At 37.5% G+C, this 113984-nt stretch overlaps 7 protein-coding genes and 2 long non-coding RNA genes across 15 annotated transcripts; 6 read left to right on the top strand and 3 right to left on the bottom strand.

Moving 5' to 3' along the window:
- Positions 1-3158: 3158 nt before the first annotated feature.
- On the top strand, positions 3159-7879 carry ifng1 (interferon gamma 1). Its single transcript, XM_044109156.1, has 4 exons — positions 3159-3407; positions 4203-4274; positions 6047-6316; positions 6747-7879. The coding sequence occupies exons 1-4, from the start codon at positions 3276-3278 to the stop codon at positions 6909-6911; spliced, it is 639 nt and encodes a 212-aa protein (XP_043965091.1). The 5' UTR covers positions 3159-3275; the 3' UTR covers positions 6912-7879.
- Positions 6800-19472, bottom strand: LOC122826822. The gene is made up of 4 exons (XR_006369874.1): positions 19398-19472; positions 19213-19318; positions 10286-10393; positions 6800-6882 (listed from the first exon to the last, which is right to left on the bottom strand). It is a non-coding gene; the product is annotated as an uncharacterized LOC122826822 (long non-coding RNA).
- An 11993-nt stretch (positions 19473-31465) lies between these two features.
- Positions 31466-65993, top strand: LOC122826754 (F-box only protein 15-like). Of its 4 annotated transcripts, XM_044108989.1 has the most exons (13): positions 31478-31845; positions 32557-32648; positions 50068-50142; positions 58470-58778; positions 58860-58931; positions 59688-59792; positions 59881-60099; positions 60381-60581; positions 60979-61099; positions 61175-61257; positions 62277-62422; positions 63263-63387; positions 64768-65993. In XM_044108989.1, the coding sequence occupies exons 4-13, from the start codon at positions 58558-58560 to the stop codon at positions 65032-65034; spliced, it is 1560 nt and encodes a 519-aa protein (XP_043964924.1). In that variant the 5' UTR covers positions 31478-31845; positions 32557-32648; positions 50068-50142; positions 58470-58557; the 3' UTR covers positions 65035-65993. The 4 variants fall into 4 exon arrangements, with proteins under 4 accessions (XP_043964923.1, XP_043964927.1, XP_043964924.1 ...); XM_044108988.1 differs by having other exon boundaries at positions 31466-32648; XM_044108992.1 differs by having other exon boundaries at positions 31466-32648; positions 58470-58736.
- dyrk2 (dual-specificity tyrosine-(Y)-phosphorylation regulated kinase 2) lies at positions 33462-55433 on the bottom strand. 3 transcript variants are annotated; one of them, XM_044108985.1, is made up of 7 exons: positions 55301-55433; positions 45344-45447; positions 42780-43116; positions 42531-42694; positions 39734-40123; positions 38787-38877; positions 33462-37876 (listed from the first exon to the last, which is right to left on the bottom strand). In XM_044108985.1, the coding sequence occupies exons 1-7, from the start codon at positions 55338-55340 to the stop codon at positions 37236-37238; spliced, it is 1767 nt and encodes a 588-aa protein (XP_043964920.1). In that variant the 5' UTR covers positions 55341-55433; the 3' UTR covers positions 33462-37235. The 3 variants fall into 3 exon arrangements, with proteins under 3 accessions (XP_043964920.1, XP_043964922.1, XP_043964921.1); XM_044108987.1 differs by lacking the exon at positions 55301-55433 and adding an exon at positions 54714-54800; XM_044108986.1 differs by lacking the exon at positions 55301-55433 and adding an exon at positions 49087-49279.
- Positions 65992-77525, bottom strand: LOC122826813. The gene is made up of 7 exons (XM_044109151.1): positions 76930-77525; positions 75646-75711; positions 74044-74348; positions 72780-73854; positions 70905-70977; positions 70021-70318; positions 65992-68624 (listed from the first exon to the last, which is right to left on the bottom strand). The coding sequence occupies exons 3-7, from the start codon at positions 74321-74323 to the stop codon at positions 67417-67419; spliced, it is 2934 nt and encodes a 977-aa protein (XP_043965086.1). The 5' UTR covers positions 74324-74348; positions 75646-75711; positions 76930-77525; the 3' UTR covers positions 65992-67416.
- LOC122826756 (tetraspanin-8-like) lies at positions 76728-87054 on the top strand. Its single transcript, XM_044108993.1, has 8 exons — positions 76728-76874; positions 83103-83165; positions 83348-83467; positions 84948-85022; positions 85098-85193; positions 85401-85514; positions 85618-85701; positions 86386-87054. Exons 1-8 carry the CDS (start codon positions 76818-76820, stop codon positions 86455-86457), a joined length of 681 nt encoding a protein of 226 aa, XP_043964928.1. The 5' UTR covers positions 76728-76817; the 3' UTR covers positions 86458-87054.
- A 650-nt stretch (positions 87055-87704) lies between these two features.
- Positions 87705-99844, top strand: LOC122826632. Of its 2 annotated transcripts, none has more exons than XM_044108742.1 (10): positions 87705-87932; positions 91647-91730; positions 94474-94539; positions 95111-95236; positions 95415-95489; positions 95728-95823; positions 96279-96364; positions 97806-97896; positions 97976-98059; positions 98546-99844. In XM_044108742.1, the coding sequence occupies exons 1-10, from the start codon at positions 87780-87782 to the stop codon at positions 98666-98668; spliced, it is 984 nt and encodes a 327-aa protein (XP_043964677.1). In that variant the 5' UTR covers positions 87705-87779; the 3' UTR covers positions 98669-99844. The 2 variants fall into 2 exon arrangements, with proteins under 2 accessions (XP_043964677.1, XP_043964678.1); XM_044108743.1 differs by lacking the exon at positions 87705-87932 and adding an exon at positions 92313-92427 and having other exon boundaries at positions 91655-91730.
- Positions 99845-101923: 2079 nt separating this feature from the next.
- LOC122826452 (tetraspanin-8-like) lies at positions 101924-106162 on the top strand. The gene is made up of 9 exons (XM_044108316.1): positions 101924-102076; positions 102752-102805; positions 103556-103675; positions 103750-103824; positions 104136-104225; positions 104372-104473; positions 104552-104584; positions 104688-104771; positions 105899-106162. The coding sequence occupies exons 1-9, from the start codon at positions 102017-102019 to the stop codon at positions 105989-105991; spliced, it is 711 nt and encodes a 236-aa protein (XP_043964251.1). The 5' UTR covers positions 101924-102016; the 3' UTR covers positions 105992-106162.
- A 3763-nt stretch (positions 106163-109925) lies between these two features.
- On the top strand, positions 109926-113077 carry LOC122826391. The gene is made up of 3 exons (XR_006369779.1): positions 109926-110177; positions 110266-110478; positions 112351-113077. It is a non-coding gene; the product is annotated as an uncharacterized LOC122826391 (long non-coding RNA).
- The last annotated feature ends 907 nt before the right edge of the window (positions 113078-113984 follow it).

Consider the following 113984-nt stretch of genomic DNA (forward strand, 5'->3'; position numbering starts at 1 on the left):
TCAACTTTTAGCTGATTTTTTCTGAATCAAAAGGATTCAGAAAAAATTAAAGAGTAAAAATAAAAATTGAAAGAAACTTTGTCACTTTAAGTTACAGAGAAAAGATCTGCGACTTATTTCTCAGTAAAAAATATTTTATTTCTTCCATGAATGAGAACAGAAATAATAAATATAAATAAATGTCAGTCTATTTCCTAAAACTGCACCAACACAGGCTCAAACTTGTTCATGTTGATATTTCTGCTTTTTGAGGAGCTAAAAGTTACCAATGAAGCTGTTAAAGTTAGATAAATCCACCCTGATTCTGGTTTATCTGCTGCTGCTGTGTGTTTGTGTCGCTGAGTTAAAGTTAACCCTTCATGCAGACGTTTAACTCTGCAGAGCATTCTAAACCGCAGGCCTACAAAGTCGCAGTTCACCTGCAGTCCACAGTTTGGTCTTTGTTCTGTTTGCTGGATGTGATCAGTTTACTGTGCATCCAGCCTGCAGACAGCTGCAACAATTAAAGAGTTATTAAACACAATTAATCTAAATAGCACAAAGAATACATTTAATTTAAAAAACTATATTAACCTTTAACTAGGAGTCGTTACAAAGCAATTATTGCAAAATGTTTCACATACAGGAAATATATTCAGTTATTTAATTCCATCGATTTGAAGTAAAATGTAAAAAAAAATAATAATAATAAAAGTTTTTTTCCAGCTATAAAGTAAAATTAGTTTATAATAACTATAAATAATGCACTTCATTAATCAGGACTTAGTAGAAGAAAGTTACTGGTGAGAGAAAGTCATAAGAAGTCGTATTTTCAGGATTCAGAAAACATCAGGATGAAGGTTCTCTGCATGCAAAACCCTCTACAATCTGAAACATGGTGGTGGCAGCATCATGGTGTGGAAGATGATGGAGCTAAACCTCATTAAAAGGCTGCAGAAAACTTGAGCTCCCAGTAGGACAACTGCCAGTTCACATCAAGGCAGAGTCATGTGTTAGAATGGCCTAGTCAAAGTCGGTTCAAGAATTAAGATCTGATCTCCACAGACGTTATGAATCCAATCTGAATGAACTTGTGGTAGTTCTGCAAAGAAGAGGTGATGAATACATGTGCAGGATTTAATATGCTTATTTACATGTAATGCAGAAACATTAATGCTAATAAAAACGTTGTGAGTCCAACGTTTCGTCTCGTTTACTATAAAGCTCTTTCTGTGACGCGCCGACCCTCCTGTGGTTTAATTTCCTTCTTTCATGGTTGCAGCTGATGCATCTTGCAGCAGGTTGTTTCCCACCCAAAACATGCGCAGCAGTGATGCGATCGCAGGACTGCGTCTGTTTAACGTTCCAGGTAATTATCTCACTTCATGTGCAGACAGAAAGTCGGGCCAGAATCAGAACCGGTTCTGCTCAGGACAGAACCTTTAACGCCACCCACAGTCGTTCTGCCGTTTCTTTCTGCTCTGCTGCTTCTCTGAAATGATCCACTGCAGCACAGAAAGGTGATGCCGTCTGCTTTTTATTCTGTTTTTCCATCACATTATGAGTCACAAGCGTTCCTGGTGAAGCTGAACGTCACAAGATGAGAGAAAATGTATAAACATATATAAAATTAATTACGGAACCATTTAGCATTTTCCTTATAAAAATTCGTATCATTTTTTTTCCTCCTTTATTTTTACACAATGCAAGGTATGAACTTGATCTACTGCAGGTGCATATCAGTGAGTTATATTGATTATTTCCCTTCATGTTGATGCAGATCTCCATTCCAAACAAGCAGAAATCAGTTTGGAGCAGAGAGGAAGCCAGAGTACCCAGAGAGGAACCGTGCTAACTATGAATATAAGCACCGTGTTGAAGTTATTTCAGTAATTCAGTTAAACAAGTTATTTATCACACAATATTTGATACACTTCAAATTATTTATTTTTCACCACATATTTTTCTTCCACTCAACTTTCCATGTGTATCCTTGCATGCAAGATGAACAGCTACGCTCATCAGAAATCAGTTTTTCCTCATTGTGGAAGATATCAATGATTTCCTGCTGAATTACAAACAAATGTGTCAAATTTTGAATCAATTTAACTTTTTCAATAAGCTGCGATCTGGGTAGATGTTAATCGCTGGAGATGAGTCTAATAAAATTAGCTTTTTCATTTATGTCTTCACTGATAAGCTGCAAATATTTGACAGTTTCATACTTGGTTAAATTGAATGTTTTTGCAATTTGACAAAAAAAAAACAAGAACCAAATATTTTAATCTTGTTTCTCCTGCATATATCGTAATAGACGTAAAGCAAGACAAAACTAACTAGTAGCTTTTCAGCAGCTTACTTTCTGCTCTGCTTGAGATTTGGGATCCTGCACAAAACAGAGGTTCTGCGAAATGCATTTTTATATTTTATGAAGCTTAATTGTGTTGTGAAATATAGAAAAAATATTATTTTTGATGTTTTTTGAGGATTAATCAGAAGTGTTCACAATACACTTCGAAACATTTATAAGTATCTGTTGTCGATACCAGAGGAAAACAGATTTTTATCCAACTTCATTACACTGCAAAAACTAATTTTACCATGTATTTGCATCAATAGTGCCATCCACTCTAAAATAAAAATATATTCTTAAAGTTTCTATTATGCATTACATTAAAGTGACAAATAAATCCAGCCAAACGGTTTATTCAAAGTGAGATCAGCTGTTTAATTACTCCTCAGATTTCCCAGGGAAACCCTAAACGCACCAGACTGATCAGCGTTTGTAAAAGTTTCCATGGGGTTTCTGTTGGATCTAATGTTTTCCAATGCTGGCTGCAGCCTAAACCACCTCAGCGTTTTCCAGCTGCTTTTGTCTTCATATGCAGAACATCAGCATCCCTGCACCTTTCTGACCCCCAAAATAACCAGCTGCACCTTTACTTCCCACCAAATCCAGGGGAAAGGGAGAAAACTATCAGAAACTTGATAAATTGTTGAAGTTGCATGAGTGGGAGACCCCTCACCCACTTCTATGAAGTTTGGTGATTTAAAGGAAACTGCACAACCACATTTTTCACACTTAGATCACTGCTGCATCTCTGCATCACTCTCTCTCTCTCTCTCACAGGCTGATATAAATAAAAGCTTTCATGACAAGTCAAACAGTTTGAGCCAACTTCAGGGAGAGACACGACTGCCTAGTCGCTCCGACAGCGATCAAAAACGACCGGCTATTACATCGGGATCACTCCGGGAATCAAACCGACACCTGAGCAGACAGTCAGAGGAGCGGCATGATGATGAGGATGGGCACTGTGATGAGGAAGGTGGTCTGCCTGTTGGCGTGGCTGTCTGTGGGTCAGGTCAGCGGGTCGTACATCCCTCAGGACATGAACAGAACCCTGCAGGACCTGCTGCAGCACTATGTGAGTACGAACGGCGACACCGCAGCCGAACTGCTTCAGTCTGAGTGTGTGGAGGTCTTTGCTGCTTCCTGATGCTCTCGCCACAAACTCACACACACACATGCGCAAACACGTAGACCTGTGTGGGTTAAAGGCCAACCTGCTGCTTTCATGCACCAACTCTGTGCCTCATTTCTCTAGTTTGTTTCAACATCTAGTGCAACAACAAGTGTCCTGTATTCCAGCTACAGTAAAACATGTAGAAAGGATTAAAATTTATGAGACTCTTCAGGACTTTTACATCTGCATTACTGGACTACAAATCTACACTGCAAAAACACAAAATCGCACTAGTGCAAACATGTTTGTACTTGCACAAAACAGACAAAACTAACTTATTATTTCACTTCCAAACATGGAAAAAATGTCTGATTTTAAGTGCAATAATCTGTCAGTGGAACTAATACTTTATCTTTAATATTAAGGAATTATTTCCTTAAATCAAGCTCCAGTATCTTGTTGCAAAGTTACTTTTAAGTTAGCTTTTCCCAAGTATACTAAAATACTTGCACCAAAAATACTTTTTTGTTGCTACAGAGGTTGCTGTGAATGTCTGCAGAAATCATGCTTTACTTTTTCATGTAAAAGTTTTATCTTATTTTGAAAGCCAAGCAGAATGCAAGTTTGAGATTCCCTTTCTAACAGTGAATGCACCATCAAGGCCTTCTTTCAATGCTGGTCTGTTTAAATGTGCAGGAATGTTAATTATTTCTATTATTATAAAAACAAATATTTGTGTTTTTGATTTCTTTGCAGAAAATCTCTAAATCGGATATATACGACGGAAAGCGCGTGTTCCCCAAAGAAGAACTGAAAGGCAAAATGGAGGTAAATGTTCGATATCAAACATCTAAATCAATAACAGCTACAGAAATAAACAATAAAATAGTGTAAAGTCCTTACTTTGGTTATAAATTATGTACAGATTTCTAATCTAATGTGGTTATCTAATTTTTCTAATTGTCATAGTTGTGTTGCACCATAAACAAAGTTAGAACTGACATTAATAACTAAAGATCTTTAAGTAAAGTATTTGATTACAACACAAACAAATTATACATAATATTTAGAGACATTAACTTTTATAGATGATCAAAGGCTAATCCAGGATTTTCTCTTTTGTTAGTATTCCAAACTGTAATTTGTATTTTCAGGTTTTAGTTTGACCCCCTTTTTTTATTTAGAAAATAATCTAAATCCAACAACACTGATAAACAGAAACTTTGTTAAAAAGATTTTTACTGTTGAATAGTTACAGAAAACAGCAAAAATCCATTATTTTATAAAAAAATAATCTATCACAAAGCAGAGAGTAACTATTTCTGAACTTCAGAAAGCCCAGGCTAGCATATTCTGGTTAGCTTGATTCTAAGATAGGCTAACTACTTGAGCTAATATTTATATAGTGAAGCTATTTTCACACATTTATGTAAAATTTGGGATTTAAAGTGTATTTAAGTGACTAAATATTCCCATTGTGAGTGTGTGTGTGTATTAAGGGCCTGTTGAGTATTAGAAGCTGTTTTCTTGTCGATGCTACTAAGCTAGCAGTTAGCTGGTGTTTCTGTCTGCCAAAACATTTTCAGACACTTTGAAAAACCTGAACTTTATCACACAGGAGTTTATGTTGAGGTTATTGTGGTTTTTCTTTCCTTCAAACTGGAGCTTTCACTCTCCCCAAACTGTGACATAAAGTTGGCATTTTGTTAGTTTCAAGAACCGATTGTAGATGATTTCATATGCTAAGCTCTTTGTGGCACAAGCCGGCATTTCTCGTGAAGAATGGTGTGGTTTTCATGTGACGATGGGAGATCAGTTTCAGGTTCAGATCAGTACAGGAACAAACTACCAAACAAATCCTCAACACAAAGGGCAAGTTTTATCAGAAAATATAACTTTAGATCATTTCTTCACTATGATTTGGCAAAATACAGCTAAAGGTTTGTAACCATGAGAGTTTATTTGTCTTTTTAGAGCTGAATTTATTTAAAGAATCTGGTGAATGTGTCACAAAGGAAACACATAAATAAAGCCCAGACCATCTAGTAGCATATGTAGACATTATTTCTGGTGTTCACTGGAGTTTTAGCAGTTTTAGTGACCAGCCAGCGTGTACAGCCCCCAGGGGGTTTGTCATTCACTTTTTCCATAGAGCAAAACGTTCCTAAGACCTCCTGTGACTCATTTAACGCCTCACAAAGCAACAATTCGATGTAGTTTTTATCCAGTCTGACACTTTTTTTCCTGACCTCTGACCCTCCTGCCGCACCTGAATATGCATCTACACCAGATGAAACTGTCGCATCCAGATGAGCAAAACTGGAATGTGACATTCATGTTTAACAGGCAATGGGTGGCATTCCCCTTCATGGCCCACACTACACTTAGTTTAACTCTTGTGAGGGAAACCACAGAGTTTTTCCACTGTGTGAAAAACCTTTAGCACCTCAAGGGTGGTACATGCTAGTAAAGCAAGAGATGAGCAGCTTTTTTTTGTTGCATTTAACAGGTTCAATTAACTTATTCGGATAGTGGTAAAAGTAAAAAATGGACTGAAAAAAAACCTAAAACTCTTTTTACTAATTTTTTCATCTTTTCAGTCGCAGATGTTGTTTATGGGCGGCGTTTTGGAGGCGTATGAGAAACTGATTGGACACATGCTGAAGGAGCTGCCCACCCCAAGCCCCCTGCCGGCCACCAGTGGGGACAAAGCGGACCCGTCGGGCCCCAGCACCGCCGAGCCGTCGGCTGCCGGCGACACCAGGTCCAACCTGATCAAAGTTTTACAGAAGATCAGGGAGCTGAAGAAGCACAGCTATCAGGAGCAAGTCAAGATTCTCCACGAACTGCAGAAACTCAAACACATTGAGGTACGGAAACGGTTCTTCACTTGGTTCTGATGAAATCTGGATCTGGAGAAGCATTTTCTAAAGTTATTTTTTGTGTTTTTACTAGCGAGTATCATGTATGGCGTCTTAAATTTTGCAAATGTTTTTTTAAATTTGAAGGATTTTCAACAATATTTGAAGTTCTCAAAGTGAAAAAGGCCCAGTTTGGGTTTATTACAACACCTGGTGAAGTGTTTGTAAAATTTCTAAGAGATCATAAAGACTTTTAAAGACGCTTTGAGAACAATTACCTTATTTTAAACAAAATAATTGAAATAAGAGGCTAACAGATTGAGTATTTTCAAGGTCTTAAAATACAATAAATCACCTTAATTAAGAATTTAGAGATGCAGCTTATTACTGGATGAACTTGTTGATATTATTTGTAAACTGACCAGTCTTCTTTCTCCAGATGGACAACATCAAGGTGCAGGGCAAAGCATTGTGGGAGCTGCCGTGGATTTACGAGAAAGCAAACTCGCTGGCGGACAACGTCATGAGGAGGCGGCGCCGGCGCCGGCAGACCAGGACCGGTGTCGCCTGGCAGCCTGACAGACGAGCAAAAGGGAAGCAATAACACCAGCGAAATAAGGATGTCAGATAATGAAAACTGAAATTAAAGTGCCTATTAAGGATTTTGTAATTAGGGGATTCTTTTATACACATATATTTATTGACTAAACAACAAACTATCAGGCTAAGCTTGAAACATCTAATGTTGTAATGTTTTAAATGGGATTTAATGTTTTGGTTTTTTTACTTGAAAACAAGTTGCTGCAAAGAACAGGATAAATAATTTTACCTGGGAATACTTGATTTATCCACTTTAAAAACATCAGCTAGATGTAAAACATAACCCTGGATAGAGTGTGTTGAACTCTGATTGGACAGTGGCAGAGACGTGGGTGGGGCCAGATGGGGAGGAGACCTCTGATTGGTCAGACACTTTAAATGAAAGTAAAGCCAAGCCAAGTTTTATTTTCTTTCTTTCTTGAGATTGAATGAATTTTGTATCAACAAACTTGTTTTTACTGAAGTGCCTTGGAGAGTCGATGATACTTACAGTACAAAGTACTCCAAAGTTTTCCATTATGTACTGTAAAGTAATTTTACTTCTCTGCACCTTCAAGCCCAGCACTGATGTACTATTATTACAGCAGAAGTACTGCAGTCGTCAGGGATTTCATCGGTTTTGCTGACATGTTCTAGTTTTTTCGTATTTATTTTGTATTTAAAGAGTTTTATTTAATAGTGAATCACGTTGTTATGACTGTTGATTATTTATTGTGTATTTATTGATTGGCACAAGCTGACAAGTTAGCATGAAATAAACAGAAAGCACTTCAGTTCAACGTGTCGCCTTTATTTTCTGTCTTGGGTTTAGTTTTAATTTTAATTCAGTTTTAGTCAGTTTTCATCAGTGTGTGTTTATAAGTTTTTAATTCAATATTGTTGAGTTTTAGCTTAGTTTTTATTAGTTGTAGTAGTAGTTTTAGTTTTTTTAATACTTTTGTTAATTTTTAGGTGCAGGTGATTATTTATACATTGTACGGAGCGTAATTTGCTGATGTAAACTGTTCAAAAGGCTAATAAATAGATTTATAAACACAAAAACTAACTTTTGTTAGTTTCATAAATGTATGATGTTGTTCCAGTTAGTGTCAGTTCTTCCCTATTAATAACATTTTTATTTATTTATTTCAATAGACGAAAATAAAAAATTTTCTTAATTTCAGAATGACAGTTTTAGTCAACTATAACAATAATGGATTTAATCTGAGTTTCTGTTTTTGTGCATATATTCGTTAAAATAAATTTTAACATCAAATGAAGACAACTACAATAAATTCAACAAGATTTTAATTATTAAGAAGAAATCTATCAAACACACCTGAAAAAGCAAATGGTCTCCTTGTTGCATCATAAATTAACAAAATTATTTGCAAAAGCCTGAGTGAAATGAGCCAGATGTGACTATTGGCAGACCTGTAGAATGAAATCCACCTGACAGGACCTGTCTGGCAGCAGGAAGTAGGCTAAACGAGCTCAAAAAGCAACGAAGGAACCACAGAAAGACGATGTGAGGATGGAGCTGTTTGACTTCATCAGTTTCTCCTCCTCTTCTTCCAAACACTGTTTCAGTTCATTAAATTCTAACTCTCTAAACACTTTATTTAGGGTTTCATTTTTACACTTCTGTGTAAATTTGGCCTCCATGTGTAGAGCTGCTTTCAATTGTCACTGAAAAAGTTTTCCAATGACAGAAAAAAGTGGCTAAATATAGTGTCAGTCACTAAGTTGACAGCAATGCTTGTTTCGTCCTAACCGCAGCCCTGCGACCCCCCCACCTCTGCTCATCCCCATGACTGGCCACGCCCCCAGTGTATCTTAGCTCCGCCCACTTTGGTGAAACTGTTTGTTTAGGGGTGGAGTTTTGCTTTCACAAGGAGGTTAGTTACACTTTAAGGTTTGCAGACACTCCTCTGAAGCTCCAACTACAGGATAGATTGATTTCACATCTGGACTTTGACTAGGCCGTTGCACCATGCTGTTCAGCCATTCTGTTGTTTCTAACAATGTTTGGACTAAGCCTCAGCAGTCAGACAGACGGCCTCACTTTTAGGATGCAGAGGAGTTCGTAGTTTATTTAATAACTCCATCTGCGGATGCAAAAAGCCCACAGCATCAACCCTCCACCACCATGCTTCACATTTGACTGATTGTAAAATGCTGCATTTAATGAATACACATCTCTAAAGTTCAATTTGTTGCCAATATTTTATTAGAGAAGAGTCCCTTCCAAATTCTTATTTGTTTCATCTCTTCTGTATTTTCCTGTCATGAACTTTAACCTTTAACCTGCTAAAGGTTACCTGGGGCCTCTGAGAATATGGAAATCATTGATCAGTTGTTTACCTAAAGTCATTGCTGATTTATTTTTCCTCCAGCAAAGCAGCAAGGAAATACTTAAAATTACAAACACAGGTTTTCTATTTTAGCTCTACATTTGTGCAAAAAATAATGTAATTTTTCACCATGATTTTATTTATTTCCTCTAATTTAAAGCGTTGATCTGCAGATTTATTTTCATGTACTCTTGAATAAAGATGCAGATTAACTATTAACCTGTTTTTTTCTGTTTTAATTCGGAGATGTTTCCCCTAGTAACCAAACTCAAACTGCCTCTTCAGGGAGCCGAGACTTCTGCTGCAGCTTAGAAGAGCTGCATGGACCCAAGCCCTCCACCCCACAGCAACGATGTCACTTCCTGCTACATCACTTCTCATAAACCCGTAGACGTTTCTTACAGTAACTGCCGGCTTACCCACAATGCACTGCAGGCGCTATGTGTGTTTGTGTGTGAAGCTGTGACTTCTAAGAACCCGAGCTGTGCTTTCCCACTGCAGCGGCATCTGTTTGTGTGGTCAACGAAAACCCTGAGGCTCCTCTCAGCGCCGCTGGCAGCGAAAATCAAAACATCTATTCTAATTCAGGCGAGCTGATTATTTTTCTCCTTTTTTTTCTTTCTTAGAGCAAAAACAAGAACAGTGGAGTTCTGCAAGGCTCAATCTGAGAGCCTCTTTAGTTTGCCGTCCTCCAGCTGCTATAATCAGCTGGTTTGAATCTCTTAATGCTATTTTTAGCTATAAACTGAAGCTTTAAACAAAACAAATTCATAAAGTGTACAGCTGCATTAGTTTCCATCAGGTGTTCATCTCATATTTCCAGCTCCACATCCATTTATGTTTACTTAAGCAAATACACAATAAAATGGAGTCTTCTCTACATTTCTAGTCCCAAAGGAAAACTACAAATGTACATTTTCTCTACATATTGTGTTTATTTTACTAATTCATCCTAACTTACAGTGTCTTAAAGTTTTCATGCAAATCTAATTTTGAAAATATTTAGTTTATCCCAAAGGGAAATTAAATCATATCACACACTTACCTTCAGAGAGTATAGAGAAAGTGCTGCAGAAAGTGTTGGCCTGACTTTAAACTGTCACCGGTTGCCATGGTTACCCAGGGTTAGTTCTTGATGAGATGCATCAAGTCTCTGAAAAAGAGACAAATGTATCCATGATGAGAAAAGGCAAAACATTAATAGGGTTCTCCTAAAACAGTAAAATGTCATTAAAAAACTGAATTCGTATGAAATCTGATAATTTCTGTCTGTTTTGGTCTCAATTAGCAGCCATGTTGACACAGTTTCACACAGTTCTCTGGCTGGGCAAAATAGAAACAAATGCTAGTTTTCAAAAACTATTGCGGTTTTTAGACACTCTTGCAGAAAGATCCCATGAATTTCACAAATGAATCAGGATCGAAATGGTTGCATTACTTCTTTTAAGGCATTAAGCAACACAGAAGGTTGTTAATCACCCAGTTATTAAAGTCGGGCGAGTGGCAGCAGGGGAAAAAAACGCAGAACCAGGGTTTAATATCACTGCGTTAACATCCAGAGGTCACTTTTCTCCAATGTTTCGATGCATCTCTGATTTATATGAAAAACGATGCTGGTGCACCTTTCCTTACCACTCGTTTTCCTTCCACTCAACTTTCTATGATTACTGTATGGAACGTTTTCACAATATTCATATTTTCAGAGACAGAATTAAAGTGTTTCATTTTCTGCAAGACATATTTCTCAAAATTGCAAGAAATATTTCACATTATGTGAGATGAATTTATATAAGATGAGCTTCACTTCCTGGGATAACAAAAATATTGAACCGTTTCACAATATTAAACTTTTTTGAGCTGTAAAAATAGAAAACTGCCAGCTCTAGTAATTTTTAAACAATATAAGAAAGCATTTAGCAAACTTGTGCTTTTTGTTGTAAATATCTACAAAATATGTTACATTTCATTGAAGAAATTGATAATTGTTAATTGATGATTATTATATTTTTTATTATAAAACCTTGACAAGCATAACATGGCTGCTCTTTACCTTAAAAATTGAAACAAATTTCCCTTAATATATATTGTTAACATCTGTTATTGGTGTAGGATTAAAGATGGTCGCCACTACACTAACTGCTGACTAGGAGCTCAATACAAATGCAGGCCACACTTTTCAGATATTTAATTACCAAGAATTATTTTGCAGGGCACTGAATATGAAAGGGGCCTTTTGAAAAGTGCTATACGAAAAAACCTGACTCAGAGTCGTAAAGCTGAAAACATTCAGTTCTGATGAACCGAAACTATCCAGAGGCGTTCTGTCATGCGTGAAGAGCAGGAAATTCAGGATCATTTTCTGGCAGTTTGGTTCGGATCCGCACGGCAGGACAGTTGGTGACGCAGGCGCGTTCTCACTTTTGTTTACAACACGTCAAAAGTGGTAGATGAGGCTCTTGAGGTTGCGTTTTGTGCTGATAACTTCACACGTAGGTGATGTGCAAGAAATTGTAGTCTCAGAATAAAAAACAAAAGAGTCATGATATGCAGAAACTTTTTTTTTGGTAAATGTGCTTTTGGACAAAGTGGAAAAAGCCGATCTTTTACAGATTTACAAGAAGCAGGACGGAAAGTCTAAGAAAAAAGTCTCTGTGTGCATCGTCGGTGAATATTTTGTCCAAAAGCAACAAAAGACTTCAAACTCAACACCATCGCAACTTAAAGAGCCAATTTTATCTATCTGTGGGTCTGATTAGGGACATAAAGTTCTCACATTAATCACTCCACTGTCCAGATCTGGACATACAAGCAAAGTTCGTGTTGAAAGCAGACCGCAAGAGGCTAAAACAAGTCTCCAAAAACACTGAAAGTTATTTTCATCAGCATCTTGTGCAAGAAGAAAAACCTTTGCAGTCTAAGACCTAACTAAAATTTTAGAGGGAGACATTAATAAATCCTGAATGATGTTCTTCGGACAGGTGAGTCTAAAACTGAAGTGTTTGCAAAAACCAAATACACCGTGCCAAGAAAAGAAACTCAGAGCAGCTGTGAAGCATGGAGGAGGAAGGGTCATGTCAAGGGTAGCTGAAAATAGTCTAAACCATGAGCCTTTTAAGTTTTACATATGCTGTAAATAAAATGAAATCAACTTTATTTATCACAATCCCAATCCATCATGGATGGCAACGCTGTGGGCAGGAACAATCTCCAGTAGCAGTCAGTGTTGCAACAAATCTAAAGGAGCCTCTGACTGAAGACTGATGTTGTATGACAGTCTGACATGCTAACAACTCAACATCCAAGTAAAGGGAGATGATATTCCAGAGTAAGATGTCCTGAAAATTTCAGATGCTTATAAGCTGCTCCCAGTTGTAAAAACACAACAATACTTTGCTGCCATGGTTACACATTAAAATTGCCCAAAAGTAAAAATATAAGAGAAAAATCCTGTTTTCCTTCCTTCAAAAGAAAACATATCGGCCCTCTTCCATAAAGATCAGATTCCTTGGCGTGCCTTGGTGGCGTAGGGGATAGCGCGACCCACGTTTGGAGGCCTTGACGTGGCCGTCGCGGGTTCGATTCCCAGACCCGGCGACATTTACCGCATGTTTTCCTTCCCCCTTTCCTGTCAGCCTACTTTCATGTAAGGGACGCTAGAGCCCACAAAAGACCCCCTGGAGATTTCTAGAGTTGGTAACTAATCTACTTTCTAAAGTAAAATCCACAAATGCAATAAAATCTATTAAAATTCATGGTTATGACAATGTGTTGGAGTTCTAGAGGTGTGAAAACTTTGCAAAGCTACCATAAAGTAATGAGCTATCTGACGTTCTCTCCTTATTTAAACAGGCAGAGATGTGGGCTGCTAGCTAACAGCTAGCTAAATGACAGCAGAGTTTCAGAGCGTCCTGATCGAAAATAAGCTAATCTGAAACTGAGAATGAGGCAGCATCTGCAGCAAACACTGAGAGAAAATCAGCTCTATCAGGAGATAAAAATAGCCTCTGAAGGCGGTAGGAGATGAGAACTCTGAATGGACGGTTGGCGATGGTTACGGTGGAGGGTCTGTTAGCTCAGGATGCTAAACAGCACTTCAGCAGGGCCTTAAAGGAAACATTGACAACACCGAGAGAAACACTAGGAGTCAACTTTTACCCCCCACCTCTGTGTCTGTGGTCGCTGTCAGAGTGTGTGGGTTTCAGAGTGAGTCAGCTTGTTGCAGACGCTTCACGACAGATAAAGACACATCTAAACTCTGCACAGCAACAAAGGTTCAGCAGGACACCGCCTGATATTAGAGGACAGGAAACCACAAATAAAATGGTGCAACAATGATGATGAGTTCAGGGCTGAATGGAAGCTCAAAGAGACATTTTACAACAAACGGGAGGAAAGAAAAACGGAAGTCAGGAACAATTCTGTTTCAAAACAGTTAAATCAAAGAAGAAGTATTCACAATGTAAACAAACCAGGTTTCATTACAATTTGTTGAACTGAATGCGCGAGTATCTGTTTTAAACATCAAATACTAAAAATATAAATTCTTAAGAAATTTAAATAATGTTGTATCCCACGCAGGTGGAGTCCGGGAATCTTAAAATTTGTGAAAAGTTTCGACATGAATGCACATCAGTACAGTTGTCTTAAAATGAGTAATCCTATTTTGCTAATGCAGAAATCTGTTGAATAACTTCCAACTGTATTTAAATTCAGTTAAAAATACTTTATTTAACCAGAAAGGGAAACTAAATGCTGTTGTAACTCAAATCATCCAAATATCTTCAAAGAGATGTTGTCTATGATGATGCTGTGAGGAGGAAGAATATCCTGTAACAGTCATTCTTGCAACAAATCTGTAGATGCCTCTGACTTGAGACTTTCTGTATGAGTCTCATACCAGTCCATACATGCTAACATGTCCTGTTATCGAGCTCTGCTAATCCACCTCGCTTTCTTTTGCTGCTCCTCTGTCTGGTTGGAAAGATGTTGGAGTAGGGGATATAAATCTGCTCTCTTCTCCTTTTCAGTAGTTCAGGTATTATTTGAGCTTTTGCTAATCAGCTTCTTCCAGTTGTAAAAAATAACATGTTGCTGCCACGGTAACACAACACAACTGTCCAAAAACAGAAAAGAGCACACCTGTAGCTTAACTTTTTCATGGGTAAAAATGATAATTTTGCACACTTTAAGATCAGCTTTTCAAAGTTATTTTGATCAGTAAGACTATCTAACCTGGGAGAACTTTAGCTTATAGTTTCTAGAAGTAAAAATAGCTCATTTAAAGCTGTTACATTGGCAACGGCCTCCAGCTTAGAACACCTTTTGTTTAGCATTTCTATGTATAAAGATGCTAATTTAGCACACTTTTAGCTCAGATGTTAAACTAATTTAACAAATGTCTAGCTCAGATATTCCGTGAATATAAAAATGTAGGATCAGCCTATCCAAACGAGGAAAACCCCAGTCTAGCACACCAGTAGCTTAGCTTTTCCACAAGTAAAAACTGAAATTTTGCACACTTTTTCAAATTAAACAGTGAAACAGAAAAACAGATGTAACTAGAGTCGTAATAAATGTTATTTGTTTTTGTCATCTGCGCTGAATCTTGGATAGTTTAAAAAGAGAAAAAAAATTATCTGAATGAATTCTGTTGTTATTCACAAGAACCGCCCACACAAACAAACTACTGACTCCACCCGCCGATTCCTGATAAGATCATGAAGAGAAATAGAAATACATCAGAACACCAGAGGAAGTGATGACAAATCTAACTATTTGATACCTTATCTCTGTCGCATCTTTCTTCCTTTCTGGTGTGAGGGAGTCTGATTTCTATTCGTAGCAGGTTCTTCTTAAATCAGACAATTTTGTCCTCAAATAGGAGCTGAATCATTGATGGTTGAAATAGGAAGACTGTGTGAAACTACTAGGAAACCACCAGGCTGTGAATGGAGTCAAAAAGAGGAACAAATCAACTAACTACAGGAAAGTATTAGTAATCTTTACGCTAAGGCTGCATGGTTTCACAGTTAGAAATGACATCAGGCCTAAAAAACATTAATAAATACATGCTGAACTTACCAAAACGTAATTTTTAAGCATGTCTACAGGTGTCGAAAATTGCTGCATGTATGCATAATAAATACATGTCTGCTCCTGACGCAAGAGTCTTCATAGATTAATTTATAAAGTTTCCTCAGAAGGAGAGATAAAACATTTCTAGGAGAGGATGTCCCAGTATATTTACCTCCAAAATGCTAAAAGAAATAAGAAAAAACTCTACAGGGATTTCTAAAAACAAAATACAGCAGAAGGACTTTGGTTTGCAAGGTAAGAACAAACTACAACACCAACAAAAGTAACCAAATCAGGGAGAATCTGCAACATTTTACACTGTTAATCAGCATAATATAAGCATATATTAGCTTATATTATAGCCCTAAAGCAAAGTGGTGGAGGGTTGGTGATGTGGGCTTGTTTTCCAGTTACAGGATCTGCTATGACCTCCTCTGTGCACCAAAGTATTCTAGAGTCAGATGTGAGTCCATCAAGCTCATAAATGGCCTAGTCAAAGTCCAGATCTCCACCTGGTTAAAACCTGAAGTTAGGGCAATAAATCAATAACAATATATATCACGATACAGACGTGATCAATATCAAGAGAAAGTACGTCTGAAAGAATATTCAATAATATCACTGACTTCTGACCCAGAACCGCACAGCATTCTGGGAAATGTAGGCAGAAGAAAAAGTTTAGCCATTCAACATCTCCTGGCTATTTACACACACACTTTTTTTAGTATACATAAATTATATTAATGACTTTATTATCTAGCCATTTGTTTTTTCTTAATCTGGGACCTGAGTCCAAATTTCATACCACAAATAAGCAAAGGTGATATGCCACCAAAAGAAATAGTGTAACCCTACTTCGGTTACCTAGCAAGAGCTTGCTGAGCAACTTGCGCAGCAACAGTTTAAGGTTTCGCCTTATAATTACTCAAAAATAAAAAACAATGAAGTGAAGTGAAAACTGTGGATAAAACAGCAAAGATTTTAGATATTTAAAACAAAAAACTAATATTTATTGATATTGTCTGATATAAAACAATTATATTGTGACATATTCTTCAGCCATATCATCCTTTGTCTGCAAACTGAAATGCCATCATGTTTCAAAATATAAAAGCTGGTAAGGTGTGTAGATGAAACTTGGATGATTTTTTTTCAGTGTGCACAAAAAAAGCTGACTCAGGCAGCTTGGTTTTAACAGCAGCTCTTCCCAAAGAGTTTGATGGTTTCAGTGAAAATGCTGACTGATGAAAGCAGGTAGCACCTTGGTGTCTTTGAACATGCATGAATGCTCTCACTCTCGGCGCTCATTAACATATGCAAAATACACTGTGGCATTTCCATGAAGTTGTGTGTTGTTTCCTCTTGCAAAGGAAGCTCTGAGCAGGTTCACTGCAACCACACACACACTGAGAGCTGTGCTTTCTGTCATACAATTCATACGCTGACTGCCAGAGAGCTGGAAAAGGAAAACTCATTAAAGTGCTTTCTGCAACTTTGTGTTGTCCAAAATTCACAAAATGCTCACTTTTAATCTGCAACTTCATTTTGAGCATCTGTATTCCTACTGGAGTCACGCCAGTTCCTTTATTTATTAGCTCAATTAATTGATTTAACTGCTTCCATAAATGAACTCTAGACGTAAACGTTGGCTTATTTCTGCAGCCCAACCCACAATATTAACAGAATATGAATCCTACTGTTCATATTTTGAACATGAACAGTAAGTTTCATGTTTAAAATATTCATTTTTATGCTCAAACTGCTGCAGTTCATGTAGCTTCAACCAGATGTCACTGTAAGACAACTGACTGAAAAATAAAATTATGAACATTTCAATGAAGTGAACATCTTTTAAGTGATTCTGAACCGCTGTGTTGCAATAAGCAATAAATCAGTAAATCAATAAATCTAAATTAAAACAATATCAATAATATTTACTTTTCTCTCTATTTATCAAAAACTGGATGATAAAAGTTTTCAGTCTGGTGTTTTGGCCTCAACTAAACTTTTTATAGAGGGAAAATATTTGTCATTTTATTTGTTGTTTAGTTTATTTATTTTAGATATTTAAAATTTCTTCCAGTTCCAGAGTTAAATGTTTGTTACAATTTAAAGTTTACTAATCTTTGATAGTGTGTTCTTATATTATTATGCCATTACTGTCATACTACTTGAAAATGTTCTGAAAACAACAATATAACAGTTTATCAAAATGACGTCTGAGATAATTTATCTTATCAGGACAGTTTTGGTTCTGTCTTTTACTATCTCACAATTTGATTTGATTCAGTTTATTTTTTCTCAAAACAACCGTTCATAATTATTTCTGCTTTAATCTATAAGTGTGCAAAAAATCTTCATGATCTACTTTTACAAATGGAGACATTAATGTGTCTTTTTCACATTAATTTTTAAATATTAATCCATGTTTACATGGAATTATTTCCTCGCTGTATCATCCATCTAGTTTTTCTTCTGCAGACAGTTTCCTCCATGGTTAAAGTATTAGAAAAAATTTACATAATTTCTCACCATACAGGATAAACATTTCGCATTCATGTCAACTGAGGACACAAAAACCGCATCATCTCGTGCCCTTAATACTTCAAATGTTGTAATTAAAACAGACAATTTTTGCATGATAAGGGAAATATCAATAAGGTCCTACCTATTCTGTCTAAAACACACTCACTTTTATTCCCATCTCCTCATGAAACTACTGGTTTAAATGCAATGGGAGAACTTCAGACATAATTTGGCCCTGACATGTAAAACATGTTTTAATTCAAAGCTTACTTCTGACATCTAGTGGACACAAATAGCAACAGCAACTGGATCAATGGGTGAAGTCAAGCGTCACTCAAGAGCAGTAACTTTAAGTGGGTAAAGAATGTTACCCTTAAATAAAATCTAATCCAACCAATTGCTTTTAAAGTTTTTAATTAGCAACTCTGAATACACAAAATGGAAGCAGCGAAGAGAAGAAAGTATAGAAATTTCAAGGCCTCCAGGATTATGTATATCACACATTTTAACGCCCACATTTTTCTGAGTGAGGTCTCTGAATTTTTGCTAAAAAACTTCCCTTCCAGTCTGGTTTCTCCATATTGCGGTGCTGATTATTATGCCGTTAGATTTGAGCCACCAATCTGAGCCCTAGGTGAGACTGATGTGAGCTCATATAACTATGTGAACGAACAATAATTTGCAATACAACCATTTAAATCTGTGTGTAAATAAACCACTCAGTCAACCTTCCCATAAACTGAATATACTGTAAAGATTTTTGGGACTCACTAATTAATTAAGTACTATAATATAGATTTTCTTTCTTTTTAGACCCTGATTATGTAAAACTAAATCTGTAAAACTACGATGTTAAGTGCAATTTTGTCAAAAAAAAATTGGTGAGCTCCTTTTTGTGCACCAGTGTAAACAATTTGTTTTGGGCAAAGACGTAATCTGATAAAGATTACAAATATAATTGCAAATTTGATTGCATTGAAAGTATTCACTGGCACTCCACGTATTTTTACTTGAACTTCACAATTTTGCACTGCTTTGTGCTAGTCAGTCTCATAAAAAAGTAATGAAATACATACAAGTTTGTGAATGAACCATGACAAAATGTGGAAAAAGCTAAAGGGTGGGTAGACTTTTGCCAGGTATAAAAATGTATAACAATAATATTTAGGCAAGCAAGATAGCGACATTTCTAACAGTGGTTAAATTGTCGTAAGCTAAATGCTAACACTAGCATAGCCGCGCTAAAAGTTAGCTAAACTGAAGTCAGAATGTTAGCATTGACCTTGAAACATTTCGACGTATTTTAATGCCTAAACATAAAAAAGACTTAACAGAATATAAAAATAACACAAACCTTAACTTTTAACTTACCTTTAGTTTTGTTTGACCGGAGAAAAAACGTCTTCCTCCATGAGCTGACGTCAAGGGCTGCAGCTAGCTAGGACTTGGCTCCGTCCACATTAGAATTTTTTTCATTCTGAAATATGGAAAATTGTTTGGTAAATGTTTAACTAACAGTTAACACATGCATTATACCCATTAGGAATACATTATACCTCTTTTTTTACAGACATAAAGGCCAAACTCCTTATAAGAACCAGTTCTAGAAGCTTCTCTAAGCTTCGGTATTTCTCTTACCTCAATCTGACTATGACGTCATACCAAACTGCTATAAAGTCAAAATGACAAAAAACATGTTTTAAAAATTTTTTAAAAAAACACCGAAAAGTATGACAAAAATACAAATTAAAAAAAAAAATAAAATGAAATAACAAGATACATACATACATACATACATACATACATACATACATACATACATACATACATACATACATACATACATACATACATACATACATACATACATACATACATACATACATACATACATACATACATACATACATACATACATTTTTTTTTCTAGAAAAAAAACATATTTCTTTTTTTTTTTTCTACTTATTTGGGTACTCCAAATAAGTATGTATGTATGTATCTTGGAGTACTCCAACTAAATACTCCGATACTTACTTGGAGTACTACGTATTGCTGTTTGTTAGTGTTTTTACTTAGATATATAACAGAATATTACAATTCTGTTAAAAATCTAAGTAATACTCCAATAGTTAGTTGGAGTATTTTGACGTATTAACACCTAATATGATTGTGACCATATTCAAAAAATAAAAGTAATTGCCCATTTTCAATGACAACCTTTAAACACTAGATGGCAGCAGAGTCTGGCGTTTTGCACTTTAACTTTTACTAAATATCTCTCTTTCTGTCGGAGAAACGTTGATATCCATCCAGGAAATTTGCATAGAAGGAGCATCGGGGATTGTTGCAAACTTCTGTGAATCCAACAGGGAACGCCAGACAGACAGACCGGACCCAGCCTGCCTGTGCGTGAGGCGTTCGGGTGATGAAGACAGACGCTGCACTGTTAGACTTTTTATTGTAATTTTACAGTAACTTACTGGCAACACTGTTGCCAGTAAGTTACTGTAGAATGGTAATTACAGTAACTTACTGGCAACAGTGTTGCCAGTAAGTTGCCAGCAAGGTACTGTAATTACCATTCTACAGTACCTTACTGGCAACACTGTTGCCAGTAAGGTACTGTAATCACCATTCTACAGTAACTTACTGGCGACTTACTGGCAACAGTGTTGCCAGTAAGTTACTGTAATCACCATTCTACAGTAACTTACTGGCAACAGTGTTGCCTGTAAGTTACTGTAATTGACATTCTACAGTACCTTACTGGCAACAGTGTTGCCAGTAGGTTACTGTAATTACCATTCCACAGTACCTTTACTGTCATGATATTTCACAGTTAATTTTTACTGTGAGTGTGCTTTGCAGTTATAACTGCTTTACTGTAAATGTAGTTTATAGCATAAAACTGTAAATGTATTTTATAGTAAAACTGGTCTACTGTAAACTTGTTTCACAACATAATGTCAGTTTTACTGTAAATTAAAGTTTACATTTTTTAATACAAGAATATTTTACCATAAACCGAAAAGTTTCACAAAAGAAATTTTAGTCCAAGTACTGTGAATAAAAACAGGTATTTATTTTCAGCAGATTTGTTGAAATAAAATCCATTTATATATTCGCAATGTCATAAAGAACAATGTCACAATACAATATAATGTGCTATAAAACAACAAAACCATAGAACACACTACAGGTCATGTCAATATTTTTTATGGCACATGTATGTAGCAACATGAACATGTGTGCATCAAGTACCAGCCATAAACTATTAAAGACTGACTTTTAAAAAATATATAGAATATACTTCATTTAAAAAACCAGCAGAGGCTGCATTGTCAGAAAACAGTAGCTTAAATGTGCTCTGTTACACAATACATCACAAAAACAGTGCAAGTGTGATAATGTACTATATGGTAGGCATTCATATCAATAAATATTGTTATATCAGATGCATTTCCTACATCAGAAGAACTTTTATTCCATTTGTCAAACAAAATCAGTGAGATCCATCTTGTGGAAGCTGAACTGTAAAGAATAAGACAGACGATGTGGGAGGTCATGAGATGGTCAGGAAGTTATCTACATTTTCAAATCGACAGGAAGGCTGACAAATTAAGCTGACTGACAATGTCCAAATGCATAAAATCATTGGCATAAAGCAGCATTAAGTTGATAATTTCTTTAAAAAAAAAAATCAATTACACTGAAGTGATAATAGAAGCTGCATAAAGAATGAGCAGGACTGGCTTCACTTCAGGTTTTTGGATTGTTTATGGCAAAAGCAGTCAGTCAGTCTTCACTAATTCAAACGATTGCGTACTGTATAGAGACCCTGCAAATGTCCCCAAGGAGACGATGAAATACAACATGTCATAACAATCTTTTCAGTCATTTTGTTGGTGCTGATGGATTACTGCAAAGGTGTGCCTAATAAACTGAAAACTGCATAATATAAAAAAAAACACCTCAATTAAACGACTACACACTTATACATTTCTGTGATTTAGTAAGAGATGCAGCGACATCCACTTTTTACCACGGACACAGAAAAGATGCAGGCTACCCTAAAGGGCTATTGTGTAGGAATCACATGCCATTTATAAATAATCATTAAAATCATATTAAAAAGCCTAAAGTAAAGTCAGAACATGCAAGATAGGAGGAAAAGACAATAAAATAATAAACATTTGGTAAAATGCTTACCTAGTTGGAAGTCCTCCATTCAAATTCAGCGAGTCATTTGAGGAAGGTGTTGATCCGGGAGTTGACACTGACTACTTTCCTCTTGACAAGACTTCCCGTCTTGCAGCTTGTACTGACTTTGGCTGTGCATTTGGTACCAACATCTGGATTGATCCTCACAAAAAATCTTTTAACAGAAATAAAATATATTAATTGTATTTTTTTAAATGAAGACATACAATACAGCAATCAGCTATGGTTCTTCATCATCAGTCAAACTGTCATTAAATTTAATTCATAAATGGCTTGGTGTAAAGTACTTACCGTTGTATCATCTCCAGCGTGGTGGATGCTGACTCCTGATACTCCAGATTGAAGTCATAATATGACCCAAAAAAGACAGCAAGGACACTGGCAAAGTCATGTAGTTGCTCAGGTTCGAAAAATACCTTCTCCTCCATACTGACCATCCACCGGGTTGCAGACATCAAGCTATTTCCTAAAATAGACAAACCCTTGTCAGGCTAACGCTAGTGAGTAAAAGTACAGACTACCATAACTATTACATACATTGCTACAAAAAATTATAGTGATAGAAAATATTCCTCTTACCAAGCATGATTACCCTTGGTGTAGTAGGTAAGGTCATTTCCATCTCAACAGACATCTTGGTGGAAGATACCTTTGAAACATAAAAGGAAAACTCTTAAATATGAATTACTGGTAGTAATTTATATTTAAAGGACCAGTTCACCCAGATTACAACAGGTTTTTGAGAACCTCACCCCGGAGACTAGACTAGACTTTACCCCTACATCCTGCTACCACTCTGAAACAACGGATGTGAATGACAGTTTGTGAGGCTAAACGGATTTTTTAAAGCATTACATTCCACAAATACAGTATCTGAATGGCTAAGTACAATATGGGTTAACAAAATGTTTGTAATTTGGGTGAATTGATCCCTTTAACAAATTAATTGAACAATTCTGATTTAAGATGTGTGTTTTAAGTTAAGAGTCGATATAAAATTACATCAACCAAGATGAAGATTGAGTCCTCTTTTTCTTCTAAATGTTTTATTTTTCTCTGACGGAAGTAGGACATTGCTCTATTCCACAACGAAACCGATAATTAGCTGTGTGTTGATGTTTCTTCACATGAGTACAAAATTCTCTAAATTCTGAAGTACAAATGCTGCAGAATTTACACCTGTACATAGTTGCACCTGTTAGTACTGACTTAACTTTAAATTTGCAAGAGCATGGTTTAAACAGGTGAACAGTCCTTATATGGAACCAGGCTTGGAAATTAACTTTTTTGTCCACCTGCCACTGTGGCTGAACCAACTCAAAAAATAACAGAAACCACTTGAATGTTTTCCACCTTTGTCCTCATTTACAGACTCTTATACACTATGTTGGAGATGTAATGGTACTTTAGCAGGCTAACTAGCTGTAGCAAGCTCAAAGTTATAGATTAGGTTAGCTGCTCCTCTACATTTCCAGATTATTTTGTGGCTTCAAATATGTTTGAAGAGCTGTCTTTTTACCTGTTGTCTTGTCTTTTCAAGAGTTGAAGCTATGTTAGCACTCAGCAGGACAAAACTGCACAGCCACTTGGAGGGAAAAAGCTTGGGAGTTAAAAAAAGTCATCTGACAAAAAGAAAAAAAAGAACAACGTTAGAATTCATCCTTGTTGACCTAGCTAATCTGCACTCTTAACATTTGCAAGGTCATGGTTTAAACAAATGAACAGTTATTAGATGTATTTTTAAAAAAGGGGGGGGAGGGGGGATCAATTATCAGTTAACGTTATATTGTTCGACAAATGATGTAACAACAATGCTAACAGACACTCAGCACTGAGCTTATCTCAACCCAAAGCTAGTCGCTCGAGGAAGATTTAGCGGCAAAAGCCAAGCTAAAACCTTCGGTAAAATTAGCACCTTAGCTAACGTTAATTCCGAACCAGCTCAAAAAATAACACCATCATATTTTTCTATCTTTCACCTCATGCTAAGTGATAGCATTATAGCATGATGCTATAAGTTACGTTAGCTCCATCTAAAATATACATTGGCTTCAAACAGTTTTCTAAGTGTTTTTTTTTACCTGTCTTGCGAAGAGCTGAAGCAGTGTGAGCCCACAGCGACAGAGCTGCACTTGCACTTGGACGGAAAAAGCTTCGGAGTTTAAAACAAACGTCATCAGAAAAACGCGAAGGGCGAAGCCACCCTTGACGTAGCTAGATAAACTGCATATTAATGTTAGCTAGGATGTGAAAAAAACAAAAGTACATGCTCTCTTTCTGCCTTAAAATATGTTAACCACTAAAGGAGTAAAAATACAGAATCAGGGAACCACGATGAAACATCTATGATGACCGTTGGAAATCAAATAGAATTCTTACATGGCCAAAAAAGACATTATAAGTGCAGTACCACTACTGCAATGTGTAAACAGTAAATTACGGCAACTTCAAAACATACAGTAAGTTACTGTAATGCTATGTACTATACCCATAATGCAATGCAAATTACAGTAACTAATTGTAAAGATGTTTTATGTTAGTTTACTGGGCATTTTATGTATTTAGCTGTAAAAAATACAGTAAAGGCTAACAGTGCAAGATATTATAAATACAGTACCACTACTGCAATGTGTAAACAGTAAATTACTGCAACTTCAAAACATACAGTAAGTTACTGTAATACTATGTCCTTTACCCATAATGCAATGCAAATTACAGTAACTAATTGTAAAGATGTTTTATGTTAGTTTTACTGGGCATTTTGCGGTATTTAGCTGTAGAAAATACAGCAAAGGCTAACAGTGTGGAAATAAACTGACCTCTGGCCTGACAAATCTGACACCCTCTGAGTTTTCCATGAACCCAGAGACCCCCTAGCAGATCGCTGTGTGCCTGCCGGGGGCCGCATTCGGCTGCAGGCAGACAGATGGACACACAGGCAGGTACAGACTCTTTCCATGACTGGGGTTATATTTAGGGTTAGAGGAAGGTGAAATGCTCAGATGATACTTGAAAAGCTGCTGGAGTTGTTCTGACCGGCTAAACTGGGTTGGAGTGGGTCAGAGCTGATGCTTTAATGCTGGTTGAACACTGAAAATGTGTTGGAAAAATTTGATTTAATTAGGTTTGGTTCTGAGTTATTATTGTTATTCCCAGACCAATTAGTAGCTAAAGTTTAACAGATTAGCACTGATTTATTTACACCTGGTGATGAAGGTTTCTAGGAGCCACATGCAGTTTCTCGAGATCTGAGATGCTTTCATTGGCTGGAGTTTCAACCATCAGCGTACACACATGAAGTAAAACAGAGTGCTGTTTCCAAGCATATCAATGGGAAGTTAAGTGGAAGAAAAAAGTATGGAAGAGAAGAAATGCACAAACTTTACTGCATTGATAGATCATCTCCAAGTTATTAGATAAATATTTAGTTTAAATAGCTAAATATTTATTTAAATAGCTATATATTTAAATATTTAGTTGATTAATTGAATATTTAGCTTGCTAACCAAATATTTAGTTTGTATCCACCTAAATATTTAGTTTGCAGCTATATAAATAATAAATTACATTTTTAGCTCCAAACAAATGTTTTATTTAGTTTTAAAATAAAATTTCTAGCCTACTGGCTAAATAGCTCGTTGGTAAACTAAACATTTAGCTTGCTAATTAAATATTTAGTTAAAATTTTGTAACATTTATAAGTGTGTGAATGAATGCCATGATCTGATTAAAAACATATTTTTTTCTCTAATGTCAGGCTAAGTAATTTAAATCTTTGCTGTTAGTGATTTTATAATCGGCGCCCCACAAAAATAAACGCTTGAATAAATCACAGTGTGTGTAACGAGGTGATATCAGTCTTCGTTTTCACATCGGAGATGCATCACCGTGTAACGACACCAGCAGCCTCGGTGTGGTCAGCACGTTGCCATAGCAACGCAAACACGACACCGCCTCACTGCTAGCGATGAGCTCAACACCTGTTGCTGCGCTGCGCTCTGTTTCTCCTCGTCGTGTTCACAAATTCAGCTCTGAAACCTTCTGACAAACTCCTCACCTGCTCAGGTGTCACCCCAGTGCATGCTGGGAGCTCTGCACACCTCTGTTCCACTCCTGCAGTGGAACCTCCGTCAGGAAACAGATTCCTCTCTGAAGAGGAAACATTTACTGTTCCCCATTTATTGTCATAGTCGCTCATTATATTCTTCTATACTAGTGTCCTTTGGCTGCATTTCGCCTTTTTATCTCTAATCAGGTTTTATTTCGTCTATCAATAATCAATAGTTTGTCTCTAACTGTGATTTTTTGGCTGTTTTTCCTGGATAACCTGAGTTTCTTCATCCTACTCCTAGTTATGTGTCTGTTTGGTTTTGCTTTGCTTCCCATCTAAATTTTCTGGGTTTAATGTCTTTTTGTTTAATGTGCAGCATCCTTTCTATTCTATCAAAAAATTAGTTTTAAAAAAAATGCAACTTTGCTTTTTCATGTTTCTCTTTTTGCTGTTTTTCCTTTTCTTTATTTTTTCCTCTTCTTTTCTTTTTCCCTTTTTTCTCTTCACTCAAAAATGAAAATAATGTGCACATTTTTTTTATCATTTTCTCCTTTCTTTTTTCAGTCTTTTCTTTTTACTTTATCCTTTTTTGTTTTTCTTGTTCCTGCTTTCTTATTTTTTATCCATTTTTCCTTTTTTTCTCAAAAAAAGCACAACTTAATTTTTTCCTCTTTCCTTTTTTTCCCTTTCCTTTATTTGTTTTTCTTTTCTTTTTCTCACCCTTTTTCTATTTTCCTTGTTTTTTCTTTAGTTTTTCTCAAAAGTGAAAAATGTTCACCTCCCTTTTATTTGTTTTTTCTTTTTAAATTGTTTTCCTTTTGTTTTTCTTATCCTCCTTTTCTTTCTCTCTTTTGTCATTTCTTTTTCTTTTCTTGATTTTCTTTATTCCTATTTTAAATTTTTTTTCTCTTTTTCCCTTTTCCATTCTTTTCTCTTTTATAATTTTTTCTTCTTCCTTTTCTCTCCTTTTTCTTCTTCTAAATAACGTCAGCTATGTGCAGCTTCCTCAGCTCCTCAGATTCAGCTGATGAAGTTGAAGCCACGTCCATTCAGACGGTAAAATGAGTTTTCTGTTGCAGTGAAGGTTCTGCTGCACTTCAAACTCTCTGGACTGTGTGACATTTAGGCTGTGAGTGGATATTAATTTAGGCCCATAATTTCTGCAGCGAGTTGCACTCGATCAGGTTACAGCGTCCTGCTGAGCTCTGAACTGCATCCAGTTTAAAATAGACCTTCTCACAGGTTTATTTCCGTGGGCTGGAGGTAAATCTTCGTCTGTCCTCAGATCTGCAGCACGTCAGAGTCCTGATTCATCTTCTTCACCACTTCAACACATCCGAGGTTTTCCAGCGACATGTTCACTCAAGATGATGCATTAAACCAACAGGGCTGCTGTGTGTTTACCTGCATGAACTGTTTGTTTACATATTGATCATATTTGTGATTATTTCTGTTCCCACCAGGCCCTTTTCTAGATTAGAAAATAAAATACTAATTTTTATCCTCATTTGCCATCAAACCAACTTCACCTGTGAGCTTCAAGTAGCCCACATAACAGCTAATAAGGGTTTAGATTCAGTTGCTTTTCTCTTCCTAATCTTCCATAAAGTCCAGATTTGTAGAGGTAATAGTTCCTAGTAATCCTGTGAATCTCTGCAGCTCCTCCAGAGCTGCCATGACTCTCACGGGACACAAAATAAACCTTCAATATAATAGGTAGAGAGAACCAAACATGTAAAATAAATTTTTTGCACGTTTTTATGCTTCCGTTTGGGTCTCAACTGATTTTAAAATCAGTGAAGTGCTTAAAAAACACACAGAGCTGCTTTTTTAATATTATTGTTTTGGCAATAATTAATGATTTTTGGCATCTGGAAAATGATTTGTTTCAAAAATGTCACATTCTACAGGCTCTGCCCCATCACCTAGCAATACAAGCAGCAGGTTGGGTCAGCTGGTTTTACAATGGCTGCTGGAAAAGACAGGCGATTTACTTACCTTCCAGAAAGCATTTGCTGCATCTTTGCTGGCTGTGCAGGAGGCTCCACTTCTGCTTTTCAGAGATGTAAAGTTGTATATTAATGTATCTGTTTGCAGGCTTTATCATGCGTGAGAGTAGTTTTTGACTTTAGGGCCTGCAGCAGGTTACAAATTGAAAGTGAAATTCTGGAGGGACTGAACAATGTGAAAAGATGTTGATTATCATTTAATTTATGAACTTTTGGCTGCAAAAATGGGTTAAAGAAAAATTTTAATTCATGCAAAATGTTTCTGAATCTTCAGGTAAAATTGAATTTGACATCTTTAAATGAAAAGTTTTTAGAGTAATTATGTAGCTAGACTTTAAGATTATTTTCTGTCATGAATTAGCAATAATTAGATGTTTGAGGCTGTATTTCTTGCATTGTTTGAACTGGAGTGACCCGGTTCTGTTGTGCAGTCCTTTTCTTTTCCATCAGTCAGCAGATGAACCCTCCTGACTCACCTGTATGTCTCACCCTGATTGGCTGACCCAACCAGGAATACGAGGTCTGAGAGGTTAATCATCCCCTCATCCCTCAGATCTGTTTGGACGACATTCTCCAGGATCCAGTGTTTAGAAGTTGGAACATGTTCTTCTGAGGAAACCAGTCTGGACCTAAGCTGCTGCCATCTGCCCTTGAGCCAGGCACCAGCTGCTCCAAGCTAGCTAACCCTGGCAGCCTGTTGCTCTATAATTAGCAGCTGTGTCCTTCCTGCTAATCTCCTCCACACTGCTCCAATCATATGGCTGGCCCTGGTTGCCATGGTGAACTAATTAACTCGTCAATGATGGATGGGGAACAAAGTGGCAAGAAGGACGAAACCAGAAGAAGGGGGACACAACAAACAGATTTCCATTTAAAAAATTTTTCTGAACATTTTTCCTTTTACCTGGACAACTATAAACAAAACTTAATATTTTTAAAAAATAAACAAGTCTGACTTCTGCATGATTATGTTTCTCTATCTTTGTCAGGAGAATCTCACCTTCATTTACCCAACTTTACTAAACAGATGCACCAAATCTGATCTCTGGTAAAAACCACTGGATGTTTGCAGCCAGATTTAAATGAAATTAAATGAAAGTTGAGTACTTTGCGTTGCACTTTTAGACTTTAAACAGCATCTTTTTGAAAGGCAAATTAATTAAGGCAGTGGATTAATCAGTTATTAAATAATTGTCTATTGGGGAGTGCTGTGATGGCGCAGGGATTAAGCACAAGAGGCCTTAGTCCTCGACAAGACTATCGCAGGTTCGATTCCCGGCCTGGCAACCTTTGCCGCTTGTCTTCCCCTCTCTCATTACATTCCTGTCAATTAACTATCAAATGAAGGCCACTAGAGCAAAAAAATAAAAAATAAAAATAATTGTCTATTTGTTGAAAAAACACATTCAGACAATTTTTAAGCCAAAACTATATAAAAAATATATTCATTTTGCATTTAAGATAAAAAACTGCTTGTAAATATGTTTTACCCAGGACCTTTTTCAGTCTAATTATCAATCGATTAATTGAAAAAATACTGAATAGATTAGCCCTACACTGTGTTGATGTGAAGTTGAGCAGAAAGGATTGAACTTTTTACCTGTTGATGTTTTTAAGCTGCAGATGAAAACTTTGCTGTAAATAATCAACCATTTTAAAAGAATGGTACGTGGTTGTTTGATTTAGCATTTAAAACGAGTTTAAATATGTTTTTGCAGTTTTTGACATATTTATAATGTTATATAAGAAGCTGAAGTGGTTAAGTGAAATATCAGCAGAATGTGCCAATTTTTTATCCGATTAATCCATTAATTGTCAGAATAATCAATTATTTTGACTAAAATAATTGTTAGTTGCAACCATTCTTTACATAAATGTTTTAAGACTCCACCCAAGTGCCATTGTTCTTATCGTAGTTAATTGCAGTGCAGAATCAATCTGAAGGCTGGAAATTCCTGCTGAGGCCACATTTTGGACACCTCTGATTTAAATCAGACTCACATACTAGAATGGCCTAGTCAAAGCTCAGGCCTAAATACAACTAAGATTGTCAGTATGAATGTTCAAAAATGTTTTCCATCCGGTCTGAGATCGATTTGTTTTGAAAAAATAAAAATAAAAATGGATGTGCATATTTTAAAGAGACAAACTTGAAACTTTAAAAGCAGCCAAAGCTGAAAGAAACTTATTATTTTCCTCCATTTGATTATTTATTATACACATTTTAAAATAAAATTCCATTAAAATACAAAACAATTTGTGGTTTGACAGCATGTCAGAATTTGAGGGTAACATCCTAACATTAAAATGAACCATGAGGCTGCATGATATCAAAGGGTTAATAGAAGTATGTTAACCTCTTTATGGAAATCGTTATAGTTTCAGTGAAATATGTTGCGATCTGCTTTCACTGATGAGTCATTTTCCTGAGTTGATTTCTCTCTCCAGATGTAAAAAATGCTGAAGTTATTTTTAAAGTGGCGCCTTCACTTCCTGCGTCTGTTGTGATAATCAAAGAGCCCTATCAACAGTCAGCGCCGGCTTTCAACTCTACATTTATTATCACCTAAAGAGCCTGCGTTGTCATGGAAACCCAGTGTAATCACTCAGTATCCTCGGATTCCTGTAAAGTTTCTTCACATGTTTTTTGGTACTGCTTTTTAAAGAGCATTTTTCTCTGTGTGGTTTAAGAATTATGATGATATACGATTTTTAAAACATTTTCCCCAAAGGAATTTAAACATATTGGAAGCAAAATTGAATATTACATTGATTAAAGTAAATAAAAAGTAATTTCAGATTCTTTAAATGGCTCAAGAGTGTTTTGGATTACACCCAAATCCATTTCCATCATCTAATGGTTTGGGAAAAAAATAGAGATTTCTGTTTAAAACAAATATGAACTAAAACAAAAAGCCATGTTAGTTCCCTTCTCTTCAATGCAACCTAAATGCCCACTTTTGTGATTGACCCATTTTTTTTCTTTAAGAAGCAGTAAAATGTGAAGTGATATTTTGGAATACATTTAGGTTTAAATGTGAATTAGCTAATGAAAAATCAACATTTACTTTATATGTTCCATGTTTTGTAATTCTGTAGATAAAACATGGCTGAATAGGCTAGCTAGATTAAGGGCTGGAAAACATTAAAGTGGGCATTTGTCTCAATTTGTTTTTAATAACACTTAATTATTCTTGAACCTTTTTCATTCATGTGTAAAATGGCTCAAAAGTTCATAGGTTAGGTTGCCTCATTTAGAGATCGGGTTATTTTTATAATTTTTAGAAATGAATATGAAAAAAAAAACAGATTTTCCATCAAATTATTAACACAAAAGATTGACAATAAAAGTGTTTTTATTAATAATTTTTTTCCACCACAATAAGATTTAACAAAGGCTCACTAGAAAAGTGTCAATTTCTGTGTTCTGTACAGCAGATACAGTACAAAATAAAACTGGCCGTGCAGTGGCACCACAGCCCATTGAATACCCCCACCCCCGTCCCCAAAATGTTTTATTCAAACACTTTTGCACAATATTTACAACTTAAAAAAAAAATAATCAACAATAAAACTCAGCTGGCAAACAATATAGAAACCTGTCACTAATGTCTGGCTGCGAAGACTTCTCGAGAGAAGCCAAATGGCTAATGAGTTAATTGGCTAACACGCTAAAGCCGCTTTCACATGAACAAAAAAATGTTATCAGAGTGCTACCAAGAGGTAAGTTGAAACATTTTTTCGTTTTATAGGAAAAAATTGTCTCTTTATTGTATTTTTGCTTGTTTCTTACTTTTCGACGCCTATATGTGACTGCTGGAGTAGCTAGCTTTTAGCTACTTTTGTAAAGGAATGCACTTTGGTAGATTAAACCAAATGCCCTGCATGTTAGTCATATAAATGACAACAGTAATGCAATCTGAGGTACAAACATCAAAAACAACCACATTAATACAAACAGCTTGGTTGAGAACTTTGTTGAAGAGCTCAACGTGGCTGCAGAGCAAGAAAACCCTTTGCTATTTGCTACTAGCATTCAGTTAGCAGTAGGCTAGTGGTAGCTTCAATAGGTAAAACCAACGTCAGTGCAGCAAACGGCTAGTGTTAGCTTCGCCCTGTCGTTGGTAGACGACAGTTGGCTGATATGTGTCTGTACATTGTGCTGCCATGACTAAAACTTCTCCCTCTGTTCCAACACACACAAACACGAAATGCTAACATCAATGCAGGGCAGTTTAAAGCTACGATGTGTGCTTGGGCTGTTGGTCTCTTCTGCTGGATCTGTAAACATTGCAGAGGCCCATAGGTTTAGCAAGATAACATGAGCGTCAGTAATGGTATTATGACAACTGTGCTCTTGGCCAGCGCTATCGGTGTTTTAATTTCAGTCAGAAGTCTTAATTTATAATTCATGTTCGTTCGTTTTTGTCTCAGAAGTTGGAGCTCGCTTTTGGGAATGACTTCAGATGCAAGTTGAGAACGTTCAACGGAAACGGCAGCCATAGAATACCGGAAGATGGTCTCAGGTAAGCTTGAAAATTAGATTTGCCCTGAATAGGTTTATAATTACAAATAACCATTCCTCTGTTTTTAATGTCACAATACTAGTAGAAACAACTAAACGGAGACGCCCAAATTGAGTTACTTTGACTTATAATTTCCTCAATTTTAATTTTAAAATGCGAGTAATGGTAAAATCTAACTTTGTTATGACCCTAAGTTTGGGGATAGATATTGATCTCAGTGAGAACAGACCAGCTGAATGCATCAAACTCTTAATTTATTGGGAAATATGTTTAATTTCCCTTTAGAATCAATAGAGTATTTTTTATAGAATTTTGAATTTCAAGGGAAAACAGTCGTCAGCGACTGAATTTAAAGAAGAAGAAATAAACAAACATGAAGGCAATCAGTTCACTGCTGCCAACTAACAGCATCCAGGTTTGGATGCAAAGATTTGAAACAGGATTTTAAAGTTTTTTCCACCTGTCCTCAACTAGTAAACAACTGGAATCTGTTTATACCACTACAAAAACTACACATATAAAACGTTGCACTGCGTCTTTAGCTTAAATTGGTAACGGTTCCACTTTGACTTTGGACTTCAGGAGCATCAGAATTCTTAAATCTCAAAATCTGGCATCCAAGTTCAAAGTACACGACAATAGTTTTCAGTTTGAGACTTTTCACCAACCCCATCCTTAGAATCCAACATGGCTGAAACACACAGAATTCATCTTTACAGTAATTTTTTTCCCCCACTGTGTTTCTTGTTGCCACTGTATTTTTTTGTTTCCTGGAAATAAGTGGTAATCCTTTCATTTTTAAAATGTTTTTTATTGTTCCGTTTGAGACATCACTAGGTAAAGTCAAACTTTGCACAAATACTTTTCAATCGGTGAATAGTGGAGCTAGAAATGTTTTATAAAAGATGTCATTCCCAAGTTCTTCAGAGGCAAACAAAAGGCAACTAATGGCACCAAATCTGTAATCCAGAAATATTTTTGAAGCTAAACAGTGACAAATATGTTAAACCTGAGGAATCCAACACTTATATTAGATTGTTTTTCCAAATTAAGATAAAAATTTAAAATTAGACTGCAGTTTTTAATTACAAATTTAAATTTTTTTTAGGCATATGTAATGTTGGCTTGAAAATACAGGCTACACAGCATGGAGAATGGAAAATGAGATATTGTTGGTACTTTTGTGTTAATTAATAATGACATCATGTTTGTGTGTGTTGGGAGGGCGTGGCATGGCGTCGCGATACTGAAGGCACAAAGTTACGACTCAGCACTCCCATCTCACAAAAAAAACTAAAAAAAAAAACTAAACTAAACATACAATCAACTCAATTTATCAAAACAAAACAGAATCAACTCCACATTTTCTACTTTTCCCTCCTCCTGCACCAGGAGGAGGCGGAGCTTCCCCTGAGATGGGCGGAGCTTGTAGCATCTGCGGTTCCTCCTGTGCATCATGTCCTTGTCTTTCACTTCCTGTGTGCTACATTTCGTCAACGGACACCGATTAGCCAATCCCGGGACCTTTTCCTCCTCATCTTCATCCTCCACCTCCTCATGTGACTTTATTTTCAGACTCCGTTCAGATTTTGTTTATGCATTAATATCATGTGTGTTTGTAAGGGAACAAGTTTTAAGAAAACTTTTTAATATTGCACACACGCGTCCTGCAACAAACACACACACACATTCAAGTATACAGTAACAACTGCACATCACTGTACATACATAGATTAGACTTTTAAATATTAAAACGTGACAAATAAATTAAATCTAACATGCTTTACTCGTCGCCGCCCCCTCCCTGATGGTTAGCAACACTGATTTAAAAGGATCAGGATTAAAGTTTGATCATTGCTCTATTGTTCATCTACATCATCAGAAACCAAACCATCGGCGGATCGCAGTGACATCTGGAACATCTGGTTCCTTCATAAGCTGATAAAAATTCAGGCGGTGCCAGAAACAAGCTAACGGCTCAAAAACCAGAGAGAACCTGGAGTTTTTAATATTGTGTGCTTAAATGTAAAATAAAACACCAGGAAATAATTAGGAAACCAAATCTGGGCTGGTGATGAATCAATTTAAAGATTCATTTTTGGATAATATGAATTTTCTTTTTTTTTTTTTTAAACCAATGCCGCCATTTTGTTTGACTAGTGTGTTTTACAGTTTCTATTAGTTTGGACTTCAATTTTACAACGAAATGTAAGATATTTTTTATTTTTGTAATTAGAAGAACAAAGTTATAATATTAATTAATTATCCAAGCTTTCTTCACACTAAAATGACTTTTTGTAATTTCAAGACATTCTTCTGTTAATGCTGTGACTATATTCTCGTAATTAATGATAATTGCTGTATCCTGGCCCTAATACTGTCAGACAACGGAAGAAATTATTAAAATAAATGCCACTTTTTGAAAAATGTTTTGTCATTTGTAAGTTATATCTTAGAAAAAAATTAATATCAGAAATTGGATCTGGTTTATATATATAAAAAAGATACAAATAACGGGGATTACATTTTGCAGCTTTAAAGTTTGCACTTCATAAAAACATTTCTCATCTTTCCTTAGTGAAAGGGATTTTTTTAAACGCAGCTTTTGTATTAAAGTCTAATTCATTCTCTTTTTTTTTTTTTTTTACTTTTTGGGTCGTATTATTTGTTTGTTCCTTTAACAAATCTGCCTCAACTAAAAATAAAGCTTGTTAGGCTTCCTTTGAAGCCGATTTTTAAGGTATATATATATTTTAAAGGAACTTCTTCCAAATATTCTGATCCAGATTTAACACTGCTGTATTTTTATTCTGGGACGTCACTAAAGTATTTACACAGATTGAAAAACAATCTTCATCTAAACCTTAATACAGTGCAAAATATTTCAGTTTCTTTCTCTTGGGCCTCCATTTTGCTCTGTTTGGTGAATTTCGACAACAATCTGCTCTTTTGAGCTCTTCCAATTGTAATTGTTCTTCACAGTTGATAAAATCAGATGAAATAAAAACAAGTGTTTTAAAAGTTTATTTTAGCCAGAGCCATTGGTTTTACCTCATTATGTATGAAAAGTATTTTTCCTCTCAGGGATTTTTGCTTATTTTTGATTATTAATGTATTTACATGTTTAATAATAGAGAACTGAATTGACTCAGGTTGTTTTTGTCTAATATAAATTTGTTTAATAATTTTTCCATTGAAGGTTGAGGGGAAAAAAGGGAAGAAATCTGAAAATTACAATCGGTCCCTATTTAATATCCACATAAACTTAACTACTGCAGACAATATTTATATTTTCCCAATGTGCATTTTTCAGCATTCACAGTAAAACAGATGTTACAATTTTGAGTTATTTTATAGATTTGTTGTATTTTACCCTTCTTCTTCTTCTTTTTTTTTTTAAACCATTAGAGGCCTGGATTTGAACTCGTCTGTAAATTGCACTGAATTTACCTTCTGAGGTTACGAGTCCTTCATCGGCCTGGTCAAGCCCCAGAAATTCACTTTTTGGATCATAAACAGAACCACTGTTTCTCTGTCCTCAACGGTCTCGCTGCATTATAACCTGAAAAACAAACTTAAAATCATAGAAAGTAGAAATATTTTGTTTTTCTGTCTGAGAATGATAAGGCCGGGCAGTGGAGAGCTGACATGCTATGGCTATAACGGCTAATGTTAGCCAAATGACTGATATACAAGGCAAACACTGAGTCAGCTACTGACAGCTAACTTTTTTGTGTGTGCTAGGCTAACTGCTAGCCAGTTATGTCGAAAATAGGTAGCAATATGTATATGTACCCGTTTACCAACTCAGTTCATGCTAGTTAGCAGTTAGCCAGCTAACAGGCACTACGCTAGCATGCTAACATGGCTAGCTAGTCAATATAATAAAAAACTGGCTAACTAATTCCGTTAGCCAGCTCTCAGGTAGCTGTTTAAAACCAGGGTTTAGAGAGTTGATGCTGTGATTTGGATCATTGCCCAACAGAACCCCAAAAATGAAATGAACCAAAACCCAGACGCAACTTTAGGGTTAAGAGAGACACGCTACAATCAGTTGATGACATAAAACTGAAGGTGAAACCCTAAAACTGTAGATAAAAACTTGTAAGACTGAAGTCACTCAACATTTTTGGTGTTAAACTGATTTCATGACTCAGCTAAAAAAGATTGTTATAAAATATTTTAAAAAGCCTTGTTCCCTCCATCAGCACCATGTTTCTGATGTGTTTCTGTGAGTTTGGAGCTACAGAGCAGTGTGATGTGTTCCGATTGTCTGAACCGCCCCACAACGTGTCGTCACTTTACCGTCCTTTTGCCCAAACTTCAAAACATCTCATCCGCTTCAGATGATTTGAATTTGAGGTTTCCGAATGCACCCAGGGTTCCTCAGGTTAGGGTGCATCCCAGCTTGGTTAGCTTCTTTAATAATCCAACGTCAAGACTGCATTTCACTTCAATGCACCCCAGCTACGCAATAAATAACCAAATGCGCTTCACAACTGGATAGACCAGTTTTATTCAGGTCCAGCTGGTTACTTTTGAACTCAGCCTTTATTCCCCACCACAGGGGATGAGGTGTATTCACTCTCAGCTAACTAGTTTGGGCAGCACCGTCCTCGGTTGGATGTTTCCGTTGGCGTCTGTAATGGTCGCCAAATTAGTCCTTGATTTGGAAGTGGTGGAGGCTGCGGAGGTGGAGGCAAGTTTGGAGATGCAGGTGATGGAGCTGTCGCTGTTGTTAACGCTGCGTTTGGTTGGGCTGGCTTTATCTGCTGTGGTTCCGGACGGAGGTTTGGGAAGCCGCCTCCTGAGCCAGGGGTGGCGCAGCGCCTGGCTCGGCGTCATCCTGAGTGCTGGGTCCCATTCAAGACACTGTTTGAGGAAGTCCAGAAAGAGCGGGTCATCGCAACCCTTCAACGCGACGCTCCAGTCCTTGCTGCCTGGGGGACCGCGTGTTTTCCCCCGTCGGGAGCGTCCTCCGTTCAGGACCACGGAGCCATCGGGCATGTTGGTGACGGTGCAGTACCGTGGGTAGCCTTTGGACGACACGAAGTTCTTTGCTCGCTTGGAGGAGTCTAGGAGCTTTGGATTGGGCATGCCCATTAGTTCAATGATGCAGGCCAGCTGGTCGGATTCATCTTCGCCTGGTAACAGTGGGTAACCGGTCAGCAGTTCAGCCAGGATGCAGCCCAGGGACCACATGTCGATGGGCATCCCATACCTGGAGCCTGGAGAACAAAGTCCAGCAGGTCGTTAAGACTTTTCTGCAACTCAACAAGCAGTTTATCCAATACAATGATTACTGCCATCTAGCTTCCACATCTTTCTATTGAAAAAGCTGTTTTAGAGGAATTGGGGTGATAATCGGAAAGACTCGGTTTGATTGGGGACAAAAACCTCAACATATGTTACATTTTCAGCTGCTGCAGTCCTTTCATACTCCACTCCATCAAACCAACAAAACCCTTTGAAAAACCTGTCCTCTTCCTCACCTGTGGGGGCGCTGCTCCAAGAACCACTGAACGAAACGACAAAAACCTTTGAAGACACTGAGCGTGGCTTCCTTCTTCACCAAATGTTAACAATAATGGAGTCAGATTTTAGCGGTTGGAGGATTTCTCTTTTGTCTTTGGTAAAAGACGGGGTCATTTCTCCTGCTAGGCTAATGTGTTTGTTTTGGTTGGATTTACCCAGAATTCCCTGCGCTGTAGTCTGCTTCCTGCTTTTGGAGAAGTTTCTGGTCCGCTTGGTGTTCACATATGCATTCAAACCGAACCAGAGTTCACTTCAAGTAAACAGAGACCTAGGTTTTAGATAAACCAGAGCCTGCTCTTTTGGTTTGACTACACATTACACACAAACCGGAGTTTGACTAAAGTGGACTAAACAGGACTGGTGGGAGTAGACCCTTAATTCAGTTTCTGACATGATTTAAGAAGACCTTTCACTTCTCGAGGTCCAACTAATATTCTTCTGGTCAAACAAAGCAATTAACTGCTTGAAATAGCTTTTTGAAACATCTGTAACTTGTATGGGCATTAAGAAATTTCCCAAAAGCTAATAAACCGTTTCACACCTTTAAATGTGTTTCATTGTGAACGGATTGTTGTAGTTACTGCAGGTTGGAGCATTCCTTACCCAGAATCACCTCTGGAGCTCTGTAGAACCTGGACTGGATGTAGGTGTAAACCCTCTGATGTTCATAGCAGCTGGAGCCGAAGTCTATGACCTGCAGAACAACAGAGTCCTGTAACGCTGCAAAAACACAACATCTTAAAAATGTGTTTGTTTTTGGTCGAATTTCTGGAGCAAATATGTTAGTAGACTTGACAAAGGACAAAACTAACTTATAAGCACTCGAACGTCGTTTTACTCAAGAGGTTCCTTAGTTTAGAGTAAAAACGTATTCTGAAGTACTGAGTAAGTGATCAATTTATCAATTATTTAATATTTAAAAATTATATAATCAGATGGATCATATTATAAAGTTAAGTAGGAGTTTTGGTATTTTAAGAATGAAAATGACAATAATTCATATAAGCGACAGAAAGAAAATTTTCGTTTCGTTCAGTATAACATTTATGAAACTTTAACAAAAACTGTAGGTGTGTCTCTGTGTCTGTTTGTTCCTCATTCAGTGGGTAGAAAATCCAGAAATGTTACTCAAGTAAACGTAAAGTGTAGTACAAAAAAGTTATTCAAGTACATGTAAATGAGTAAATGTAACGAGTTACTACCCAACTATGCTAATAACTGACTTTTCACCAAGGTATAGAAACTTGTCTAAGTCAATAATTCCTTAATATTGATGAAAAAGTTCTAGTTACATTAGCAAATTATTTCCCTTGCAATATGAGTAAAATATCTTGCTATAAATGAAATGATCTACCAGTGGAACTAGAACTTTTTATCAGTATTAAAGTTGACTTAAATAAACTCCTATTTGTTGCTGAAAAGTGATTTGGAAGGTTTGTGTCATTTCAAGTCTATTAATAAATTTGCACTACAAACTAGACTGAGACACTTGGTAAGGTTTTGTGTTTTTGCAGTGCGTCTCCAGTGCAGGAGGGACTCTTGTGTTTTACCTTGATGCCGCTGCGGCCCTGCTGCTTGAGCAGAATGTTCTCTGGTTTGAGGTCGCAGTGGATGATGCGGTTCTTTTGCAGCGCTTCCAGACACTGGAGGATGGAGTGGGCGAACTTCCTGACCAGCGGGAGGCTGAAGCCCTGGAACTTGTTCTTCTTGATGAGCTCGTAGAGGTTCATGCTGAGCAGCTCGAAGGTCATGCAGATGTGGTTGCGGAAGGTGAAGTGCTCCAGCATGTGGATGACGTTCATGCTCGAGTCCTTGTCCTGCTTCCTCAGGTGCTCCAGGATGCGGATCTCCTCCGCGGCCTGCCGGTGGAAGCGCTTCTCGTTGCGGACCATCTTCAGAGCCACGTGGGTCTGGGTTTTATGGTCGAAGGCCTTCATCACCTGCAGGAGGGGGAACGTGACACGCTGATTAATGTTTAATCTGTCAGAGCAGGTGGCGCTCACATCAACATGTCATCCAAAGCTGACCAGAAAAGAACAGAAACAAGCATTTAGGTGGAAACACAAGTCATTTAAATCCGAGTATATTTAAAATACCAAAATATTAAAATGCAAAAGCTCCAAAAAGCACGAACAGCAAGACTGAGAAATTAAAAACAAAATACAATTTAAACTATAGCAAAAATAAAATGGGGTTGAAACGAGTAACTGACTACCAACAAGTGTTTCAGGAGGAAACATGAGTTATTTAAATCCAAATATAACCACAACAAACATTTAAGATTGAGAAAAACAAAATAAAATTTAATTCATATCAAAAATAAAGTAGGGTTGAAACAACTAATTGGATTAATCATGATTAATCGATTGTTGAATTAATAGTTAACTAATTTAGTAATGGATTAATCGTTAGCTGAAATGTACAGACTCAAAAGTGATTAATATGTTCAGAGCAGTAATTAAGGTAAAACTGTACAAACAATACAGTTTGCATACAAGATACAAAAATTCATTTGCTGCAAATGATGCATCATTTAATGCATTTCTACAATATTATTAAAAAAGCTTATGTGGATAAATTAAAACTCTCCAGGATGTTGCTTTTTTAATCAGATTAATTGATTCCTTATAATAATCAATAACTAACATTTTGTTACTTGCAGTCCTGAAATAAACACAGACAAAAAAATTGTTTAAAAAACAAGACAAATTTAGCACAAGAAAGAATTACTTAAAACAATGAAGACAGAAAAAACATGGAAAACATAAACAAATGATCTCCAAACAACGAAGCCACGAGACTAAAACGAGCAACACAAAGACAAAACAACACAAACAGACACTTTAAAGTCCAGCACAGAGACTAAAAATCCAACACATGAGCAAAAACTAACAGCAACAAGTTGCCAAACCACAGGGAGGTTCCAGATAATAACAGAAGCAGAAGAAATATGAGAACAGAAACCAGAACTGAGACCAAAACAGCTCAAACAGCCGCAGTGAAGTAAAACCGGGTCAAATAACAGCGAGAGCCAAACAACAAACTGCTGGAAGATAAAACTGATACAATACAAGCAAATAACGCAAAATATCACAATATTGTGGTATTTATTATGACTAGTGATTTATAATCCACTGCTGTCTTTATTTGCACAAATTCTGCTCTTTCTAATGTTTTTAGCTTTACTATGGATTTTTATTGCTGCCCTCATGGAGAAAACAATTAAAAAAACATCATGAAAGTCATAATCCTAATGATGATTTTAGATTTTGGGGTTTTTAAATTGTTCAATAATAAACCGTCCCAGCTACAGGAAAGGAAGAGTCATGACCTTCAATGACGCATTAAATAATAAAAGCAACCACAGGAAGGCACAACATGAGGACAAATTATCTAAAGGAGAGCTGAAACAATTAATCAGATTAATCATTTTAAAATTGTCAACTAAATTAATCATCAATTAATTGTTAACTGGAGCATACAGACAAAAAAAGGATATTTTCTGAAAAAACGTCATATTCAGAGCAGTAATTAAGCCAAAACTGTATAAAAGAATTTACATTTAAAATAAAAACACTTTTGTTCATAAATATGTTTTAGCCAAAAGTGGCAGTGTTGGCTTCAATTTTGCTAACCGAGTGCTACGTTATTGCATCTTAAACACTGAAATGTTTATTTTCTTACTAAATCATTTACAGAATTATTTGCGTATTTTAACGTATTTATAATATTGTATAAAAAGGCTGAAGTGGTTGAGTTAAAAATGAAAGGCACTGCTGGATTCGCTGCTTCAGGTTTTATTCATAGCAGCACTGTTGAGTCCAAAAGCAGGAAGTGGACTACACAGCAGGGCATTCTGGGTAAATACAACCAAAACAAATGTGTTAGCCCAGTGCTAGTGAAAGAAATGGGTTGTAGTTTTTTACCAAAAATAAATCCTTCAACCACTAAAATCTGACACCACTCCATTTTTGTTTACATTTTGTGAAGAAGGAAGTTGCGCTGAGTGACTGTCAGTTTTTGTGTCGTTTCCTCCAGTGGTTCTTGGTGCAGTGCCCCACAGGCGAGGAGGGGAACTGCCTTTTCAAATTGTAAAATTTGACACTGCATTGAGAAAGAACTACAGCAGCTGAAAATGAAACAAATGTTGCAACTTTGGCTCCAATCAAACCAAATCGGCCAGACAATCAGCTACATTAGCATGTAAATTAGCTTTGAGCTAATGCACTTCAATCTGTGTTTTCTGTTGAAGATTTTAGATTTACTCCACAGAAAAATCTAAAAACACTAGAGGGCTGGAGTGCTCAGATAACTGACCAATCAAACGTGAAGCCAGCGTGTTCCTACCTGTCCGAAGCTGCCCTTTCCGATCACCTTCAGAACTTCGTAGCGGTAAGCGATGTGGTCATGTGGCACCTGGATGTAGGACCCCTGTTCGTCATCATAGCCGCCGTTGTTGGCTGCACCCAGAACGCCGTTGCGTTTCTTTGCGTTCTGGCCGATGAAATACACTGAAACAACAGAAACGAACCAAATCAGACGACGTTCCCACGACACAGCCAACCCCAGACGGCGCTCCCGGTCGAAACGGATCACCTTCAGTGTAGGTGAACACCTCGTGGTGTTCGAAGGACGACAGCTTGGACATGTACTGCTTCATGGCCAGGTCGGGCGACATGGGGCAGGGCTTTGGCTTGGCGTCTCCCTGCTTGTTGGTGATGCTCTGGCGGCCATGTTGGGTGGTGTCGGCGACTGAACTCTGCCGGTCCAGGAGCGTCTGACTCGTCCGGCTGGAGCTGAGCGGGGTGAGGCCGTTGGGCTGTGTGCTGAGGACTGAACGCCTGTTGGAGTTCTCCTCAAACAGCTGGGTGATGTGGACCTGCGACTGAGACGAGACCTGGACGTTGTCCGACATGGCGGGCTTAGAACCTCCCTGGAGAAGAAAACAGAAAAACGCCATCAGCGAAAAGGAGATTGAAATAAACATTTCACACTGAACATTATAGAAAGCTTCTTCTAATAGTCCATCTGTCTTTAGAGTGTCGGGTTCTTTATTTTTCATCCATTCCTCCCAGTTTTCTTCCATTTGTGTCTCAGGCGTACGATGAAGTATTAGGGTAGTACTAAGAAAAATAATAAAGTCCTAAAATTAGGAGAATAAAGTCCAAATAATGGCAATGAAGTCATAATATTTTGAGAATAAAGTTGTGTCACGTGAATTATGAGAATATTCTCATTATCACAAAATATTATGTTAAATTCATATTTATTCTTGTATAGGATTTAGTTCTACATTAAATCTAAAACTGTATCAGATCCTTAACACCATCAGTACTCAAACATGATGGCTGCATGTGGTGCACAATATTTGAATATTGATATTTGGTCTGGGCTCCTTTTGCATAAATTTCTGCATTAATGCGGCGTGACACGGAGGTGATCAAGAACCAACATGATTATTGGACCAGATTTTGGTACTTTTGACAGTGTGGGTTGGTGTTTATTTCTGATGCTAGTTCACATTTTCCTTCCACTCAACTTTCTATACATCACCACTATATTGTAAATTTTTAAAGCTGTGGTTGTATTTTTCTAATCTATTTTAATAATCCATGAATTTATCCTTTTATTTTCCAAGATTCAAAACAAATGTTATTTTATCTCACCTTATTAATTAAAATCCCAAAGATAAAGATTGTTATCTGAATATTTCATTTAAAAACAAAGAGGTCAGGCGTGCTGTGGTGGCGTAGGGGATAGTCGAGTCCTTGACGCGGCCGTCACAGGTTCGATTCCTGGACCCATTGACATTTACCGCATGTCTTCCCTCCTCTCTCTCCCCCTTTCCGGTCAGCCTACTTTCAAATAAGGGACACTAGAGCCCACAAAAGACCCCCTGGACGGGAGGGAAAAAACAAAGAGATTATCTGATAATCCCAATTTTTAATTGGTTTTCTGACCACAGTTGATGAATACTGAAGGTTTCTTGTACCTTAACTCCATAAATAACTAAACATGCATGATAACATCCTGCTGCTGCTTTTTGAAACTAATCATTTCTTTAGGAGAATAAAGAGATATATTAGCATAACCTAGAAAAATAAACAAACACAAACACGATGAACACAGAATGAACGTGTGAATGCCGACAGCCTGATTACGATGTACTTAATGGATTCCAGTCGCTCCTTGTCACCTTGACAACCAGCACACCTGGTTCCTTTCAGATGAATTCACACACACATGGTGAGGCGGCTCAGTTCAAAGAGCTGTGTGTGTGTGTGTGTGTGTGTGTGTGTGTGTGAGAGAAACACGACATCAAACCGTCCCTCTGAGATCAGGTTGGTGCGTTTCTGCTGTCAGATGTGACAAACAGCCGACTGTGAAGTCATGGCTGCACCCACACCTGAAAACAATATGGCTGCTTCGCTGATGAATCATCACTGGAAGGGCCGACAGGTCAGAGGTCGTGAAGCGTCTGATTTGGAGCCAGTTCAGAATCATCCGGTTGGAGCTGAAATCGTTACTTACAGATTCAACCAGAGGAAAGAGAAAAACGTTTCTGCTGACGGTGATGAAAAGATTCCTGGTCCAAATCAAAATGGATCTGTTCCAAGTTCTGCTGAGCGACAAACAAACATGGAGTCTCTGGATCCAGGATGAAAAGCAGCGAAAAAACTGATTCTGCAAGTTTTCACAGAAAGCCCAGAGTTTTCACAACGAATTTAGAGTTTCAGATGGACGAACTGATGAACAACTGGCTGGATGGACGGATGGATGACCGGTTGGATGGATGGTTGGATGGATGGATGGATGGATGGATGGACGATGGATGGATGGATGGATGAACAGTTGGATGGATGGACGATGGATGGATGGATGGACGGTTGGATGGATGGATGGATGACTGTGAAACAAACATAAATGTTCTGTTTTGCGGCTGCACACAGCTCCGGGTCTTCCTGCTTTACAGTCGTTGCTTTCAGACCTTGAGTGGCGCCACCTGCAGGAGAATCTGAGTGGGGCAAGAACCCTGGTGATTGTTCCCAAATATCAAAGCTGATTGAAGTCAGGAGGAACATCAGCGATGCTGCAGCTGTGAAAACACCCTGAAGAACAGGCCGCTGAGTGTGTGTGTGTGTGTGTGTGTGTGTGTGTACCGTCAGGGGGTTGTGGTTGTTGTTGCGCAGTGGCGGCAGGGCAACGGGCGATGTTGTCTGAGAGCCGCTGTGACCAGGAGAGCAGACCGGCTCGCCCGATTTGCCTGAAGAACGCAGAGAGAGAGAAGTTGAGGAATTTCTGAAATATCTCAGATTATTCACCGTTTTTATTTCCCACTACAGAATATTCATCTGCTTGCTTCTGCGCTTTGTTTTCACATTTACAAATATTTTAGAACAAACTATTTTATTTAATCAACCAAAGACAACTTGAAAAAAATACAAGATTATTATTTCATTCATTAAGGGAGAAGTTTCCAAACTTGTAAATCTGTAAGAACATGAAGCCACAAAAATGTTTCCAAAATATTATTTTGTTATTTCTCTGCTCATTCATTAACAGATAAAACAGAAATTTTATTCTTGTAGAATATATCTGGTAAATGCACTTTGGACGTCCCTCCATTAAGGGAAGGAAGTGAAACCTTAAATCACTTCCTTTGTTAAATCAGGTCAGTTTCACAATCCATAGAGATCTGGAGAATGAAGAAAAGAACCAGTCAGACTACAGGAAGTAGGCTGAAAGGACCCATAAAGCAACTTGTAAAGAACAAGCGATGACATCATATCATTTCACTGAAACTGGCTATTTATCAAATGTTTTAAGATTTTTCAAAATGTATTTTTAAAATAATTTTTATTTCAAAATGTTAAGATTTTTTATTTTTATTTTATGCTTACAAGCATTTTTAATTTACTTTTTAGTTAAATTTTTTTACTATTATTTTTATATGTTTATACAATTTTTAAAGTTTATTTCTTAAGAAGTACTTATTTTTTAAAATAAATGGTCAGATCATGGTTGTTATGATGTGGCCTAGTCAATGTCCAGAGGTAAATATGACCTTTTATCAGCCATTCAGCCCATAAAATGTTAAAATAATTCTGGAAAGCAGAACATAGACTGAGTTTATATTTAAATGAACCCAGAGCCTTTAGAGGAGCCGGTAATGTGCGGTTTGTCCCTTTAAATCAAGATTTGATTGAATTCTTTCTTCCTCTCCGTCTTGCTCAGGCTGTTTTGGAGCAGCTTTTCTCTGGACTCGGTCAGCAGATTGACTCGGCCTAAAGACGGATGAAGGTTTTATTTTAGCGCGGTAATCCCTCAACTCTCCTGCAGCTTCACCTCCTTTAGTAGAGATGTGACGACAGCATGCAGAGGTCAGAGGTCACGCTGAATGAGCCACAGCTGAGGTTCTCTGAAAACTTTTCCTCCTGGCGGTTTTATCTGCTTCATGTCTTTCTCGTCTCACAGATCCAGTCGGGTGAAAAACACCTCAGATCGTCTCCGACCAGCAGAGATATAAAGATGTCGCTCCATCTGGTCGGTTTTAGAGGAAACAAAATGTTTCTACGATAATCAGGCAAAAATAAAAATTAAGAAACCGAAAACAATCCAGTAAAGCAAAAGATTAAATCTGCATTTTGTCCTTCCAATCAGCACAAACAAAAACATAATCGTATAGTTTTACTATAAAAATGAAAAAAATTGACTTTTTTACCAACTGACTTTACAATAAATTTAAAGTCTTTCTAATTTTCACACTGAGAAAACCAGCAAGCAGAGATACGAATAATTCAGATCATTATTAAGAGAAGAGCAGTGAGGCGTGTTACAGACCGTGATACAGATTTCTGGCATTTTCCAGATGTTTTTAAGATCACTTTTATTTTTTTATTAAATTTTTATTTTTAAGAGTTATTTAAATTTGGGCATGGTGGCGTTGGGGATATCGCAATCCACGTTTGAGTCCTCGCCGCGGTCGTTGCAGGTTCGATTCCCGGACCCGGTGACATTTACCACACGTCTTCCCTCCTTTCCTGTCAGCATGCTTTCATATAAGGGACACTAGAGCCCACAGAAGACCCCCTGGAGGGGAGAAAAAAAAAAAAGAGCTAATTTTTTTAATGGAATTTTAAACTTTATTTGTAGAGATGTTTATTTTTTACATTTTTATATTTTTCATGTAATTTATTAAATTTTTTAGATATTTTTTGTAACTTTATTTCAGAATTATTTATTTTTGAATGACATAAAAGATCTCCTCCCACCTTCACCTGTTCGTGCGGTCATGTGACATTCTGATAACCAATCAGAGCGCATCAAGGGGAAACAGGCGGATTCTGATTGGATCTCAACTTTAACCCTGGAATATTTTTAACATAAACCTGATTTATTTTTTAAATATTCGTTTCAAATTGTTTTTGCAGGATAATTTCAACATATTAAAACTTAAAACCAGCTGAAGGAATAGTTAGGTGTTTTTACTGAATGATTTTCTAATCAGGGACACAGCGGGGTTCAATCTGTACTTCCAAAACCGTCTGAGGCTTCCGGTCGGAGCACGCAGATTATTTCTGCTGCTGTAATCTGGACGCTCGCTGTAATCCTGCTAATGAGGAGCGACGTGCAGCCGTGACGGGTCCTACATAAAGTCTGTTTGCTCAAGCCGAACCCAGCCAGGGAGGATTTCCCCATCGGACTCGTTTCAGAACTGGTTCCTGCTGCTAGCCGGTCAACTCCATGACCTCCTGCCTGTAATGGCTGCATCATCGTTAAATATTAAACATTTGCTACTTTCACTTCCACCAGCCTCTCAGATGTGAGACAGAAGAAATGAACTACAATCAGACACGTTCAAAGAAAAACTTAATGTTGAAATTATCCTGGAAAAGAATATTTTTAACAAAAAGGGGATTTATTTTTAAAATATTCTAAATTCAAGACTGTAAGTCCAACCAGCTGATCTGAGAATCTGCCAATTTAAGTTACAAAAAAATATTTAGTTTTGCGCTGGATATCAGCTGTTCAAAGTTTCTTCTGAAAAGTAGAATATTAAAGGCAGTTTGAGGTGTGGTTCTGCTCCCAGCCTGAGTGAAGAACCACTGAGCCATTATTTCAGGCGTTATTGAAGATGAATCTGCTTCAAACTCATGATGCTGGAACCAAGGAGAAATATGGATGGAGTTTGGATCTGGTCAGTGATGGGGAGGATTTGATTTCATCTGCAGGAGCTCGTCTGACTTTCATCAGCACTGAACTCTAATCCATGAATCACCTTTCAGGCGAAAGCAGAGAAGAAACTGTGTTTTTCCAGAGCCGGTTCAACTGGTATTCATCACCGGGTCAAAATCCAAACAATCTCCCTGCTGGGGCCATTTTCTCTAAATGTCTGTTTGTGTAAAATCTGAAGCTGTGACACCAGAGTGGAACAGAACCAGAACACAACCCACAGTGGTACGAAGTGTCCCACACTCCACCCAAACACCAAGCCTAGATCCAAACCTGTAAACAACTGGTTGCAAAGTGCAGAGTTTCCAGACAGAGACGTGTTGGGTCTGAAACTAAAACCACGCGTGTCAAGCTTCGGTATTTAAGCTCAAGTAGTAACCTGAAACAGGACCAGACGGAGATGACAACGCAGTTACAGCAACGATCTGTGATGCAACATCCAAACAAACAGGAAAGACTCCGAGTTTATCAGCCTGGTTCAGAATCTGATTCAAGAACCTTCCAAGGTGAACTTTCCAGTTCTTCCAGAAGCTTACAGTTAAATCATTGAGGAAAATATGATGAAGGAAAAAACCAAACACATGCAGCATCGCTGGAGAAACCCGACAGTCTGGTTCACACGGCGAGATTTTAAAATTGTCCAGAACACACAAGAAACGATTTCACTCACCAACATTTGCGAAATCTCGTAGAACGTCTCGAGACCAAACTTGAATTCAACGTAAACAAACATGGCGGATGAGAAGAAGCAATGGCAATAGCTTTCTGATTCTATTTAGCAGAGAAAAGTCAAAACAAAGACGTCTGCAACGTCCATCGGACTTTCTGGTGCGACATGGCGGTTGTCTCGGCTTCTGTTTATTTTATGCTGCGTTTCGGTTACCTTGGAAACTCGAAGCTGCATTTGACGTCAGATCCGTCGCACCCAATTGTTTGGAATAGTGCTTATAAACATAATTTTAAGCTTTACTTCTACTTAGTAAATGCCACTTTCAATTTGTTCAGCTTAGAGTTGCAGGCGATGCATGCTCCACTGATTTTAGACCATTTTGGATCCGTCTTGTAAAATACGGCTGCTCCCACCACCGCTTATTATTGTTAATGCGAGGAGCGGCATGTTGAAACGTGAAGTCAGCCTTCGTATCAGGGGCTACTCGGACTTGCTCCCAGTTTCCCAGTGGGAAATCCGACAGGGAAGCTGGAATTTCCCATTTCCGAGTTTAACTGGAACGCAGCATTTGTTTCCGTCACCTCTAAACGTCACATTCAACGGGCTACGTGCTCGTTTGCCGGAGACGCTGCGATACCTGGCCAAGACGATCCACCATGTTGAATATCCAATCTTCTTCCAAACAAAATTGTGTTTTTTCGACATTAGGAAAATATTGACGAATAGTTTTAACAATATTTTGCAACTGGAACGCAAATCCTGGAAAAGCTTGTGTTTGTTGCTCTGCTGGAGATATAAAGAAGTGTACATTTCCACAAATTAAGTCACATTTTGAGATTGATTTAGTAAATTTTCTAGAAGAAAAGTGTTTTGACTTCACAAGTTCAGAATTTCAAGGTTTTTTTCCTATAATGTGTTAAATTAAGTTATTTTCTTGCAAATGTTCTACTAGAGACAAACGTGAGGTCATCTGTCCAACAGGATCAAACTGGATCATGCCAGCAGTGAAGAGGACTGAGCCAAAACGTCTCCACAACAATCAGAGGAACTGCAGAGGTGAGACAGAAAGTAACGGTTTACCTTCAGTCCTACCAAACCTGATAAAGAGCAGCCATTTTTAATTCACACTTAGGGGGAAACATTTTAGATTTAAGGTCATTTTTAAATCTAAAATGTACCCAAGCATGATTATTAGCCTGGGCCAAAGTCTGGGCGTGAATCTGATAAAGAATCTGAGGAAGGAGTTAAACATTAGGGTGATGGCAGGGATGCTGTCCAACATGAAAGACTTGGAGCTCAACACCAGAGGAAACTTGTAAAAATCTTTTCAGTACAATAAGAAGGGGATAGCGGCGGTAAAGCCATCTTATTAAAATTTTAAATCAATAATAAAATCAATAATGCCCCCATGGTTCCTTTAAGAAATAAATAAATAAAAACATATTTAAAAATAAATCTGACAAGCATACAAATGAGCTTAACTTTATGTCTTGATCATTCAATTTCTTTAAATTAAATTCTTAGTCCTGGCTAATTTTTTAATATTTCCTCCTAAACAAACAGAAGATCTTCAGAAAACAGAACCGGGCCACTTGAGGTAAAGTATTTGAAAAGCAAAACCATTTCAGCCTTTTATGAAAAGAAGAACAGAAATTACTAAGTTATTCCAGCCTTGAAAAGCCTGTAATGGAACTGAAGAGAAGTGAATGTTGTGACTTCATGGGTTTAACAGAACCATACAGTAAAGAAAGACAACATCAAAAACCTTCATCCAGTCTTTCCTAACCAACCAGTTAAATTTGCACAACTCTGCACAACTCACCGTCTGTCATGCTGACACTCTGTTTTGCCAAAACATTTCCCCTGGATTCTCTTTGCCCAGATAGTTTTCTACAAGCAGCTAAAAATACACGCAGCCCACTGGATTAGCTTAGCGTTGGAGGCGAGGAAGCTGCAGGTGTTCGTTTTATATTAACGTGTGACCCCAGCGCTCACATGCTGTCATGTAGGAGTCAAGAAAGTCCTGGTCTTGTAATTCCAACACAAGATGTGTCGGTGAACTGATAGGCAAGCAAGACAGAGAAAAAAGGTGGCTTTTTGCTTTCAACAAGTTTAGGAGAATATTCCTGTATAAATATCAACAGCATCTGCCACTGTGTATGTACAGCTTATCACCATAATAAAGTTTGTTTTATTATCAAGTAAGGTCCAAAATGCATCTGCTTTAGGCTCTAAAGTCCATGAGTAGTCTGGAGTTTGTCAGTTATAATCATTAAATTACAAAATGCAGCACTTCTTTTGTCAGCAAACATTCTAGCATTAGCATGTAGCCATCGCTCTAAAAAACTAGTTCTGGGTAACAAATTACAAAATGTCACGTTTCCAAACTGTAGCAAATATTTATTGGAAACAATTGGAAAGGAAAAGTTCACCAGAAAAATAAAGTTTTTTGCTAGTTTTCATCTTCCCTGGTTTTCAGCTGTATCGGATTTTGTGCATTTTGCAAAACTGCAAAGGAAATGTGGCGGCCATGTTTACATCCGTTGCCGCCATAATTTTAATGACTTACTGTGTGGACAAGCCTATTCATGTATGATTTTAATTGTGCTTCTTATTTACTGGAAAAGCAGAATATCAAAAATAATTTTGCACACATTTGTTATGGAAACGGAGCTGTCCATGAATCTGCAGGCTGCAGGCATTATAATGTTATGAGTTAAAATGCTAACAGCAGCCAAGATGCTACTCTTAGCATCTCACCAAGATGTTAGCTGTGAGTACTGTGCTAATAGGATATTGTTTTTCTGTCATTAGCGATCTGAAGCCGACACTGTGTGCTATGCCAACTGTAGCTTTTGTAACATGACCAAACAGGATAATCTTAGCATGCATTTAGCTACAATGGACTATTTATCGATATTTTGATAATATTGAGAATTTGTTACAGTTTTTAATACTACATTAGTATTCATACTTTGCTTAAGACTTTTAAGAAGGTAATAAACAGCTTGTTTTTTGAAACTTGCAAAGAAAATACCTGTCAGAGTCCAAACAGAAATCTTTATCCCTGATGTTTTCAGTTGATTTAATTTAAAAAATAACATATTTTTGACATATTAAACAAGTTAACTTAATGTAAGCCAGAAAAAACATTACATTTCCATTAATGTTCCTACATGAAAATGATTTCTCAATCATAACTAAAGTGGAAAGAAACCCAAATCTAACTTCAGTTCATTTCAGTTAAATGAACAGAAATGAAAAAAGGCATACATTATGCAATTTAATTTATAATTTAGTCTAACTGCATTAAACTGATAAATGGATAAATTAGAACAAACTTTGTATTTTACATTGATTTTGACTTAACTGATGCAATTCTAACATGAATGAATTGAAAAAAGAAAACATGATCCAACTTACATTAAATCCTATTTTTATTAAATGAATGTTGAATCTGGAAAAAATGGAATCAACCAAAAGTTGTGAATTTGGATTTTGGGTAAATTAACTCCTAACAGAACTGCATCACAACATGAATTATGTAACTGGTTTTAGCCTTTAAACAAATTACTTTAAACTGGAATAAATGGAAACTGCTTGAAATGGGATTGAATCTGGACTCAACTGATTGAGTTAATTAGTTTTGACTGACTGGATTATATTGGTTCAATTTTTAATCTGTCAATAATTCATTCATAAATACATTAATCACAAAACTATGACTTGAACTGAAGTTTATGATGCAGTTTTTTGTATTTTGATCTCAATGTTTGTTGAAATTAACATAACTGTTCCCAGTCACAATTTAACAACAAATTTAATTCTGGATTTAATTGGACATTTGAATGAGGGTGAAGTGGAACGAACCTAAATAAATTGGAGTTTATGTCATTTAGATTGTTGTGTTGATTTTTTTTGCACTTTATTTAACAGTATTGGACAGGAAAGAGGGTTGAGAGAAAAAATGAAGGCATGCAGAAAATGGCCTGATAAATTGAACCAAAGACAATCACATTAGGGACTGCAGCCTTGGTGCTCCTGCTCTACCACTGATCCACAGGCTGCCATTGGCATTCATTTGTTTTTCACTTAGAAATAAGAGTAGAATGAATTTAAGTAAGCTGAACCATATACAATTCATTTTAGTTAAAATTTCAACAGAATTATAAATACATTTAACTGAAAATTCTGGACAACATGTTTCAGATTTAAGTTCTGAATACTTTTGGCGTTTTCCAGTATGATAGTTCGGTAGATTCAGTTCTATTGGGGACCAAATTGCAACATTTGTTTAATCTCCAGCTGCTGCGGTTCTTTTCCTCACTGCTCTGTGTCAAACCAATCAAACCGTTTTAAAAACCTGTTCCCCTCCTCACCTGGGGGGGCGCTGCACCAAGAACCGCTGAAGGAAACGACACAAAAACATCTGAGGAAGAAACTGAGCTCAACTTCTTTCTTCAGGAAATGTAACAAAATTGGGTTGAATCAGATTTTAGTGGCTGGATGATTTCTCTTTAGTCCATGAGCCATTTCTCCCGCTAGCGCTAGGCTAGCACGTTTGTTTGGTTGCATTTACCCAGAATGCCCTGCACTGTGGCCCACTTCCTTCTTTTGTTCCGCTTGAATTACAACTTAAATAAGATGGACAGATAATCTGATTCCAACTAATTAAATTACGACTGGATTAAAAGGGAGTGAACTAAACGATACAGAGTAAGATTTGAATTTGAAAACGGTTTCAACTTCATAATTAGCGCTGTGTTTTTAAGAGTTAAACCGTCACCTAACTGACTGACATACAAGATTATTTTAAAAAAATAAACCACTTTCAGCTGAATAATGTTTACAAAACAAACGTAATCACACTTCTTTAAAAATAGAAATTGGATTTTTAGTTTTAGACATTTTTTAATAATCAGTCTGATTCAGGTCGACTGGTGGCCCTGCAACTCACTCTAACCGCTGAAAAAGCCAAAATAACAACAGCCCTGAAAGTTTAAATAGCAATTATCTACATTTGTTTTTTATTTCTGGTGGTTTTTGTGCAAAACTTCAAAAATACTTCATTAATCCTAAAGGAAAATTAAATACATTCAACTGATTCTCCAAAGAGTTGTTATACATGCTAATTAGCAAGTGCTAACAGTAACTTTAATAATCAGGTATATGCCCATATTTTTATATCAGTGCATCCAAACTCTGAATATCCACATCACAACCTCTTAGAGGTCTGAACTGGAACAGAGTAACAAAAATTACCCCAGAATTCAGGTTTATGACGTACCGTGCCTTTAATTTGTGTCCAACATGAAGTCTCTTTGTATCATTTAAAAAGTATTTCAATGCTCCATTAAATCAAACAAAAAAAAATTGTTTCGATTTATCTGTGTTTGGACATTTTAATAGGATAATTACTGTAAAACAACACGTGATATTTTTACCAAGTCGCCCATCCCTAATCTCGGAGTAGACAGCAGTAACAGCAGGTTTAATGAAAACACAAAGCTGGCAGCAGCTACACGACTTTAACATTATAAAACACTTTATCGAGCTTCTAGGTAAGTTTAAAAAAGTATAATAGTACGTGTAAGTGTAAGAAAAAGGAGATTTTAACAACAACTGACCTGATCTAGATCTGAAAGGGAAGCAGTCTTCCTGCCAACCAGCCTGAAGGCCAAAAATCACCAAGCAACCGGAAAACACGCGCACAATACCCCGAACACCAAATCCAGCGTTACACCCCCCGAACCGAACCCCCACAGAGAGCCGTCCGAGCGGAGCAGCACCACCCCGGGAAAGCTCCACAAAGGAGGCTCAAACAGGCTCCACAGAGCCGAGAAGGGCAGCAGGAAAAGCCGCTTCTCCTGCCGCTGTCAACTTTCATCTGCGGGCTAAAAATAAACCTGACAGACAGCGAAGGAGACGCCCGGAGCTTCCCCCGGTTCAGCTGCTTCTGATCGGTAAGCCTTCCGAGCTCCCCCCCCCTCCTCCCCCGGCTTCCACTTTAGGAGATTACGGATAAATTAACGAGCTGGAGCCCGGGGAGAGGCAGACTGTTGCGGCCAGGTAAGCTAGCAGACCTCCCAGCCTTTCCTGTTGGGAGTTCCCTGCCTTCCTGACTCCCGGCAGTTGGATCAAACCGAGTCGGAGTAAAAGTCCCGAGGCAGCCGCGATCAGAGGCCGCTACGCCGGGAACAGAGGCTATGCTTACCCGTCGGGAGGACCGAGGCTCCGGGCTTCTTGGTTAACATGGCGGCCGCTCCTCTCCTCTGGTCTCCACTGAGCAGGACACCTCCTCTTCCTCCATCTTCAGCTCCTCCTCTTCCTTCTGCTACTCCTCCTTTGTCTCCTCCTCCCTCTTTAAATCGCCCTTTCTAACCAGGGGCGCACCCAAAAGGTGCCCAGATGGACCCCAAGCCCGAATCTTAGTGGAAAGCCATAATTATAATTTATTTATAATAAAGTTTGATTATATTCCTACAGTAAATAGATCTGTTATTCATTTGTTTTAGTAATTAAATTTTTAAAAATGGTGGGATTATGTTATATATATGTGACAGACATTAGTGCTATGCTAAAAGGAATTTTAAAATGAAATTATGAAAGTAAAGTCATATTACTTTATTCTCATAATTTTATGATTTGGTTTTTGTAATATTATGACAAAACCAAATCATAAATTTGATTTGTAATTAATTTTTCAATTATATTTAGATATTTTTTAGATCCAATAATATAACTAAATGAGCAAATTTTAAATAAAAATTTGAGATTTTTACAACACTTTATGGGCATTATTCAAGTTTTTAATAGTTCTTTGTCTTAAATTTCTTCCTTTGTGAAATTTAAAAAGACATGGAGCTACTTGGCCTTATGAACAATTGAAAACATAAGATTTAAAAAAAAGAAAATTAAGTAGTAAATTTCTGCCAAAAACCTCAGAACTTTTCCAGAACATATCTTGGAAATTGAAGAGTTTGAAAAGTCAAAAATTTTGCTAGAAATAAAAAAATTTGAGGTTAAGCTCAGAAATTTTCTAGAAAAAAAGGAAATTTCTGAGTTTGAAAACTCAAAGCATTTTCAAAAGTTGTTTTTCTAGAAAATTTCTGGAATAAACAAAAACATTTCTAAGTTTCTGGTGGAAATTTACTCGGTCTTTTCAGTGACCCTAATACTGCGTTGTAAGAAAGCGCAGCCTCTGTAAACACACAGCGAATGTTTCGTCGGTTCAGTTGCATCTCTGATATTAGAAAACCATAAATTTTTGACAGATTCCTCTCTGAATAATCAGGTTTGGATAATAAAAGCTGCAGCTCGGCTTAGTTGATCCAAAAGATTTCTGGGCCTGAATGAAACTCCATTTGCTCTGTGTTTCGTATCAGTCCCTCATTGCTCTCCTTTTCTGTCTCTCATTCGTCAGTCCTCTCTTGGTTCAGACTCTGTGTCTGTCATAATTTGTAGTTTCTTTGTCGTCGTTTTCTCTCTGTCCTTACACATGAAGTGACGCCGCCGTGTAAAACGTGATCTCTTATCGTTTATATTTACATAACCTGAAATGACCCCGTTGGAAACTGGAAGACTGCTGGCATCATAAACGCAGACTTTGACCCAAATCAATAAATCACCATTTTATGTTTTTGTTTTTGTTTTTTTTAAATAAACTACAGGTGATTTAGCAGCTTGGTGCATAAACTCCTGTCATTGTTTATCAGTTTGGAGGAACTTTTAACCTCTCTTGCTTCAGTCTGGTGTTCCTGTCACTACTTTACAATCAGACTGAGGTCTGGACTTTGACTAGGCCGTTGCAGCAGGTTGATTTTTGTTTTCAGTCCTTGTATTGTCTTTTTTGCTGTAGATAACTCAGTTTGGACTAGAATTAGCCTCTGAGCTGTAAATCAAGCCCAGATCATGACTCTTCTTCCACCGTTCTTGACACTTAGTATGAGATGCTACGTTTCTCCAACTTGGTTTCTCTATTTAGAGACAAGAAGCCTTTTACAAACCAGACATGTTCATTCATTTCCCCAAATTTTCAGACTAAAACTTTAGATTTAGCATGTTTAGGTGAAAGTAAAGATGCTGTACTCACCACATGTGTCTCCGAGGATCTCCGGTTTTCTCCGCTCCGATTCCCAGGAGACTCCGAATGAGTGTGAGGTCTGAAATTTTCCATATGAGGGCATCGTCCCTTTACGCAGCGTTCTGTTGTTTATGGAGCTGCCTGGAGACCAATAACATGTTGACATCACAGACAAAGACACAGCGCTTCACATAACAACAGTGTGTGTGTGAGTGTGTGATCTCAGGTTTCTCAGCTTTTAGTTAAATTACAAAGAGAAGCAAACACACACAAACACACACACACACACCCACAGACATTGTTCTTCATATAAGATGTCAATTCAAGCTCTGTTAGCTCTGATTTGTTCTAATTTCCACCTAATAATTTGATAGAATCGGTTTGATTTTTCTAGCTGCTCTGGTTCTTTCTCACTTTACTGAGTCAACCTGTTCCCCTCCTCGCCTGTGGGGGCGCTGTACCCACTGAAATTAAACGACACAAAACATCTGAAGACACTGAGTGCAACTTCCTTCTTCACCAAATGGAAACAAAGATGGAGTAGAGTCAGATTTTAACGACTGGAGGATTTCTCTTTCGTTTTTTACTAAAGACCACAAGTCGTTTCTCTTGCTAGCAGGTTTGTTTTGGTTCCATTTCCCAGAATGCCCTGCGCTGCAGTCTGCTTCCCGAATAACCCAGAATTCGCGTTTTTTGCATGCAATTATGCATTCTCACCTCCCCTAATGAATTGGAGTTTGATTAAAGCGGATTAAATATGTGAATACACCCAATTATTCTCTCTGGTTTTTGTTGCTATGCAGCCCGAAAGACATATTGCCTTACTTTTTTAAAATTTAGTTTTGCACAGATGTAACCATGGCAACAAGGTATTGTTTTTACAACAGGGCGTTTAGCATTTGAGATTAGCAAATCAAAAGCTCAATAATACCTGAACTATGACCCTAAATGCTGCCCAGGTTTTTAAGAGATGTACGGAGGAGCAGCAATAGCAAAGGAGCTGGATTAACAACAATCCTCAGTCAGAAGCCTCCTCAGATGCATTGCCAGAGACTGATTGCTACTGGAGACCTTTCCTACAGTGTCTCATCGATTGAGTTACAATAACGTTTAATTTCCCTTAGGGGTTAATAAAGTATTTTTGAATTTGAATTTTAGTTCATTTTAAGGCATAAATATATTGAAATACTAACAATGCCACACTTTATATCAAAATATCTTAAACAATCCCAAAAACAGTATATTTGGACCAAGATGCAGATCTTAAACTCAAAAAGATTTTATTACATTATATGTCCAGGTGTGATTTAGAAACATCTGTGCTGCCATCTAGCGGATGATCCGGTTACTGCTCTCTGCAAACGGGCACCCTCTGGAGCTGCGCGGTAATGGCGGCGGGACGAGGCGAGTTTTTTCGGAGCTTTTTGGAGGGTTTGCAGCGGCAGCCTGCCCAACGGGTTCCGGAGACGGGACAACCGAACCGCGGCAGAGGTAGGCCGCGACCCGGGGGAAGGTTTCCCGGTCAGGGGAGAGGATTTTCAGGCCAAAGGAGGAAGGAGCGACAGAGGAAAGTTGCAACTCGAAGCTCGGGTAGCGAGACTGAAGCTAGGTGTCATTTCTTTATGGTTCCTTAAATGTCTTTATGTATACAAATTTTGAAAGATTTATTTTTAATTGTTGTGTTTTTCAGTTCCCGTACTGGACCGCCAAAAGAAGGTTCCCGTAGAAAATCCTCTCCATGCAAGCTAAACCTACTGGAAAGGTGCGCTAATTAAAGAGACCACAATATCCGCTGCACTCAAGCAAACCTTTCTCTGATTGGTCCTAAAGTTGAGAACGAGCCCTGTCATTGGTTGGTTTGTGAAGCGAAGACTGCTCTGATTTGCTGAGTTTTTATTGGAGTTTTAAGTGCTGATGAAGCTTTTTGCGACTCGAATTAACCTAAACATGTTCATAAAAACGTTATTAAACTCCAAATTAAAAGAAAAAATAACATTATCAGCAGTCTTTTGTACCCGACAGTTCTTATTGTGTATGTTTTCCGTAGAATAATATGGCACTTCAATGTTTAGTACATGGGATTTGTAAGGATATAATAAAAAATACAGAAGAGGGTTAGAAATAACAAAAAAAAAGAATTCTCACCTTAATCCCGGAATTCTGAAAAAATGTGTTAATTCTGAGATTAAAATCAGAATATAAAATACTGAAATCAAAAGAAAAGTCAGAAATTTAAAATTAAAGTCAGAATCCTGAGATGAAAATCAAAATTCTTAGATAAGGTAAAATTTTCAGATTTAAATAAGACATTTTTCTTTCAGTGGCCCTAATCCTCTTCTGTAAAAAAGAAGAGGATTATGGTTGCTAATGCAGGATGATGATGCAGCATGTGAAGGCTAATAGCTTCCAACAAAAATGTAAAGATAAAATAATAGATTAAGAGATTAAAAAATAGTATACAGAGCCTGGAGTTGTCCCTAAACTTCTATTTCTTAGAAAAAGTTTTCATTTTCTCCAGTCTTCCCTCGGAGGTCCTGGTGAAGATTCTGTCCTACCTGGACCCGTCCTCGTTGTTCTGCCTCAGCCACGTGAGCAAACTCCTCCATCAGCTCTCCAATGACGAGTGAGTCCAAGCAGTTCTTCAGCCACTCCAGGTTCAGGTCCAAACGGAGTCTGAAAGTCCCTCTCCCTCTGGATTTTTGTCACTGCAGCGTCTTGTGGCAGAGGATTTACACGTCGGAGTTCGGCAGTCGGAACTGGAAGCTGAAGACGTCGGAGAAGTGCGTGGAGGGGGACGACTGTTTGACGAGCCGCTGGAAGAGGTTGTACTTTAAATCGATGGCTGGGCTGGAGTTGAACAAGTGGAGGAAACCCCTGAAAAGCATCAACCCGTACACCGGCCTGCCCCAGCAGACGGAGTGGGCCCTCAGGTCAGGGAGGATGGTTGGAAACAGTCAGGACTTCCTGGGATTTTTGTTGAATATATTTATGCCGCACTTTTCAGATATTGTAAAAGTAAACAGCCAAGTGTAATTTTTCTTGCACTGCTTTATTCTGGTTTGTCTTATGTGACAAAATGCTCTGTATTTTGCAGAGTCAGCGTTGTGAGTTTAAACAAACATATTTATGATTTCCATGTTTGGTGAGAAGAACTAAATGAGAAAAGTTGTTTGGGTTTGAATGTTGTATTTATTCCAGTTGTGTGTCTCAGGAGCCTGAATGTGAGCTGGGAGCTGACGCTGTGCAAGCGTTTGGGTCAGGAGCACACGCTGGAGCAGAGCCAGGCGCACTTCTTTGAGTCGTCTGTGATTGTTCACTGGAGCGACGGAATCCACATGAAGTTTCATCACATCACCACTATTCAGCTGCACGGAGTCAGGAAGGAGCCTCGGAGCAGCATCCAAACCAGGAAGTAAGATCCAGTGCTCTCCTGCTGTCCTGGCTTGATGCTCAGGAGGAGATGGGAATGTCCCGTCAGCTCCCAAAACGACCAAAGAGGGGAAAAACCTTGGAAAAGCTCACACTGGGTCAGCTAAAGAACTAACTTGTGCTCCACTCGACCTTTGAGGGGGTTTAAAACCAGAACGGCTGCAAATAAATAAATAAATACAAACATAAACACACAAATTTCCATGCCAGTCAAAATGGCCTCCTGGTCCTTCTAGTATTAAAGAGGGATTATGAATCATGATGAATTATTTGTTCAGTAAGTACCATTTGTACCGTTTCCCACTGTCAGAGGGAGTTTTGTCCTCAAAGTCTCATTCTGTGTTTGAAAAGTTGAACTTTTCCTCCTCTTCCTCCTCCAGACCCAACTGGCGCTCCCTGATCTTAAAGCTGGACACAGGAGGTCCGTTTCTTGTCATCGGCAAAGACAAACTGATCAAGGTGTTGCTTCTGCAGCCGGGGGTCATCGTTGGAGTCTGGAGGGTAAGCAGGGAATCGATGGGCCCCATCAGGGCTGAACCTGGATGCTTCGGATTCTAAACGTCTGAATGTTTGTAGGGAAAGAACCAGGTGGCCTTCATCATGATCAGCCTTCACTTCCACAAGCTGGTGGAGAAAAGTCTGCTGGGCTCTCCAGCCTGGTGGGTCTCCTCCTCATTAATGGCTCTCTGCTTTCCTCTCTGCTCGGTTTATCCTCACTCAGTTTTCACTGTCAGACAAAGAAAGTAAGTGGAGAGAAAAACTAGATTTATCAGATCAATAACAGTGCATTAGTGATGATTTAATAACTGTATCAGTTTTTAAAACCCAGCTGGTTGTTTTGTTAGGTGAACGGACTGCACCTCAAAATGAAGTAAGAACTCCATCTGCTGGACGCAGTGCGTCACTGCTGCTGATTTCTGCAAATCAGATTGGTGCAAATTATTCGCCTTTATTTCTGCACTGCTTAAAAAAAACAAAATTTAATCATTTTAATTTTAGGCATTAAAATATAAATGTCTTAAATTTGTTCATCATGTTATTTGTTTCTTCTTATTGAATTGATTTATTGAAGCTGCACCAAATAATCACTCAGAGCTGCAATCGACTGATTTGTCCTCTATCAGCTCTTATTGGTGATTGGCAAGACATGAAAAATATATTTTTATAAATATATATATAAAATACATTAAAATGAAGACCTTCCAGCATTTTCAGTCTATAAATTTGTCAACCAACAACATCTCTATTGGTGCCATTTTTACAGGTTAATTAAATGTTATAAAGCTTTGGGGAAAATATTTTGACTTATAATTTTATTTCCTGTAATGTTTAAAACTTGTTTTTGTTTAAAAACCTGCGGAAACAGTTTTCTTTTATTTGTTGTATCCCTTAGAATAGGAGAAATGTAATTGGTCAAAATTGGAACCAGAAATAACAAACTAGATATTTGTATCTGTCCACTCAGATATTTAGGACATTTTGACATGAAAACAGAGACTTTAGCTGATTGAATCAATAAACCTTTATAACGAGAACTAAATGTTGAAGTTGGGTAACTTTGGTCTTAAGTCTAAAGGGACATTCTCAGTCTCAACATCATATTATCTTGCTTAGTTTTTTTAGTAAGTAAAAGGTATTGTACTAAAAACCACAGAGATGTTTTTGTCCCTTCTTGCAGCCCGTACTCTGAGCCTGTGGATCTTCCTCCTGTGGACGATGTGGACCCCGAGTTGGGTCTCCATGGTTACAGTTTGCACTTCGTCCTGCACAACACCGGCACTGAGATCATGTCGGGACGCTTCCAGCAGCTGTTTTGCCACAAAGGTGATCAAAATACAAAAGCTGAAAGTTTTTCACCATTTTCCGTTTCGTATTTTGTTGACCGGAATGTCAACAAAATCCAGGATTAATATTTAAATCAGTCCAAACTTTTTGCCAAGTGGGCCAAAACCTGTAGACTCTGAAATGGTCACTGACTAAAGAACCAAACTAAGATCAATGAAATAAAGTAGCCATATATTTATTGTACATCAAAAACGTGAAAGCAGTTTTTACGACGGTGTATTTGGTCCGTTGTAGAAAGAAAAAAATGATGAAAGTTCTGCAAAAAACTGTGATTAATCTCTAAAAATGTTTTTAGTCTAATTTTTGTGAAATTTTTTATATTAATCTAAAAATTATATTTTCTTTTCTCGCAAATTTTTGAGATTTCCCACAAAAATATATTACTTACTGCTACTTTAATTTAGCATGTTTTCAGTTCCTTTTGGGCTCGATTGAATACATTTACTTTCAGTAACATAAGGATTTGGGCCGCTTTCTGTTTAAGTCTCTTGGTTTTACCTTTTAATAAAACTTGGTTATTAAAAGACAAATACTTTGTGTTGTACTTTGCATTTTCCTGTATAAGAAAATCCTGTTGCTAACAATTTTTGCCCTGATTATAAATTCAAAGTCTCCATCTGGATCTACTGGCCAAATTCATATCATTTTTTAATTGCGGTTGGGGGGGCCGCATAAAATCAGTCCAAGGGCCACAAATGGCCCCCGCTCCTCACTTTAGACACAGTGTCGTGGTAAATGTTTAACTGTAGGTTTAAAAACATCCTAAAGGAAGTTTTTGTTTTCATCCCGTTTGTCTCGGTTCTGGTTGGCGGAGGTCAGCTCAGATTCACCGTGGCCTGGTGGAGCTCAAGGTCATCCAGAGGTCAAATCTGTCTCAACACAGATCGCTATCTGGCAGCATCAGACTTCCCTGGAGACATGAGGACATGCAAGGAGTAGTGGAGGTAAAAACAAAACAACATTTTTAAGCAGATACTCTGCCACCACAAGGTGGCAGTAATGTGCCATTTTTCAAACTTTTTGGGTTTTATTCAACTTAAATTAGAAAAATTTAATTAAATTTTGAGCCATTTAACATGATTCCTGTTACAACTCTGTGTTTCTACAAATATCTGCTGTTAGTTTTTGACTCTCAGCTACTTTATTGGTAGAAGAATCCACATCTCGACGACGAGATGTGGATTTACAGTCTCAGTTTGTTACGATGTTTCACTCCTTCGCAGCTCTGGCAGCTTAAACTCTTCTAGGAAGCTTTAGGAGTGTTTATGGTCAAGTCGTTCATTTGTGAGGTCAGACACTGATGTTGGACCATCCATGTCGTTATAAAACCGGATTTCCACCAACATCCTCCAAATCTAACCAGAATGGTGTTTTTGGTTTCTGCAAACGTTTAATGTCTTTGAAGTGAAGACATTCCTTCCCAAGCTGTTCCTGAGCTACTCGGGGATTTGTCTTGATTTGCTGAAGCATTAACAGTTCCTGGATTTTCTGAGCCTGTGGGTGTTGGTGAATATTTCTGACTCTGTAGTCCAGTCTTTCTCAAACTGTGGTTCCCGGACCGCTGCTGGTCCGTTGGCGCCCCCTATCGGTCCGTGAGGTTCTGTGAGCTCAAAGTGTGAGGCTGCACTTGGCTTATCAAAGGATTGTGTTTAAAAATAATAATGGAAGACTGGCTGAAGACCGGGTCACTAAAAAGAAACCGGTGGAAAGTTTCTCAGGGTGAGTTGCAGAACTTTTTCAAAATGATATTAAATACATATCATATCACAAGACATGCAGACCTCGATCTGCAGTGAACAGCGCTGCGCCCCACGCCAACTAACTGCATCTTAATACCTACAATAAAAATGTTTATGTTGGGCTGACGACTGGCTGAAAGAAAATATCAACTTAAGTCAAAGCAACTCAAGTCTGTTTTCCTTTTTTTATGCTTTTAAATTATAAATAGCCCTAAAACTTTATTAGTGCCCCCAACACTAGTAGTAAAGAAATGTTTTTATTTCCATGTGTTTTCCATCATTGGAAAGCTTAGAGTAGGTAATCTCATAATCTGTGAATGACTCAAACGCCTCCAGTACCAGTGGTGCTTCATGGTCTTATTGTGGCCAGTCACATTCAGAGGAACAAAGACTGAGAGTCAAGAGACTAATAACTTCATTTCAGGTGGTATATATTAAGATGTCGTGTTATTTTGGGGCCAATTTCAGGTTTAGTGAGTGTGTGTTAAATGGGGTAAGTAGCTCTCAGTTTGAGAAACGCTGCTATAGTGGAAGGTTCTGTTTGAGGAGTCCAGTTCTGATGTTTCTCTGTTGCGTTTTGCGTAGAACTGCTGCATCATGAGCCTGACTCTGCTGGATGAGTTCCAGAAACCGTTCTGGTGCGTCAGCACGCCCATCCACATCACCATGGCCAAGACGGCCAGGTCCTGCAACTACAGCGGCCGCGACTTCCAGATGCTGTACAGGAACGCGGACGGTGAGGTGAAGATGCTGCTGGTGTGGCTGGAGGAGCAGAAGCAGTTCTTCCTCATCGGCCTCACCGTCTGCGTTCCTGTCGCTAAAGTCAACAAGCGGTTCAACAGGGAGTACTGAAGCTGGGCATCAGGCCGTTTCACGCAGAGTTGTTGGTTCCCATCTACAGGTTTGGTTTCTGTTTATAATTGTTTGTATAGATGGACTCGTTTAAAAGCTCGTTTCTGAATTGAATGTGAATTTTTCCAAAGGTTTCAGATTAATTGGTTTTTAGTTTAGAGAAAAAACATATTTTTTTACTTTCCGATGGCAAAGAGATCCAACATTAAGGTTCCTGTTGGAAATGTGCCTGATTGATTTATATTAACTGTTAAATATTAATTTAAATAAACTATTCAATTCACCTAAAACACACTTGCTGAGACGCTTTTATTACGGTTGTCAGAAAATGCTGCATTCAGGTTTCTGAATATTTTTCATAAAATCTGAAGATGGAAACGGCTGGTTGCTGAAACTAAACACCACAATAGTGTTTTTACAACACTGTGGCAGAAAATGAAAGTCAGATTTTTACCTGAGGAAACGCTGGTGTGAGTGATTCTTCAGTCATTCACTGACTGACTGATTTCTGGGATCGATTATTCGGTCGGTTTCTGCATTAATTCATTCAGAATCCAAACCTCGAGAAAGAGGTTTATGTTCAGAAACATCAGGAAAGCGAAGCAGTAAACTGTACTAAATTAATTATTGTATCTTTGATTTGTGCAATAATGGTTTTACCATCAGCAGTTACCCAGGATGGCCTCTAGGTGTTGCCTGAAGCGTTAATAAGCTGCTTTAGAGTCACTAGAACTACACACAGTTAGTTTATTGCTGATTTATTTGAACTTTTGCATGGAAAAAGGTGAAGTTCCTAAAGTATTAAAATCGCTCGTATATTAGCACTGAAGCAAATCTTTGTTTCATAAAAATGGTTTTATCAACATATAGACACTGGGTTTCGTCAATTTGTCATACTTCCATGTAAACTTGGAAATAAAACATTCTAGACAGACGAAAAAACACAAAGTTCCTGATTTCTAAGAATTGCATTTTATTTTGATTTGTTTAAAAGTCTTGGTCAACATTTCAAACTTTAATGAACTAAGTCATTTAACTGCTGCAGTACTTGGAGCACCAAATAAGCCAGTGCAATGATTTACTTGTCTGTAAACATGACGTTGAGTCACAAACCAGAGCATATCGCAGAGCAACAAACACAGGAACGACAGGGGCTGAAAGTGGAAGAAAGTCTCAAGCTGGAAAGAAACAAAATTCATATAAGACCAGGACTGAAAATAACGGAAACGGTTTACAAAACCTGTGAAATTTAGGACAGTATGAACTGGTGCACTCTTCAAAATAAAACATAAATGGTGCAAGAATACAGATGCATTTCAATACATGTACTTTTTTCAGTAATTCTGCTCAAAAATGGCAACTTATAGAGTCATTACACATATTTTACATTTTCTTTTCTGTAACTTCAAATGAAACCCAAAGTTTTATTGGATAGAAACAAACTAGTAAAAACAGAAACAAGAACTTGAGCGTATTCGTGGGACGTTGAGTGGAAGAAAAAAGATGCACAAACGGCAGAGATTCCTGCTACCTGCTACAAGACATATCCAGGCTACCACGGTCGCATTCCTTTAGTCGACCCTCTTCACCCAGGACAGCTTCAAAGGCGTCCTGCCTGGTCCAGAGAGAAAAAGGACTGGACTCCTCCCCAGTGGTTTAACGCCCAAATTTAAGACAAAACCTTCAATTTAAGGTCCCAGAATCTGTTGGAATCTGGTTGTTTGAGTTCCAGTGTGATGTTTCTTGTAGTCTTGTGGAAAATTGCAACATTTGTTAAATTGTTTTAGCTGTTCTCTTTCACACTGGAAATGGAGCAAACCCTTTGAGCAAACTGTTGACCTCTTGGCTGTGGTGGTGCTGCACCAAGAGCCACTGAAGGAAACGACACATTTGAAGAAGGAAGCACAACTTCCTTCGTAAACAAAAATGGAGTGGCAACAGTTTTTAGTGGTTGTAGAATTTCTCTCTTCTTTGGTAAAAGACCAGGAGCCATTTCTCCTTCTGGAAGTAGACGTGTGTTTGTTGTGGTTGTATTTACCCAGATTGCTATAGTTTGCTTTCTGTCTCTGGTCCGCTTAGCGTTCACATATCCATTCGAACCATGCCAGATTCTACTTCAACCAATCCAAGACCTAGGTTTGTAGGCGATCCAGAGTTTGTTGTTTTGGTCCACGTCAGAATTTGATTGTGTGTTCTCACTGAACTGGACTTTCTGTTTCAAAGTGGGCTAACCAGGGTTGGTGTGAATGTACCCTCAGTCTACCTCAGGTCTGAGACTGTTAGGGCATGGTTGGTTGTCCTGTGTGTCTCTGAGATGGACTGGTGACGCATTAGGATGTACACAGGCTGTCTCTACCTCTTCCAAATGACGATATGATTGATCTAATCAAAGAGACTGACAGGAGAAATAATCAGAGGAGCAGAATTTGTACCTCCAATATTAGTACAGGGACTAAAGAAAGGCAAAAGTTTCTCCGCGAAGCAGCAACCAGTAAAGGAGTAGAGAAGATCAGCAGTATCTACGTTATAAAAGGAGACCAGACCTCCATCATAATCAACAAATATTCCCACCCTCTCTGGATTTAATCTTCTAGTTAAACGGACTATTGGTTTATCAAATGCTTCGTATTCTTCCCCGTTCCTTAGACAGATTGTCCAGAAACCACTTTCTGGTTGCAGTGTGAGTTCTCCCTTCCTTTCAATCGACTCAGTGGCGACTCCTATGGTCCAGTCGGTCTTTCCTTTAACCAGGACCTCAAAGTAGAATCTTTGATGGTAGAAACTTTTTCCTAAAACACTGACATGGTCACTGAATCTCTCTGGATTGTCTGGAACGTCTTTCCTCACATCTACATGATGGACCCGTTTCCCACTGTCTGATAAAACTAGTTCTGGATGTGCCGTATCTGGATCTAGAATCACCTCAAATGCAAACTCCTTGATGCTCCTCAGTTTTGCTTTGTTTATCTTGTCAACTACAGGAGTGATAATCATCGGAGCAGAGTTACGGCCATTGCAGTTACTACTTGTATTAATATACAGCAGGAGATTTTTTTTGAAGGAGCATTTTTTGTATGAATAGATCAGATCTACTGTATCTACATTATAGAAGGAGACGAGACCCTTGTCATAATCTACAAAGATTCCCACCTTCTGAAGACGGGACTTTAGAGGGAGTACGACTGAAGGCTTTGCCAAAGCTTCATAAACCTTGTCTTTTAACCATATAGTCCAGAAGCCATTGTCGGGGCTGAGGCAGATTTTCCCTTTCCGGTTGATGGACTCACGGGCCATCCCAACAGACCAATCAGTCTTCCCTTCAACCTGAACCTCAATGTAGAACTTTCCTGAGGAAAATGTCTCCTTTCCTACTACGCTGGCACATGTGTCAAATCTCTGGGAGGTCATTGGGAGATCTTTGGTCACATTAGTGTCATAAACTTGTTTCCCATCACTGGAGAGGACAAGATCGCGATGCGCCGTATCCGGATCCAAGGTTACGTCCACTGCAAACTCACGGAGTTTTTCCAACTCGGCTTCCTTTTCTCCAATGCCTTCTGTCATAAAACGTAGATGCTGAGGGTTGAGATCTGAAACAAAGCAAGGCATCCATGAAGTAGCTCTTCCACCTGTATAAACGAGGCTTGTTTTTATATATCAGTTACATTACTTTAGTGCTGTAATATATTTTGTTTAATTTTACCAATGACTCTTTCAAGACCTTTTGTCATGGAAGTGAGGCTATACAACAGGCTACCCAAAGGACACCCAACTGACCAGGGGGGAACTTTGGGAACTAATGTCCAACAAAATGGCCGAAACCTAAATGACAGAGATTAACCATACCTTCATTCTTTACTGAAAATGTTGAAACGAGACCTCATCGAACAAGATAAAACATCACAATATTTTTTGTTGAGGTGCCTGCTATCTCTTTAGCATTAGCCAGTTTCCATTGTTGTATCTTAACCCTCAGTCTAAGTGTGACGCTCAGGAGGATCGCACCAGATGTCACGGTCGGACAGTGGAAAGCGGGGATTGTCCAGTCAAGCTGATCTCAAAACCACACACAAAAAGAACTTGTAAAAACCCATGCTGGGTTATTGTGACCCCGCCGGACCGCGCACGGGGTAAAAAGTCAAATTGATGCGCAACGGTTAAGAAGATGCTGTAAGTAGCCTTAAATCATTTGTTTGGCAGCATTTTGGCTTTATAGTATGAATAATAAATGGCAATAAAGTGAGAAAAACGAACAATATCTGAGCACTTCAAGTTGATGAGAGGTTGATGGCGGCAGAAAGCATTGATAAAACCGCTGGTGTCCAAAGGTTCGCTGAGCTACTTCACAGTCGCATGCTATCAGTAGCAACTAGGAAATGGTTAATGTACTGAAGATGTATAGTTGAAGCACTGTCCTAAGGTCTGAAGAGGTGAATGAAATCAGACAGACGTTTGAGGTGAAAATAGAAATGCAGAATAAAGCCCCTTTTGCAGAATACATTTTTTAAAGTTTTCTTGAAAGTATCTCATTTTGTTCTTGTTAACTCAATATCACCTCTTGTCTCGTCTCACGAGATTTAAGCACCGTTTCACCCCTCAAAACAACACCCACATAACTGTGCAACCCAGTTAGATGGAGACAGAAGAGTCCAAGTCTGCGTGAAGACAACATGTGGTTATGTGCGGCACATTCATCTCGAAAAAATATATTTTTTAAACTACAAGAAACTAAACATTTACGTGTCAAAGCAAAGCAAAATCTTTCAGTGCGATGGATTTCTTCTCTACAGTAGCTCTAAGTAAACAACCTCTTCTTGGATTAAATAGTGTGTCCATCAACCTGAGCACAGGAGTTCCACTAGGGTGTGTGTTTGGTATCTTATTCCACTCACACAACTGTGCTGTCAAATTGGCTAAACGTGAATGAAAGATTTAATACACATTGTTCCACATTTCTATTGTCAGAATTATTTTATTTTCCCTTACCTTGTTGTTCTTCGCAGAATTTTTCTAACTGATCCACCAGGTTGTTCTGTCCAATCTTCTGTAAAATATTGATTGCCACCTGCTTAGCTCCAGGGCCTTTGTATTGGCGTAGCATCAGATCAACCGTCTGCCATCTTTCTGCCCCCTCCAGCTCATCTTCTGAGATCCCTTTTTGACCTTTCAAGATGTTATCCTGCTTCAGAAACCATTTAAATTGATTAAAGTCATCCTGTTTCAAGTTCTTCAGAGTATTCAGGAGCTCCACAGAAAGTCTTTCCATGCTCTCACTTTTGGGGAACTTCTGGAAATATGGAGACAGAAAAATATTTAGTTAAAATAAATGTCTTTAAATGAAATCCAACAAATATACTCCAAACAAGATTGTGCTTACATCTGCAAATCAAGGTTGATTTTACAGGATAAAAGCTGTGCTTCCATGTCAGAACACCAAACGAAAGTTTCCACTTTGCTTTGTTGATTGAATTCATGTCTCCAAATCAATACAACTGATTGATATATTTCTTTCACTTTGTTTTGTTTTACTGCCTGACTTACCTTCATGGAAATATTAGTTTAAAAGCTCTTTATTCTGTAAATGTTTCTGATTATATAATTAGCCCAGCTTTGCTTTAGCTGTTTTCTGTTTCAGCGACAGAACTTACAGCTTCAGATTTAAACAAAAATCTGTTTTTTAATTGTGTAAAACTGTGTTTTTAAAGTGCTCTAAAGAGCCTGGAACATCTCTGCGTTATTTTTATGGAGAGGCGTTTATCAAACAGAAAGCAAACCTCGTTCTTTGCTTTGCTAAACATGTTAGTTTCTGTTCTTGTTCCGAGTATTTCTATATGTTCTGCTGCTGAATCAAACGTAGAAGGAAAACTCACCCATCTCAGTCCAACCCGTCTGTTTAAATACAGCTGAATGTTTCTGTCCGCCAACGTTGTAACGGTTTCAGTCCTGTTTCAGTCTGACTTCCTGTAGACGTCAGCGTCTCTTATCAGCTCCTATGCTTGCAGAGGAGGAGCGTGCTCTTCAAACTGAAAGCAGCTTCAGCAAACGTGCAGACAGTAAAACACCCACCATCAATCACAAATCTGCTCCTGTTGAAGCTTTAAAGGGGATCAATTATGTTTTCTTTTTAACAGGTTAGAATATATATCCTGTTAAAGATGGAGAAATCCTTTGTTTAACAGGATATCTCTGTCAAAAAGATATCTTTGTTAAAGGATAGCTCTCTCTTTGGAGAGAGAAAAGAGACGGTTTGGAAATGTTCTTAAAAAAAGAGATGGAGAGGATGAGATTCAAAAAACCCGGAGGGAAGACAGCAAAAATAAATAGCGGATATTGCCATCTGGTGGCAAAAAGATGGTACTACAATAAACCTGTTACCTTTATTCAAATGTTTTACATACAAATAATTACAATAGCTGAATTAAAATTGTTTGCAATTTAACTATTTGCAGGTCTTACTGGCGTTGAGCTCTTAATTTAAACATGTCTGACTATGTTGTGTTTTTATTGTTGATTCTATGCTGCATTGTGTTTTTGTGTTTGATTTGATGTAAAGCACTTTGAAATGCCTTGCTGCTGAAATGTGCTATACAAATAAAGTTTGATTGATTGATTGATTGATGTATCATTGTGGGACAGTCACTGAAAATGATGTTTGACCTAAAAATACATATTTTCAAACTGTTTCAAAAATACACGCCTACTAAATATTTGTGAAAATATTATTGACAGACTTATATCAAGAAAAAGATCTGACCCAGTGATATCCAAAAAGAAGAACAAACCTTTATTTATTCAAGACTGGGTTTTATTACAACCTGAACATCTTGTCTGCATAATTCATCTTTTTACCTGAAAATAATTTATCTCGTCTCCTGTTAATATCTATAAAACAATCATGACAATTGCAGCTCAAATTGTTTTAAAAACAGGAAAATTATTTTATTTGTATCGAGCCACTGTGTCTGTTTATTCCAACTTTGTTTTTTCAGTTTTACAGAGCGAACGTGTGGATAATAATGTGATGTTATTAAATGAAACCAGTAATTATTCTCTCTCCTGATGTTTGAATGCATGTGAACCCATGATGGTTAGCTTCAATTTTAACTTGTTTTTTATTAGTGACTGAGCTAAATGAGTGACGTAGCGTTCAAACTCCCACACTGACGCCTGAAACTAAATGTTGACTGGCAGTTTAAATTTTATCCCAGTGCGAAACAAAGTTTCAACAGGAATGTTAAACCTTTGACAGTAAAACATGGAGAAATTGTGTGTAAAATGGAACATTTTTAATTATTTTGATTTTATGATGCAAGTTTTACACAAACACACACTAGATAAAGTATCGTACCGCATAAAGAAGTATTAGGACCACTCTGAAAATAAAAATAAAAAAATTACATGAATAAAAACAGAAAATTACTTTGTTCTCATATTATTTTAACTGTCAAAATATTCTAATTTTATTCTTGTATTAATAGGACTTTATTCTTGAAATATTATTACTTTATTGTTATATAATAACTACAACTTTATTCTTAAAATATTATTTTATTGTCATATTATTATTTCGACTTTATTGTTGTATGATTTTATTTTTCAAATATGACTTTATTGTCATATTAGTGCAACTTTAATCTTGTATTGAATCTCATACGACTTTATTTTCGTAATATTGTGACTTTAAACTCCGTTGTACAATTGGAATCATAAAAAAACAACCAGTTGAACTGCAGATGCTTTAAATTCATGGAGTTGGACGGCAGTGACTTTGGGAGATGACCAGAGGTTTGGCGTTCAAGCCGCCGTGATAAACGCCGGGACTGAAGAACGGATAAAGTTTCTCCGTGAAGGAGCAGTCTGAGCACCGGTGGATCTGTTCTGCAGATTCAACGTTGTAGAAAATGATGGAGCCCACCTTGTAATCCACAAAAACACCAACATTGTCCAATGGAGTTTTTACATCCAGGTTCAAACCGGCCGCCTTGATCGTATCTCCACTTCGTAACCCGACGGCCCAGAGGCCACTGGCGGAGCTCGACGAGATCGACCCCTTCCTGCCAATCGACCCGTAGACGACGCCGACGTCCCAGGCCGTTTTTCCTCTCACCTCAGCCTCGAAGTAAACTCTCCCAGAGGAGAAACTCTGCCTGCCCAAAACGTTGGCCGCAGTGTCGAAGCGCTCCGGGTTATCGGGGAGATTCTGCTTCACGCCGCCACAGTGGACCTGCTTCCCGTCTGGAGACAAAACCAGGTTGGGATGCGCCGTGTCCGGATCCAGAGTCACATCGACCGCAAACTGCTGCATTCGGATCAGCTTGGCCTTGCTGAGGAGCCTCTTCATCTCTCCGTCAAGCATTTCCTTCAGCTTGTCCACGGAGGCCATGACGGTTTCACCGTAGGACGGCTGATGAACGGAGAACTCTGTGAGGTCGGAGGTTTTCACATCCTGGGGGAACTGCAGGTTGGTATCCGTAAGGAGAAGACGATCCAGCTCCTCCTCGCTCTTCGTCAGCTCTGAAATTTCCTCCTCCAGCTTTCTGATGAGCTGCTCTGCTTGCGTTTGGAAAGTCTGCTGCTTCTCCTCAACGGCTTTGGTGAGATGGGACAGACTTTCCTCGACAGACCGGATTAAAACTTTGAAAGTCTGCTGACTCTCTGCAGTCTGTCGCTCGGCGGACTTCCTGCTCAGCTCTGCTGAACGTTGGATCTCACAGATCTTCATCTTTCTCTCTTTTATTTTCAGCCTCGTTTCCGACTTCATTTCCTTCAGTCTGGACTTCTGTCTTTCACTTTCACATTGGGAGGGAACAGCAGCCAGGCCTGGATTGGAGCAAAAACAATCAGTTTGACCACACAGATATTTCTGAGATTAAATGATGTCTTACAAACTTAAATTGTAACGTTAAAGTCAGAAATCTGAGAGGAAAGTAAAATTTCTCAGATTAAAGTCAGAAATCTGAGATTGTCAGAATTTTGGGACATTATATCAATAACAGTTTCCATATTTACCGTTTTCGAACTCCCCTCTTTGCGCCGGTCTTGTGTTTGACAGACGTTGCACCAGATCATTCCTGCTGATCTTCTCTAAAACCTGCAGCGATCTCCTCACCGCCTCGGCCTCGCCGTACTTTTGGACCATCAGGTCCACCGTGTCTGTCCGGTCCGCCTTCTCCAGCCGGGACACCGGGATGGCATTCCCATCATCCTGAAGCAGCCACTTGAACTTCTTGAACTGGTCGCCTGTCAGGTTCTCCAGGGTTTTCCACAGATCCTCTTTAGCTGTTGCCATCGTTGTTCAGGCACCAGCTGAGACCCTGGAAACACAAAGTCTCCAGTTAGTTTTATTCCATGCACTTTGTCACATCCTATTGCTGTGATAAAGTAATAAGATGCTTTATGACAGAATCCTATTACTAATTTCATGACAGATGTGTCAAGATTAGAATTTTATTGTTTTTATCATTTTAATTATGACTTAATGGTCTGTACTGTAAACTCCTGCTTTCTTTTGCTGTTTCTTTCTTTGGCTGCAGGTACAACAACATATTTCACTTTACTGTGTATAACTCTGCAATCTAATCTAATCTACACATTTACTGGGTCAGTGAACTGATCTCTGGGCCTCAAGTTGCAGAAAAACTACAAAAACTCTTTAATCAGCATTTACCTGTAAATAAACCGAGGAAGCAGAGCAAAAAGGAAACCGAACCTTTGGACGGGAACTGAGCGACATTCTGACTGATTTATCCCATCAGGATGGTTTTTATCTTAATAACGGCACATTAATGCAAGTACAGCAAAGAAAAGATCAATAAACTTTCATGTTTAAAGAATATTTAACACTGAAACTGGAAGACGTTTCAAATATTCAAAATAAGTAAAAATAAAACAATAAATAAAATGGATTTTGAAGTGTCAACAAAACTAAAGTGAGTTTTTGTTTGAGTGGACAAAAAAGTGGACTTTTCTAAAAATAAAATAAATAAAAGAGCAAACTAACTACTGTACTGTGTATTTGTAATATTTTGTTTTATTTTTTAAATGAGAGGCTTTTATCTCCTGTTGGATAGGATTGTTTTTTATATATATTAATAGATAAAATAATCAATATCAAACTGCTTTTTGTATTTATTCTGGTTGTCTTTGTTTAAAATGAAATGTGTGTGAAGCTTTAATGTGACAAAGAAGCAAAAGTAGAAAATAAAAGTGCAAACAAAGCCTCTATTTTACTAAAAACCTCTGTTAAATTTCAGTAATTTAAACTACAAAACTTATCCGTAATAAAACAGAAATTTATATTTATGTCAACTCTAAAACGGATTTTTTTCAAAAAGTAATTTAGCAGTTTTTCATGTTAAAATTTTTACATTTTTACTGAATTTTTTAAAATGACGTGAAGTAGAAAATACGGGAAAATGCGTTTCACTTCACTTTTCTGACACGTTTACGCGGTCTTTTTTTTCTTTTCTTTTCTTTTACATTGGAGATTAGGGAACAAACAGCGACTGTGAAGTTCACCAGAAAGCAGAAGTTTGGCTGAAGTTCATCCGCAGGAATTATGGGATTATTCCTGCAATCCAATAAAGCAGAAGAATATAAATGTTTACTTACCAAACCGGGAGTTCAGACTCGGTTCGTCCTCACATGTGCTTCCTCTTTTTCTGCTTTATGAATAACCTATAAAAGGGAGGGACATAAAAACCCCGAATGGCTGTAACTCTTTAAAGCTGCCACTAGATGGCGATGAAGTCTCATTTCTACAGTAACATCTGGGGTAGTTACTCACTTTTACTTTTAGGAGTATTTTAACTATGTTGTAGTTTTTATTTTTAGGTGAGTAAACGTTTCGGCTCACAATGGCTCTTAATAATTTTGTATATACATTTTATATGTTAAAAATAAGAAATCTGTTCAAAATTTATCAATTAAAATAATCTGTTCAGAATTGGGAATCAGATTAGCATATTGGAATGTGTTCAAATATGAATCTTAGAATCCGTTCAGAATCTAGAACTGGATCAAACTCATGAATCTGTTCAAAATTCAAAATACTTTATTGATCCCAAATAACAAATATTTTTAAACTAGTGAATCTGTTCAAAATAAGGAATCAGTTTAGCATCTATAACGAGGTTAAACTCAGGAATCTTTCAAAGTCATGAATTCCTTTAAAAACCAAATTTGTATTTAGTGTCTGGGAATACCTTCAGATGAAATTAAAGTATTTTTATAAAATCTATAATCGCCTGAGAGCCGGGAATCTATTCAGATTATGGGATTCTGTTCAGATTATGGGATTCTGTTCAGATTATGGGAATCTGTTCATCTTTGGAAATTAGTTGCACTTCAGTTTGAAAATGGCCTCATAATTTTCAGTTTTTGCAGTGCAGATCGGGGGGTTTGAATTTAAACGCCACATCAGAGCATTTATGTTGCTCTATCACTGAAAAACCCATTGAAATAAATCTGATGTAACTTAGTGCTTTTTGGTAAAACTTTAGTATTTCCTGCATCTTTAAGCTGTGTGAGCAGGAGGAGCCTGTGGGGGGAGGAGTCTGTAGGGGGAGGAGCCTGTGGGGGGAGGAGCCTGTAGGGGGAGAAGCGTGTAGGGGGAGGAGTCTGTAGGGGAGGAGCCTGTGGGGGAGGAGCCTGTGGGGGAGGAGCCTGTAGGGGAGGAGCCTGTAGGGGGCGGTAGAAGAGCAGTCAGAGGAAAAGCGTCCAGGTGACACCGGCTCTGGTCTGACTTCTGCTGCTGCTGCTGTGAGGAGCCTCAGAGAGAAACCATGGCGGTTAATAAGTGTGTCAAGAATCTGCTCTTCCTCTTCAACCTGCTGTTCTGGGTGAGTCTCACACATAAAAATCATCTTTTAGTTTATTTTTTTAAAGTTTTTCTACCTGCTCTGAGGTGCTTTTTGGTCTTTAACGTCTCAAATGAATCTTTTTCAATCTGTTTCTGTTCTCATCCTGATCACTTCATGTTGGTGTTTTCATATATTAACCTCTGTAGAACAGGTCTTATTTATTTATGTTTGGCCTCGCCCTCAACCAAAACCAGCTGAGTTTCAGGGTGTGGCACTGGCCAGGTTCTCTCAGAAACACTGCAGTCCATTTAGAGCGGTTCCTGTTTCTGCAGAACCAGTTCGTCTCTCATTCAGCTGCATTTCCCTCCATCTGACGCTAATGGACCAGGCAGGCGGTTCTGTCTCTAAACGAGACGACGCTCAGCTGAACATGGTTTCATGGCACTTAACCACTTCCTGGAAAGTTTAATTTCTCACTACGTCTGCAGGTTTTGTTTTTATCAGAAAAATGCCTCATCATCACTTTTTATGCACTTTGTATTGCCCTGTTTAATTTACCTTTAATTTAAAGGTAAATTAAAGTACCTTTAAATTACCTTTACTTAAGAACAGATGTGGTGAACTAGATGCTGAAAGTGCCTCTCTACGGTTCAAAACTACAATCTTACCAGATATTTTGGTCCCGTTTCTACAGCAAACATGTTGGTGTAAGAGAAAAGAAACAGACTGACTTACAAGAAACATTTCAACAAGATAAGAGCTTGTTTTTAAAAATGTTTACTTAAAAGAAACTTTCGGAAAAGTTATTTTTAAGTTACATTTATCTTATTTTGAGTTTTCCAAGATATTCACACTAAAAACAGAACTAAAATCTGCAGTGCAGTCTTTGGATTTCTTTCTGAATTTATGATATAAACTTACATTTCTTGAAAATTAAATGATAAAAATGAAATAATCTGTTAACTTTTGTTAAAAAGTGGAATTTTAAGTTGTTCATTTTGTGTCTTCAGCCTGTTTTTGGTTAAAGCCGAGGAGTTTTACACATAAATTTAATTTTGACGCTCCATGGTGAACTATAACCGGCTCTGAACTGGTAAACTGGTTGAACTGGTTCCTTTATGCTGTCGTCCTCCAGCAGCTGTTCTAGTGAGGTTTACGCCCCGGCAGGCGTGACTGGCTGCATCCGGTGGACAAAACATTTCAACGTCTCCAGAAATGTTTGTAAAACTCGTTTGTAAAACCTGCCTGGGCGTTTTGTTCCAGTTCTGCAACCAGAACAAATGAAATTAAAGTCAAATTTATTCAAATGACTCCTGATGAACTACCTACTAAATATATTTGGAACTAAAGTTTAGACACAAAAAGTAAAATTTCTATTAATAAGACTGAAGCACAGATTCAGTTTTGTTGCTCTGACCTTTGACCTGAGGCGTTGTCAGGCCCTGCAGGGAGTTTTGATCACAGCTATTGATGCAAATTTCACTCTGGTTTGCAAATGTTGCAAATGTTTTGACCAGTTAGTGTAACTTTTGTGGCCGTCGATCTCCAACATTTTCTCTACTTTTGTTCATTTTCTTCAGTTTCCTCCTAATTTAACTTCCTGTTTCATGACGGAGCTTTTTGTTTTTCTTTCTTTAGATGTTTTGTAGGATTTGATTCTGCTGTTCCTGCTGCTCATTTTAAGTTGAACAAACATGAAAGTCTTTACAGATACTAACACGATTTTATTTTTAATATTTTTAACCAGTGAAAACTCAAATAAAAACGACAAAAATAACAGGAATAGATTAAATATCATCAAATTTCTGCCAATGTAAAGAACATAAAGTGTATGTGGAAGCTTTTATTATAAATAAGCTGCTTTATTTATTTAGTTTAAACATACAGCAGAATCTTTCCTGCATATTTTTCTAAAGGAAATCATAAATTGTGTGTATATGTGTGTTTTTCAGGTGCTTGAGTTTTAAACGGTTATGTGCAGCAATTTAAACTTTTTATTAATGAAATGGTTTTACCCAACTGAAAGTGTTTGAATTTAAATATTAATTGTTAAAATCTCTCATTTTTCTTGGCAGTTATGTGCCGATATTTAATTTATTTGTTCAGTTCATTTGTTGTTTATCTCTGGTTATTTCTGTCCTTCCTCCTGAAACGCCTCCAGATCGATGCTAACTGGATCTGGACCCACTCGGTCCAGCCGGACGTCATGTTTTCACAGAATGATGGAAATGTTGAGGCGGCTCCTTTATTCACTCTGAAACCAGTTTGATTTAATCTGGCTGAACTGGACCTGCGTCTGTTTTTCACCTCTGAGTTGAGCAGAAATCCAGTTCAGCCGTTTAACCGTCCAGAACGTAAAAACATTTGGAATCAGACAGGATTTGTATTTTATATGTGAAACTGCGACCAAACTGAGGGAAATTTTTCCTGCATTGACGTTTCAGAGCAGAAATGATTCTGATCTGCAGTCGGGAGAAGAAACAAATAAAACCTCTTCAGCACAAACAGCCGAGTGTTTCTGAAAGCTCTGCAGCTTCATCTCTCCTTAACCAACACCAGATTTTATTTTTACACATTATTCAGTCTTAGAGGAGATATGAAGATAAAATTAAATACAGCAGCTAACAAGCTGGGTCGACTTCTGATGACCTGAATGTTTTCATGTTTTAAACATTTTAATATCTGCAAATTTTATCCTTACGAAGAGAAAACTCCTTCAGTTCCCACAAAATCGTTTTTTTATTATTTAAATCTGAAAGTTTAACAGAATATCAACCATTTTAATGGATTAAAAAGTATTTCAAATATGAATAAAATTTTAAAATATAAAGGGAAAAATCTAGATTAAAGATGCACTTTGATTTTTTTCCCCTCCAAAGGCAACATGACTAAAATCAGATTTTTAATATAACAATAATTAATAATGTTTTGCAGAAGTAAAGAGTTTCTAAGAAATGTTAAAAATACAAAATAACTCGGTGGATTAAATACTATAATTTTTAAGCATAAAGACTAAAAATACTAAATTAACTAAGTTCTTTTGTATTTAGTTTCTTATGAAAATACTGCTTCCACTGGCACTTTTTTCCTTTTATTCCAAGATATTGTAAATAAATTAAAGATTTCCTCTTAAAAAAAAAACATATTTTCTCAATAAATCGGACAAATACTGTTTTGCAGCGTCTCCTGGTTTCGTTTAAACCTTTTTTTCTTCCTTTTTGGCAGATTTGCTGAGAATTTATTGCGTTTTTCATCTGGTTCTGAACATCATGACCAAACTGGCACAAGAGCTCAAATTTCTCCAACAGTTTTAGGGTTTGACCTGTTGGTGGTTTCTGAAGCTAATCTGGACCCAGATTACGAGAACATGACTGAACACGTCAACCAGAAGCCTGTTGTGAAAGAGCCTGTGAGTCACTGCGCAGGGATGAAGACGCCCACGCAGCCTGACTGGGTTATGAATGAACGGTTCTGTTTGAAACGGACCGGGAGAAACATGAAACCAGAACACGACGAGGAATCCACTTTAATCACGTCAGAAAATAATCCAGATATTCAGGATTAAGATTTAATCTTAAGGAAAACATCCTTTAATCTTGTTCACATGGAAGTAGAATTCATATTTTACAGGATTTGTAGATTATAACATGGATTGGACTGTTTGGTCAGGATCATTTCTGGATTATTAGTTCACTACTAAGAACATAATTAATCACCTAAAGACAAGAATGACCTGGATTACATTTGGGACAAAAACAGTTTAATAAGTAGGATTATAATTAGTCGGATTTAAATCTTAGATTTGAAAATTAAGATCCAGAATCCAGTCAAAGATTCTCACAATTGTTTATTAAAATTCTAAATTTAGATAATCTGGATGATGATAAACTGGTGGTCCTGTCATAACATTAGCATTAGATTACGTCTTAATCTGAGAAATGTTAAACTGAGATAACAGGTAAAACTAATCCATGTTATAATCTACAAATCCATTCAGATTATGCCCTAAATATCCAGATAATTCCTGGAAGCTTCATATCATAGTAAATATTTTTGGGGTAAAGTTCAATTTTTACACCGTAATCTGGATTATAATATTAATATTCCTTAACTCTAGTGGAACATTCATGATTTTTAGTTGTGTATATAAAAAAAGCCTGAAGTTTAACTTCTTCAGAAACATTTGTGTGTGTGTGTGTGTGTGTGTGTGTGTGTGTGTGTGTGTGTGTGTGTGTGTGTGTGTGTGTGTGTGTGTGTGTGTGTGTGCGTGTGTGTGTGTGTGTGTGTGTTGTTGTTTCTGTGTGTTTGCGTCACAGTAATCCTGCCCACGTCTTTCTTTGTTTCTTTGTTTTGCTGCTTTGCTTCTGGGTTTCTGTCCAGTAAAAAAGTTTCAGCTGAAACTAAACATTATTTTACAGTTTTGTTGTAAAACTGTAAAATGATTTGGATGTTTCCACAAACAGGACGACGGTGTTTTTATTCCCCCGTCTGTCGACCAGCAGTTCGTTCTGTTTGTAGAAAAACCGGATCAGTTTTGACTCCCTGCAGTTTTTTTCCAACAACTAAAACTCAGCATTTAATTTTTCCCACCTCAAAACAAATAATAAGACATACTGAGGGAAATTTAGATGAATGATTTTAATTGTACTCTGTGTTTTATACTTATTTTTATCTGTTTCCTTGTAGTTCCACTTCTAATCGATTATTTATTTTTTTAAACTTTGGCCAGCAGTTGGTGGTTGTACTGGTTTTACTGGTTAATTGTACGCAGCAGAGTGTGGGAATCCTCAGTGAACAGGTTTGGGTTGGCCGCTGCTGTTTTTAACGCTAATAATGAATCATGTCATCCTGTTTATTCAGAGGTTTAAAAGTGATTTATCAATTAACAGTAACCTCACCCTCCTAACACTTTCGAGGATTTATTATGATGTGGAACAGAGAATCCTGAGTTATTACAAATTTATAAGAATTGTATTTTTGTCTAATTTTTAAAATGTATTTTTGTCTAATTTTTAAAATGAACCTTTTAAGCCCAGCTGACTGCAGTAACTGCAGCGATTTAAAGGTGGTTTTCCTGTTTGTCCAGCCGCCTCTCCAGCATCTTCATCAGTCAGACTGGCTGCCTGGTTTGTTTTCCCCACTCCTCTTCAGATTAAATATTTATGGAGTAAAATCACTCGCAGCACCGTGTTTATGGTGGTTTGTGTGAGAGCTGAATAATGCATGTTGGAGTCACACCCACTGAGCAGCTGGAAACCCGAGAGGTTTGGGTTTCAAAAGGGTCGAGTTTGAAATCGACACCCAACGCAACAAACAACCTGTTGACGTAATTTCTTAATTTCTTTATTCGTAACTAAAGGATTCAGATTCCAACATGGCTGCCTTCCAACTACAACTATGTCAGTGCAGGAAAAACATTCTAATGTTTCACACATTGATCTGTGAAACTGATTGGAATATAATGTGAAATGCATTAGCTTGTGTTGCTAACAGTGGTTAGCATAATTGATGAGTATAATGGTTGGAACAGGAAGTTCTTAACGTTTTACCTAATTGGCCTCCCTGATGTATGGAAGCATTTAACTGCCAGAGTTTGAGTAGATGTTTAGAGTTGGTAAATGTTGGTGTTTCTCCTATTGAACCTTTACAACTTCGTCTCTGAAGCATTCGAGGCGCCATGATGGACGTTGGAGGTGAATGGAGCAACTGAAATGTTCCAGAGTTGTTTTTGCCAGTTTATTAATGGCTTTTACTTGTTGGAGTCGAGCTAATTTATCCGTGAACGTAGCACACCTGGTTGGAGCTCCTAGACGGCGGTGTTTACTAAAGTTTGAAATGGCTGGAAACCGATTTGATCAAGTTGTTGATCAAATTACAAACTTTGAATAAATTCACACCACATGATTTTTATAATTGTGTAATAAACTGTGACTCTCCGTACACCGGAGCAGCATTAACAACGTACAAGAGACCAGATGCTAACCAGTTTTTTCAATACATGCTAGGCTACATGACGGTGCAGTATTGTCTCCATGGTTACCAAGAGTTAGACTCTAACCTTCTCCTTAATGTTATATTTAATATTTTTCTAATTATACTTGCTTATGAAGTATAATTAGTATTACTGCCCCAGTTGGAGTTGGTCGGTATTTTCTGCTCTAGTTTCATGTCAACTGATTTTGGTTCTCCAGAAAAGTTCCTTCCTCTGAACAACCTGCAGCAAACAAACTGTAATGTTGAATCTTTTTCTCTCTCGCTCCTCTTCAGGTCTGCGGTTGCGTCATCCTTGGAGTTGGGATTTACCTGAAAGTCACCAAAGGTGGAAACAAGGTGAGACTCCATTTATATTGAAAATCAATGCATCATCTTCATGCTGGGGGAAAATAAACATTTCAAGTCATTTTCATTCAACTGGATGTTTTTATTTTTAATTTCTTTCCATGACTCGACCAGTTCTGAAGCTGCTGGATCCCATCTCAATGTCTGATTAATTCCCACCTCCTCCTTTCCAGATTACAGATCAATATCTTCCTAGTTTCGACCTCATGATCGCCATTGGGGTGATCATCATGGTGATCGGCTTCCTGGGCTGCTGCGGCGCCTACAAAGAGAGCCGCTGCATGCTGCTGGTGGTAAGAATCCTTCAATATCAGCTTCAAGGTCGTTTTCATGCAACAAAATGACCTTGCATGAAACTGCAGGTCAATAACTGATCTGAGGTATTTTTTGGACCGCCTCATTAGATCTTGTCAAAACGTCACCAGACCAGCAAATTTCCAGTGAACAGCAACACACTGAACGTATCTTCTTTGGTTTTAGAGTTAGGACTTACAGGCAATTGAATAGATTTAATTGCAAGAAAAAACATAAAAGTGCTTACCTGAAATGTAGGTGGACCAGAAATGCTAAATTATGTTTAATCTGATGCATGATGAGACAACAGTCAACCTTCAAACCTCAGGAAGTTTAGCAAATTTTGACATAACTGGGGTAAAAACATTTTTACAGACAAGGACTCGTTATGAAACGAGCAATAAACATTACATTTACAATATCAAATGTTGATAAATGCTCCAGTTACTGGTAGCAAAAATAAACTCTAATCAGGTGAGTTTTTAGCGTCAACTTAAAGAAACTCTGTTTTTCTGCAGTTTTCAGGATGTTGTTCCAGATTTGTGGCGCATTGATAGAAGGCTGATTTTGTAACTGTCTTTATGTGACTCTGAATGTTCACACTTCAGCCTGATCTCTAGTCTGCAGCTGTAATAACTGAAGCTGTGACTCTAGATCAGGGGTCTTAAACTCCAGTCCTCGAGGGCCGCAGTCCTGCAACTTTTAGATGTGGCTCTGCTGCATCACCTGGATAGAATAATTCTGTCATTAGCAAGAACTGATCTGCACAAGGAGGAGGTGATTAAGTCATTTCATTCCAGTGTTTTATACCTGTGGCACATCTAAAAACTGCAGGACTGCGGCCCTCGAGGACTGGAGTTTGAGACCCCTGATCTAGATCTATAACTCTAGATTATAGATTATAGATCGTTCCTCTTTTGGAACGATCTATAAAAGAGGACCTCTTTTGGTCCTCTTTTTGGACCAAAAGAGGAACGATCTAGAAGTTATTTGTTTCCTCTAAAAGAGTAAACAAATAATAACTTCAGTTTTGTTTCTGTTCAGCTGGAGGAAGTTATTGATTTTGTTTTCAATAATCTGTTCTGTGCTTGTATGGGTTCAGATTCAGCTTCTTATAACCTCAGCTGGTTGGAGAATGTAGATTTTAAATGGGGTCCCAGGATCGAGCCTTGGGGAACCTCACATGTGACTTCATGAGGATTTACCTAAAGAAAAGGGATTTTATACCAGCAGGTTTAAAGGGACTGGTAATGCTGACAATTATTCCCTCCAACAGCGCCACCTGTTGGACACTCAAACAAACCTGGCTGCTGTGTTAAAATGTGTAACTGCTATTTTAATTTAATTATGAAAGCTCTTCATAGGATGATGTATGAAACAAGGTGCCTGGACTGTTGAGCCAGGAAGAAATGTACCAATAAAGACGTTTTATATTCTGATGAAGACATGAACGGCATCCATTTTGTTCCATCTCTGCAGTTCTTCATCTTCCTGCTCCTCATCTTCGTCCTGCTGCTGGCAGCCGGCATCGTGGCGGCCATCGGGGGGGGCACAGTAAGATGGATCATCCCCTGCTCCTCTTTTACTTACTGTTGGGAGGTTGAAGGACTAAACTTTGTTTCTGTGTAGGTGAAGGACTGGTTGAAGAAGAAACTGGATGAATTCACCCCAATTTCATCCCAGAATCCAGAAGTGATTGCCGACATGGAGAAACTGCAGCGTGAGGTATCTATGCAACAAGCTTTATAGACTTGACGTTCCTGGTTTATTTCTTTAAAATAGGCTGTTGCATCACTTTTAGTCCCTTCACCAGCTGAAGATAAAATGTTTTCCTTTAATAACAGGATTATATTTGGCTCTTCCATCTGGCGTTGGTGTTTTTTCACTATTAAGTTAAATGAGTGAAACCAATTCTTGCTGTTTTGTTTGCAGCTCATGTGTTGTGGACTCATGAAGGGACCATCAGACTGGACAAAACTCCCAGATTCCTGCAAGTGCAACTCCACTGCTCCAGCTACCGTGTGCAGCAATGGCGTCTACAAGGATGTAAGATGACGAGAAGTGATGCATTAATTTTTTAAAAATAGTTTAATTTGAAGAGCTTTCTCAGCTCATGTTGTGATAAACGCGTCTGGTCCTCGTCCCGCAGCCCTGCTACGACAAAATCATCAGCTACATGAAGGACAACATGGTGGTGGCGTTGGGAATAGCTTTCGCAGTCGCCGCCATTCTGGTGAAAATGCACACACTCAGCTCTAAAGACGTCAAACATTTAATCTCTCTTAAGCCATAAATATCTAGCAGCAGACGGCACAATAATTCACACCACCTGCTGGTGATACTTGGTACTGCCCCTCTTAGTAAACTGGACAGAAGCAGGTGATCTCTTCCACTTGGTCCATGTGGGTTTTTGTTTGTTTTTTACAGAAGAGAATTGGGGACATTGGTTTTAAGAAATAGTAATTTTTGCTTTCAAAATTCTGACTGTTTTTGCACAGAATTTGGACTTTTTCCGAGATTTTCTTGGATTTGATCTCAAATTTCTGAGATTAGTCAGATTATTATTTTTGTCAGTCGCTCTACTTCTCTTACGTTGATAATTTCCCGGCGTTTGACACTCTATCCTGATATTTTAAAGTGAAAACAACATTTTATGAAACTGATTAAAATAGTTTACTTAGGTTTCAATGTGAATTTTGATATTTTTGTGCATTTTGTTTAGTTTCGTATTATGTTCCCTAAAACTTTCCCTCTGCTAGCCTCCTTCAGTCGAACGACTCTTGGGCAGTATATCAGACTGATACTGAAATAAGTTGTTGTTTTTAATGCTTCTAGATACTTACAGACCTGAAAAATCTTTCAGCTTGTCTATTTTAGTATTTCTATGTTTGTTAAATTGTTAAATTTTCCTCTGCAGCTCTTCGGCATGGCCTTCTCCATGATGCTCTACTGTCAGATTGGGAGGAAAAACACTGCCGACACCGCCTGAGTCTCCTCCAATCAGCCTCCTCCTTCCTCGTAACTCCTGCCCAACAACAGAACTGATGCCGTTTATTTTGAGCTTTTATTGTGAAGGAGCATGTTACTATTACTGCCAGTATACATATCGGTAAGATGTTTCAGGAGCACTGAAACTGAAAGATTTTTAAAAAATGGTTGTTTGATCTGCTCAACTTGTGTTTTTGTTTTTGGTAAAACTAAGTTCTTATGTGAAATTCTTAACATTCATCAGTATAGAACTGTTTGAGTTTTATTTAAATAGCTGCCTCAATAGCTTTTATTGCTAACACTTCAGCAAAACCAAAGTTAATTGGATTTGAAACTTTCTTTTTATTTGCTCATAAAAACCCTCATCTTCAGTTGGTTTAATTTTTAATGCATTTTAACTTTTTTTTTTTTTTTTTTTTTTAATTGGGCAGCACCAGGCTTTCATATATTATTGCATGTGAATGGTTATTTCTCAGGAACTTGTGCAGTTCTTTAATTTACTTTTAAAATCTGTTCTGGCTTGTTTTTGGTTGTTTTAGCCATGTAACATAAAATGTCTGTTTTCTATTCAAGAGAAATAAATCTACATACAAATAAAGCCAGGCTGGGTGTGTTTACTTTGGGTTGTATTGGTTGTTGAACTGTAATTAACAAACTTTAGAATTGGGTGAAATTGACGGATGGGAAACTGTGAAACGCTTTTTCTCTGTTGGATTATTTATTCATTTATTTTTGGCAGAATTTGACTTTAGCAAATTAAATGCAGGTGAGTTTATTGAAATATTTCTTTCGACATCAGCTTTCTTCCATATGTCATAAATTGTCAAATGTAACTTTCAGAATGTGTAGTCTAGATTATCTTTTTTTTGTCTTTTGGCAGAATTGACTCCTTAAATGATTTAAAAAAAGCCTTTAATGTCTTTTGGTTTTACATTTGTATTAATATTTATATAGTTTCTTTTTAATGCTTTTTTAAAAATGTCTGGCTTTAAAATTGTCCAATCTTTTTTAATCCTAAATCAGACTTGTTGGTTATTTACTCAATACTTAAACCTATTCACGATATTTTTAGTCATGAAGTAGTTTTGTACTTTGGGGGCAGGTTTTTTTTATTTTATTTTGTTTTGTATTCGAGCCACCTCTCGTCAGATCCTCTCATAATAAGGTTTTATTAATTGAAACAGACCCCATGTTTGTAGAAACCGGTAGGACTTTTGCAGTAAACCGGAAGTCTGGTGTTTCTCTGCTACTTGTGAAGAACCGAGAAAATGGAAGCCGTCACCTTGGAAACCAAGATCGGGATCTTTGTGTCCGATTAGCCGAATGCTAACATCCGCTTACAGTCACTCCTCGCGTATCTTTGCTAAATCTCAGAAGGAAAACATCCAAGGGGATCCAAACGACTTGGTACTGAAAGTATTTGGCCCATCGTGGCTCGCTGCTGGAAATGGAGGACTCTCTGACGTCATGCTGCTGGTAAGCTAACTGCTAACAACTTCACAAAAGCGATGGAGACTTTATTCACAATGTTGGATTACGATGGCGCTAAATCAAGATAAAATTTGTTCAAAAATATATTTGAAATGTCTAAAAAAAAATAATTGAAACGGAAATTATTTTGAACTGAAAAGAAAAAATTATGGCCCCAATTCAACTCCACAGTACACAAATTTGTATGGAGCGTGAAGAGTGCCAAATTAGTTTTCATGTTGGTGATTATTGCATTATCTTAAATAATTTTACTAGATATTAAAATATGCCTTCCATTAAAATTAATGGAGGCTTGAAAATGTTAATTCCATTGTCCATATATCTTTATACTTTATTTAGTTTTCTGCCTTTTGTTGATTCAGTTGAGACTTTTATTTTTTACAGAATTTTACACATCATTACATTTGTCAGCTTTTACCAGGTTTTGTATTGTATTCTTTTGCTGTCAATGAAGAAAAACTGACATTGTTTCCTCATTAGAGGAGAAATGTGCCTGTGTGTCACATTATTGTTGAACCCCAGCAAAACCTGGGGTTCAAAAAATTATTTACAATTTTCTAGATACTCAGAGCAACTTAAAAGTTGAGTATAAATTTCAAAAACATTTCAGTTATTAAATAAGAAGTTACGTCAAAGTAAAGGTAAGATTTTTGAGTGTTATTTACAGGGACGTGAAATTAGTCACTTAACCTTTGCTTCTATTTTCTTCTAATCTGTAAAACAATTAGTTTCCCTACTAAAGCTCCTTATATTCAGCTGAATTAATTGGTATTAAATTTGTGTTATACCTCTGCTAGTATTTGATAAACTCTGCAAAGCAATGTGTTCATTATAAGCTATGAGTATTTTTTTCTCTGTGTGGATATTAAATGTTAGTTTGTTTCAGTAGGTGTAGTAGCCAAATGTGACCAGCAAGTGGCGCGCTAGTGACAAGCACGGCGCTCCTAAATGCCTGAAGAAGGAAGTGTTTGTAGCTCATTTATTTATAGAATATTCTCCTTTTTCTGAGTTTTAAAAGCAACATATTTATCCATTCAGCTCATCAGAGAATTGTCACACGATGCACAACTTGATTCAATCTTGTTTTCCATTTAAGAGAAATAAAATTAGTCATCATGACTTTATTTTTGCCTTATTTCAACCTTGTTCTCCTACGACTACTTGTTATGCTGTTTTTTAAAAATCTTATCACTTCTTGTAATTTTGGATTTTATTCTAGTAACGTTTTTATTTATCTTAGTATGAAATATACAAATGGAACAAGTTCTCCTATTAAACTTTATTCTGGTTTGACTTAATTTATTCTCAGAATAAATTCTCATGAAGTTGAAATATTACCAGAATAAAGCCGTAATATGAGAAAAAGGTCAATATTTCAGGAATATTCATATTATTCTTATATGACTTTTCTTAATCATTTATACAAATTATTTTGCATTATTATTACAAGAATTAAGTCCTACTAATAGCACAACTTATCATTTAATCTTTATTCTACTAACACTTTAATTTTATTCAATTTTCTTTTCTTTTTCTAACGTGGATCTAATATTTTGTTGCAGTTTGTCTCCCCCTACAGGCTGAAATCTTTTTTTTTTTTTTCCTGTAGTGTTTATTTGAGCGTTTAATTTTAAACATTCTCAGTCATGGTTTGTGTTTTGCTTTAAAACGTCAAACGGTACCGAGACGAATGCTGGTGTTGACGTAGGCAGGCTGGACCTGAAGTGGAGCAGCTGTGATGGTGTTTATGTTTCACCGGACAGACGGACGCGCTTTGCTTTACCGTTTTGAACAGCTGACGTACGTGTGTGTGTGTGTGTGTGTGTGTGTGTGTGTGTGTGTGTGTGTGTGTGTGTGTGTGTGTGTGTGTGTGTGTGTGTGTGTGTGTGAGAGAGAGAGAGCTTTGGAAACAAGGAGCAACATTAATGTCTGCAACACGCAGTCTGCCTCTCCTCCTCTGGTTATTTTTAGTCTAAAGTCAACACAGCCCGGCTCTTAATGACCGCAGGATTCCTCTCAGCTTCACTCTGCTGCTTTGCTACATTATTCACCCTAAAAACAAACTGATTATTGGTGTATTTGGTCATAAAGTTAAACCAAAATGCACCACTGATGGAGTTTTTAGCTTCCTTGCTCAACATTAGCTAGGCGTCTGGTTATTGTACTGCCCTCCTTCGATTTGGATCGCTGCTATTCTTTGTCATAGAACTATTAAAAGTGGTGTCAGGTCCTCCCAAACAAGGGTTTTGTTTCTGCAGACAGACCCCACTGCTGTCATTTATTTATAGCAACCAGCACAACCTCTGGAGTCAATGGGACGTCTGGTTTTTCTCTCCGACATAGATGGGAGCCATCACCTGGGAAACCAGGAGCCGGATCGTTGAATGTGTCAGATTAGCTCACTGCAAATATCCATCCATGGTCGATTCCTGGATATACTGGCAAAAGGTCAAGAGGTTAAGGTGTTTGGGTCGACACAAGTTGGAGAAATCTAGGCTTTAGAGCTAAATACCTTGTCCAGAATAGATGAAATTCCTCAAAAACCTTTCAAAACTAATGAAAATTAAAAGTTCAGCGTGTGAAAAAGAAAATGGAGAGTCAGAAGTTGGAGGCAGATTTAGATGGTGTGACGGTTTAATCCGGGTTCTGGATGTCTGACTTTCAATGGAGCAACTGAATTCAAAGCTTTTTGGCAGGCAGAATGAAGTTGTGCCTTTAGCTCTTTATACACCAAGGATTGGGCGAAAACAGCTAGCATATGGTCTGAAAACCAGCATCATCAGCGTATCCATAGTTACCTCCCCACAGCAGGTTCTCCCCCCAACTCCCATTTCTTCACTCCAAAAAATCTGATTTGTGGAACTAAATCAGATCCATTGCATTTTACGTAATATGTGCCAAAATGTAAAATAAAATTTTACGTCATGCGTCGTAATTCTGCACCAGAAGAACATAAATGCAATAAATCTGGACAAAAACAATAGCTGAAAATTATAATTATTAACATTCTGAACTGTAGCTAGAGCTTTATGCTAGTTCTAGCCGTGAAACTCCACAAAACAGGTTTCCTCTACAGGTAAGTTGTTTCTCTGCACATTTGGCAAATGAGGTTGATTGACAGCGCTAAGCCCCGCCTCCCGACTCCGTTTGGCTATTTTTGGTGCATGTCTTCAGACAGTAATAGTAGATGGAGGGTCTTGGTTTTTCTTTTCACGGATTCTTTGAGTCACTACATGGCAACAGAGTAAATAAATACATAAACATATTTTTGTAAAGCTTCCATCCTGCAGCTTTAATGTTTTTTGTGTGGGGATCGTTTCGGACACAAACACAATGGCAGGAAAGCAGCTAATTGGTCAGAACAACAACAACATTAGCATCATGACTGGTGATAATGATCCTGCTACAGCTTCAGATTTTTCAGGAGTCCAGCTGTTGTTTATATGTTTTAGATAATCAGATCTATTGTCGTCATTTAGAGCCGCCATCTTTAATCACTTCTGTTAATTAAACTCCTCCTCTCTCTCCTCCAATCAGCTGGTATTCCAAACTTGGTCATGTTCTTCTTTCTGCAGCCAAACACTCCTGAGCTTTAAACAACACACCCACACACACACACACACACACACACACACACTTTCTCTCTGGCTCTCTCTCTCTTTTCCACACACACTCGGCTCTTTGCTCTTTCCGTTGCAGCTCGGCTCTCAGACGGCCGTCATCATGGCTCGCTGCTGGAGTTACTTAAGAGGACTCTCCATCTGCGTCACCGTGCTGCTGCTGGTAAGCTAAATGCTAACGGCTAACAACTCCAGTTAAAGTTTTCATCTGTAACGTCGGATTAACCAAACAAAAATCTAAATGTTAATTTGGTGAATGTCTAATTATCGTCCCAAAATGCTTTCCATCTTCAGAGTAATCATCACATTGTTTTTCTTTTGGCTGATAGTGGCTTTAAATGCATCATTAATTATTACATCATAAATACATTTTTTATTCTTTTTGTATGGATGTTTATAATTCAGATTTTTGTGTTTATTTAAGTGTGTATTTTTTTAAGTGAAGAAATGAAACAACACATTTAATCAGTTTTCATCAATTTACTTTATTTAACTTAAAAGCGTTAATATTGAGCCACATTTTTATTACAATAAATGAAGTTAAAAACTAAAGAACAAAACTGTCAGGCTGCTGCTGCTTTATTTACACACAGTTCCTTTCAAAATTAATTTAAATATTTAGTATTTTTTCTAGAAGGTTTTGACCAGTTTTCATTGAATGGTAATGTTTTGAATATTCCCAGACTTGGCTCTGGACTTTGACTAGACCAACATCCATCCCACCATCTAACAAGTTTTCTTCCAGGATTTTCCTGAATTTATCTCCATCCAACGTTTACCAGCCTCCTCCTCCCTCCTGAAGGATTAAACCCCACAGCATGATGCTGCCAACGCCATGTTTTCCCATGAAGAAGACGTGTGTAAGCTGATGTCCAGTGTTGGTTTTGGGTGTAAACCAGTACATGTCTGGGCTGGTAGAACACAAAGAAGAGTTTTCATTGGTCTGTCATGTTGAGTCCCTTCTTTACCAGAACAGAACAAAGTCATTTCCTCTTGCAAATTTAAAAACATCTAGTGCACAATATTCTAGTTTCTTTATTTGTCTCTGGGGTTTTTTATTTAGATAATAATAACTCTTTTTTAAGTAGATTTTTTTTATCTCATGAAATATTTGCTTCACTAGGTTGTTTTTTTACAGAAAAATGTTCCTCAGGGAATAATTTTAGGACCTCCTCCCATCTAAATTGTTTTTGTGGAAACTGGGAAATATTTTTTCTTTTTTTAAAGCTAAACTATTTAAATTGTTAAAAACTAAAGTCTATAAGAAACAATTCAGATGTAATTAATGTCAGGAGTCAATAAAGAAACAGGAACATCGCCAGTTTTGCAGATGATACTGTGTTTTCTTCAACAAGCTTTAAAAACGTTTTCAGAAACTAAAACTCCTTTAAGTGTTGCAGTAAAACCTTCATGTTACTTATATTTTTACCTGCCATTAGTGATGTCATTAAATCAGCCAACCTCATGCTAGAGGATCCAAAGTTTACCAGCTCCATGTTGGTCGGAGTAGAATTTTTGGAAATCTGTTATAAATAAATAAAATAAAAACTAAACATGTTTACAGCTGTTTGATCTGATGAATCCAATATATTCTTGCTGTTGTAGTTTTGAAGGTACGGGTATGCCTGAGCATGTTGGTGTAATTAGCGGATAGTTTTTGCTCATTTCCTCTTATCGTTTTCCTGCCGACTGTTTCCTCATTTCTTTCATTTTCCAGAAAATTCTCACCTTTTTGTTTCCGCCTCGTATATTTTACAACATTTCCTCACTCTTCTCTCAGCATGTTGCCAAAGCTCGCCTGCCGGCTGCTTGTCCACCTCGATTAGTGCAGCAGGAACAACGTGTGTGATTACATTGGCTTCTGCTGCTATTTTTATTTTAATTTCTGTCGTTTGGAGTCACTTTTTCCTGCTTCCTGTTCCTGTTGCTGAGCTGCTTATCAGCTGATTGCAGTGATTATGTCGACTGTTCCTTTTCAACTGGACTGTAAAGCTCATGAGACTTTCACTCCCAGGCTTGGGATTTTACTGTTGAGGCTCATTTCTGATTAGCTTCATGTTAACCTAACCGTCTTGTTTCATTCTTCTTGTTTTAATTTGGGTTCTGACTGGATCTGAAGAGCTGTTGGTGTTTGTATCACATTCTGTTTACCTCTATTGTCTCTCTGTGGTTGCATACCTTCATATCTATTTTAGGTTTGTTGTTGCCAAAGCAGTGAGGAATGAATCTGCAGGGACTCATTCAGTCATCCATGTTTAAAACCAAATGTAGCTGAAACCAGAACTGACTTTTTAACATTTATCTAGCTAAACTTTTCTCTGTTTTAATTTTGGTTAAGATTATTTCCATTTGCTGAATACATTTTATACATGTTTCTAAATCATTTTTGGTGCAGTTGCATCCAAACTCGGTGTTTTAGGTTTCCTTTGAAAGCTTTTCACAATCGTTTGCTGGAATCATGTTTTCCAGGCGTCGGCCAAAGCAATTACTTTTTATATCCTGAAGCTGTTTTGTGTCCAACTTCATGGTCTTCTGGGAGTTATTGTCCATTTTTGTCCCCAAGCTTTGACTTCCTGGTCGACGTTTTTAAATGTTGCTTCAACTTTCCAAAGTGGAGGGTTAGGGCTAGGGTAAGGGTTAGGGTTAGGGTAACAGACACTTTCTAATCGTGTCTCTTTGTGAAGTGCACCAGTCCCTCCTGCAGCTAAACACTCCCAGTGGGTGCAATGCCTAAAGTTGTACTCGTGTAAAAATATCAACACAACATTTTAACTTAAGTAAAGGTAAAAATTAGCCGTCCAAAAAATTACGTCTAGTAAGACTAAAAAGTGTTTCCAGGGGAATGCTGCCTCCGTTAGGCTCCGCCCCCTTCGGAAAGCGCCATGACTTTCTCTCTGGCTCTGCAGGTGTCTGGTGTTGTGATGATCGGTGTTGGATTCTCGTCAATTGAAGGAAACGTACCTGTTGCCAAGGTAACCAGGCTGACACTTAAACACAACCTCACATTTTATGGCTTTTTTTTCTGCAATATTTGTGAATTTTATTGGCTATTTTACATAAATCTCACCTCAGTTGATCGAATGAAGGAATGAAGTGTAGCTTTTGACTTTCCCCTGAGTTTATATTGAAAACATTAGGGCTAAAGTTTGTTTATTTTAATGTTTTTCTGGACGAAATCAGGAAAAAATGACTTGCTAATCTGAAAAATGAAGATGTCCAGTGTTTTGTTTTTAACTTGTTTAGCGCTGCTTCTTTTTTCCTTTCACTCAACTTTCCATAAATATGTTTTAATACATTGAATTTCTGTGACTTGCTCTTCATTTGGAGTCTCTTTGGAAAGGTAATTGGGGCCAAATTTATTTTTACTTGTTTTATGTAACGTCCTAATTATCTAAGTGTTATATTTTTAATATTCTGAAGCCAAAATCATCAAAGTGACTGAAATAAAATTTTCTGTTTGGTTAAGTAAACCTCTCTCATATGAAGTTAACATTACCTGTATAGTTAACTCTGTGATTGTTTTTCTTTTTTAATCTCTTTCAGTTGTTCGACCAGTTATCGATTAGCGACGGTGTGTTGGCTCTGCAGGTGTTCGGCCCGATCACAGTGATTCTGTCTGTCCTGGGCATCAGTGCTGCGGTTTCAAACTACAAACTTTTGCTGCTGCTGGTAACTTAAAATATATAGTTTTAGTTTTTTCCAACATCCAGATTGTTTAGGTTATTTTTAAATATGTTTATTTTAAATATTGATCTCCAGTTATTCCTCCAGCTGTTTTTAATGATATTTTCTTAACATTTCTTTCATCAAAATAATAATTTTACTTTAATATTTTGATCTCCTGCAGTTTTCTGCCTTGATTTTCGTGGAGTTCGTGGCTCTGATGATCGTCGTCTCTCCGTTGGTTCACGTTGAATCCGAGGTGACGCCTTTTCTGAGTCACTGCTGCCCCCTGCAGGGCTGCAGAGTTCATTACAGTAATTTCATTTAAATTAACATTTTAACTAAATAATCTGTTTAATATTCAACATGTGTTCTTGTTTAGCAGATTATTGTCTAGTCTTGCAGTTTCTGCTCATTTTGTTCAGATTTATCTGGCTTTCAGGTTCCTCTGTTTGACAAGGTGAGCGTTGGTTCTGGTTCTGGTTCTGGTTCTGCAGGTGAACTTCGCTGTGGATGACATTTTCCTGAACGTTACTCCTCTTCACAGAGCTGAGCGCTTCATCCAGACGGAGCTGCAGAAACTCCAGGCCTCAGTGAGCCACATTATGAACGAGGAATTCAGGCTTCAGTGTTTCTGTTAACTTTCAGTTTTAAAGTTTAAAGGTTTTTAAAAAATTTTTCCACATTTTTCTTTAACACATTTTTAAATTTTTTTATTTAATTTACTTTTTTATTTTTAAATGATTGTTTTCATTATTATAATTTTTAAAGGTATTTTATTTTTTAGCTAGTTACTCTTTCCTTTTAGATTTTTTATATTTTTAAAAATAGTTTAAAATTTTTTAATTGACTTTTTTTTATTTTATCTTTTATTTTTAAAACTATTTTTAACTATTTTAGAACTTCAATTGCTAGTTAGCCTTCCTGTTGCAACTTTTTTTTTCTGATTACCAATAAAAATGAATTTCTCTGTGATGAATGTTTGTTTTGTTTTTTTCTGATACTGGTTAGCAGTAAAACTCATCTTCATTGTTTGTTTGTTTCCAAGGATTCCTGCTGCGGTTTAAGAAGTTTTGAGGATTGGGGGAATCACCTTCCTGTCTCCTGCTCATGCTCGCCCCCTGCTGGCCTGAGGTTAGTTCAGCAGCAATGAACTATGTGACAAATTTAAGTTTTTGGAGGAATTTTTTTATTCATTTATTCCTTAGATAATCTAAATTAAATACAGTCATTTTGTGTAATGTATTTTTTTCTCTTACACATTTAGTTTTAATACTGATTATGATGCATAGAAATAGAAACTGAAGTTAAGAAATGCATTTTTATTTGGAACCAATCATTCTGAAGGAACACAAACTCCTTTATTTAGTTTAACAGAAAAGCAAAAGAAAAAACCTCCCAGCAACCTGACCAGGTAGTTATGATGTTTTCATAAAAGCAGAAAGTTTTATGAAATAATAAATCCATTAAAATGTCCAGAGACTCAAGAGAGTTTTGGTAAAACAGAAAAGTAGACAAAAACGCAGTGTGACGGAGGAGCCGTCATGAAGTAGGACATTTAGAGTCCATGTCAGTTATTCAGGCACATATACAATCACTTACTTTTTTGTTGCAGGTTAAGCTGAGAAGGTTCATTGTGGGTGCACACGCGGTGTTCCTATTTCAGTTAAACATTCATCCAAAATCCATTATTTTCATTATCAAACATTTTCCTGGTTTTATTTTCAAGTAGGTTTTTTTTTTCTAGATGGTGGCTTGCTAGGAGGCAGTCACATGATGACTGCATGATGTCATCTGATTAGTACCAGGTGTTTTGTATTAAATTGTGTATTGTATTTTTCTTTACAAGTTTATTTATTTCTGTTATTGTTATTATTATTCTTATTATTATTATTTTGTATACTTTAAGAGTTTATTTGAGTTGGAAGTAATTGTTTAGTTCTTGATTGTTTGGAGTGTCTGTGGGCGGAGCCTGTGACTTTAAAAGCAGTGCTCTGTTCCACAGGCTGGCAGTCTGTGCTGAGACTCACGCTGGAGGTGAGACTGTTGACCCAAAGCCGAATAAAATCCTCTAAATACAATCTCTGACTTGGACTAGTCATTATGTGACTAAATCATAAGAGAACCCCGTCACACGCAGCAAAAGTTAGAAATGTATTTTTCACTTTGCTATTCTTTGATTCAATAGTCTCACAGAGACAGAAATAATTAACTGTTTTAATTAGCAAAGCAGAGCAGAATCTATTTAACACAAGTTCATCACATGTGAGTGAATGCTGCCCCCTGCAGGCCACAGGCTGAATAAAGAATTTACTGCAGAACCGGGAAGGTTTCTCTCAAGACAATTAGGACCAAACTAATGAAAAAATAACTATAATAATACTAGACAATAAAGTCGTACGAGAATAAAGTGGAAAAACTAGGAGGATAAAATCTGAATATTTTCAGAAGAATAAAGTTGGAATTTTACGAGAATAAAGTCGTCACATTACATCATCTTGTAGTATTATTACTTTCTTCCTAACTAAAAGTTAGGAATCCCTAACTCACTCACTGTTTCCTCCCCGTTCCTCAGCGCTCAGACCAGTAACTCCAGCTCACTGGGATCCTGTGTGATGACTGGAACAAACCTTCAACCTTCAGATCTACTCTGGGTTCACTCTGAGGTATCGCCGCTTCCTTTACTCTCAGTCTGTTGATGTTCTGCCCCTCCTCCCCTCTGGATCAGTTTGTTCTGTCGCTCAGCCCTGTGGTCCCATCCTGAAGAGCTACCTGGGATTCCCCATCAAACTCCGGATCGGAATAATCTCCGCCTTCACCACCATCACGGTAAACCAGCAGCTTCTGGTTTCTTCCTATTATTATTTTTACCATTTTATGGAGCTAAAACACTGAAAATATTCCATTCAAATGTCACAAAGTGAAAATGGATTCTGTCTGATGGTCTTATACATTTAGATAAATATCTACTATTGGGAATTTGTTTTTACAAAAAGGATGGGAAATTATTTTAAAATTTTAAAAAGCAAATTGATTCCAAATTAATGACAAGAAAAAAAAACAGATGTAAAACCATATTTCTTTTGCTGTCATTTTGTGAAAATTTAATGCAAATATTTCTGGAAAAATTGTAAAAAATTGTAAAAGAAAATTTAAAATGTTGCATATTTCTTAAAATACCTACATTACGATGATTCATGGGTCGTTTAAGGTTCCCACCTGTGTGTCGGATATGACCCGATGTGTGTGTGTGTGTGTGTGTGTGTGTGTGTGTGTGTGTGTGTGTGTGTGTGTGTGTGTGTGTGTGTGTCGTAGATAACTGCCATCGTTCTGTGCCTGGTTCTGGGTCTGGAGGATCGCTGGAAGAAACCTCCGATTGAGACGACGGTCGATGACTTTAATAGAGTCAAGTACCAACCCAAACCTTCCCTCTCCTGACCTCTGACCCCTGAGCCAAACAGAGCAAGCACTGATGCTAACACGTAGCCTTTAAGAGGAGCTAGAAAGAACAACACAGGAAGTGCTGTGAGAACCAGAAACGGGTCATTTGGACTTTTTGTAGTTTCCACCATCGTAGCTTTTAATTTTAGTTTTTCACAGATTTATTTGTTTAAACACACGACTGAGAGCACATGTTTGAATTTCTCTGACAGTCCAGTGGATTCGGTTCGATTTGGGACCAAAGTTGAAACATTTGTTACATTTTCAGCTGCTGTTTCTCTTTTCCAAACCTGTTTGAAAAACCTGTTCCCCTCCTCGCCTGTAGGGGCGCTCCTTCAATCCTCTGCTTGCAACTTTTTCCTTAACAAAATGAAAACAAAACTGGAGTAGCAACAGATTTTAGCGGTTGTAGGATTTTTCTTTAGTCTTTTACAAAAGTCTACGAGACATTTCTCCCTTTAGCGCTAGGCTAGCAGGGCTAGCATATGTGTTTTGGTGTATTTACCCAGAATTCCCTGTACTGTAGTCCACTTCCTGCTTTTGGAGCCGTCTCCAGTCTGCTTGGTGTTCACATTTGCATTCAAACTGCATCAAAGTTCACGTTTTAGTTCAGTTTCGCATTCACTTCTCTCCAAACAAACAAACTTTATGGGACTTTGGATTTCTCTTCTCCTTCGAACAGCTGGAAAATTTCATTCAAATCATTTGGTTTCCAGATATTTGGTTTCCAAAATTTCTGAAAGTATGAACCGTTAGGAATAGTTAATGCATTTCTGACAACTGCACTGCAAAACCACCAACTGTTACCAAGTTTTTGTCTAGTTTTCTGTACCCAAATTAAAACCCCAAATTGATAATTACATTTATGAAAACATGAAGTTCTAATTAGAGCATTTTGCACATAAGATTAATTTTCTTTAATGACACAAATTTCTGTTGTGTTTTTGTTGTTTTCTTGGGAAATCTGGTCCTACAGGGACTGAAGAGACTCTGGATCAGAATTTCTGCTTTTAATGTTGATTATTTTCTAAATGGGAGCCAGTGTGGAAAAACTGCTTCACCTTAAAATGTTTCTATGTTTGCAGAATATGTTTTAAAATTTAATATATAGAAAAATGCTGTATTCTTTTCTGAAGTGTGCTTTGTAAATAAAATGAGTTTACTTTAAAGTTACATCAGTGATTTCTTTGCAGTTACATCTAAATGCCACAAGGTGGCAGCAGCAACTTTTTTTTCTTAATTTTAATGATTAAATGAAAAAGAATAAACACATATGTAAAATTATACTTACAGTAATATTGAACTCTTAACCTTCAGTCAGTTTTGATGGAATGAAGGGAGAAAAACTTCAATCTGAAAACGTTTTATATTCAGGAAACAAAAACATCAAAACACGTCAAATATGTTGGTCAGTTTTCCATTAATTACAGTTAAAAGGAAACTGAGCAGGTTTAGAGTTTATTTTAGAGTTTATTTTAGAGCTTATTTATCGCGCCAGCGCCCATTTCACCCGCATGCTTCTCGAGCAGCTGGGGGTTTGCAGCTGAGTGAAGTGTAATCTGGGGTTAACCACATCACTCTGCATCAGATTGCTCTAATTCTAGAATCAGATTGCTCTAATTCTAGAATCAGATTGCTCTAATTCTAGAATCAGATTGCTCTAATTCTAGAATCAGATTGCTCTAATTCTAGAATCAGATTGCTCTAATGGTGAATGCTCTACAAGTCAATCTGTGGTGAACAATACAGAATATTGTGCTGACAAACTGAACTTTTCTTGTTTTAGGAGAGTCAGGATCACCAAAATGTTTTCTAAAAGCCAGAATAATGAGAGACTATTCACTTAAATTATTCATCTGGGGATCCCAGATGATGATGTCATATCTTCGCAAGCATCTGACAGGAAGTGACACGTTAAGAAAAATAAGGTTTGTACGTTTAGACTCCAGTTGAACCTTGAGATCTGCGTTAGCTCATTTGAATAACGGGTTGTTGAACTGGACCATGAAGGAACCTTCAACCCGCCGACGTTTTCACCTGGACAGGGAGGAGCATATAAAAGAGACGACCAGATGCATGTTGTTAATGTTATAACTGAAAATAAACACACCAAATTCCACAGCACATCTAAATGTGACAGTTGTCATAGTCAAGCTAGCATAACTGACCAAATTTTCTCTCTTCAGCAATTTTAGATTTTTAATTAAAACATTTTTCTGACTTTGTTATCTAAGTTGTTTAAGTTTTCTCCAGCTTTCATGGCCTTTGTCTGACAGTTGTCACCAGAGGGGGCAAAGGTCAACAGGCTGGGACTCAAACCTTCAACTAAGACCTCTGTATGTGAGTGGTGGACGGTTATATTTCTGAAATCTGACTCATTAGTGTAAAACCTTGTCCATTCCCACATTCCTGAGCTTCTCTCTGCTTTTCTCTTCCTGGTGAAATTTCCCTTCTAGCTGCCACTAAATGGGGTCACTGGTTTTGCTGCCTTGCAGAAATAATCTGAGTTCATCAGCAGCAGGAAATGTTTTCGAGCCAGTCGTTGTCTCTCTCTTCATCTCCACCTGTTAGCAGATTTTTTTTTTTTTTTTTTTGTTGGTGGTGTGAAAACCACATTCAGACAGACGTTAACATTTAAGCGTCCTCTTTAAACAGCCAACAGTCAATGTTGATTTTGCTCTTTGCAGCTTTAAACCACTAAAGAAAACATTTAGAAGCAGCTTAACATATATTTTATTAAATTCTGTAACTTTGCCAATAAAAATCTGTACATTTAGGTAACAAATGTTTTTATTTAGCAAAATTACAACTGTTAAGAACAAACTTTGGGTTTTCAGTGTTTTACCTGTAGTAACAAATTATCATTTCTAAAAGGACATTTTTAGAAACCTTTTAAACATGCAACTCCCAACCAAACTGTCAGGAACAAAAAGTTGATTTTTTAGGTAGCTGGAAATGTTAAAATTAAAATAATCAAACAAATGTAGATTCTCATCTGAACTTCTAAAATGCATTTGATGTTGGTGTCAGTCCAATGTGTCCAAAATGATTCTGCCCGTCTCGACAGTTTTTGAGTATTATTGTTAAAAATATTTCTTTAATTTTGCTTGAAAAAGTCTTGAAGTGTGGAAATGAAATCCTCAAATTAATCAGGTAATTCACTCATTCATTCATTCATTCATTCATTCATTGGTCGGTTTCACTGATTGGCTGCAGGTTTTCTCTTTATGTTGAAATGATTCACTGCTCAGATTCTCTGCAGACGGTTTTATCGACACTCACCTTCGTCTCTGCACAGTTCAGTTCTCTCTGTCTCTGCGGTCTAGTCAAAGTAAGACAGAAAGTATGGAAAAAAATAACTGGTGTCTGAAGAATGGTTTTATATTCTTCAACTGTGTTTTTGGGGTGAGTAAAATACCTTTAATTTAAGTAAATTGATAATTTTTGCTATCATTCTTTCTAAAGACGTTTATATAAAGTTCATTAACACAAAACACTTTGAGGCCAGCAGCTAAAAATAATCAGAATTTTGCTTTTCATGGCAAAAATGCTAGAAAGAAGAGGCAGAAATAAAAATATAAAAATAATCATTTTGATATATGATGTTTATTTTTCTGATGCCTAAAAAACAGAGTGTTATAAAGTCCTGGTCTTTCTGTTTATTTAGTGCAAGAATTTATTTATTTTAAACTGAGTTCATGTAAATCATATGTATATAAATATCTATAATTTTTTAGACGTTTGAATCATTTATTTTTCATTTAATAAATGTTTTTATGTCCAGCATCGTTCAGTCTGTGGCGCCCTCCAGTGTTTAATGCAGAAATTACAAATGTGATAATTTCTTATGCAATAACTAAACATAAGAAATTACCATTTTTAAACTAATTTATTTAAAATATTGCCTCATGTAGATCAAATATGTGACTATTACATTCTAAGATATTGAATTATATCTGACACATGATGTTTTCTTTAATATTCACAATTTCATTTTTGGAAATTAGATTTTTTTTTTAAATATATTGTTTAATTTTCCTTGTTTTTGTTGAGTAAATCTATGCATAACTTCTTCTTCAGGGTTCTGGGATTCTCTTTATTTGCCTGTTATACAAGACTGGATCTGAGAAACTGGTAAAACACAACAAGCTTTACTGCTAAATCTTCACATTTAAAGTCCTAACAGTCACTGTTTCAGAAGAATATTTACTACTTGAGGAGATCGTTCATATTTTTAGATGAGATCCTGTGAGTATTTGTGTTCAATAAATCTTTGTATCCTGTGTTTACACATTAGTTTGAGACTGAAAAGCCTTCAGAAAAATGAATTTAAATTGTCTCTTCAGACTCACTTTGGTCCAGTCTTTCTCAAACTGTGTGGTCTGCAGACTTTAATAAAGCAGAAGAGGATTTTTGTTTCTGTCAAAGCAACTCAAGTCTATTTTTTGTTTTAATTGTGCTTCTAAATTACCGATAAACCAAAAGTGTTATTAAGGCAAACACTTATAGTACATAGCAACTTCCTTTTTGATTTCTGTTTGACATCATTGAAAAACTCAGAACGCCCCAAATAAACTTGTTCATGACAATAAGTGAGTGAAGAGACTAATAATTTGATTTGAGGCTGTAAATGTTGGTAATTACGTGATTTAAATTACTGCTTTAGTCCAGTGATTTAAAGTTTCTCTGAACTAGAAAATCTAATAGTTTTTGGTGCAGTTAAACTTTTACCTTGAATGAAGGTCAGTAACACCAAGATCAACCGATGGTAAGATACTGACTTCTAATCTGGCGCCTGGTTTTAGAATTAGATGGATGGATGTTCATCATGTTGTGTAACAGCCAGTTTCTGCTGTAAGTTTTGTGTTTTTGCTCCCTGATCAGATGGAAGAACTGAACGCCCCCAGGATGATGAGGTTCTGGGTGTTTGCCATCGGCCTTGTCGTGATCTCCATTTTTGGCAGATGTTCAACGTGGACCAGGAGTAAATGCTGCCTCATCGCTGTATGTGCACCAGTTCAAGTATTTCATTCAAATAGAGAGTAAATGTAGCATTAATTTGATTGTTTTCTGTGCAGTTTGCAGTCATCAACGGCGTCGGAACGGCCGTCATGATCATCTTTGGGATTAATGTTGCTGTTTTTAAAAGCCAGGTAATTTACTGTTTGAAAAGATGAAGTTATTATGGCAGGTCAGTCTGGGCAGCAGGCATTGAGCTGAAACCAGAAGTTTAACAAAATGACAATAAAACACATTAAAAATATTACATAAAAAAGAGTCTGAAAGGTAAAAATATAAACAACAAGGCATGAAATGAATACACATGATTCCAGTTAATGAACCTGCAATAACTAAACATACATTTCATTTTTCTGTTCTGGATTTCCTGGTTTATGTTTGTGTGAATTTTCTTTTCACACAAAGAAAATTGTCTAAAATAATTTTATCCTTCTTTTCTGTTTAGGTCATGGAAAGAGGTCAAAGTGCTGAATTTGCCAAGGAGATCCTGAAAAACGACGCAAAAAAAGATTTGCTAATATCCCGACAAGAACCTGTAAGACCCAGTGGCTCCCCCTGGTGGTGTCTTAAAGGAGACACAGACAAATATTTTTAATAAAAGACGTCATGGATACTAGTTCTTCTGGAGAAATAATCATCTAAAAGTGAAAGCATCTGTTAGGGTTTTGTTTTGTGTTGCAGCTTCGGTGTTGTGGATGGACTGGAGTCGAGGACTGGGGTTCAGACATCCCTGAATCCTGTCACTGCACGTCTTCACATGAACAATGTAAACCCAGCACACAGGTGAGCTTAAAAACGTTTAACAATTATCATGCAGGAAAAAAAAAATCTGCAAATCTTTGAAGATGTTTTTTCTAACAGGGATCCACTGAGCCACCATATGTTTACTCCAAGGTATTCAGTCAAACACCCGACCAATGAAACACTTTTAGCTTCACCTTTCTGTCTCGTCTCCAGCCTGCAGTCCGTAACTTTCTGCCCACTTTCTCTTCCGCAGTCGTGTGGAGAAATCATTGGAGCTGATGTTGAACATCTAGCAAATATTGATCTCGGCATCTTCTTTGGATTTGCTATAGCTGCTGTAAGTTTTGCTCATATTCTCTTTTTTTAAACTGTTAAATGATGTGGAGGGAGAACAAGTCAAAAGTAAAATATGACCAGATAAAAAAATATCACAGCTACTGGAAAAACATACATAAAAATGGAGGCAGAGCAGGAGTTCATCTGACAGGTTGGACTGTGAAAATAAACTCAGACCATCAGGATCTTCATCTGTTTGATTCCCACGGATTAAAAAGTAAAAGACTTTCAGAACAAACTTCTATAACTATCTCCATACTGTATGAAAATACCCAAGTACAAATACAGATTTCCTGAAACAGTCTGTATTACAGCATATCTGAAGATGCTTCCCTTACAAAAAAATCACATGAAAATCACATGTGACTTTCACATGTGATCACATGTGGTTCACACAAATTTTTACATGTGAATGATGTGAATCACATGTGAAAGCACATGAATACGTGTGATTTTGGAACGTTTCGTGGTAAAATCACATGTGATCACATGAGATTTTCATGGGATTTTTTTGTAAGGGTTCTGACTGAAGACACTCTGTTTGCCCATAAAGAGGATGTTCAGGGTTTTCCATAATTTTCTTGATTTTATATAAAGTCCTTCTTTGCATCATCGCCTCCAAAGGTTCTACAGTCGCTCCCAGAACAGAACCAGCCTTCTTCATCAGGTTATTGAGCCTCTTTTAGTCCCTGGTTCTGCTGCTGCTGCCCCAACAGATGACGGCAGAAGAGATGAAGTTCAACAACAGACTTAGAGAAGATGTAGCTCCATGTGGCTGGCCGAGAGCGATCCGATCCGTAGCCTCAACCTGAAGAGCTGCTTCAGCTTCCTGTGGCCACTTTCGCAGTCTTTTCTTTACAGGTTGTCTCTGAATAAGGGCTTTAAGTTATGAGCAGAGAAAACATGGTTTCTAACATATCATAACATGTCATCTATCTACCGTTGTTAAAAACTTGGGTTTTTAACAGGTATGCAGCCTGAATGATTCTTTAAGCAGTGGCGCTTTAACAGGACGGCAGAAACATGAAAATCAAGAGCAGAAAACTTCTTTGTTTATCACATCATACCATATTGTGGGAATGGAAACTTCCTTTTTCTGATCACTTGTTTGTCCACTTGCTTTTTCAGATGATGTGTTTGATCATCGCCATCAAAATGATTATGCAGTTCAGTTGTCATGACAACGTCGGAGAGCCAGATATTGAAATGAGGGATTATTAAAGTTAATATATTTTGGAGGGTTTTGTGCCAGGATGCAAGAATATTGAAAATGCTTTGCAAACCCCACAGGTCAATGTATTCTATTCTGATTTAATTTCATTCCTAAATGTTTTCCAGAGTTGGAAAAACTGCTTAGCCTTAAAATGTTCCTGTTCTGTTTGCTGAATCTTACAAAAATACAAACGTTCAATATAAAAAAACAATTTTTTTTGTTTATTTTAAACCATAAATCTGTTTTTCTGTAGTAACGTCTGGTTACCACAAGGTGGCAGCAGTAAAATCTTAATTTTCTTAATTTCTATCACAACATTGAAATAAAACAAAACAAAATTCTCCATTATTTACAGTAATTTCTTTAACAGGTCATTGATTACTTTCAAACAAACACAATGAATGGAACACGTCATAGAAATGTAGCGGAGTAGAAAGTACAGACACAGTGAAAAGCAGCCATGATCATATCTAGTTAACAGAGATTTATTGGGGCCTGCCCATAGCAATGCATGGAGGCAGTGACTGACTTGCAAGTCAGTCACTGCCTCCATGCATTGCATGGCAGGCACCTATTGTTCTACACCCAATAGAATGTCTCTTTATTTATTATTCTTCCGTCACCGTTAATGCGGCGTACCGCTGCGAGCCCACCCACAAAAGTGGTATCAAAACGTGCGGCTCGATGCCGAGAAGGGAGCTATTGTTTTTATAAGGAATCGGACTTACGTTGGCAACGTAAAAAGCGAAAAACAAGCAAAATTTCCAACTGCCAAAACGCAGAGCATAACTGAAACCAACTGCCATTTTTTAGAGTGAGAATTTAAGCAGATTTTTGACCCCAAAGCAATTTTGAAATCGCTGTTACGCCCACAAATATCGCCCTATCAGTATTAAACTTGGTCATGATATTGATACGCATGCCTGCTCCGGTAAAATGTGTTCGATATTTCTCTAGCATTTACGGTTTTCTGTCAAGGTGCTTCAGAGCGAAATCATGCGCCAGGGTAACTGACGCTCTCCCTGATTCACTTCCATGTATTTCTGAAACTTTTCTGAGCTCTGCACACACTATTTTTGTCTCATCATCACTGCAGTTACTGTGAATGAGGTACAAATACGAATTGCGGTACTATCGGAGATAACAAATAGCCCTCTCATACGCTTCAAACGGTTTTCAAATATGTCTCTTGGTTCCTGAATGGCAAAGGTTTGTTCTGAGTGTTTTTTCCATATTAACTGACTGGGTGTCTCACAAAGATAGAATTCTTTTTCCACCTTTCTGTTTCACACACACTGACAGTTAGCAGCTGATCCATTACCATAGCAACGGAACACATGAGGGCAGAGCAGCTGATTAGGACTACAAAAACGCATCACTGTAGTTTTTATGTCAGAACTCTTAGGAATGAGCTGGCCTTTATAACTACTTGTGTTTTGGGGATTTTATAACTGATTTTAAACAACCTTTGTTACACACAGGATTAGTGTGTCAATTTTAAATGAAACTTAATGGAAATTTCACAATAAAAGCCTCAATATTCCTCTCAGGTTTTTTTTTTTTTTTTAAGTTTTTATTGGCTCTAGTGGCCTTTATTTGATAGTTAATAGACAGGAAAGTGAGTAAGGAGAGAAGGGGGAAGACATGCGGCAAAGGTCGCCAGGCCGGGAATCGAACCTGCGACAGCCGCGTCGAGGACTAAGGCCTCCTTATGTGGGTTGTGCTTAACCCCTGCGCCACCACAGCACATCCCTTCCTCTCAGGTTAGTGCACTGGTGCAATAATATTGGCCTATGTTATCTTTTTCTCTCAGGTTAGGCAACTGCCTTCCACAGCAGGGCAGTTCATTAGCATTAGCCTTTGACCTAATGCTAATAAATAGGACTACAAAAACGCCATATCTGTAGTTCTAACTAACACTCAGTTAAAACAGAGGGCTGAGCTTCCATTTAGAACTACCGGCTCTTTAGGCCAGTAAATAACTATTTGGGGCTTTATGTGACTGTTTAAACAAACCACTGTTCAACATTGGATTACTTTGGCCATTTAATATGAAGCTTATGTTTCGTTTCAAAATAAAAGCCTAAATATACCTTTCAGGTTAGTGAACCTTTACAAACTTCCATGTAAACAAACATAGAGCCATTCATAATTGCAAAATGTGGTACAAGATTTATATTCTGTGCTCTTTACTGTATTAAACTTGAAAAACTCAAGTGGAAAGCGCAGAGAATATTATAAATATCTCTTATTGTCCCAGAGTGAGGAGGTTTTGGTGTATCAGCAGCCAGTTAAAGTTAAATTGAAGTGACATTCAAACGATAAAATAAATGAAAAAATAAATAAACAGAATAAAAGAAAGAATGTTTCAGGGTGGGGATGGTATGTGCAGTTTAAATGATATGGCACATTTAAATACTTCTCTGTATTTTAAATCCCAAATGTATTTTTTTTAGCTTGCTATTCCCATAAGGCTAATATCAATAGTCACAATAATACCAGTATGATGCAAGCTATTACAAATTATGCTAATTATAGCAGGTATGTTACACACATAGTGTATGATACAGTACAGTTGTAGTACACTAATGGCAAATTTACAACATAAGGAAAATAATACAATATATTTATTATAAATAGCATACTCAGATTAATAAAAATGTGCAACTGAGTTGAATAATTTAAAAAATGTACAAAATGTGCATATATCTAGATACAAAAAGTTGCAGACTATTCACAAAACTCAGAAAAACTTTGCAAATATCAGCTGGAATGTGCCAATACCAGAAAGGAGTAGTGATGTTACAAAGTCTAACAGCAGCTGGAGCTGCGATGCAGCAAACTGTCACTGAAGGAGCTCTGCAGTTCAGCAGCAGCTTCTTACTTGGGAGTGGGAGACAGTGATGTTATGGTAGCCAGAGTCCTACTGTCTCCCACCATCCTGCCGGGAGCCCCTCCCACGTCCCCGAGCTCAGACAGGTGATCAGTCCCACAGATTCAGAAAAGTGGATCTGACAGGTGGTTTCGCTGAAGGCCAAGCGTCTATTTCTGTAGAGATCACAGTTGAAGTTGGTAGTAATCTGCACAGCTCTGGATTTTGACCAGTAAATAGTTTATTTAGTTCAAAAATATCAAAATGACAAAAAGTTCAGAATTTACATTTAAATTAAATCCAAGCTGAACATTTAATTAAGATCTGTTGACTTATATTTACAAAAAAATAATAAATAAAAGATAAAGATAAATGTATTTTACAAAACTTTATTGTACATTTTTAAATAAGCAATTTATGAATAAACTTATATTATTTAATGATGGATCAAAAGACACAGATCTATGGACGGTGAAGAGTTTTAATAAATTAATGGCACATTTAAATAATTATTACATAAGTTACTGATTATCATTTGACACTCTTTATTCTCCATAAGACTCAGGACATACTGGAGCAGCAGTTTGTTATTAAGCTTTGAAAATATAAAATGCAAGTTTATCCCTCATAGTTTTAGGTTTCTCTAGATTTTTCTAAAAATGTATTAGTTCTTAGAAAAGTTTACATTTTGAAAACTTTTTAAAAAATCAGTCCTACATTATGAAAAATAAATGTAAAATTTTGTGTTTCTCTAAATTATTCTAAAAATATATTAGGTTATGATTAGATTATGAATAAAACATAATCTAATCACAGATTATGCTATATTAACTCGTGCTATTAATATGAGTTTTATTGGAGGTTTTATATTCGTACTGTTTCTTTGCAGTTGGGCAGATTTTACAGGTTTAGTTTTACCCTGTGTTTGGACTGGAAAATTTCAAATCTGGCAACAGTGGCGAATGGCGCCATTTTTGTTATTAATGAGCGTGACGCGCATGCGCCATGCTGGATAGAAATATGACGCAGCTTCAACGTGAGGGTTTTTTTTTTTAAAAAGAGCGGCTAGCATTCGCCTCACCGAGACACGGAACAGTCGGTCTGATATTCATGAATTTTGGGACGTGGATTAAAAAGGACATTCTCTGATAATCCGAGCGGACGCCAGGCCTAATGACTGAAATGTTTGTGGATCCGACTGTAATCTGTCAGTGTTCGTCGAGGCCTGGTTTGGCGTCTTGTACTTGACCAATGAGTAGGCCGCAGTGATGACAAGGAGGCCGCTGGAGGGCCAAGTTTGAAATGGCTGCGTTGGTTATTCGGTAAGTTATTTTTCGAAAACCTTATTCTAAGTTTTTGTCTTTTTCCACCTTAGACGTCAGTGAAGCAATTTTTTATGTGTCTTAACAGAGCAGCACACAAGGAGTGACCCGACCGTGGCCTCTCAGCGGCGGTTTGTTTGGTTGTTGGCGTCCCTGAAACACCTGAGGAGCTATAATGGCGTCTGGAACTAGCAGCTGATCGATTATGGACAACAAGGCCTACTTTACCTACGAATAGGCTGCTGTGATGGCAAGTAGGCCGCGGGAGCGCCATGTTGGAAAACGCTGCGTTGGTTATTTGGTAAGTTATATTTCGGAAACTTTATTCTAAGTTTTTGTCTTTTTTCATCGACGACAGCCCCGGCTCCAGACGAGTTTAACAGGGGGGTGGGGGGGAGGGCTCAGCTATGGCAAGCCGTTTTAACATAAATTCGGTTTTGCCACCCTTGCATTCCAGATATTTCAAATTGTTTTATGACTAGACGTTTTAGCGATTTAAGATATCTCTAATTATATTTTTACTAGATAAAATACCTATTTCAGATATCTCTAATTACATTCTGATCAGTCGAAATGACGTCAGATTTACCATAGAGGTGTATGGAGACTTCAATTCAAAATATCCACAGTCAATTAGTGACTATCTGAAATACACATTTCAGATATCTACAATTAAATTATGTCTAGTCATAAAGTAAATTCAAGGCATCTCGATTTTAGTTTTGACTAGTCATAATTCTAATTAAAGATATCTCAAATGACAACATCATTTGAGATAGCTTAAATTTATTTTTAAATAGGAGATATGTAGTTTTGACTAGTGAAAATTAAATTATAGATATCTTAAAAGCAAATAATGACTAGACAAAACTAAATAAAGATATCTTGAATTGTAATTTTGACTACTCAAAATTCCTTTTAAGATATCTCTAAATGAGTAGGAGATATCTTGAATTACACAGCTTTTCCACTTAAGATATGTTTAACATTCTGACTAGTCAGAATGACTTTGATATCTTGAATATGTATTCTGTATAGTCAGATCGTCCCTGACTTACGTGGCAATTTGAAAGTTTAATAAAACAATGAAAAATAGAACAAAAAAAGATGTTTGAAATTGCTCCACTTACATGTTGAAAATGCTTTGACAGTAGCATTTATAGCTTTTCTAAGCTGTTTTTAAGTGCATTCAATTTGTCAGAAATGCATAAACAGGAAATTCTTTGCAGATTTGAGAAGCTGTCTTATAGTTGATGAAGTTTTGTGTTGTCCACATATACAACATTGCTGAGTTCTCTCTATGTTGTGGCATTTACTGGCAATTTGGTGCAGGAAACATAAAATTCTGCAGGCAACTGTTTGGACAGTACAAAGGGGCTTCCATGCAATTCTTAATTCAGATATCTATAATAGTAATTTTGACTAGTCATAATTAAGTTCAAGATATCAAAAATTGTAATCACGGATGTGTCTCGTCCAGTGTTGTAATTTGAGATATCTTGAAAGGAATTTTGACTTGTCAAAATGTTATTGAAGATATCTTGAATTATTATTCTTACTAGTCAGAATGTAAATGCAGATATCTTAAATTACCATTCCGGATAGTCAAAATGTAGTTTTGTCTAGTCAAGATGCATTTTTAGATATCTAGAACGTAATTACGGATAGTCAGACGAAACTGAATTTATGTTAAAACGACTTGCCATATGTTATCGGCTTATTCTATGGGGGTAAAATGAATCTATGTAGCAATAATATTACTCAAGTAAAAGACAAAGGTACAGTGCAATAAAACTACTCTTATAAGTACCTTTTTTCCAAAAAAAGTTACTCGAATGTAACAAGTACTACCCAGTTTTGAACATAAACAACACCAGTAGCCTACAGGCTACTTGTTAACAAGCTCAAGGTGCTGTGTTGGTATTAGCTAATCATCTCTTAGCTAACATTACTTGCATCCAACAGCATTACTCAACTCAGTCGGTTAGTTTGAGGGGAAAACTGTGCAAAGTTCTTTGCATTTTGCTGGTTTGCTGCCATTATTCTATTCATTGTTATTCATTAATCTATTATTCAGTAAGTTATTTTAATAACTTAACTAATATAAGTTATTATAAATCTTTGTCTTTTTCCACCAAAGACATCAGTGAAGTCAATTTTTGTGTCTAAACAGAGCAGCACACAAGGAGAGACCCAACCATGGCCTCTCAGCGGCGGTTTGTGTGGTTGTTGGCGTCCCTAAAACATCTGAGGAGATATAATGCCATCTGGAGCTAGCAGCTGATCGATTATGGCTGTACTACAATCAAGCTGAGGATTCCCTTCAATCAAGTTGAGGATCGCTTCCGTCAAGCTGAGGAATCGCTACAAGGTGCCTGGCGGACCCCGCCCAACCCATCAAAGGTTGGTTAAGTCAAAGAACTGTTCCAATGGCGGGTCCAGAAGACGTCTCAGGGTAGGAGCTGTTGCGGGTTTTGCTGTGCTATGTCGCTGATGCTATTGTTTGACGGCCAACGCTAGGCCTCTTGATGTGCTGGTTTGGTTTGATTCTCTGCTGAGAGTCAATGAGCTGAGAAGGATTTTGCTGTTTTAAATCCTTCTTTCTTTGGGTTTTAGTGTTTGAATCAGTTGCTGTGGTCTTGTGACCTGTGGGAAATACATTTTTTGAGGCTGTAGGAAGGGATTCAGCTTAGGCTTTGTTTTATTTAGTTAAAAGCGAGTACAACGAATGGGTCGCTCTTTTCCATGCAGAATGTTCCACTCATGAAAACACGGTTGGGTATGTGAAATGTAGAACTTCTGATCTTTGTAACAAAAGGTGGTGTTTTAGGTGTTTGTTTTCACATACAGTTTGGTCGGGTGTGTGAAAACAAACCCTACAAATGGGTAAAAGGTTAGTTGCCTTTCGGTCGGGTTTGTGCGAAAACGAACCCGGCCGACGGGTAAAGGGTTAGTTGCCTTTCGGTCGGGTTTGTGTGAAAACAAACCCTACAAATGGGTAAAGGGTTAGTTACCCTTTGGTCGGGTTTGTGCGAAAACGAACCCGGCCGACGGGTAAAGGGTTAGTTACCTTTCGGACGGGTTTGTGCGAAAACGAACCCGGCCGACGGGTAAAGGGTTAGTTGCCTTTCGGTCGGGTTTGTGCGAAAACGAACCCGGCCGACGGGTAAAGGGTTAGTTGCTTTTCGGTCGGGTTTGTGCGAAAACGAACCCAGCCGACGGGTAAAGGGTTAGTTGCCTTTCGGTCGGGTTTGTGCGAAAACTAACCCTACAAATGGGTAAAGGGTTAGTTACCCTTTGGTCGGGTTTGTGCGAAAACGAACCCGGCCGACGGGTAAAGGGTTAGTTGCCTTTCGGTCGGGTTTGTGCGAAAACGAACCCGGACGGGTAAAGGGTAAGTTGCCTTTCGGTCGGGTTTGTGCGAAAACGAACCCGGCCGACGGGTAAAGGGTTAGTTGCTTTTCGGTCGGGTTTGTGCGAAAACGAACCCGGCCGACGGGTAAAGGGTTAGTTGCCTTTCGGTCGGGTTTGTGTGAAAACAAACCCTACAAATGGGTAAAGGGTTAGTTACCCTTTGGTCGGGTTTGTGCGAAAACGAACCTGGCCGACGGGTAAAGGGTTAGTTACCTTTCGGTCGGGTTTGTGCGAAAACTAACCCTACAAATGGGTAAAGGGTTAGTTACCCTTTGGTCGGGTTTGTGCGAAAACGAACCCGGCCGACGGGTAAAGGGTTAGTTGCCTTTCGGTCGGGTTTGTGCGAAAACGAACCTGGCAGACGGGTAAAGGGTTAGTTACCTTTCGGTCGGG

The sequence above is a fragment of the Gambusia affinis genome, linkage group LG23 (assembly GCF_019740435.1).
Source record: "Gambusia affinis linkage group LG23, SWU_Gaff_1.0, whole genome shotgun sequence".
NCBI classification, from domain to species: domain Eukaryota; kingdom Metazoa; phylum Chordata; class Actinopteri; order Cyprinodontiformes; family Poeciliidae; genus Gambusia; species Gambusia affinis.

Coding starts and splice junctions, on each gene's coding strand:
- ifng1 (XM_044109156.1), top strand. CDS start 3,276: ATGATGATGAGGATGGGCACTGTGATGAGGAAGGTGGTCTGCCTGTTG. Junction 3,408..4,202: donor AGGACCTGCTGCAGCACTAT/GTGAGTACGAAC, acceptor ATTTCTTTGCAG/AAAATCTCTAAATCGGATAT. Junction 4,275..6,046: donor AACTGAAAGGCAAAATGGAG/GTAAATGTTCGA, acceptor TCATCTTTTCAG/TCGCAGATGTTGTTTATGGG.
- dyrk2 (XM_044108985.1), bottom strand. CDS start 55,340: ATGTTAACCAAGAAGCCCGGAGCCTCGGTCCTCCCGACGG. Junction 45,448..55,300: donor AGCCTCGGTCCTCCCGACGG/GTAAGCATAGCC, acceptor TGCGTTCTTCAG/GCAAATCGGGCGAGCCGGTC. Junction 37,877..38,786: donor AGCTCCAGAGGTGATTCTGG/GTAAGGAATGCT, acceptor TTTGTTCTCCAG/GCTCCAGGTATGGGATGCCC.
- LOC122826754 (XM_044108988.1), top strand. CDS start 58,558: ATGGCGGCGGGACGAGGCGAGTTTTTTCGGAGCTTTTTGGAGGGTTTG. Junction 58,932..59,687: donor AAGCTAAACCTACTGGAAAG/GTGCGCTAATTA, acceptor CATTTTCTCCAG/TCTTCCCTCGGAGGTCCTGG. Junction 62,423..63,262: donor GCAGCTGTTTTGCCACAAAG/GTGATCAAAATA, acceptor GGCGGAGGTCAG/CTCAGATTCACCGTGGCCTG.
- LOC122826813 (XM_044109151.1), bottom strand. CDS start 74,323: ATGGCAACAGCTAAAGAGGATCTGTGGAAAACCCTGGAGAACCTGACA. Junction 73,855..74,043: donor AAGAGGGGAGTTCGAAAACG/GTAAATATGGAA, acceptor GCTCCAATCCAG/GCCTGGCTGCTGTTCCCTCC. Junction 70,978..72,779: donor CACTGCCGTCCAACTCCATG/AATTTAAAGCAT, acceptor AGACTGAAACAG/GACTGAAACCGTTACAACGT.
- LOC122826756 (XM_044108993.1), top strand. CDS start 76,818: ATGGCGGTTAATAAGTGTGTCAAGAATCTGCTCTTCCTCTTCAACCTG. Junction 83,468..84,947: donor GCCGCTGCATGCTGCTGGTG/GTAAGAATCCTT, acceptor CCATCTCTGCAG/TTCTTCATCTTCCTGCTCCT. Junction 85,194..85,400: donor TGGAGAAACTGCAGCGTGAG/GTATCTATGCAA, acceptor TTTTGTTTGCAG/CTCATGTGTTGTGGACTCAT.
- LOC122826632 (XM_044108742.1), top strand. CDS start 87,780: ATGCTAACATCCGCTTACAGTCACTCCTCGCGTATCTTTGCTAAATCT. Junction 91,731..94,473: donor GCGTCACCGTGCTGCTGCTG/GTAAGCTAAATG, acceptor CTGGCTCTGCAG/GTGTCTGGTGTTGTGATGAT. Junction 97,897..97,975: donor TACTCTGGGTTCACTCTGAG/GTATCGCCGCTT, acceptor TCTGTCGCTCAG/CCCTGTGGTCCCATCCTGAA.
- LOC122826452 (XM_044108316.1), top strand. CDS start 102,017: ATGGAAAAAAATAACTGGTGTCTGAAGAATGGTTTTATATTCTTCAAC. Junction 102,077..102,751: donor TCTTCAACTGTGTTTTTGGG/GTGAGTAAAATA, acceptor CTTCTTCTTCAG/GGTTCTGGGATTCTCTTTAT. Junction 102,806..103,555: donor AGACTGGATCTGAGAAACTG/GTAAAACACAAC, acceptor CTCCCTGATCAG/ATGGAAGAACTGAACGCCCC.